Source organism: Lemur catta, chromosome 6 (assembly GCF_020740605.2).
Source record: "Lemur catta isolate mLemCat1 chromosome 6, mLemCat1.pri, whole genome shotgun sequence".
Taxonomy (NCBI): domain Eukaryota; kingdom Metazoa; phylum Chordata; class Mammalia; order Primates; family Lemuridae; genus Lemur; species Lemur catta.
The window spans coordinates 55,800,847-55,902,128 of record NC_059133.1 but is presented as its reverse complement, the minus strand read 5'-3'; the positions used below and the strand labels follow the sequence as shown (position 1 = coordinate 55,902,128).

Here is a 101,282-nt window from a genome sequence, read left to right as displayed (position 1 = left end):
AGTCACTGGCCTGTCTCCACCGCTAGGAGACCCCTGTCCCCTGATACACACACTCATGTTAATAGGAAACCCTCAGATTAGTAGAGAAGACAGGCAGCTGGATGGCAGCAATGTAAGTTCAGTTCCAATCACGCCTACTAAATGCCTACTCTATCACAGGCACTGTGCTGACAGAAATCCCAGACGAGCAGTCAACACGGTCAAAATTCCCAGTTCTCGGTGCCACATGAGTATAGGAGACATGGTGCAGTAAGCCTCCAATCCTTAAAAACCTCGCAGAGGATGCCCAGTGACCTGAGAGCTTGTAGTGGTTCCCTTGTCATTCATTGCTAGTCTCATGGAACTTTCTACCTGCACCTCTCCAGGTAAACGTGGAGGAGCCGAGTCTCTGCAAACACCCTTCTCTGAGTCTAAGGCCTTGCCTGCTTCCTCTTCCCAGCATTAGCATCTCCTTCCTCCTCTCTGCCGCAGCCCAGCTCAGCTGGGGTGTGTCCTATCCCTCCCGCATCAAGAGAGAAGCATCAGAGAGGTTTAAACAGGTGGTTGCCAGGCCCATACCAGGGCTTTATGCCAATGAGATAAAGCACCCCTTCCTCTGGGCAGATCAGCCGTTTGCCAGAATGTGTGGCTGGATTCCAGCCCCTACCTGCCCCTCACCATGCCCTAGTGTGGCACCACCTGCACCTCCCTCCCAGGGATGCCCTGGTAGCTTCCCTAAACCTCCAGGCAGGCTGGTTTTACATGGGTGAGTTGAGCCTTTGGTCAGAACTCTCCCTCCTGGCCAGGCATGGTGGCTCACACCTGTAATCCTAGCACTCTGGGAGACCAAGGCAGAGGATTGCTTGAGGTCAAGAGTTCGAGACCAGCCAGAGCAAGAGTGAGACCCCGTCTCTACTAAAAATAGAAAAATTAGCCAGGCGTGGTGGCGCACACCTGTAGTCCCAGCTGCTCAGGAGGCTGAGGCAGGAGGATCTCTTGAGCCCAGGAGTTTGAGGTTGCTGTGAGCTGGGCTGATGCCACAGCACTCTAGCCTGGGTGACAGAGCGAGAATCTGTCGCAAAAAAAAAAAAAAAAAAAAGAGAGAGAGAAAAGAAAACAAACTCTCCCTCCTGCACAAAGGAGGGTCACAGAATCTCTTGGCTGCCCCTTGAGCTGTCGCCTGCTCCCTGGGGGCTTCCTGGGCTCTGTCTTCCAGTTCTGTATCTTTTCCTCTCTGAGCCCCCGGAGGAACATGATGGTCCCCCAGCTCCCGCCTCCCCAGCACCCCTGGGACTCTGACGCTGGGAAATCTGCCCTGCCGGGCTGTCCTCTGGCTCAGGCATCTGCCGGCTAGTTTCTCCTGCCCAGCCTGAGGGTCCTTTTGCCCTCAGCAATCCTGGATTGTGTCTCCCGAGTTCTCATTCTTGTTTCTTCCTTTTCCTACTCCGGCTCCTAAGGCTTTTACAACTGGACAGGCCCCTAGCTTTACTATAGATCAATCACTCTTTAGTTCTCTTTCTCTCCTTTTTTGTCTTTTTTTTTTTTAAAAAAAAAAAAAGCTCTCTGAACTCTTTACAGCTCCACCCACTGCCGACCTAGTCATCACAGGAAGCTTTTCTCCTGGCTTGAAGGCACAGGTATGTCGGGACAAGAACCGTCTTGCTCTGGGAAGGACACGTTTCTTCCATTCGTTCATGTTAAAATTCCGCCGGAATCCCATCTGGGTATATTCCGTCTACCTCCTTGCCTCCGGCCCCTCCGCCCGCAGCCTCTCCTGGGGGACGTTTGTACAGTATTTTCTGACCCCAGCCCCCTTTCTCACATGATTCTTTTCTGAAAGGACAGAGAGGCTGAGGGGAAGTGCTCAATCTTTTGATCTGACTGTAGTGCTGGAGATCCCATCCGCCTCTTCCTCTGCCCATCTGCAAAGCAAACAAGCCACCTGTGCAGTGGCTGTAATTAAGCCCATCAGCGCTAATGACACGCTCTCTATCTCCCATCACCGAGCATTGCACAGCCCGTCCAAACAGGAAGCAGAGCCCCTCCCCACCCGTCCCTAGCACACCTGCTGGCCAGGCCCTCCCTGTGCACATTATCGCTGAGCCCGCTGGGCCCTGGGGAAGGAGCTGACAAGGGACAGGAGAAGGGGACAAACTCCCAGACAGGCAGAGGCACTAGGGCCTGGATCACCACAGACAATGTGGGAATTGGGAGGAAAACCGTAAAAGTAGGACGTTAAGAAAGAAATATAAGAAATAAGAAGTGGCTGCTTTAGGGAAAGGAGCTAGAAAAGGCTGAGGCCATGGAGAGGCCAGGTTGGCACTGGCGGGGGCGGGGGGACTAAAAACAGAGAATGGAGGGAGGATGAACCCTGAGGCCAGAAGTCGAACTGAGCCCTCCAGAGTGCCATGAAGGACACGGCTGTGCAGCCCCAGCCTGGGGCGGAAGGGGAGGGTTACCTGCTGCATAGAGGGAACCCCCTCACTGCTGTGGGGTGAGGGCCCTGAGCACCACCCTCCAGGATGCAAACCTGCCATGGAATGAGAGGCTTGGTTGGAGAGTGAGCTCCTCCATCTGGAGCTGAGACCACAGCCAAACCCCTCTGGAAAGTTCTGTCCACCCTCCCTGGCAGAGAAGGAGGCAGGAGACATTGGCACCAGGAGACCGAGTCCCCACCTCCCCAGTGTCACAGGCCCCCACTGAGGCAGGTGGACTTTTATGGCTGGGCTACCAAGTGTGACACGCAGCTGTGGATTCAGGGGGTGCAGATCTGAGAGTGGGGGAGAATGGCGCACCCCGGGGAGCAAGCCGTCTGGAAGTACGAGCGTGACCACAGTGACAGGGCACATTGGCTCCCAGATGAGAGAAGAGGAACAGGGCCAGTGTGGAGCACGGGTGGGGACTGCATGTCACAAAAGGGGGCCAAGGAGAGGGCTTGGCGGGACCAGCAGCCATGGAGAGAACCTTCTGGAAAGGGATGTGGGCTGGGAGGGCCGAGGAGAATGCCATGGGACTGGAATGCCAGCGTACCTCAGGTGTAGGATGGGGCTTGCTGTGCACCAGCCCCTGGGCTAAGGTCTTTGCATGTTTTAACTCTTTCATCCTCACACCAACCCTGTGAGGTTAATACTGTTATTTTTCCCACTTTACAGATGAGGAAACAAAAGAGCAGAGAAACTGAGTTGCCCAAGTCACAGTTAAAAGTGGCAAAAGAAAGAAACCAATGAAAGGATTCAGATCCATGCCTGGCCCGCTGCAAAGTGTGGGTCCTTCCGCACTGTACCACTTCCAAGGCCCTGTCCAGATCCGGTCCACCACTCGGTGGCTCAGGTGCTGAGCTGTGAGCAGCTTTAATCTAGTACTTGGTGCTACATCTGGAGTTCCAGAAAGAAAGATCTGGAATTCCTGAGAGCCGGGTCTAAAAGGAATAGCTCAGCCTTCTGGAGGATGATGGATTGGAAGCAGGAAGGAGGGATTTCCGTGATAAGCCTCCACAGAGGAGGCCAGGGGAGGAGGGTCGGAGACGGGGATGGCAGGTGGTTTGCAGAAGAGGGCCCCTCAATGTCTCTGCTGGTCCTGGAAGCATTTGCTGAATGTGAATGTGAGGACAGAGGGGCAGCGCAAAATGAGTGTCCTTCGTGAAGTTGTCACCCTGAAGGTGGCAGAAGTGGTGGAGCTTCTGGAAGGGAGATTGGAGGCAGCTGGCAAAGGGCAGCTCAAACCCAGGGCAGCTGTCAAATGGGACCTAAGAAGTCTTTAGGAAGCTCCCTATCTCCAACAATTCATGTCCCTTTTACCTCCTCCTCCAGAAAGCCTTCCCAGGTTGCCTGTGTTCAGCTCTGATGCCTGCCTTCCTTCCTTCCCTATGGCTGTGCCTTGTTGGTGCCTCCACGCCTGCATCATCCACTGCATGAGAAAGAAAGAATTCTCAGAGGACCCTCCCTGCAGCCAGGGCAGGGGCTTGCACACAGGGCAGTGGGGCTTGGGGGAGGGGAGTATCGCTGAGTGACGGGGGTTCTCACGCCCAGGACCTCTGGATCAGTGCCAAGATTCTCAGGCACCCATTGAGGAAGAGCCATCTGAGGCCCTGGGCTGTCTAACTGGAGGTGAGGGGGTTCAGGCAGCAGCAGCCCCTGCCCCCTCCTTCCTCCAGTGAGAGGAGAAGTCGGAGAGGAGAGGAGGGGAGGCAGGAGCCAGGGCCTGGGCAGCAGGGAGGCTGGCGCCAGCCTGGGCATGCCAGGGGAGTGAAACGGCACTTCCTCCCGCTGGCAGCTCTGCAGGGGGCACAGAGACTGTCTAGGATCATCCCACACCCTCCTGCTCCTCCAGAGCCACAGGGACGGAAGGTGCAGTACCTGTGGCTGATGGCAGAGGGCAGTGTGTGCACAAAATTGAGGCACCAAGGAGTTTGGGGTGGTTTTTTCCCCGCATGGAAATGAGCAGTTGGTGACTGGATGGGAATGTGCCTCTGTGAATAGGCCCAGTGTCCCTCACTTAGTCCATCTCAGCCAGCGCTCTGTTGCGGATCCACACCCCTCGGACGTGAACCGGTGCACAGCTGGCAAGCACAGAAACTTGCACTAATAGTGAATAATGATTACAGCAGTGAACATCTGTTCTGGGCTACACACTGTATTCCAGGCACCGTTTTAATTCCATTGTCTCTTTTCATATTCCCAGGTCCCCTCGAAGGTGAGCTCTGTGACAGATAAGGAGCTGTCAAAGCTGCGAGTATAGACTCCAGAATCAGACTCGGGTTCAACTCCCAATGCTGCCGTTTACTAAGCAGGTGACATTTGGTGACCTATTTAAACCGTCTGAGCCTTAATATCCTCACAGGTGAGATGGAAATGATAATAATAGCACCTTATAACAATAATACCTAGGTAGTTGGGAGAATTAATTGAGTTGCCAGACGTGAAGTACTTAGAAGACTTATAGAAAGCACTCAGTAAAAGCCAGCTTGTACTAAATCTATTTGAGAAGGGCAGGATCTTGCACTAGGTCACCACTGACCATGAGAAGAGCCAGAATTTGAAGCCAGGTATTTGACTGTCGGCCAGAATGCGAGAGCTGGGGGGACCATTTACCTGCCAGTCCTGGCTTTGCCAGTTGTCCAAGGATCCAGTTTAACATTCATTTCTATCAAAAGTGTCCGCATTTGGGTGATAAATTATACAAGCTGCACACACATGAATGCATATAAAACAAATTTGTTAACACGATGTGTTTCATCATTTGCATGCCAGGTGATCAAAACTTATGTATGTGTGTACTGTGTATGTGTGTTTGTGTGTATGTGTGTATCTGTATATGCATGTACACACGTGTGTACATGTGTATTTGTGTACTTGTGTGTCTTTGTGTGTACGTGCATGCATGCATACATGTGTGTACACATGTATATTGTGTACGTGTGTGCGTGTACATCGAGCTCTTTTCCCCAGCGAATGCTGAGACTGAGCCACGCTCTCCTGCAGCAAATACACGCTGAGTGCTGACTGTGAGCCAGACCCTGGAACAGGGGGATGGAACGAGGGGATGTGGGGGGTGGAGTGCGGGGACAAACATGTGGACAGCTGACATGACACCAGGAAAATGAAGCACCAACCGAACACAGGTTTAGGGATGGTGCTGTGGGTGTGCAGGCCACCAGTCCAGACCCTGCTGGTCACCAGTGCTGTCCAGACCCTGGACAGATCGCTCAGCCATCGGGCCTCCGCTTGCTTGCCTATAGAATGGCGGTGCTGGGGGGAGGCGCTGGGCAGGCAGCACTAGCATTCCTTCTCATTGAGTGCTCGGTGTCTTGGTCGTTCCAGCTGCAGAGACCAGACTCCATAGGAACATGGGAGGTGGCACTTCAGCCAGGCTACAAAAAGCCAGCAGCCTTTCAATAAACAGGCAACGGACACCTGAGGTTGAGAAAATCATATTTGCAAAGGCCCACGAGTGTGAAAATTCTGGCCAGCTGGGGAGAGGCTGGAGTGTAAGGCAGCGAGTGATGGGGGAGGAGAAGGGGTCACAGGCGCTCTGAGTACCACCTCACATGGGCTCATGCTTAAAAGATGGTCTTGCCCTTAAGGATTTTGCTCAAATCACCTGTGCTAACTGACTCTGAGAAACTAAGATTCTTGTAGAAACACACACATATGCCTAAAAGAGCACCCGTGAATCCTTAGCCTCTTACCTCACTGAATTTTTCTTTGGAGCAGTTAACACTACTTGACATCATATTGTATGTTGCTCTGTTAAGTGTGCACTTTTGCTCTCCCCTCTAGACTATAAGCTCTGCGAGGGCAGGGTCTGTGCCAATTTTGTTTATCCCGGTATCCCCAGTGCCTGAACGATTTCTGGCTCACTAAATATTTGTTAATGAGCCACTACTTCATGTACACAATAGCTAGAGATGCACCCATGAGCATACATACACACAGGCCTCCCATGCGAGGGTGGAAAAGAAGTTGGTGAGAAGAGGACAGCAGGGCCATCGTGGGAGAACAAGACTGGGCAGTGGGTGTCAGGAGAGGGAGGAGGTGAGGAAAAGAGGAGACAACCACTCCAACCCAGGCAGTGAGCATGGAGACCATGGGTGCCTCAAAGCCACGCTGAAGCTCTGGCAGTCTGAGAGTGTCTCTCTGTAACAGGGTAATGATGTCTCGCAGGGCCATTGTGCAGAACAGGGGACACGGGGCATGTGAAGCACTGAGCCTGCCGGGCAGCAGCCTCAGGAATAAATCTCAGCCATTTACCAGGATCGGCTGTCACCGAGTGCCCGCCTGGCTAGAACCAGACGGATCCTCAAGAGGCCAGGCACGTAGCGGGAAGCCAGAGTCAGACCAAGGAAAGTTAAGGCAGTGCAGATGTTGACATCTGGGCAACAGATTCCACACTGAGAACCAAATGGCGTTGATCATTTATTGCAGGAGAAGCAGAGAACTGGACACAATTCCAATGAGAGGGCAAAGAGAGTCCCTTCTCAGTGAAGGCCTGGGAAAGGCATGGGGGCAGAGGGGCTTGCAGCTGGCAGTGGGGAACATCCGGGGTTGGGGGAGGGGTGGTGTGACCTCTGTATCTGGGGCAGTGACCCACGGCCAAAAACGAAGCCACTGAGAGAGCCCATGACTGGACTCCCCACGTCAGAGTGTCACCCAGAGAGGACAAGAAGAGGAGGAGATGGGATTGTGGTCATGGACAAAGCAGGTCCTGACTTGGCAAGGGGCCCCAGGGAGGAGAGGGAGGAGGTGGATGGGTTCTGAGGCTTCTGCTCGTATCGCCGACTGCCAGTCCGTCATCTGGGGGCCTTTTTGGTGGCACAGCTGCTGCCCGAGGTTTTGGCCAGGGGATCCTTGAACTCGCTGCCACAGCTACCTTTGGTCTTGGTGTCCGCTACAGCAGGTTTGTAGCTGTAGCCGCCTGCGGCCCCAAAGCCCATGCTGAAGCCGGCGCCTCCTGCCCCAGCGCTGGTGCTGCTGATGACGGCTGGAAAGGGCGAGAGAAGCCCCAGCCCCCGTCAGCTGTGCCCCACGTCAGAGGCCCCCCTGGGGCAGCCGGGGCCACTCCCTCAGCTCTCTCCCCTCCGGTGGCTTCATGTTGAGACAGATTCTCGCTGTTGTGCTTGTAGTTTACTAAGAGATGTTTATCAGCGCTAATGATATGTGGCTTCATCTTTCATGCATTAGCCCCATGCATTTGATCTTTCCCTATCAGTCTGTGTCAGCCTATTACATATGTCAGACTTGATGTTCTCAGCAGACAGGGCTGTATCAGAGAAGTTCCCCACGGGCAGGACCCAATGAAGAAAGGCCCTTCACAGAGGCTGGTGCTCCTGCTATGGAGGAAAGGGGCCGCCAGAGCCCCCCCACCCCCGCCTCAGCAACACCGCACCTCCCGAACGCTCTCCAGCTTTTAAACCCGGAGGAAGTGCGCTCAGCTATCTCTTTCCACCATTCAGCCCTTTAGGCGCCCCCAATCCCTCTTACTGCAATATAGGGCCTTTATTTTGGTCAGACCGCAATAGGAAAATGATGTTACCATTAAGCATCCTTCCTATGTTGTGTTGTACACCGATGGGTACCATTTGATCTTTCTGTAAGTTGTACTTTGGTATTTCATGATATTATTATTCTCCATCCACTGCTTCCCCGTGGTTACCAAAGCCAGCTCCCTCTTTGGGCCCTTAAGTCTCCCCTGAACCCTGTCTGTGATTCTGATTTCTCTTTTGTGTCATGGAATTAGAGGAATTTAGACTTCTGGTAAGGTCACCAAGGGCAGAACTGAGATCTGAAGGTACTTACAGATGCTCACGGAATTTGGATATTCACCAGACATCCTGGAGAGGGAAAAGAAAGCAGGTAAATTCTCCATAAACAATCACCCCACCTGTCCAGGGAGTCACCTCTGTGAATAAGCCCCTCCTCTCAGAACGCGTCCCCAACCTTGTCCCAGTCTGCTTTCTTCCCATACATGCCAGGGGGACCTGAGATGGAAAAATCTGCCGCAAGGAGTCAGCTCTCCAACAAAGAGGATTCGGGACGGTCTGTAATGTGGGATAATTATGCCTCCCACACCTCTAGTTATGCCATTGGCCTTAGACAAGTAAGAAGAATGAGCTCACATCCTCACTGAACTCCAGGCTTTGCCAGAGCGACCTTGAACTTGGATGACTCCTGCAGGCCATCTTGCCCCTTCCCCATCCACCCATGAGAATGCACCGTGAAGGGTCAGGGGATGCCCTGTCTCTCAAACGTTGCTGACGTTAATACTTCCTTTCCCACAGCCTCTTTGGGATTTTTATAACTTGGTCCTTCTTGCCGTGTAACATCAGCCGTCCTAAGCACGTGGAAAGCCCATTTGCTGTATGGTTTTACTTCAGTAGGATCTAAACAGGACCAAACTTCTTGCCTTTGGGCTTCCTACCAAAGCAGAGAGAAAACTGCCCCAGACAACAGGGATCTGGTCCCCCACCTGCACTCCTCGCCCTCCAGCAGCTTGCGGTAGGTGGCGATCTCGATGTCCAGGGCCAGCTTCAGGCTCAGGAGCTCCTGGTACTCGCGCAGCATCCGCGCCAGCTCCTCCTTGGCCTGCTGCAGGGCGGCCTCCAGCTCGTCCAGCTTGGCCCGGGCGTCCTTGAGGGCGCAGTCCCCCTGCTGCTCGGCATCGGCGATGGCTGTCTCCAGGTTGGTGCACTGAAGGGCAAACAGATTCAGCGCTTTGAGTCAGAGCCCAGTTCTGAGATCCTGCTCAGACAACCTCCCCTCATCGGGTCCTGGCTGACAGCAAATGCCTCCAGTCCTCCTGGCTCATCCAACTTTCGCCACCACTAGAGGTGACTCTGTCCTTTCCCTGACTCCAGGCCCAGTTCACCTGGCTCATGCCTCAGCATCTGAAGGTGGAAAGTCTCCACCTGGGAGGGAGGAGGGAACAGGCGCTAAGAAGGTGGGCTGCCTGGGCACATGGCCCCTGCCCTCTCCCTCCTGCTCTGCAACACTAGCTGTAGGACTCTAGTGCCAACCCTGGAAAAAGTTTCTGGGAAGCTAGACTCAATTCAGCTCTGCAACGTACAGGTTGTCTTAGGAGATCTTGTAAACCATGAAAAAAAAATGAGGGCTAACAAAGTTCCAATTAATAAAATGTCCGATAAACCTGCCACACTTAGGTCCTAAAATCCCACAGAGAAGCGTGCTAAAAGGCAACAGGTGTAAGAGATACTTTCCCAGAGCTAACAGGTGTTACCAGCCACAAGCACTTGCTGTCAGGGGAGAGGTGTGCCTTGCTGGAGGAAGCTGCCGTGGGCCGTGGGCCTGCGAGCATGCGCAAGCTCTTGAGCCTTTTAGTCTGGGTGTGTGTTCTGGCCCCGCAGCTGAGGTTTTGGTGGGATCTCAGCACCAGGCTTCTCTTTCTGGGGTCCCCCTTTCTGTGGAGTTAAGTTTGCTTCACATCAAGGAAAGCAGCTGACCCTGAAGCCCAATGGAATTCTAGGATGTTGTCCAGCTGGCGCCACCCTCGCGGGCCCCCAGCAGTGCCCACACCCACGGCGTTTGGGGTAAGTGGCTCACATCCCCAAGGACATGACTAGGACCTCGAGGAGATGCCTAGAACCCTTTCTGGCCACAGAAAAACCACGTCCCATCCTCGGGACTGTTTGGTCTAAACATTCCGGGGAGTGACAATAAACTCTGTTATCTGAATTCAGTGGAACTGTCTTCTATTCTTTTTCACTGGCCAAGATCCCCCCAGGGTGATCCTTAGGGCATCAAAAGCTTGAGTCTTTGGCATTGGCATGAGTTGAGAGGACATGAAATCCTTTGAAACAAATATCACACAGACGCTGGGGATACCAAACACCAAGAGACTCTGCATGTGAAACTGTGGGCACCTTCTTTGGCAGAAGAGGCCAGAGGGTGGGAAAGCACCTTGGCTGAGGGCCCTCAACAGGAGCCACGATGGGGACCGAGCGTCACAAGGACCCCACCTTCCCCAGAGAGGACATCTTCCCCGCCCGCTGAAGCACGGGCATCCTGATCACAAAAAGTCACTTTCTGGTAATAACCTCACCCAACCATAAACATGTGGCATTTTATCAGTAAAAAGCTGAAATCGAATGCTGAGGGCGCTTCAAACACTATGTGTTTTTCTTGTATTTGTACAGATCTTGATTTAACAAAATGCCTTCAGTTCTTATTTAATGCTGGTCTTTCTTCTTCCCACTGCCATGAGCCTACTGCACAGAGGAGGGGTGTGTGTGTGTGCGCGTGAGTGTGTGTACACTCGTGCAGGGTGTACAGAGGTGCAGGGGAGGATGAGGAGATGGGGCAACTTGACCTGCCTGGGAGCTGAGAGCCTTAACTCCTTGCACTGCCTCCACAAACTTTGGGAAACTCATGGGTTTGCTTGCTTCAGAACCATAGGTGTAGTTGCACAGGCGTGACCTCCCAGAGAGAGGGACCTCGGTGAAGTGCCTTTCCCATAGCACAACCTCCGGGGGAAGGCCCGACAAGAGTGCAGGGTGGAGTTCAGGACGGGAGGCTGTTCCTTCTCCACTGTGTTCCAAAATGCACTGTGGGATTCTCTCTCCTCGAACAAGGGATCACCATGCGAAAACTGCCAATGGCTCCCTTTACCTTCTGCCTCAGGTCTAAACCCCACTGCTGGGCCACGAGTAATCCACTGATCCCTATCCAGTGGCGTTCTCTGCTCCCTGCCACCCTATCCCATGGCAGGCCTTCTACTCCAGGGGGTAACCCTGTCTGCACATGTGCAGTGCACATCCCTACTTCTACCCACTGCTTCTGCTGGCTCCTATACCTGGACCTCCCCTCTCCTTGTTGGCTCCCAGCCCAGTGAATCCCACCCCCTGGGAAAAGCTTCCCTGGGTCCTCACTCACCTGTCTCCCCTCTGGACTCCAATAGCACTCACTGAGCGTGCTGCAGTGTGCAGACTGCTTCACCCTCCACGTGTGCTCACACTATTCTCTCCTGATGAATTATAAACACCCTACGGAGGGGTGTCCTGCCCTTTTTCCGTATTTGGTCTTGTCCAGACTGGTGCTCAGGAGGCCTTGTTAGCTAATTCATCCCATGGAACCCACCTGCTTCTTCACACTCTCTATCTCTGAGCGGATTCTTTGGATCAGCCGGTTGAGCTCAGAGATCTCAGCCTTGGTGAGCTTAAGGTCATCCCCATGCCGGCCTGCTGTGACCTGCAGCTCCTGGATCTGAGGATGGGTGACAAGAGAAGAGGAGCACAGGACAGTTGAGAATCCACCTGCTTAAGAGTACTTAGAACAGACAGGGTGACCACATGCCATTCTCAGTGTTCACATAGTGCAGGCACCAGCGAAGGAGGACGGGAGGCGAGAGAGGGAGGAGGGAGGGGACAGGGAGGGGCCTTGGTGGAGTTATAAATTTCCTGTCCTCATTTTGCCAAAGTTAGAAACACGAAGATTACCCACAAAAACTGTCAGAATCCTATCAGGGTTGTGGCTAGTGTGGCCTCAGCTACCAGCCAAGGACTGTGGCAGGGTAAGGGCTAAGCCCCACATATGTCCCCAACATATGCCAAGACTGTGGCTGATCTCCCTGCACCACAGGAGGCATTCCCACAAGGCCCACCTCCGAGACAAAGGAGGTCTCTGCTGAGTCCAAATACACACACGTGCACACACAAGCACACAGGGACACATGCATGCAGGATGAGGGACACATGCATGCATGATGTGGGACGCCAGCTGTGGTCACTGGGCCTCAGCACACCTGGCCCCAGCTCACCTTGGTCTGGTACAGTGCCTCGGCCTCGGCCTTGCTCTTCAGGGCGATGTCCTCATACTGGGCGCGGACCTCGGCAATGATGCTGTCCAGGTCCAGGTCCCGGTTGTTGTCCATGGACAGGATGACAGATGTGTCGCTGATGTGGGACTGGATCTGAGCGATCTCCTGGGGGACAGTTGGAGGAGGGGAGCCAGTTAGGGGGTCCCCATGAGGAACCACTTCTCCTGATCCTCCCTGGGAAAATTCCTCACTGCCCTGCTGCCCCTCCCTGGCATTTGAACTGTGCCTCAGCGTCAGTGTCTGCCAGACATGTGAATGAGCACCCTGGGCTCCCAGCCCCGAATGGTGAGACTCCCCCCCCGCCCCATCCACCGTGCACTCAGGACGGCTCCTACCTGCTTCTATTAAATACAGTCTGGTCCTCAAAACCAGCAATGGCCACCCTCCCCCCAGGATCAAGTCTGAACTCTCTATAGGGCACACGGAAGCCTCTAGGGTGTCACCAACCACCTCCCCCTCCTCTGTGGAAGGCTTCTGTCCCCTTCCATGCCCCTAGTGCTTCAGCACGGCACAGGCTCCTGGATCTTCACTTTTCTGCCCTTCTCAGCACCCCTGAAATCTTCCTCCTCCTCCTCCTCCTCCTCCTCGTCTTTTTCCAGGAACCTTTCCTGATAGCCCTGGCAGAATCCACCATTCCCTCCTCTGCTCTCCCAAAGCTCAGCTCCATGGTGTTCTTCCTGCCAGGCTGTGAAATCCTGGAAGACAGGAATCGTTTCTTCTCCTTCATGGTCTCCTCAAAGCCTGGCTCACTGAGCAGCACCCAGCAGTGCCTCAGCGGATGCCAGCTGCCGTGGGCTGAAAACCTTCTCCCTCCCAAACCCTGGTCCATACATCCATCCAGGCCAACGGCCAAAGCCACTTGCAAGAGGAGCAGACCTCACAAGAGAGGTCAGTGAAGCCCTTACCCCTTCATAGAGGCACTTGAAGAATTTAATCTCGTCTGTCAAAGAGTCCACCTTGGCCTGGAGCTCAACCTTGTTCATGTAGGCAGCATCCACATCCTGGGAACACATGACGGTCAGGCTGCCCCAAGAGGAGCCAGCTGCTTCACCTCCCTTCCTGCCACAGGGAGCCCCAGATGCCCAGCTCTCTCCACTCTCCTCACCCCACGCATGCTTCGTGGGGGCTCCGTCCCTGAGAGCAAACCAGCTGACATGCCACGCAATGGCCACACAGGAAGTGCCTGGATTTTAAGCTGGCAAATTCTGGGAGCAGCGTGCATCCCAGGCAAGGCGCTTGCAAGGAGGAGCTGGGAAGTTAGAGCCCCCATCCCCCCTTCCCAAGGGACTGAGCGACCCACAAGGTCCCTTCCCTCATCCTGCAAACATCACTGTGCCAGGCAGTCGGGAGCCCTCTAGGCTTCTTCCAGCCCCTCCTGCACCCCTCTCACCTTCTTGAGCACCACGAACTCATTCTCAGCAGCTGTGCGTCTGTTAATCTCCACGTCATACCTGCATGGGGCAAGACATTGGGGTAATTCAGTTCCATAAACGCTCACTGAGCAGTTAGTGGTCACCTCTGTGTCAAGAGCTGCAAGGTCTGGAATGCATGTACCCCTGGGGCACATATAACCTTTCTAAATGGGATGTGGGCAAGGACAGGTTTAAAGAAATCAATTCTCCAGCTCCTTAGTTCCTGTGCAGTCTGCCCTAAAATGTACCTGCCTGAGAAAGCACCTGTGGTCAAGATGTCATCCAGATTCTACTGTCCCACCTCCCTGTCACAGCCCCTCCCATGTCTTAGCAGAAAGGCACCCCGCTCTGCCACATGGCTTCTTAATATGGTACAAAGGTTCAGGGTGCAAAAACCTCCCAGGCACCAAACAAAGCACTATTCTCATCTTCAAACTATACATTACACCTGTTTCTTATACATATTTCCGCTCCAGATGAAGCAAGGTTTAAGAAACAGAGGTTTGGATGAGACTGGGATGTACTTAATGCATATATATTATAGACTGGGGAGATGAGACTATTGATCCTTTTATTTAAAGAGCTCACCTCTTCTATCCCTTACTATTGTCAAAAAATGTATTACAAAACATTTGTGAAGCAAACAAAATAGTGCATTGGTAAGAAATAGTTAATGCTAAATGGATAAGCAAAACATGGTAAATATATATACAAACAATGGAAGATTATTCAGACTTAAAAAGGAAGGAAATTCTGCAATATGATGCAACATGGATGAACCTTGAGAACATTATGCTAAGTGAAGTAAGCCAGTCACAAAAAGACAAATGTTGTGTGATTCCACTTACACAAGGTACTTAGAGTAGTCAACTTCATAGAGGCAGAAAGTAGAATGCTGGCTGTGGGGGGTGGGGGGGGAATGGGGAGTTAGTGTTTAATGGGTGTAGAGTTTCAGTGTCCCAGGATGAAGAGAGCTATGGAGGTGGATAGTGGTGATGGTTGTACAATATTATGAATGTATTTAATACCACTGAGCTGTACACTTAAAAAATGGTGAAGATGGTAAATTTTGTTATGTGTATTTTACTATAAAAAATGGAAAACAATAAATAATCAATGCTAGAAAATAGCTTTTTTTCTATGTACTTAAACATAAGCAATTCTTTTTCACTCTTTATTCATCCCTAAGGTGTGTACCTGGCAGCTCCCTCCCCACGAGAAGGCCTTGCTGGGTGGCTGAAGCACAGCAGCACAGGTTAGCGAAATGAGTTGGTAAAATGTGAACAGAAAGACTGTTCCAAGACTGCCAGATTGTTCTGATTACACTGGATAAAACACACAGAACACAGTTCGTATGATCGATCTCAGATTCCGTGTGTTATTGAAAAGAATTGAAACCTTTTTATTAAATTCCATCATGAAATAGTTACTGCTATTATAGTCAATCTTTATCTCATATTATCTTATAAAATATTTAATAATGTCTACCTTCTCTTAATAAAAATAAAAGCATATGCTAGTTGCCAGACCCATTAGTTTTTAGTATTTTATATTTTTCTATTTCCTAAAATACATAGGAAATGCTTGATCAAAAGAGCTATCAAAATCCATGACATTAGTTACTAATAATTTTATATTATTTACCTCTAGAGATCAAACTCTAGAGTTCAATATACATACACACATTTACAAAGAAAAACAATGCTATAATAGTACTATTGACTTTATGAATAACTTATAATTTTAAAAATACATTACAGTGAATAAAAGTCAAACTATGAGAAAGTGCATATTGATTTATCTTGTTTTATAACATAGATGTATTAGTTATATTAAATCTATATCATTTTAATCTTGAATTCTTTTAGTAACAGACTGTACAATATATATTCCTTAGTTTATTGCTGAGTGGAATTTATGATAGACCCCAAAGTACATATTTATACTTTTATTCGAACTTAGAAATGGAGTCAGAATTTGTCTAACAAAAAGCAACTCATTTCTCCGGTTTGATCATGAAAACTGGTTTGTCCAGTGAAGCTAGATGGTAGATATTTTCTATAAATCGAATGAGCTAAATCTGCAGCTCCAAAGTTTCAAAACTGTATATGTGTGTCTACACATATATAAAAACATGGAATAGAATCACATTATTTTTTAAAAATAAAAAATTAGTAAATGTGTACTGAATACTAACAGTGCTTTTATGTTCCCAGTTCTTTCTGATCTGTTGGATTAAACATGGTGCCCCTAAGGGACAGAGTAAGTTGTATCCTAAGTGGTCACTTGATCAGTCTTGGTAAAACATTCTTGAAAAATTTTCCAGAAATTGGGAAGGTAAATGACTTTATTGGCCAGGAAACAAATCCTTTTTATAAGTCAGATGGTTTTTAATTTTGCTTTCAAAAAAAGAAAGAAGGACCTGAGTCGTCAGCTGACAGATTATTAAAAATGATCTTTAATGATAAGTTACTATGTGATTTTGACATGTGATTCACCTACAGAAATATATGTTCAGGGTGGGGTACTTTCTAGGAAGTTGGGGTAAGCAAATGAATAAAACAAACAAATATCCCTGCCTTTATGGAGCAGAGAGAGACAAACAATGAACACAACAAATAAATCAATTATACAGTATGTCAGAAAATAACAGATGCTATGGAAAAAAGAAAAAAACAGAAAAACTGGGCAGGCATTCAGAAAACTGAACAACACCACCCTTGCAAAACTCCTTCCATTAAAATCTATTTATATGAGTAAATTTTCCCAGCACTTACCTAAGAATAAGAAAAAACATAGCCCTAGAATATTATCTCATTCTAACAAGAATCCATATTCATACATGGATAACTAAGCCAGTTGGAAAAAAATCTGCCACATTCAACGTATTAAGAAATGCATTTCCAAAATTATTTTGTATTTTTTATGTTTAATACTTACTTAACAAAATTAGTAACACATTTTTTTGTTTGGGTAACTCAACCCAGAATGAATCTTTAACACTCAAAAACTTATGATCTCAAGACATAATCTAAAATTTCAAGATACATGCATATTTTGTGATAGCTTGGGTGATCAGTCAAAGACTTAGAGGCGTAAAAAATATATTACATTGGAATCAAATTATGTGGGGAAAGTGGCATGAAAATTTTAGTTCAAATGGGAAAAAGGATCAAGGTAAAATTTGCAATTTTTAAAGCAGAGCTTGTTCATTAACTTTTTAGGTGAAAGATGATGGATACTAACCTACCATGGCACCTATATGCAACTGAATACATTTAAATGAGTAATATAGCTCTTATAACTTTAAATGGCAATATACACAATATGCTTGAAATCACCTCCTTTGCAACTACTTAAATTTATGATAAAACTTTTCAGACATTAATTTTTTTAATTGTGAGAAGTTTTAAAAATTACTTTAGAGAATCTATGAGAAAAACTTCAAGATATATAATGATGCTTAAAATACACTGTCTTCTAGAAACTCACCGTTTAACAGGAAGGCAAATGTACTGAAAATTCTAACTTAAGGATGATCAAATTATGATTAAATTAAATTAAAGTAATGATTCAAATTTATGACACAACATAAGAGAGGTACAAGAAAAGCCACAGAAGGACCCACAGGTAGAAGAGATGGTTGATAAAAATGATATTTTAAAATAATCATAATAAATGTAGCTAATATTTATTTTACTCCTTACTGCATGCTAAACATTGCGCTAACTCTTCACATACATTATTTCATTTAATCTCTACAACAGTTCTATGAGATAGGTTCTATTATTATCCCAATTTTATAAATGAGGCAAAAGACATTGAAATACTTGGCCAAAGTCATAATGCTAGTTATTAGTGAAGCTAGGATTCAAATCTAAGACTTAGACATCAGGGATACGATGCCTTACCTTTATGCAGCCCTTTGACTCTTCTAAGAGCTGTTAATACATTACTATATGGCATTATCCCTTCAATAGTTCTTTTTGGTAGCAAGGCAGGTATCGGTATTTGATTTTTGTAAATATTAAAGCTGAAGTTCACAGAGGATCAAGAGATTCACCTATGGTTGCTCAACTAGTGAGTGATGATTCCAGAGCACTGAGCCCTTCCACTCTGCATGCCTGTGCCCTGGACTTCTGGACTGTGCCTGGCAGCCCCTGTTCTTTCCAGACCCTACTCACTCCACTTGGGCTCCAATTACCATGTTACTTCCACTGGATCTCAGTTCACATTGTATTCTTTTCCACTTATTGGCAACTATCTGAAAGTGTTCTTTAAGCCTGTCCCCAAAATCTGTGTGCTCTCTGAGGTCAGGGACCGTGTCTCCTCCTCCCTGGGGATCCCCACGTGGGGCTCAGGTAAGGGTTCTGCTTTGCAGAGACTTCAGAATAGGAATGGACAGGCAGGTTGAATGTGGAGTAAGAGAGAGAACTCAGGTCTCACCAACTCCACCCTTCAATTGTGGAAGAAGTCATCTATCCCTAGAAATCCTGGCAGCTGGAAGCAAACTTCCAACATATCTACTCACGCAGAGCCCAGATTTATTACTCTTTCATATTTGGCTGAACTTGGAGGAAGACACAATCTCTGTTTCCAAACACATTCTCAATTATTCTCTTTAAAGGTAGGATTCAGCAGCACAGATATGCTTCAACATGCAATAAGTTTTAAAAATTCATTTTTGCTTGGCTTTAAAATTTGTCCTGGGATTAGCTGGGTGTCTGATATTTTGGGAACTTCCATGGAAAATCTCACTCAGGAGGAACTATAAAATCATTGGGTTGTCTACCTGGTTTTGAGACACTTCTCTTTCCCCCATTCCTCCATTTTTAGTGCTAGAAATTGAGCACACATTTCCTAGGCAATTCGAAGCATTCTATTCTCTTCCTAAGTCCCATTCTGTCCAGATGCCCAGCCCTCCCCCGTGGGAAAGGAGTTAGCAATGGTATCAGCAAAGGCAAAAATGCTGGCTCCAAATCAGAACCTCCTCTGTGATCAGACCCTCCAGGGGCATATTCTCTGCTTCCTGCTCACCTCTTCTTGTAGTCCTCCACCAAATCCTGCATGTTCCTCAGCTCAGAGTCCAGCCTCACCCTGTCCCCAGACAGTGTCTCCAGCTGCTTGCGCAGGTTGCTAATGTAGCCCTCGTAAATGGGCTCCAGGTTGTTTCTGCAGTTGTTCAGGTCCAGCTGCTGCAGGAGGTTCCACTTGGTCTCCAGCACCTGGTTTTGCTGCTCCAGGAACCGCACCTGGAAACCAAAAGGTGGTCATGGCCCAGAGTCCTCATGCTGTTTCCTTTCAAAAGTCAGGAGAGGGCCCCAGAAATAAGAAGCAGCCGTCCTGGGGGATGGGGGCAGGACAGAGCAAGGCTCATCAGAGGATGGATGCAGCCAGGGGGACATGCTCACCTGGATCTCCAAGACAAGAACTAAGATCCAGTCTAAAAGAAATGAGGAAGTGGGCTTAAGTGGGTATCATCTGCCTCTGTCTCCATGAGTTTCATGGGACTGCGGCAGCTTCCTTGCTATAAATGCTAGTGTTTTCTGAGTAAAGGAAAATGGGAAGCACGGGAGAAACAGTGCCTGGGGAATGACATCGGAAAGTCGTGCTGGTTAGGTTAGGATGTTCTTTCTGTTACACAGCCTAAATCATTCTTGGAGTGTTTGTTTCTTTGTTGCTCAAAGCAGGTTGTCACCTCTTCACAGTCTGACCAAAGGTTTGACATTTTTGGACGAACTAATTTCAGACCATCTGCTACCCACCAGCATTCCTCTTCTCACCCCTCCTAGCTTGCGGGACAGAAGGAAACAGGCTAGGGAACAAGAGACTTAGCGGGAGGAAGAGAATGCCCCCGTCCTCTGGAACACGGGCTGTGTTTCTTCCACTCGTGCCTGCTCCCCTCCAGCAACCTCACTTCCTCTTCCCTAGCATGGTGGTGAGTCACACTGTCCACCATCAACTGTCCTATCAACATGGGCACATCCTAGCCTCCCTATTCTTAGATTCCTTACCTGCAAGGCAGAGTCATAGCAGAATCATGGGCTGTGTATTGGTAAGTGAGAATCAGTTGGACAGCACCAAGTGTTGAGAGATGTCTTCATAATGTCAACTACTGTTATTAATACATCCCCTTGTCACTCATGGTCTAGACCTGTGCCCAGGTGGAGACAAGAGAAGTCCATGTCTTGTCTCCTCCCCATTCCTTGGGGTCACTGCCTCAGAATCTCCAGAGACATCTTCCCTGTTATCCCAATTTCTGGACACCCCCCAAGCACACATGGAACTTGACACGTCCTCTTTCCAAACCTCCCCTCAGCCTCACCCTTCAATTTTCTCATCTGCCTGGTTTCCACACGTATCCACTTCCTACCTCCCAAGTCCTTCCCCATTCACCGACCACCCGGTCCTGTGACATTCCCTGGCCTGTGTTCCTCTAGCGCCCTGTTCTGATGGCGTGTCTCCATCTCCTTGTCTGATATGGGGAGCCCTCAAAGGGCGCATTCCACGGGTCTCCTGCCCCGAGACGTCCCCTCGCTCCCACTCTTGTCTCACAAGGAAGGAATGAAGCTCCCGTTTTCGGAAGGGTGTGCCAGGCAGTGTTCTAAGCACTTTACAAATATCCCAATTAATCCTCGTCACAACCCACTGGGGTGAGAACCATGACTGAGGTTACAGATGGGGAAAGGGAGGCTCACAGCTGGCCCGTGGCGCAGCCAGGTGCCACTGCGCACGCTGGCCGCCAACGCAGGGACAGGCAGATGCTGGGGACCCACCTTGTCGATGAAGGAGGCGAATTTGTTGTTCAGAGCCTTGATCTGCTCCCGCTCCTGGGCGCGCACCTTCTGGATCTCGGGGTCCAGCTCCACGTTGAGGGGGGCCAGGAGGCTCTTGTTGACGGTGACCTGAGGGATGCCCCCGGGCGGGCACACCGACGGACAGGCCGGCCCCAGCCCAGCGCTGCCGAAGACGGTGCCCACGAAGCCGCCCAAGCGGCCGCCGCCCCGCCCCGCCGCAGCGCTGAGCGCCAGGCGCCGGCCGCCCCCCAGGCAGAAGACGCTCTTGCTGCCGAAGGCCGAGCCCTTGACCCCGGCCCTGAAGGAGGCGGAGCTGCCGCTGAGGCGGCCCGAGAGGATGGCGGAGCAGCCGCTGAAGCCCAGGCGCTCCCCGCCGGGGTAGTGGCCCAACTGGCGGCTCATGGCTGGCGCAGGCGACGACGGGCGCTGGCGGTGCGGGGGGCTGGAGAGGGACGCAGACGGCTGTGCACCCTCCGCCCTGCTCGCCCCTTAAATAGGCTGGGCGCTGGGCTGCAGTCAGCATAATTTGCATGTCAGGAACACCTTTTAGATCACTTGGGGCCTCTTGGGTTCATTCGGGAAATTACCATCCATTCTTGAAGATTTTTGTCTCTTCCTCCCTGAACTCCCCAGACTCCCTATAAAATGGCCCAGAACCCAGCATTTGCCTTGCTTACCTCCAGCATTATAATAATTTGGCCACCTTATCTCCACTTGGTGCCCTGCAATTACTGGGCTTAATCACTGCCAGGATCCCTGGTGGAAACTTGCAGTGGGTCTCGCCCCTCTGGCTGCGTCTGGGGAGGGGGTGTGTGGAGCAGGTGTCCAGGCTGGCTCTGTTTCAGAAAGACATGAGCAGGGTCAAGAGTATTCCAGAGATTCGTCCTTAGCCTGTCCCCTTCCTGCCCCCCAAGGCTTCTGAATGAGGATAGCTCTGTCCTGTGTGCCAAGAAGAAGTTCAGAGGGAGGAAAACTGGCCGAGTCTGCAGGGCTCTCAGTCTGTTGGGGGAAGCAGGACACAGTGACAGACTTAAGGCCAGTGAGACCTCTGGTTACAAGTGCTAGGGGGTGACTTTGGGCCAGAGCTAAAAAATTTCTCCAGAAAAGTTTCTGGACTAAGAGTAGGAGAGAGACTAGCTGGGAAGGAGGGAAGAAGGCCTGGGAGGTGACACAGGAAGGCTTTAGGAGTGGTTTGGAAGATGATCTTTTGTAAGGTTCTTGGTTGTTTTTGCTTTCGTTTTCTTTTAATAGCAGAGAGGCATGTTTATCCAACCTGAGAAACCTGTGAACAGGACATTTGCTGCCCTGTCATCACTAGTTCAGCATCAAAATGTGACCAGTTATCAGGGACAGGTCAAGAGGGCCAGGGAAGACTCCTCCCATCTGAAACCAGGAACTGGATTCCAAGCTCTGGAGGATCTTTCTATGATCTCTCTATGTCCAATTTCCTTTTCTCCAACTTAAGTTGTTTACAAGTCTTCTCTCAGAAAACAGCCCTCCTGTTCCTCTGGCACCCAGGTGGGATTGTTTCATTGCTCTTATTTTCTCAGTCTGGCTGAGTCCTGTGTATGTGTGCTGCTTCCTCCATCAGACTGACAGGCCTCCTGGATTAACCCTTCCCTGCCCTGCTCCCCCAGCACTCAGCCCAGGCCTGGCACCAGGGATATTCAGGATGATTGTGAAACAGACGGGTGCTCTCAGTTGTACCCTGGAGCCTGGGCTCCCCTTGGGGACCTCAAGGGGTAGCCAAATGGTACCTGGGGGTAATTGGCTGACACAGCCTCCACTGGGCCAATCACAGAGCATAATAACAGCCAAGGTGTTTACCCCACGGGGAACAAAGTGGTGAGGGCAGTGGGGAGTGGTGGCAATGGCGCCGGACACAGATGAATAGATAGCACCGTCTAGGGTGTCCTGGGTGGGGAAGAGGGTGGACTCTGGGCGCTGCCTCAGAGGAGGGGCTGTCATCCACTCCCCCTGCAGAGGGGAAGGGCAATGCCAGTGTGGCCAGTTAAGTGGCAGGCCCCGCCAGAAGCTCAAGGTTATGTTTTTCATTCTTTCATGAGATTCTTCCTTCTGTCTGCTCCATCATTTTAGCCAGTTTTTTTCCCCACAAGCACAGGAAAGAGTTTATTAATTCTGGCCATTGAGAATAGAAACACAAGAAAAGGATTTAAAGTGAAAATGGAGAATCTTTTTCTAGGATTGGCTTACAAATTGTGTCTTTGAAATCACCTTTTCTCTGGAAACTGTCTAAGGAGCTGAGACCCCCGTCCCTCTAGGACCAGGGTTTTTCTGCCCAGGGTTCGGGAACAGGTAAGATGACCTTTTCTTATCTTCCAAGGAGGGGTTGACTGCCTGGATGAATCAGGAATTCCTCAACCTCTGGGTCACCTTTATCACAGATCACAGAGAGACACAAGTGACACACGTAAATTTCAGAGGCCCCAGATGTGTGGGGACATAAGCAGATCAAAGGTGGCTGAGCCCGGGGAGGAGGGGTTCTCACTGCTCCTGCCTCTGGCAGCAGCTTATAGTGTCACCTGAGGCCCTGGTGACTATCTCTGTCATTAGTTCTTGGGTTAAAGCAACCCCTCTATTGGTGGAATAGGCCAGGAACATGGCCCTTTGAAACCAGATCTCTACAACAAAAGATGGGTGAAACCACTCTAAGCCAGGACTTGCAAATACGTTGCTGGTTAAACCAGGTCTCTTTTGCCCTGCAGCTCTAGTTCTGGGGAAAATAATAGGTATCATATGGGAAAAAAGCGTGGATTCAGTGGATTCTGTGCTGGGTTTAAAACAAAAGTTAAGCAGGCATCTTATTGCAGGACTTTCTAGATCCATTAAGATGCTTAGTGCTAGGGCAGTGAACTATTCTGTATGGCACTATAATGGTGGGTACATGTCGTTACACATTTGTGCAAACCTATAGCATATGCAACACCAAGAGTGAATCCTCATATAAACTATGGCCTTTGGGTGATAATGATGAGTCAAATGTAAGTTCATCAGTTGTAAGAAATGTGCTACTCTGGCCAGGGATGTTGTATAACTAGGAGGCTGTGCATGTGTGGGCACAGGGGTACATGGGAAATCTCTGTATCTTCTGCTCAATTTTGCCATAAACCTAAAACTGCTCTTAAAAATAGTCTATTAAATAAATAAATAGATAAATGGATGGATAGATGGTATTAAACCACAATTACCAAAAGTAATGCATAATGCTTTCTGCTATGCCAAAGGGTGATACAAAACTTAATGTTTTTCACACATGTTGGCTGAGAGGAGGGGTTATGAATGATGGGTATTTTTCCTAATTTTTAATATTTCTGAATTTTTTAATATGAGCATACAATGTTTTATAAATAAGTTTTTTTTTCCAATAAAACTAGAGAAGAAAGGGGAGGAAGGCTGATTTTAGTCAAAAAAAAGTACTGTTGTCAAAAAAAAAAAATCCACATAAAACGCAGATTTTCCAAACTTTTGTAGTCCACAGAGCCCTCTTTTTGGCCAAACCAAACCAGAGTTTCAAGGAATATTCTTTTTTTTTTTTTTTTTTTTTTTGAGACAGAGTCTCACTCTGTTGCCCTGGCTAGAGTGCCGTGGCATCAAGCTCGCAGCAACCTCAAACTCCTGGGCTTAAACAATCCTTCTGCCTCAGCCTCCTGAGTAGCTGGGACTATAGGCTTGCACCACCATGCCCAGCTAATTATTTTTCTATATATATTTTTAGCTGTCCAGATCATTTCTTTCTATTTTTAGTAGAGACAGGGTCTCGCTCTTGCTCAGGCTGGTCTCGAACTCCTGACCTCGAGCGATCCTCCCGCCTCGGCCTCCCAGAGTGCTAGACAAGGAATATTCTTTAAGAAACACTGAACAAGGTATCTCCACTTCACCACTAAATAGACTTAAATTTCCCAAATCCAAACAGACTTACAATATCTCCCTAAAAATGTGACCTAAATATAATATGCAGGCTGATCTAGTTCATGGCAATTGCCCAGGTTGGCTGGTGACCGCCATTGGTATCTAGAGCGAGGAGGGTTTGCCAGAGACAGTCAGAACTCACCAAGTATCCTCGCCCTGCCCCTCACTTCCCAGCCTACTTTGTGGTTCTGTAGGGGCTTGGGGCATGTGAGTGGCATTGAAGTGTGTCCCTTCAATGGGGCAGTAAGCAGCCCTTATGCTTCCTCCATCTCTTTTCCTCTGTCTTGGTGACCTTGGAGGTCTTTTGTCCCATGTGGCAGAGCTACATGACAGAAGAGCCTAAGCCCTGAGACACTGCCTGGGCAAACCATGCAGGAGAACATCCCTAACCTGCCTTGGACTGTGAGTGAGAAATAAATCCCCGTCATGTTAAGCTGCTAAGATTTCAGCATGTGTCCATGAAGCAGTCAGTGTTAATTATGTAGATCCAAGCATAGAGGTTAGATATCAGAAATATCTCTTAATAGCCAATGCTCTTTATCCTAAGTTCATGTTCATCAAACAATCTTCTGATCACTATTAGACCTTTTCTACCTCCCTTCTCACTTAACGTTCTTGAAAGAATAGTCTATACCCAGGCATAACAAGAGCAACCATTTACAGAGCACTTACTGTGTGCCAGACACTGAAATTAATAATTCTCATACATTATTTCATTAGATTTAACTCTCATGGCAACTTTATGAGATAACTACTATTTTAACCCCATATTACAGATGAGGACACTGAGGCTTCTGGAACAGAAGTATCTTGCCTAAGTCACCCAGTTAGTAAGTGGCAGAGTCCTCCTGACTCACGGCCCATCTGTTACCCAAGGTGTTAACTTCTCTCTCAGGCTCTACAGGATAAAATCCCAGCTCTTATCAGACATGATCAGGCCTCTCTGACCTGGCTGCTGCCTGCCTCCCCAACTCCAGGTGCCACTGCACACCCGCCTCCACCTACTAAAGCTCCCCCAGCCTTACACTTCACACCCCAGCAACAATAACCTTTTTCAGCATGCTATTGCCTCAGCTACAAAGCCTGCTTCCCACTCCTGTCCACCTAGTAAATTCCCATCCATGCTCTAAAACCTCTCCACACATTGCCTCCTCTGCAAGCCTTCTCTGACCTCCCTGAAGACCTTCACTCTCCTCTGAGCTACCTTTGTGTCTTCTTTTCTTGCTGATATCTCACATATTGCAGTTACACTTTATGGTTATGTGTCCAGCAGGGGTATGGACCAAGTTTCTCGGTCACTCTGTCCCCAGCACTAACGCATGCTAAGCACATGGTATATACCTGATTCATTGAACTGACTTCCTTCACTGACCCTACGGGTACATTCCTGAGACTAGTTATTCTGCCAGTCAGTTCTCCTTTGGGAAATAAACAAACCAGCACTGTAGTTTCTAAGATGATCTCTTCAAAGTTTGGATTTTGTGAATTGCTTTCCCGGTAGCTGCACACCTCTTTCAGTGAGCTAATTAAGTCAAGTTCTTGAACCAAAAATATGGAGGACAAGCTTTTGTTTCCACTAACATTTATTAAGCACAAACTTTGTACTAGGAATTGCATAAGACATCCTCATGTTGTCTCATTTTAACCTAACAACAATCTGGGGATAGTAGTCTTCCTATTTCGTAGCTAAAGAAATGAGGCTCAAGTGGGCTGAGAGCTTTGCACATCATCACAACTTACTTATAGAGTCTAAATCTGAATTCAAAGCTATTGACTTGAAATGTAGGACTCTCTCTGGATCCACAGGGACCCTGTTCATATGCAACATGGGAGCCCCAAGCTGAATGTGTGCTAGCCTCTCACTTGCTTTTGCACCCTGCTAGCATCATCATGGCCTGGGGACCTGTGAGAAATCTCTGAGGATATGAGTGTTTTGAAGACAAGATGGTATGTGTAGCACAGATGGCCCCATACTTCACACACACACACACACACACACACACACACACACTCATACATACACAAACTCACATATATACATACTCAACACAGTGGAGGGGACCAAGAGAACTTGGGTCATTACTTCAAAGAGTAATCTACCTTTGGGCCTTTTCTCAAGGGACAGAGCCCAGCCATAACTTGACCCCTCTGCTGCCTCTTGTCCAGTTTTAAATCTTGCCACCAGACGAATGTTGGCTCCTTCTCCCTGCTCGTAACCTGAATGTTCATAGGCATTGCCCATTCGCTGGACCATTGGCCTGACAAAAGCATGACTGAGAAGGTGCATCTGTGGGGGGCCAGGGGAAGAGTGAATCCTGAGTGCCAACAGTGCAGTGGAGGTGATGGGGGATCCTCCAGGCTGAATAGGGTCTCTTTCACTCAGATCAAAAGACACTTCCAGACCTCGGATGCTGCAGGTTCCCGTCCATTGGCCACTCCACATGCAGAGACATGGCCTGAGATGAGGACTCCCTTAGGAGAGAGAAGCAGCCTGACCCAGTTTTAGAAGTTTATTGGCGAGACACAGGAAGCAGGCGATTAGGCCTACAGAAGGACAAGAACTCACAGATTGAGAGCACCAATCCCTTGGTTGAAGGGACCAGCCTCAACGGGTGCTCCCAGCTGCATAATGTGCAGTGGCCATGTGAGATACAACCTATCTCCAGGTGTTTTGCCCGAGCTGGTGTTGCTTTAACAGGAGATAGTTCTTACAGGCCTATGAGTAGACCTGAAACTTCATGTAGCCAGGGAGCACACAGCCCAACAGTCATCAAGCCAGTGTGTGGAAGGGGAGCAAGAAGACTGTGGTTACCCTTGCGAGAGAACCTTCCTCTGCAAGGAGACACACAGGTAGAGAAAGGGTCCCACCTTCATCAGGAAGGGAGGCTGAGTTGAGTTGCGCGGTCTCTTTGTATGGAGGCAGAAAGACGGGCAACATGGCTCCAGTCTAGGATCCTGATTCTACATTAAGAAAGACGGAACCAGAGAGGCCAAAGAGAAAGAAGAAGGAAGTGATGTCAGTGGCAAAGAAAAGCAAGAAGGAGATCATGGCAAATGGGGAAACAGAGGAGTTTCTTGGAGAAGGGAGTCCAGGGAAAAGCCAGACGAGGTAGACTGCTGGGAAATGGACTGTCTTCCCCTTTATCTCGTGGTTTTCTTGGTGGACGAGCTCAGAGCTCCGGTCTTTGCTTGGGAGTCCTTGAATTCACTTGCACTCCCCAGCCTGGTCTTGGCTTCCCCGCGCGGGCTACAGTTCCCACTGCCAGTGACACAGCCCCCAGACAGCATGCCATAGCCCCCGACAGAGCTGGGCCAGTAGCCATAGGTGCCGGCACCGCCGAACCCAAAGCCGGCCCCTGCGCCCACAGTGCCAGGCGCGGAGCTGTTGATGACCGCTGTGGAGGAGGGAGGGAGGAGTGGTCAGTGTGTGCCCAGGATAGGGGTGGCCCTAAGTCCCCCTCAACCTCCCAGCCTCAACTAGCATAAATACCTCCCTCCTAAGCAAACACTTCTCCATGAACTTGGGTTCACTTGAGCAGCTTAAGCACCGGGAAAAACAGCCTCAACCCCACAAGGCCCCCAAATCAGGTGCTTGCCACTCTGAACTAACAGGAGGGGCAAGGGCGTCCCCCAAGGGGCAGATGATGCTCGGGCAGGAGGTAAGCCAACAAGTTCTTACGTTTAACTTTAGAATCCATTCTGAAGGTTTTTCTTTTTCTAAGAATTTCCTGATTTTGTGAACTAAGAGAGCTTTTGCTGGCCCCTCTCTCAGGAGACCAAGCTGAACCCTGTGGGGCAGCATTAACGTGATCAGCACAGCACGTGTGTGCACAGGTGCTGACTGTCGGCGAGAGGTACCCTCTGTGCTCACAGTTTCCTTCATGCAGGAAAGCCGCATGGGGTGGCAGAAGAAGGGATGGGGCTGAGAATTTTATCCCAGCGCGAGACCCCTGGGGAAAGGGTCAGTGTGCAGTGTCAGAATGTGCCGGGATCTGACTCTGCTGCAGAAGAAGCAGGTCCGAATGGGGAGGCCTCGGGTCTTGGCAAGGGAGGTGGACATGTGACAGTGACAGCCCAGGCTGCTCCATGGGGGCCTGGTGGTGGGCACCTACTCACTTTGTGTTTGTTGATGGACTAAAAATAATCCCTCAGAGGCATGAAATACTCACAAATGCTCACGGAGTTGGTGTATTCTCCGGACATCCTGCACAGAGAGAAAGCACAGGACAGTCTTCATCACACGGACTCCCAGAGGCGCCCTCACCACCACCTGAACACAGGCCCAGGAATCGCCGGCCTCCTGGTGCCCCTCCAGCTGGCCAGATGGCATTGGCTGCCCTCCCTCTCCCTCCCCAGCCCACCCTTTCCCCTTCAGAGCCGTGGAGCCTCAACCTTGGAGCCCCCAACACCATCAGTACCCCCCAGGTGCCCTCCCACGGGGTTCCTCTTGAACCCACTTCTTTACTCCTGTGACGCTGCTGCCTAAATGAATACATGGATGGAAAGATAGGGTCAGGAGTTGCTACTAACGAACCAACTCGAGGATGTGGGGACCAGTAACTGCTCCTCTCTAGGTCTCAGTTATAAGACGGTGCAAGGTTAGAACAGGGTTTTCCAAATGTCAGTGCTTCATGTACCACCCTTCCACCTGTTGCTATGACCATGTACAACTTACACTGTCATGTATTTGGTAAAACTGACTCAGCCTTTGACAACAAAACTGCATTTCTCTTAAACAGAAGTTTTATATCACCAGGGTAAAATAGAAAACCAGTATTATTACGTAACCAAATAAGAAAAAAGTAGCAGAAAAAAACAAACATAATGAAAATTAAAAAATTTAAATTTTTTTGGCTAGATATTGTCGTCTGCCCAAAGACTTTGAACCTGAGATCTACTGTCTCTTTATCAACAGGAGATAATATGCAAATGTCTGAGAGGTGTTAAAGACAGGACAGCACCAAGCTGAGACTTTCTTCAGAGGAGGACTGTAAAGGAAACTGCTGTGACTTTTTCTGGCTGGATGCTGTTTAAGGCTATGCTTGTGGGTGAACTATAACGCATCTCTAGTGCCGCCCCGAGGCAGCCTGCCAGCCACACTCTGGGAAGCTCTGAGTCGGAGGATCACAAAGGTTCTTCCAGACTCTCTGCCCCACTCACCTGCACTCCTCACCCTCCAGCAGCTTCCTGTAGGTGACGATCTCGATGTCCAGGGCCAGCTTCACGCTCAGGAGCTCCTGGTACTCACGCAGCATCCGCGCCAGCTCCTCCTTCGCCTGGTGCAGGGCGGCCTCCAGCTCGTCCAGCTTGGCCCGGGCATCCTTGAGGGCACAGTCCCCCCGCTGCTCGGCATCAGCGATGGCCGTCTCCAGGTTGCTGCACTGAGGTCAGGAGGTTGCAGTTGCTCTGTGTTCTAAGGCACCTGGGGCCTCACTTCACCCCCCACATGCTCACAGCTGTTGGACCCTCCTCAGTCCTGCCCACTTCCTAAGCTGAGACCCAGCCACAGTCATGGCCATGGAGTCCTGTCAACCTGGGACTGGCAGGCCTGAGCCCCCCAGCTTTATAAAAAGACTCTGCAATTGTTCCAGGCTTCCAATGGCAGCTAAGTGTGTGGGACTTAGCAGGGGGCTCCATTTGAGGAAGCGGGTTCTGAGGTGGAGACCCAGAGAAGGAGGAGGGGCGGGGGTGTGCTAAGCTGTTCACCCCTCCCTTGGGAGTGCGTCAGGGACGCCCCGGCCCCCTTCACCTGCTTTTTCACATTCTCGATCTCCGAGCGCAGCCTTTGGATGAGACGGGTCAGCTCTGAGATCTCGTTCTTGGTGTATTTCAGGTCATCCCCGTGCCGGCCAGCTGCCAGCTGCAGCTCCTGGAACTGGGGGGAGAAGAGCCAAAGTGAGACATTGATCCAGGGCCCGACTGAGCTCAGCCCGGCACAGAGACTGTGCCTTTGCTCAGGGAGCCTGGCAGAGGTGGTAGAGGCCCCCCGCCTCACCAGGCCTATCAACAGCCTCCCATTCAAACACTGACTCCTTGGATTTGTTTGCCTTAAGCACGGCTGATCTTGCTGGTGGTTAGATTTGGCCATAAGGACTATTGAATGTCCCATACTCTCCACACTGCAACTTTGTAACACGCAACTCCAATTATGATGCTCCTCTGCCTATAGCCCTTCAATGTCAAGGTCAAATTCGAACTTCTAGCACGGCATCCAGGTACTGATTTTTCACTGCCCCTGCCCAACACCTATCTGGCTCCCCAGCTGTGCCAAACAGTCCCATGCTTCCCCAAATGACCCACATGCTCTAGTGTCTCTGAGTCTTTGCAGGAGCTTCTCCCTCCACCTGAGAAACCCTTCCCCACCCATCTCCCTTTTTCCCTAGCTGGCTCCAACTGAGCCAGGGCAGATTAACTCCCTCCAGGAGGCCTTCCCTAACCCCTTTCTTGGGTGCAATTTTGTTCCTATTGCCCTGGCAGACCAGTCCATAGGTCTTCCCACATTGTACTGTGATCATACATTTCCATGTCTTCCCCATAAGACTCAGATTGAATGGATGGCAGGAACTTTTCTTTTATTTATGAATTACCAGTACCTAGCACAGTGCCTGGTTGGTGCCCCCAAAAGTCTGATGAATGAATGAATGGGTGAATGAATGAATGAATGAATGAGGGAGCCAATGAGCTGTCCATCTGTGTTTTCTGTGACTCTCTCCCCTTGACAGCTTAGCCAGGCCCCAGGCTACAGGCATCTTGCTAGATTGGGACAGAGGGCGGGGACAGTATGGAGGGACATTCTGTATGTTTGATGTGTGGTGGATAGATTCAGCTATACCCCAGCAGCACTAGCCATGAATTTTGGGTCATCTACTGATTTGGGATTATTCCTGCCTTTGATGTCATCCGTTAAATAGTCAACAGAGAGTACTCCAGTTCTATCCAGAATTTGGCTTAAGGGGAACACAAAACAGTCATGACCTTCAGCACTCTACGGCAGTGTGTTGTTCAGTCTCTGTCCCTGGGTGCTCTCCCAGCATGGCTCCAGATTCAGGATGGCTCCTAACCGTGCCAAGCCCTCCAGAAGGCAGAGGGTCTTCCCCCTTCACTCCCTATGCTTTATCTTTAGTGCTAACCCTGGGACAGGCGGCCTTGTCCCACTTCTCTGCAAGGCTGTGTGAGCAGGACGGCCCCCCACACTGGCTCTGACACAAAACAGCCTCCCTCCGAGGTGAACAGGTGAGCATCCTCCTGCTGTCGCGCTCTCAGCCCACTCGGAGCCCTGGGAATAAATGCTTCTCACCAGGGTCTCTTCTGATTTTCTGCCTAACACGGTGGGATTTGCAGTCAGTCACTAGATTCCCATCAGCTGCACCACTTGCCAGCAAAATGCCCCTAGCAGATTACCTGAACTCCCTGAGCCCTGCCTTCCTCATCTTTAGAAGAGGAATAATTCAAATCAGCCTTCATCATACTGTTGTTAGGACTCCATGAATACAAATCTGCTCAATAAGAGTTTACCCCTAACAAGAGAAGGGGAGGTGCGGATAACCCCAAACAGCAAACGGTCCAAAAATCATGTCTGTGTAGACCTGCCTAATCCTTCTGGAAAGGGTTAGTTGAGTGACAGCCTGTGACAGCCCAGAGTGGTCCCTGATGGCCATTTCCCACCCTAGCTTGTAACAGTAGTGTGGAGGGCTTGGGGAATCGGGGATTGAATCTGAACCTTTATCAAGAAGCCCTGGCCTGAGTTGTCTCCTAGGCCCTAAAAGCCTCCCTCCTCCCCTCTGCAGGCCAAATTTCTCAGTCCCAGGCCAACCAGGAGGCGGGAGGGACAAGATAAGGTCTCCCAAGATGTGGATTCCCTTGCAAAAGAGCCTGACGAATAGCAAGGAACCATCAGGAACTTCCCATCTTGATGTGAGAAACCAACTTATCTAAAGAATCACTTCCCACCCACCACCCACTAGAGGAGTTAAGATCTAAGGACTCTAACTTCCCCTGTATCCCTGAATTGGACTTGAATGAAAAGGTAGGAGTTACCTGATTCCAGATCACACTGAAGAGTCCCCTCATTTATCATAATTAATTGGAGAGGTGCTGGCTACTCACCCAGACTCAGGTCAAAACCCTCTGCCTCTAGGAGGTTGTTTGTGACCAGCCCCGCCTGGTCCTGGTTCCCTAATGTGGCCTCTGCTCACACCACATGAGTTTGCACTCAGCTGTGTGCATCATCTGGTGGCTGCCACTGGGGGACCCTGAGGACAGAGCTGCATCTTCTCCTCTGATATGGTTAGGATGTTTGGCCCCTCCAAATCTCATGTTGAAATATTGAAACTTGATCCCCAGTGTTGGAAGTGGGGTCTGGTGGGAGCTGTTTGGGTCGTGGGGGCAGATCCCACAGGAATGCGCTGATAATGAGTGAGTTCTCGCTTCCTTAGTTCACAGGGGAAAGGGTTGTTTAAAGAGCACCGGACACCCCTCCTCTCTCCTGCTACTTCTCTCACCATGTGACACGCCTGCTCCCCCTTTGCCTTCTGCTTTCATTGGAACCAGATGCTGGCACCAAGCTCCTTGTACAGTCTGCAGAGCCATGAGCCAAATAAATCACTTTTCCTTATACGTTACCCAGTCTCTGGCATTACTTTACAGCAATGTAAAACGGACCAACACATTCTCCTTTCAGGCTTCCCCAGTGCCCGGGACGGTGGTGTGCTCATCACGGGGGTCATGAGACAGACAAAACAGGGATGGACCAGAGGCCCCTGCACATGTGACCGGGGCGGTGCCGGCTCACCTTGGTCTGGTACAGCGCCTCGGCCTCGGCCTTGCTCTTCAGGGCGATGTCCTCGTACTGGGCACGGACCTCGGCGATGATGCTGTCCAGGTCCAGGTTGCGGTTGTTGTCCATGGACAGGATGACGGATGTGTCGCTGATGTGGGACTGGATCTGAGCGATCTCCTGCAGGGGAAACAAGGAGGAAGGTGCCACGGTGATGATCCTGCCCCAGCAGTATGGCCCCAGACCATCCTAAACAGGTGTAACTGCATTCCCCGAAGCTTGTGAGAATGGAGCTCACTAGCCCAGAGCTTTCAATACCACATCTAAAAGCTGCTGAATGGGTTTGAAGCAGCCAAAGAAGAAAACAGCCCGTATATCTGTGACCTGAGACAGGACAGGAGTAGGGAAGGTAGAGGGAAATGGCCTTGGCCACCACACAAGGGACACTAAGAACACAAGAGGCCACAGATGCTTGGCCAACAGGCAGAGGCTTAAAGACAGATGTGCATAGAGGAGGGAAGGGTGTGAGGACTCCCCACCTCCACTCGGGGGATTCCTGCCCGGGACCCCAGGAAACATCCCTGGCAGCAGAGAGAAGACAGGCAGGAATGAGAATAGGCCTGGCCAAAGTTCAACTGGAACCCCTTCAGGACCCATGGCTTCCTGAAGGATGTGATATCAGGACATCTGTAGGGCCAGCAGGGACAGATGGGGCACCAGGATAGATTGTCACTCCCACCTTTGATTTACAAAGATCCCAGCATCCAAATGCTAGCGATCCCTTGGGCTCTAAAAGTTGCTGATAAGTAAGTAACTGCTAATCACACATCTGTCCTCCCAGAGGACAGAGCTGGAGGTGGGGCTGGGGGAGCCTTACCCCCTCGTACAAGCACTTGAAGAACTTGATCTCTCCATCCAGGGCATCCACCTTGGCCTGCAGCTCCACCTTGCTCATGTAAGCTGCATCCACATCCTAGGGAGAATCCAGAGACCCCCTGCTGTCACTTTTCTTCAAGGCCAGGCAGGCCTCTGCTATGAACTGACACCCCGGCACCCTGCCCTGTGGCCAGCTGCCCCAGGGAATGCACTCAAGACCCAGGGGCAGGAACCTGACTTCCACCTGGACTCGCTGTCCATACTCACTGGCAGATGAGTTCCTCTGGAACCCATTCTCTCTCTATTTCTCAAAGTGTGGGAGCCCTGTCCCCAAATCAGCCAATCAGAGTGAGCCAAGGGCAGCCACAGGGATTTGCCAGAGATGAACAGAGCTGGAAGGTAAACTTGCAGTCTCCCAAAGCATGTCCTATTCCCAGCCAAGTGGACGTGAGCCAGAGACTAACTCTCCATCTGGGCTCCTGTCTGCTGCATGTCCCTACAAAAAGTAGGGAACTGACCAAGTGCCATGTGCTAGACCAATACCGGGTATCCCACGATGTCCAAAGCAGCAAGCCCTGCATCTTCTCCTGCACTTTAGCTCCAGGCCTTTCTTGGGGAGCACAGACCTCAGTCCCTCCCCTCAGCTCTCATCCTGACACCCGCCACTGGGGGGCTGAGGCCCAAGCATTCTCCTCACCTTCTTAAGCACCACGAATTCATTCTCGGCAGTCGTGCGCTTGTTTATTTCCTCTTCATATCTGCAAAACAAGCACCACCATGAGCCAGTGTGTGTCTGTGTGTGTTGTCTGTGTGTGATTCTGTGGGGGTGTGTGTGTGTTGTCACTGTGAAATGAGAAAAGAGATGCCCATATTACGTGTCCTTTAACAGGTATTATTCTATGTCTTTGCAAGTTTGTCTCAACTTGCTGGCACTATGTGGCGGGAGTGGTGGGCAGAGTTTGATGTAACCCCCTCCCGAGCCTGGTGGCTGAATGGTTTGAGGTCTGCTTTCCTCTGATGCCTGGGGAGTGAGCAGGTTTTTCCTCCTCCAATTCAGCATCCAAATCACAGGACCGTGCCAGAGGCCCTTTTCAGCCAGAACCCGGTGTCACCCCTGCTGCCTGGCACCCCTACCCACAACTCCCCTCCATCCTGAGGCAGGAGTTCCAAGGAAGCTATAACTTTTCCCCAGGGCAGGAGGAAGGAGCATGATGCAAGGGTCCAGGACCTGAGGGAAGTGAGAGAGAAAGCCCATCAGGCACTCCGGCTCCTGCTCTGCTGGGGGACACTGGGTGGGCTCAGGGACCAAGAGGCTGTGGCACACACACAGGCTCTCTCGAGTGGCAAGCAGGAAGGAGTGTGCCAAGGAGAGGGCCACCTGCCAGGACAGCCCTGACACTGCCCAAGAGGTCAGCTGTCCACTGTCCAGCCCACCTGGTTGCCCACAAAATGCTCCCATCTTGCCTGGGCAGGTGAGCTCCGTCCCCTGAGGCCAGAGGCAAACGTCCTGGTCCCTGCTGGAAAAGCCCAGCCCCAGGAGGCGGGCAGCTGACGCAGCATCCCTGCTCACCTCTTCTTGTTGTCCTCCACCACGTCCCGCACGCTCCTCAGCTCCGAGTCCAGCCTCACCCTGTCCGCGGACAGCGTCTCCAGCTGCTTGCGCAGGTTGCTGATGTAGCCCTCCAGGATGGGCTCCAGGTTGTTCTTGCAGTTGCTCAGGTCCAGCTGCTGCAGCAGCTCCCACTTGGTCTCCAGCACCTGGTTCTGCTGCTCCAGGAACCGCACCTGGATCCCATGCACAGACACTCAGTGAGTGAGGAGAGAGGACGTGAGCCTTTCTTTCCTGCACAGGAACTGTGCTTCCTTATGCTACGTTAGCTTAAAAGGTGGGCCTCGGCCCTTAAAAAACGCCACTCGTGCCTCTCTGCCCCCGAGGGCCCTTCGTCTGACAAAGGCTCTCACTCTGGGGCAGCCCCTAAGATCAGGAGGGCCCCAACATCTCCATCTCCATCTGTCAGAGATCTCCTGTCTCCCCTGCCCTTACCCCAACCTGCCTGGACCGATGTCTGCGTTCAGCCTGCGCTGGCTCTCCAAGGTGCGTCCTTAGACACTGAAGCTGGCCTGCGCTGGCCTGCGCTGGCCTTCACGCCCCTGGGCCCTCTGCTCGGCCCGGTGGCCGGCCTGTGCCCGCCTACTCTGCCTCCTGGCGCTCAGCTCTCCCAGCCCAGCCTGAGGCAGGCGCTCAGCTGATCTGGGGTCTCCAGCCCTCCTTTGTTGCTTTCACGTCTGAATCTCTGTTATCTCGATCAGAACATTTCCCCAGGGGGAGAACGAACACTCTCAAGTTGCAACATTCCCTTGCTTAAAACCCTCAGATGGTTCCACGGCACCTACATAAGGGTCAAGTCCACATTGCCCCTGTGAGCTTCACAACGTGCCCAGCCCACCTGCCCCTCCTCCACTCACCAATGCTCCACAACCTGAGGTCTCCCGTGCCCTGGACAAGTCCCCGTGTGCGGCATGTGCTCTCTCTCGCCCTGGATGGCCTTTTCCCACCTCCCTCTGGAAAACTCCTACTCGTGTGTCGCCACCTGCCTCCCTGTCACTCCTGGGGAGCTTCCCCTGCTCCCCTAACCCCTAAGCTCAGGAAGTCTCTACCTCCCAAACCCCTCCTGCACTTTGTTCCCCAGGGGTTCCCAAACCTGCACATCACCTGGAGGGCTTGTTAAACCCAGATTGCTGGGCCCCACCCCAGTCTCTGGTTCAGTTGCTCCGGGGTGGAGCCTGGCAATGTGCTTTCCTACAAGTGTCCAGGTGACGCTGCTACCGCTGGCTCGGCGACCCCTTTTGAGAACCACTGCTCTAGGGCATGTTGACTACCACCTGCCACGCCTTATAGGTTGGGTGTATCGCACACCGAATCTGAGCTGGCAGGGCCTGTGGGAGGAGGAGCTGGGTCCCACAGCTCTCTAGACACCCCGTGCTCTCACAGGCCTCTCCTTTGCCTGGTTTCACAGGCCATCGCTCTCCTACTTCTCAACCCGGAGGCCACTTTCTCTGTCTCCTGGACACCTTCCCAGACCACGCTTTCTAGTTCTCACTTCTCTCAACCGCATCCCCAGGTCTGATGTCTCGGGCTTTGTGCAGTTCCTCCCTGCTCTGTCCTGGCCTGTGTGTGCATCCTGGGAATGTGTCCTGCCTTCCTCTGCTCCCGACAGGGCCCTGTGCTCAGCTTTCTCTAGAAAGTCCCACCTTGTCGATGAAGGAGGCGAACTTGTTGTTCAGAGCCTTGATCTGCTCCCGCTCCTGGGTGCGCACTTTCTGGATCTCGGGGTCCAGCTCCACGTTGAGGGGGGCCAGAAGGTTCTTGTTGACAGTGACCTGGTGGATGCCTCCTGGAGGACACACGGATGGACACGCCGGCCCCAGGGCTGCACTGCCAAACATGCTGCCAGCAAAGCCACTGGCCCGGACCCGGCCAAACCCATAGCCCCCTGTGCGCCCACTGCCACCGGCCACGTTGAAGGAGATGCTCCGGGCGCCCCCCAGGCTGAAGAGGCTCCGACTGCTGAAGCCCCCGCTAAGCCCTTTGCCCCCTGCCCGGTAGGAGGTCGAGCTGCCCCCCGAGAGCACTGCCGAGCAGCCGCTGAAGCCCCCCTTGGTGGCAGCTCCGGACTTGCAGTTGAATTGGCGGCTCATGTTGGGGAGGCCGGAGAGCTGGGATCAGAGGCTAACCCTTAGTGAGGCGCAGGTCACCAGCCTGTGATTACTCCCCCTTTATAGGGCTCAGCAGGGAGCGACTGCCCTGATTTGTGGGTTCAGTTTGCCTGGAAGCAAGAAATCATTTTCTCCCAGCAAAATCAGACACCAGGTAAATAACTTGAAAACTCCCAAAGTGCTGGGCTTGAAAGTCTTGCTCATGTAATTTGAGTCTTATCTAATTAACATAGGGTAATTAGCCTGGCCGAATTATCCCTAGAAAGATCTTGGCTGGGAGGTTTGTCACAGCCTCAATTGCCCGTACCCAGGGAGTGGTGGGAGCTGGGATGGCAGGGGTGCCCAGGGGAGACCTCTAATTGACAGTGTCATCTGTGAGAAAGCTCACAATCGTGCTGGCATCAGACGAGCTGCTTCAGGGACCCTAGCTGAGCTGCTTTCATGTGGTTAGGGAGAGGCTCCGCGGCCTGGCTTCCCAGGGCTCCTGGAGACACTTCCCATGTCTGGCCAGAGCCATGGGAGAGAAGCCACCGGAAACCCAGGGCCAGCCTCTGGCTGCCAGCCTCTGCTGTGCCCTTCTAGGCAAGTCCACTGCTCCCCTGTGCCAGCCAGGCCGCCCTGCTCACCTTCTCTTGTACACACCGACTTCTGTGCTCCTGTACCTTCCGCTACCCCCACTCTTGACCTTGAAATAGTGGTCATTGCCACTGTTTACAACAGCTGACACTGGGGCAGCACTTTACAGTGTTGAAAGAGCTCCTCACAGAAGCTACTCTGCCTGGAGAGGAGTGGTCATGATCCACATTTCACTAATGGGGAAACCGAGGCACAGATAGTTGAGAACGTCATTCCTTTAGCAAACATATAATGAGTCCTTTCTTTGTGTGAATCCCTGAGAATGAAAATGCCCCCAAAAACACACGCCCTCTCCTTGAGCACTCCCTTGGCTGGTCTTCTGACTTCACAGAACTATGCAGGCCTTATTCATTTGTCCAGCCAGCCAGTCAGCCATCGACTCGTTCATTCATTCATCCATTCATTTAACAAACTTCTGTTGAGGGCTAACTCTGTCCCGGGTACTGTGCTAGGCTCTTGGGTCCCAAACTAAGGAGAACAAACCTAGCTCACAATTTTGGCAGGCGGCTGGGGGAAGACACTTGAATTTCATAGACCCTTGACATTGCCAAAGTACGTGACTCAAGCGTTTCCCAATTCCGAAATCCCAAATATATCCATAGTATATAATCTCCTCCATAAACATGCAATGGTTCCACTAGCTGGCATGCTTGAACAGTTTGCCCATCCCTCTTTTCTAATTCTGTGCAAAAGTTATGGTATGTCATTGACAAATTCAACCACTCTTTCTTTTTTTTTCATACAAAATAGCTACATTCTAGTTAAGAATAATCATTTTCTTACATGTCCCCAATTTCACTAAAGACAATAACACTTGGCAATCTTTTTAGCCTTTTTGCACTAAACTCTTCGACTTTGACATCCTGCCGTGGCTTCAGTTTCTGTCACCAGCCGCTGCTAAGAAGAGACAGGATGCAAATGCAGCGGGTTACAGTGCAGTGTTAATTTGGCTACAGCCACAAACCTTTACATCCCCTAAATTAAAAGCCTGAATACCTGGTTCTCTCTACCAACATTCTCTACCTCCTTCACTTCTATGCTGGCCCTTTTTCTTCCCAAGAAAAAGTAAATAGACCTCTTTCTATCCTAACCTTTCCCTGGAAAAATCTTTCTCAAAACCCACACACACTAGCTCACACTCTTACAGATGGAAGAGGAAATCTCAAAAGAAAATTTTTTAAAAACACATTATTTGCAAATAAGGTCACATTCAGAGTTGGGACTTTAACATGTCTTTTTTTGGAGGACACAATTCAACCCATAACACAAACAAAAATCTCAAACAAAGACAAAAAAAAACATAGATAAATTGGACCTCAACTAATTTTTAACACAGGGTCAAAAATAATTTGCTAAAAGAAAGATAGCCTTTTCAACAAATACTGCCGAAGCAATTCCATATTCATATGTGAAACAAAAAACAAACAAAAATCTTGATCTAAGTCTTACACTTTATACAAAAATTGACTCCACACTTGATCTTGGCCAAAAAGCCAAGAATTGATCAAAAATTGACTTCAAATAGGTCACAGACAAATGTAAAACTAAAACTTTTAGAAAAACAATAGGAGAAAATCTTCAAGATCAAAGATATTATAGATAAAGAGCTTTTAGATTTAACATCAAAAGCGTGATCCATATAAGGAAAAATCAATAAATTAGACTTCATCAAAAGTAAAATTTTTTTCTGCAAAAGACCTTGTTAAGCAGGATGAAAAGACAAACTACAGACTGGGAAAAATTATTTTCAAACCACATCCAACAAAGGACTAGTATCTAGAATATATAACGAACTCGCAAAATTCAAAAATAAAAGAGCAAGCAATCCCATTAGAAAATGGACAAAAGATATGACAAGACATCTCACTGAATAGGGCGTGCAATTGGTAAAAAGTACATGAAATGATATTCAGCATCAGGGAAATACAAATTTAAACCACAATGAGATATGTCTACATACCTATCGGAGAGCTTAAATAAAACTTAGTGACGACACCAAATGCTGGCAAGGTTGCAGGGAAACTGGATGACTCACACATGGTTAGTGGGAAGGTAAAATGGTACAGCTACTCTGGAAAACAGTCTGGCAGTTTTTAAAAATTTGAACAGGCACCTACCATACATCCTAGCAATTACACACCTGAGCATTTATCCCAGAGAAATGAATCACATGTTCACACAAAAGCCTATATGAAATGTTTATAGCAGCTTTATTTGTAATAACCAAAAATGGCAAATAACCCAGCTGCCATTCAATGGATAAGAAACTATGGTATATCCATACCACAGAGCACTACTCAGCAATGAAAAGGAACAAATTATTAATGTCAATATGTGCAAAGACCTGGATGAATCTCTAGAGAATTATGCTGAGTGAAAAAAAGCCAATCCTAAAAGCTTCCATATTGTATGATCCATTTGTATAACATTCTTGAAATGATTCCATTTATATAAAATTCTTTTTTTTTTTTTTTTTTTTTGTGACAGAGTCTCACTTTGTTGTCCAGGCTAGAGTGAGTGCCGTGGCGTCAGCCTAGCTCACAGCAACCTCAAACTCCTGGGCTTAAGCGATCCTACTGCCTCAGCCTCCCGAGTAGCTGGGACTACAGGCATGCGCCACCATGCCCGGCTAATTTTTTCTATACATATTTTTAGTTGTCCAGATAATTTTTATTTCTATTTTTAGTAGAGACGGGGTCTCGCTCAGGCTGTTCTCGAACTCCTGACCTTGAGCGATCCACCCACCTCGGCCTCCCAGGGGGCTAGGATTATAGGCATGAGCCACCGCGCCCGGCCGTCCATTTATATAAAATTCTTGAAATATAGACATAGAGAACAGATTAGTGGTTGACAGGGGTTAGTTAGAGTGTGTCACAGGAGGGACCCGAGTTTTCTACACAAGGACAGCATGAAGGGAAACTTGTGGTGACAGAAATGTTCTATATCTTAACACTATCAATGTCAATATCTGGATGTAATATATTATAGTCTTACAAGATGGTACCATTTTGCAACATTTATCGAGCACATTCGTTAAATTAAGCATTTGTGTGCCAGGTACTGTTCTGAACACATTAATCTTCAAAATAACCCCATCAAGAAGGTACAATTAACACACTTCTTATAGATAAAGAAACTGAGGCACAGAGAGGTTCAGTTACTTGCACAAGGTCACACAGCTGGGGCCAGGGATGGACACCAGGCAGTCCACTGTAGAACCACTATTGCCTGAAATCTTTTTATAACAACCCATTTCCCTTGCCCTGAGATTCTTATTCAAAAGGTCTGGGACAGCTCTGAGCTTGTAGAGCTTCTTAAACTTCCTCATATTTTTTTTCATCACAGCCTGGACCCACTCTCAGGGCCCTTTAATGGCAAACAGGGAGCACAGTATCAGTTAGACTCACATCCCACTGTCCAGGACTTGGTTTCGTGGCCATGGTCACTTGCAAGAGAGACTGGGAAGTGGATGTGCAGATTCACATTTCTACTTCTGTAGAAGAAGAGGAGAACGGATGCTGGGGGACACGCAGCAGGCTCAGCCACGCTCCGCGAGGTAAGTGGCCTCGCCACTGCGTCAGTCCACTGCTCAAAGCCGCAGGAAGGAGTCCCAACCTGGTGAGGTAAGGCAGCTTCAGGACAACCAACCACCCCACTGTGCCCGGGACTCGGGTTCTCAGGCAGGGAGACCTTCAGTTTTAAAACCAGGAAGTCCCAGGCAAACAGGAACAGGTGGTCACTCTACCCAGAAGGGCCAACTTGTCATGATCTGGCCCCACCCAGCTCTCCTGCCACACATCTCTCCAAGCTCCACCAGACTTTCTTCAAAGAGCCCAAAGAGCCAAGCTCTTGCCAATCCCTTTTCTTTCATTCAACCAGCAATTCCTGAGCACCTACCATGTACCGAGTGCTGCTCTGGTCACAGGAGATACGGCACCTCTACTTAAACACTCCCTTCCCTCTGGCTAGCTCCTCCTCTTTCAGGTTTCATGTTTTAGAGCCAAGGGCTCTTCCTCAAGGAAGTCCCCCTGTGGCCTAATCTGGGCGCCTGTTCCTGATACGCACTCCCCCGGCAGCATCTGCGTCATCATGCTGCACATTCACTCGCCTGCCTTCTTAACAAAGGTCTCAGTTACATTTTTGCAGTGGTGTCGAGGACAGAGTCTAGCACATCCTGAGTGGTCCGTCAATGATTTTTGAATGAATGAATGGTGCCTCTCAGAAGCCTAAGAGTTGCTCAAGGGCAGGGTCTTCCCCCATCCTGTCCCCTTTGCTCCCCGTGGTTCCCAGAAAAGAGCTCAGGATGGAGCTGATGAGACCCACCTCCCAATTCAACACCTCTGGGCAAAGCAGGGGACAAACAGCAGGGCTGCCCTTGTGACCTGAGCCCCCAGGCTGCTGCTTCCCACTCCACACCCTCTGACCACTTACCTGATGATAATCCTCCAACAATAATGATAACAACGCTATAACCCCATAATTAGGCAATAATGACACCAGCTTGGCTGCCAAGCAAGGCCCAAGGTCCTGAAGTTACTGCTTCACAAATGGAAGCTGAGCCTTCCCAATGAAGAGGGCGCTTTGTGTCCACCTGCCGAAGCCGTACAGAAATAGCGTGCCCTTCCGATGCGCTCTCCGTCAGCACAGACAGCTGAGCACAGAGAAGACAGTGAGCGTGTGTGTAAGAGTGTTGCAGGGTGACAATCTGAGGATGGTGAACAACACTCAGGGCCTATCTGATTAGCAAATATTTAAAAAGTCCCAAACAGAATGAATTTCCCATGAAGTTTATTGGAAAAGTTTAAGGAGGTAGGGGTGAGAATAGTCAATTCTTTAAAACAAAATAGGATTCAAGATCTCTTCCATAAACAGTGGGGCACAGAGCTCTGTTCGTAACCCTTCTAGCCCAGCAGGTCACACTGGATGTTATTTCAAACTGGACTCTGCCGGAAGTGTGGTTCCTGAGACATAGTAGCTTCTGTTACGTTTTTATCCTCATCCCTAGAGAAGGGGAGACACCTGAACTCAGTCCACTCTCAGGTGTCCCTCCAGGTAGAGGGTCCTCCTTGGCTTTCTAGGGGAACGGGGTGGGGCCAGGCTGGCACACACTCATCCTCCAGGTCCCCATGGATCTTCTCTCCTCCTCCCTTTGGCGACCACCAAGGCTCTGCGAATCCATGGGAGGCAGAGCGTCCTTATGCCCCCAAATGGGTCATATGGGGCTTTATAAAATCATAAAAACACGTTCTTGCTAAACCGTGGTAGCAGATTATCGGTATCAGGGCTGCCATCCACTAAGGTGGGTAACTGAGGATTGGTAGTAATAATAGCAGAGGGGTGCTCACGCATGCCCTCGCTCAGCACCGGAGATGGAAGAGCTCTTGCGCCTGCACTGTGGAAGGAGACAGTGGGGGCTAAGAGCACTACAAGGGTGCAGGGAGATGCAGGGGTTGACTCACGCCTGGAGGCCCATTGAGCCTCCACGTGAAGGATTTCCTATGGGCCCGACATTTGGGTGTATGGAGCGGGGAGGGAAAGAAAAAGAATTTGTTTTGACCCAGGAGCCCACCTCCAAATTGCCGAAGAAAATAAAGAGTTGGGGGTAGAGCCAGAGCAGGTGTGTGCCCTGTGAAACACTCAGGTAGATGGAGGCTGGGAGAGGTCAGGCCAAGAGCAGGCCGGAAGACTGGCCTTTGCCTCTGGGAGGGACATCCCCAGGATTCTGTGCCCTGACCTGGGGCCCTGGACTCTCGATGAATGGGACTCCTCATTTCCCAAGCCAGAGCCAGTGCTGGAATTCCAAGCCTGAGATCTGGACCCTCAGATGCTCCAACTGGCCCCTGAGGACCCCACAGCCCTGGACACAGACCCAGAAGCTGCGCCGGGTCCTCTGAGGATGCTGCCTCCGCTCGAAGAGACTCTGCCCCCTGAGCTGAAGCCAGACGCAGTGGCACCAAAAGCTGAGACTGTGCTTGACACCGGTGTGGGGGGACAGAGAGGGAGGCTCAGGGCAGCTCTGGGCACTCCAGCACCCCAGCACCCCTCTACATCCCTGATACCCATCTCACACAGCATTGAGGGGCATCCTGCTGAACAGTGGCCACCAGGCCAGGGCTCCTGCACCACCCACCCGTCTGGGCCATCCCCCACTCTAGCCTGAGAGGGGCCTGAGGACAGGGTCTCCACTTCCTCCACCTGGAGGCAAGGTAAGGTCCTGCATGCCACAGGCACCTGGTGCTCCACAGGTGCCTGTCCCAGGCCACACAGCCCGTGCCTACAGAGCAAGGTCAGGGCCCTGGGACCCGGCCTCCTAGCTGAAGGCCCCTTGCCCTGACTCACAGAGAACAGGGAGGGGCAGCTCCCGACTGGCCAGCAGAGGAGACTCCCCCAACTACTTCCAGTAGTGCATGCTGTCGGCAACTTCTCCAGATAGCCTGTTGGCATGAAAACAGAATAATCAGCCAATCCTCTGACAGGGGTCAGAGGAGACCAATGTCCAGAAGGAAGGATGCCCCAGGTCTGTTCCATAATTCACATTCAGTCTCACTCTGGGGTTGCATCAACCCCCGCATGGAGTGATGAGGGCAGCCGACCTCCGTTGCAGCACCTGCTCACTTGCCCACCCACAGTTGCCCCATCGTCACTGCTCCTGGACCAGCACTACCACTCATGCCTCTCCAGGCCCCTCTGCCCCATGTGCCCCTGACCTGTTCCCAGCCTGGGGTCCGTCTAGCCATGCCTGGGCTGGGTGAAGCTAAGGAAAACTGTGCCTCTGCTCTCTGCCTTTCCCAAAGGCACAGAAATCCGCCCCCCCTTCCCTCTTGTCCAAGAGAGAAAAAGTTCAGAGTCAAGGGCTGCCGCACACAGGACTAGGCTGGTGCTGGCCACATCCACTCTGGACAAAGGCCCTGACTGGACACCTTTGCTGAATGAAGCCCAGGCAGCATTTTGGGAGTGAATGAGGTAATGCACTGCCCCATCATACAGATGGGAAGCCTGGCAGAGACCACCTACGGTGACAGAGCAGTGAGGACACTCCTCCATCCTATCCCCTCTGGGCCACCCACCTGCACTCCTCGCCCTCCAGCAGCTTGCGGTAGGTGGCGATCTCCACGTCCAGGGCCAGCTTCACGCTCATCAGCTCCTGGTACTCGCATAGCAGCCACACCATGTCCTCCCTAGCCTGGTGCAGGTGGCCTCCACCTCTGCCAGCTTGTCATAGGCATCTTTGAGGGCCACCTCGCCCTTCTGCTCTGCCTCCAGGATGGCGTCTTGCAGGACAGTGCTCTGCCAAGGGCCAGCAGCAGGCAGTGACTACAGCACAGGCAACCAGGTACCTACCCACACTCCTGTACTCTCTCTCCTTCACCCTCATATCATCATTTATTGTGGAATGCCTGAGAATACAGAAAAGTAGAAAAGAACAATCTAAACCCCATTCCCCAGTGGCTGCCACTGCCAGGTTGGTGCCCCACCTGTTTGTTGAGTTTGGCGATTTCTGCCTGAAGTCTCTGGATGGCTCGGTTTGGCTCACTGATCTCCAGCTTGATGACTTTGAGGTCATGACCCTTCCCCGCAGCAGTGACCTGGAGCTCCTGGCACCGGAACCAGGAAAAGGCAAGAGTGAAAAGGCAGCCCAGGGAGAGCCAACACCTCACCCCAGGGCTCCTCAGCCCAGACCGTCTGCCTTGTTCAACCAGGACTTGTAGGTCCTGCCCAGTCTGGTCACTGTGGCCAAAACCAACAAACAGGGGAGCTATACTCCTGTCTGCTAGAAGTGTATGGTCTAGTGGAGAAAATAAAACCTTCCTTCACAGCATGGTTATACCACAATCACACATCACCTAGCCAGATGCTGGACAAGAATACAAACATGGTCTGTGTTTTCCAGTCAGACCATGAAGAAAGAGATCATAACAGACAATTCACAATGGACGGAAGTCACCCACTATTTTAAGTGTGGACCTAGAATTATTATTTCTGCCAAAGAACCACCTTAAATCATGCTCCACTCAGGTGAGTGTTAGGAAGGCTGGGATGTAGCTCCACAGACCACAGAGGTGGAAAGCAGTGGGGATTGTATACAGGTGGAAGGAAACCAGTCTGAGTGGTAGCATTGGCCACCATGGTCCATGGAATGGGGAACTGACATTGCGCCAAAGTCTACAGAGTTGGGACGACTCCCCTGACTCAGGACTGGCAGGTACCCAGCAAGCCAGAGCCCTAGTGACTTCCAATGGCTTGGCCAAAGGCTTTCACAGGTGGTCCTCTCACCTAATCTTTAGGACAGGACATGAGGTCAGGCAACCCTCCCAACCACAGGGCAAATGGAACAGGTCCACCCTACAGGACCCTTGTCTGGGTGGCCTTGGAGCAACCCAGTTCTCCCCTCTTTCTTGCTTGTGGTTCTTGAAAATAACTGCAGAATGTTCTGGGAATGCAATATCCTGAGATAAGGGGGTACTGGCCAGAGCAGCCTGGTTTCCCCTAGACATGCAATGTCTTTCAACACTTGAGCCTGGTGAGTCACAGTGCCCTGGGGTATCAGACCCCGGGCAGGCTCCTTTCAGGGTTCCTCAGCTGTGGTACAAGTGGGGCATGTGACTCCATTCACCCTGGGCAGCTTTTCTGAGCCTTAGGGACTGGTTGGCCTGAATCCTAGGCTTCTGTTCTTCCTTGCTGCCTCTGTGTAAGTAATAAATGTGCTTCCTGTAACTTGTGTGTGAGCGTGTGGTCTCACCAGACTCCGACAAGTCCGTGCCCAGTGCACAGTGAGCCTGCTCCACAAACCCCTGCTGGTGGAAGGAGGGGATCCTTCAACTCACTCCTCTGGGTATAACCCAGCAAGGACACTTCTCCAGATGCTCACCTTGGTCTGGCAAAGGGCCTCAGCCTCACCTTACTCCTCTAAGCAATCTCCTCATACTGCATCTTGACCCGGTTTTCTCTGCCACGAACTGGTCCACCTGCTGCCCAGGCTGCTGATGTAGCCCTTGAAGATGTGCTCTAGGCTGGTGGTGTAGGAGCTGCCATGCAGGTGCTGCGGCGGCTCCCACTCGGTTTGCAACCTGGTTCTGCTGCTCCAGGAGCTGCACCTGGACACAGGAAGTTGAAGCACTCAGGCCCAGGGGCAGCCGTAATGGACTTGAGAAGTCTCTGCTGGCCTGGCAAGAGCGACGACTGATTCTGGCGTCGTGTTCAATGCTTGCATGCTGTGATAGAAGTTGTTTGTCCCTATTACTTGCTGGGACTCAGATGCAGTCTCCTGGAGAGGTTTGGAGAACATGGAAAACAAGGTGGGCACCTTCTACCAGAGCCAGTGTCAAGACACGGGACTAAGCTAGTTGGCCTCAGACATCCTAGGCTTGTACTGTCCAGTGCAGTCTCCATGAGGCACATTTCCATAGTGGCAAACAGACCTTTCTGAAGGTCCCTGGAGCTATGCAGCCCTGGCTTTCTGACCTCCCATGTCAATGAAGGCAGCAAACTTGTTGAGCTTCTTGATCGGCTCTCACTCCTGCTGCTTTGCTTCCTGCACCTACGGGTCAATTTTCACATCCAGAGGCTCCAACAAGCTTCCATTTGTTACAACTTCCTGGATGCCAGGGAAGACCACAAGTCCTACAGATCCAAGCCCCCCAAAACCCACACCAAGGCCAAAGCCCACCCAACTAAGGCTGCCCACCCCAAAATGTCCCTCCCCATAGCTCCCCAACTGCCACCGTGGCCCAGGCTCCGGTTACGCTGGTGAAGATGCCCTTGCTTGCCCCAAGGCCAGCAAAACTCTGGCTCCTGAAACCGCCTGGCCCAGCTTAGCCTGGGCAGCGGCGACCACTCTTATGGACCAACAGGGAGCTCCTTGCCCCCTCCAGCACCCTCCCGGCAGGGTGGCTGAGCCACCGCCAAAGCCTCTGCTCTGGTATCTTGAAGCATGGACCTGCGTGCTCATGGTGACCCAAGGGCAATGAGTGACACCAAGATGTGGGAAGATGTCTCGGTGTGTCCCTGCTGGGATGCAGAGGGCCCCCCTTGTGCGTCTCCTGGAGCGGCAGCTGACCAAAGACAAATTCATGAGTTTAGCTCCCCTGAAGCTGAAAGTGACAAGAAAATAAATAATGCCATTCATCTGCTTGAGAACAGTCCATCAAATAATTATTGCTTATTTAGCTGGGTTTTCTTATTTTTTATCTATCAACTATCCGCTAACCTCAACAATATGAGGCATGTACAGTTATACCCAAAAAGCTCTCAGGTAGGGTGTTTTCTAAGATTGTTGGTATTTCAACACTTTTAGTTTCTACCAGAGTAGTATTGAAACCCAAGATAGGTCTCCCGGGAACTTTAGGACAGAGATACTGATGAATTAGAAACTGATATCTAGAAAGAACGGTGATTTAGAGAGACCCACTCAGAATTTTCTATAGTTGGTGGAAATAGCTTCTACCTCCCTACTAAAAAAATATATACAGTATACATGTCTGCCTAAAACAAATGTCAAAAAAAAAAAAGAATTGGGAATAGTTAACTATGTCCACCAATGGAATATTACATAGATAATAAAAATTACAGGGTTTATGTAAACAAAAAAATTCTGTTTTAATGTTAAGTGAGAAAAAGAGAAATAAAAACTGAATATTCAGTATGACTAAAGCCTAGGCACAGAAAAGAAGGCTTAGGATAAGACTGGCGATGTAAGATGAGAATAGCTATATTTTTTGTTAACCGACTAAAGCTAAATACTTTAGAAAAACACGTTTGAAAAGAAAACATATCAAATTGTTAACCATGGTTGTTTCATGTAATGGTTGATTTTTAAATTTTTCATCTTTCTGTTTTTCCTAATTTGAAATAATGAGCAGGTGATATTTTTATAACAGAAGCAGTCAAGCTCCACAAGGCTTCAAACTCCTTTGCAAGGAGGTGAAACAGCTCTGCCTTCAGGAAACACTCGCAGGCCAAGGATACTGACTCCTTCTTCTGGCCACTCCATAACTGTCGGGCCAACCGTCTGAGGGAATATTCTGGGCTCAGGCTTCTCTTGTCTACCTATTATCCAGGCAGGAAAATGCAGGCTACCACATTGACTAGCAGCCTCATCTTGGGCCCCTCATTCTCCTCCTTCCGCTGAGGCTGCAGACCTGGCAAACGTCACTTATGAGGTCACACAAGCTTCTGGCAGGGTTTGGTGACCTCTCTCAGTTGGTCTCCTTCTCTGGACCCAGACTGAGAAGCTGAAATGTCTCCCCCACCCTACAATCCGGCACCTTCCCTGCTCAGCCAGGCCTCAGCATGAGGCCCCAACCACTGTGTGAGCACCCCTAACCCAGTCACAGGGCGGAGATTCAGGCAAAGGAGGAAACTGGAGTAGGGTATGGTGGAAATGATGTGTAATGTAAGACCCACAGCCATGGTTTTCAATGCTAGCTCTACCACTTCCTGATTTTATGACTGTGGACTTTTCAGCCTCAGTTTTGTTATCTGTCCAATGGGTTGATAATGAGACCCATCCTTGCTATATAACCAGGATGTCATATAAACTGTTCAGGGGAATGGAAACAAATGTTAGCTTTTGCTACCGACATTTTAAAAAGATAAATGTCTAAGTTCTCATCTTTTCCCAGAAGGAGCAATAGCAGCAGCATACACAACATTTATTGCCCGATTATTGTGTTTCAGAACCGTGTTAAGTGCTTTACAGAGATAATCTCCTTTAATCCTCACAACAGCACTATGAGGTGGCTACCATTATTATCTTCACTTTTTAGAAGTGGAAACTAAGGTTTAAAAGATTAAGTGCTTTGCTGATATGATTCAACTAGTTAAGAAGTAGAGACTGGATTTGAACCAAGCCTGACTAATTTGAGAGTTCAATACATAAATGTCGAATTGAATCCATAAATGCTGGAGAGACACAGATTGGGACCCCTGCTTGAAGGTGGTGAACTTTGAGCAGGTTTCAGAGGAGGAGAGGGAACAGGTAGAGGGGGTGGTCTTCATAGAGATAGGGCAGGCACCCCACTAGCTCCCCTAAAGAGACTTAGGAAAGAGGAGTCTGAGCTGGGTCACAGAAAACCAGGAGGGGAGAGTGAGACCAGGGTGAGAGGACAGGCCAAATCAAGGCCAAAGAGATCAACTCTGACAATAGTGACAGGAGGAGGGACTGAGAGTTCCCAGGCAGAGGCAGAACGTAATTGTGCAATCACCACTATTTTGTTCCTCTTCCCTTTTAGGTGAGTCTGGGATTCCAGTGAAAGTCATCACTTTAAAAAAAAAAAAAAAAAAAAAAACACTTTCATAAAATTTTTCTTGAGTATCCCAGGCATATTTCACCCTGGATCAAGCTCTGTGGAAGGTCATGAACTTGAGAAAATATTTTCCTATTTTTAAAGAAATTTTAGTCTAAATAGGCAAAGAATGCCTCTTGCAGTGGGCACCCAAGCCCTCTCTCTGCTCCCAGTCTCTCCCTTGTGCATCTTGGAATGCCCTCCTCTGGGCCTCCCTGTTCCATCCATTCCAGCAGGTTCCTGGCTTCGACTTCCTTCACACCTTGCACAGAAAACTGTAGTAGTTCCTAATGCTCTGCCACAATGGATATTTGGGGGAAAATTACCTACTGCTATATATGAGCAACAAATAAATAGCAAATTAAAAATTTTAAATGCCACTTGCAACAGTATAAAACACATGAAATACTTAAGGATAAATTTAACAAAACATACATAAGGACTCTACACTGAAAATTATGAAACATTGCTGAAAAAAATTAAGGAAGACCTAAAGCAATGAAGGGATATACTATGTTCATAGCCTGGAAGACTCAAGATACTTAAATGTCAATTCTCCTCTCTGATCTATAGATTCAACACCATTCCAACTAAAACAGCAATATTTCTTGATAGAAATTGACAAGCTGATACTAAAATTTATATGGAAATTCAAGGGACTGAAAATATCCAAGATAATTTTTAAAAAGAAGAAGTTGGAGGAATTATACTATCTCTTTTCAAGACTTAGTCAAGCTACTGTAGAAATATTAAGACTAGACACACTGATCAATGGAATAGAATAAAGAGTCCAGAAATAGACCCACACATATATGCTCATTTGATATTTAACATAGTTGGCAAGGTAGTTCAACAAGCAAGCAATATTCTTTGGACAACTTGTACTCAAACAACTGGATATCAACTTGGGGGAATAAAATGAACTTTTATCCTTATCTTATACCATACCCAAATATCCACTCAAAATGGGACATAGACCTCAATGTAAATACTAGAATTATAAAACTTCTAGAATAAAGTTTTATTCTAGGAGAAAATGTGACCATTGCATATTAGAAATATTAGAACACAAAAAGCCCAAACTGTAAAGAAAAATTGATAAAATAGTATTCATCAACATTAAAAACTTCTGCTGCCTGTAAGATACCATTAAGAAAATTAAAGGATGATCCACACACTGGGAGAAAATATTCACAATACATATATCTGACAAATGATTGTTATTCAGAATACACAAAGAACTCCTGCAACTCAATAAGATATCAAACAACCCAATAAAAATCTACACAAGATTGGGTGATACCCTTCCTAAAAGATGTACAAAAGGCCAGGAAGAACAAAAACAGATGCTGAACATCACAAGTCATCAGAAAAATGCTATTAAAACTACAATGAAGCCGGGCACGGTGGCTCACGCCTGTAATCCTAGCACTCTGGGAGGCCAAGGCAGGTGGATTGTTTGAGCTCAGGAGTTCGAGGCCAGCCTGAGCAAGAGAGAGACCCCATCTCTACTGAAAATAGAAAGAAATTATCTGGCCAACTAAAAATATATATATAGAAAAAATTAGCCAGGCATGGTGGCGCGTGCCTGTAGTCCCAGCTACTCGGGAGGCTGAGGCAGTAGGATCATTTAAGCCCAGGAGTTTGAGGTTGCTGTGAGCTAGGCTGATGCCACGGCACTCACTCTAGCCCGGGTAACAAAGCGAGACTCTGTCTCAAAAAAAAAAAAAAAAAAACTACAATGAGATATATATACACCCCTTAGAATGAAAAAGACTGACAACTCAGTGCTGGAGAGAAGCTGGAGCAACTGGAACTCTCATATGTTGCTGGTAGAAATGTAAAACCACACACTCACTCTGAAGAAATCCTAGAACAGACAAACCAATCTATAGTGACAAGAAGTAGATCAAAATTTGCCTGGGCATAGGGTAACTTATTGGAGTGGTGGAAATGTTCTATATGGTTATTTTGATAGCAGTTATAAGGGTATATGCATTTGCTTTTAAAAATTGAGGTATATGCTTAAAATGTAATATAATGCATTTTATTGTATATAAATTAATCATTAAAGTTGGATTTAAAATAAACAGTATGCGCATTCAAACATGATCCACAGTAAATTTTAATTCACTGGAGTTCAACAATGCACTAAATTAGCTCATGTTTCTGCAGACTTTGAACTAAAGTTTCTCCTGCCATTTCTCCTTCAATGAAAAGAAATCAGAGATTTAAAGACCAATTAGTTCCAAATATTGTTACCATTTGCATTCATCTATCTGTATAAATCAAGATTTTCTCAATACAGAAATACATTGACTAGTAAGATGCTTTAGGATTTTCTCCATATACAATCACATCATATATGAATAAAATCAGTTTTGTTTCCTCCTTCCCATCTGTATGATTTTATTTCTTGTTCTTGCATTATTGCACTATTAGGAAGCCCATTATGGTGCTGAATTAGAAGTAATGACAGCAGATATCTTTACTTGTTCCCAATGTTATGGGAAGAGCATTAAGACTTCCACCAGCAAGTAGTGAGCTATAGGCTTTTATAGATGCCCTTTACCAGGCAAGGAAGTTCCCTTCTACTCCTAGATTGTTAAGAGTTTTTTGTTGTTTGTTTGTTTTTATCATGAATGGATATTGAATTTTGTTAATATCTTGAATCTATTGAGATGATCATATGTTTTTTCCTTCTATAATATGTCAATATGGTAAATACATTAATTAATCCTTTGAATATTGAATAAGCTTTTTATTTCTGGGATAAACTTTACATGGTCATGATGTATTACCCTTTTTCTATATTTCTAGATTAAATTTGTGCGTATCTTCTTGAGAATTTTTGAATCTATGTTCATAAGGGATATCAGTCTTTAGTTTCTTTCCTTATAATATCTTTGTCTGATTTTAGTATCTGGGTGATGCCGGCCTTATAAAACAAGATGGAAGGTATTTTTTCCTCTTCTATCTTCTGAAAGAGTTTATGTAGAATTGTTAGTTTTTTAAATCAATCCCACACATCCCTCAGTGCTCCGTGTAAAGTTATCTCATCCATGAAGCCTTCTGCAGCCCTGTAATACTGTCTATAACTTAAAATAATAATAATAATACTGCATGCTTATGATGGCACGGATAAGTGCCTATAGTAAACATTTATCATTTATTACAGTATATAACCTTCCCAGCAGCCCTGTGAGGAAGGTATTGTTGTTACCTCTTTACAAATGGGTAAATCAAGGCTCAGAATTGTTAAATAACTTGCCCAAGGTCACACATTCCTTTATCTGAACTTGATTTTTTTATTGAGTGCCTACTAAATTCCGAGGTGCCAGGAATTGACCCCACCGCACAGCCTGCTCCCTTAGCCGCTCTATCCATGCTTCCCAAAACACGGTCCTTGGGCCACCAGCATCAGAATCACCCAGGAGCTTGTTAAAAATGCAGATTTCCAGGCTCCACCCCAATCCTCTATAGTGGAAACCCTGGGGGGGTGTGCAGGTTGGAACCAAGAATGTACATTTTAATAAGCACCCCAGATGATTTTAGTGCACACTGCTACTCCCAGAGTAGCTCTTAATTGCATTCTGCCTTATGGTAATAACTGTTTGCCAATTACTCATCCATCTAACGAGACTGCAAACTCCCAGCAGGATGCACGGTTTGGGGCGTCTCGGCGCCCTCACAGCCACGTGCAGTACCTTGCCCACAGCATTGCCCAACAGGCGTTTACGAAACTAGCACGAAAACAATTTTGAGCCTCAAGTGCTCACACCCATCCACACGCAGTGTCTCCAGGGGTCTCCTGAGTGTGTCCCAAATCCCCCGGGAGGCTGATGGGCTTCAGCAATGAGCACTAACTGACCCAGGGGCACAGACAAGGTCCTTTTCATCAGAGCTGGAAGGATCTGTAGAGACAATCTCTTCCACCTCTTTAAACTGATGCAGAAATCAAGGCTAGGCAGGAGAAATGACTTGTCCAATGTCGCACCACAATTCCCCCAAAGATGAGGACCAGCGTTTAAGTGTCCTCACTCCCAGGGCCAGGCCTTCCCCCTTCACAGCAAGGCGAGGAGGAATGGATGTTCCATGGGGGGAGGGGAGACTCCTGCGGGAGGTGAGCTGTCCCGGGACTCATTTGAGTTGACAGGAAAGCAAGAGCTCAGTGAAGAGGGGAAAAATGTTTATTGGAATTCACACCAGAACTCACAGACAGGGAAAGAGAGGGAACGGTGAGAGGGAGGGTGTCCCAAATATCCCCTGGCATCATGAGAATGTGAATATTTAGCCCAGTTATCTGTAGGAATAGAGCTCATAAAACCCTCTGCCTGTGCCCATGTCCTTTTTGAAGCCCAGGACCTAACAAGTCAATTACCGATTTGGAGGAAGAGGGGCAGAGGGCTCCAGTGGGAGGGGTGTGACCCAGGTGCTGGACTATTCTATGACACTTGAGAGGGAGGGGAGAACCCCTCTCCAGAGGTAGTCGCTCACTCTGTTACCTGCTTAGAGCCGGATTTCTGGCGTGCCTCAGGCCTGCATCCCGCCGAGTTAATAATGCACCAGGCTAATTCTGCTGTTGGAGTCCAACACAGAAGTAGCATGTGTCTGGGTGGATCTGAGAAAAGGGCTGTGGTGTCTCGGGTGGGAGGCTGGGAACCGTAGAAGCGGTTGGAGGCTCAGACCACGGACAGTCTCAGGACTTAAAGCCACTGGGAATAAAAGCTGCCACCTTTCCTGCCTCACCTCTCTTCCCCTCGGAGAGGTACTCAAACGGCTCAGGGTTCCCAAAGCCTTTGAACAGCGCAGGAATGGAGAGGCGGAGGCCTGGTTTCTCTGCCCACCCTGGGCCTTACCTGCTTTCTCACCTCAATGAAAAGTTCAAATTCAGTGACTGCTAAAGCTCCCTTCAGCCTCAAATGTCTGGGACACTAGTCCCAATTTGAGGTTGTGTCCGCGTTTATAGGATGTGTGCACCCTAAAACAGCAGGGCCCCCACACTTCATCTTGCCACCCTCCGTCCACAGCCCTCTCCACCCGGCCAAGGCCTGGGCAGGTCCCAGGGCCCTCCTCTGAGCAGCCGGTCACCCTGGACTGCTCAGCCTCACACACTGCCACCGTGCCACCTGCAGCCTGCGGAGCTATTCCTGCCCAGGACCCTCAACCCGGGCCAGCTGGTCTGGAGGCAGGTGGAGGCAACTGTTGTCTGTTCTCAAAGCCACCCTGCAACCTCTGGGAGCGGGATGGGGGTCATGGACTCAACTAAGGCTTTACCATGCCTTTAAAGCTGGGGTGGAGTGAAAGAAAAGAGGAGCCTCAGGATTCTTTTCTGAGTTGTTTTAAGCCATATCTGCCAGATCTGAACACCACACATGTGAAGCTTAACCCGACCCTACCAAGCTACCATCTCCCATTCCGGCCACTCTGGCCAGGCTATCACCAACGCCAAGGGCCCAGCCCCGCCTGCCCAGCCATGCCTGCACTCCCTGGGAGCCCCCCTCAGGTGACAGGGCCATTCTGGGCAAGGGGCCGACATCATCCTCACACCCACAGGAGAGGGCCACTCAACTGGGACATCCCCAGGAAGGGCTCCTGAGGGCTGCTGGGCACGGGGAGGAGACAGGTCCTTTATTTGCCGAGTGCGGTGGGACTGCTCTGATGGCAGCGGGACGCTCTGTGAGGCCACTTTCCCGTCCCCCAGACGCTCCCCAGCTGTTCTCCCCCTGCCTGGCTGGGAGCACCACGGGCAGCATATGGCTGCAGGGGCACGAGAGGCCATGACCTCTGTCGGACAGCAGACAGCCGGGGTGGGTGCCCAGGGGCTCAGCTGGTTTGCCCTGAGGACAAGTGACCTCAGGTCAAAGCTCTTGTCAGAAAAGGAGCAGCGGAGTCTGTGGGAAACTGCTTCTCAAAAAGAGTGTTTTTTTCCTGGAGAAAGAGTTTTCCACAAATCCCCCCAGCCCCCTCCTGGCAACGCCACAGCCCCCCAGTCTGGTCAATGCTTTCTGAGACCATCCCACCCATCCGCTGGCTCCAGGGCTGGCCAGCTCTGTCCTCCCGGAGGCAAACCCCCTGCCCCCCCTCAGGGGGCCGGGCTCACGCTGGAGCCCTCTTTTATCATTTCCGAACTCCGTTTCCTGCGGCCGACCGCTTCTGCCGAGGCTGGACATCACACAGACGCCACGCGACATGAGTTGCAAATGAAGTTTATTGTGCAGACACCCAGACCACAGCACTTTCAAAGGCAGAGTGGACAAGAGCAACTATGCACACAGAAACACGGTCCCCCAGGCACGGCAGGGGAAGGGTGCAGCCTTGGAGGTGGCGTCGGCAGGCTGCCCTGCGGTCCTCAGCAGAACACCTGTCTGGAGGAGCACCGCCAAGCAGGCAGTGCAAGGAGGGAGGCACGCGGGGGAGAGAATGGGGCACCGCCGAAAGCACAGACCTAGACAGCGCAGATTCTTCCACAGAACACAGCGGATGCCACTGCTCTAATTGATTTGGAAAGAAGATCTTTCAAAAACTGTATGTGGGCATCATTTTTCCCCAAAATGCCATCAGAGGTAAATAATAAAATTTGACCTGCTGTCAGTTAGAGGTACAGAGACAGGCTTCTACATTCTGGAGTGGAAGAATCGGGGGGACCCCATCTTTATCTAAAAGAGAAGGTCACGCTGGAACCAAAAGCTTCAACTGAGCCAGAACCACCCTTTACAGACCCAGAGCCTCCCCCTACAGAGCCAGAGCCCCCTCTGGAGCCACCACCAGAGCCGTATCCTCCTCCAGAGCCGGAGCCCCCTCTGGAGCCACCACCAGAGCCGCCTCCTCCAGAGCCACTTCCAGATCCGTATCCTCCTCCAGATCCGTATCCTCCTCCAGAGCTGGAGCCTCCCCTAGAGCCACCTCCAGATCCGTATTTTCCTCCAGAGCCACCGCCAGAGCCGTATCCTCCTCCAGAGCCGGAGCCTCCTCCGCCACCACCTCTGGAGCTGGACCCTCTGCCTCCAGAGCCATAACTGCCACTTCCAGAGCTGTAGGCTCCTCCTCCTCCTCCAGAACTGGACCCTCTACCTCCATAACCCTGGCCCCCGAAGCCAGCTTTGGATGCCACATTTGAAGAAATGGTGCTGCTTGTCACGGCTGCAGAGAAAGAGGGTGTTACCACAAAACTTTTGACTTCCCCCTGCCTCCGCCCCACATGACAGGACCACACTCTGCTACTTACACACGGTCACATTGCTGCTCAGGTCTCCAGACATCCTGTCAGGGAGAGAGAGAGAAAATAACGTGCGGCAGAGCACTTAGGTTCTGCGTGCATGTTGTTTTACAACTTCCACCTACAAATGTACAGTTTAGCCCTGAAAACCAGCCACCAGGGCCTCATGGATCCAACTTTCTTATGTCTGCCAGATCACAGACAGGGCGACAGACCCCACATTTATGCACAGCCTTGCATCTCAATCCATGTCAATTTTTTTCTCTGTTAGAAAATGAAGAGTTGCACTGTTGATCCAAAGTGATTGAAAAGCAAGTTCACTTTGGACTTTGCAACACACTTTTATATTTAAATCCATCTTAGAGACTCTGTTATTCAGAATCCATGACATGCCAGAAATGATGCAATGAGGCTGCACTGAGCATCCAGTTCAGAACTGTGGCTCTGTACCTCCCCCTACTCCTCCCTCCCGCCCCACCCGCCTCTGGGCCAGTTGAACACTGTCCCCCTTTCTCTCACAAGCTAGAGCCAGGAGGCATCGCCTCTCTGACAGGCACAGAACAACAGCTGCTCCCTCTTTGTTGTCCTGGCTTGCTGACGGCCTGGGGCAGCTCTTCCCCTTCCAGTTGCTTCAACCAGATTAAGTTACCAAAGATGCCAATAGCACTGACAAAGGTCTCCAAGGATCCCTCTTTGAAGGTTAGCAAATGGTTCTGTTTGTCTCTCCGGAAACCTGCACAGAACTAGGACTGTCACCTGTTCTGATAAGCATGTCCCAGCTAGTCGGCACGTTCCCACACACAGTCTCCCCTGCACACACAGCAGGGAGAAGAGGCCACTCACCCTGCAGACCTAGAGACCAACTTCCAGACTGTCCAGGACTAACCTGTTTTCACATCATTTTGTTTTCACTTTCAGAAAAGACCAGGATGTTTAGCATATTGCTTGATTTAATTTAATATGCCTTGTGAGTCATTTCACATTGGTAAATGTGCAACTCTACGCTAAAGCTTTGTGTGCTGGGTTTGTGCTTCGGGAACATAGAGGGCGTCAGCTCTCAGCAGCCGGGAGGCCCTGCCCCGTCCTCTGCCTTCCCCACCCTTGCCTCCAGCCCTGGCTCTAGGAGGAAGAGGGCAAACCAGAGTACCCTTGTCCCCTCCCAGTGCCCCCACCTGCACTCCTCGCCCTCCAGCAGCTTGCGGTAGGTGGCGATCTCCACGTCCAGGGCCAGCTTCACGTTCATCAGCTCCTGGTAGTCACGCAGCAGCCGGGCCAGGTCCTCCCGGGACTGTTGCAGGGCCTCCTCCAGCTCGGTCAGCTTGTTCTTGGCGTCCTTGATGGCGTGTTCCCCACGCTGCTCAGCGTCTGCGATGGCATCTTGCACACTCTTACACTATAGGCAAGCAGAGATTTCTGTTTGTACAGAGGGGAGCCTGCCTGGCAGAGGGGTACACGGAGCGGAGGTGCTCAGGGTGTGGGAAGCCAGAATCACTGGCCCTGGAAGTGCTGGGTCCCCCCAAGTTAATGCAAGTCACAGACAACTGTGCTAAGACTTGCTGCTGTCTCTGGGGCATCTCCTTCCCAAGTCACCTTCGACTGGACCCCCAGACTTTCCCCATAATACCCTTTGATCCTCACCACACAAGGCCAGAACCAGTATCCCATTTCACAGATGTACATGAAAACACTGGAAAGGGACTGCTTTGCAGAACTGCTGCTGTTGACGGAGTCGACGCTCTGCCCACAGTCTCTGTTCCAGAGCCAGTGTCCAAACCCAGGCCAGCTTGTCCAACACCCACTGCCCCACCATTAACCCAGTCGGCTGGTGCCTAGGAGCTGTGCCACACACAAAGGGGAAGCCACGTCGACAATCCACAGCAAGTCAAACTGACTTTCGCTTTCTTTGTCGTTGCTCCTTTTTATTCACGTACACAAGGGAACACAATTCTTTCCCTTCACCCATCCTTACTTTAGAGTATCTCTTAGGATCACCCTAAAAATTGTTATAAGCCTTAAATTATGTTAAGTGGGGGGAGTTTGGGATCAATACATGCTAGATTACAGCTTGCCAGTTTCTCCTTTCTCTCACACACGCACACTCACAAGCACCCAGGCACAACCTCGCTCCCCAGCCTCCAGTTGAACTGGATGAAGCGCAGGGCCAAGCCTCACCTGCTTCTTCACGTGGGCGATCTCCCCTTTCAGCCTCTGGATCACGCGGTTCAGCTCGCTGATCTCCGTCTTGATCTCTCGCAGGCTGTCTCCGTGTTTCCCAGCAGTGACCTGGAGCTCTTCATACTGATGCAGGAAGAAGAGGACAGTTCACAAGGAAGCTGTAGCCTGGTCCAAGTTCCAGCTTGACTGGAGCCAAGGAAAGGCTGCTCACTGGTCCAGGGAGGGCCAACCAGTCTGGGTGTCGTGGCCATGTTCATGGAGGTGGGGACCCTCTCACGTCCCCGGAAGGACTCGGTGCCATTCTTGACACTCTTTCCTGGGAATGATGCCCAACTTCCATTAGACAAAAGCACCAAGAATCTACTGTGCACTTCCCGGGTGGGGGCGGGCCCCAGCTTGTCGTACGGAGCCGCACTCCCTGCACTGCCAGGACTTGCCTTGCTGTGGTACAGCGCCTCGGCCTCAGTTTTGCTCTTCTGGGCGATGTCCTCATACTGGGCACGGACCTCGTCGATGATGCCATTCAGGTCCAGGTTGCGGTTGTTGTCCATGGACAGGATGACGTTGGTGTCGGTGATAGTCTGTTGCCTCTGGGACAGCTCCTACAACACAAAGGGAGGTCTGGCCATGCTCACAAGCACAGGCAGCGAGGAGGCCCCACTCCCCTGTGTTAGGGAAATGCAGACTTCAGACTAAGCATACACAGAGAGGGATCAAAATTGTACCCACTATTCCTAGGCTTCTCCCATGGTTATGCTGAGAATTGTGGCTAGAGGTGCTGTATTTCTGGAGGCTCCTAGTTAACAGCCTTCGTCACTTAGGCCAGTTATGACAAGGGCCCCCAGAAGGAAGCCAATCCATGCCAAATACATTAAATTTACTTCAAGTTTCAGAAATCATGCATGTGTACTTGGTGGTGGGGGGGAGGAGATCGGAGATGCAGTGCATTTTTATCTCTGAAGTATCTTGGGCACCGGACAGGTCTCTTCCTTGGGGGAGCTGGACATTTAGGGGATGGGGGAGGGGAAGTTGTCCTGAACCTTACTTCCTATGACATCAGAGAAGAAAATTTCTCTCCCCCAAGACCTACGCTATAACCCCCTCCCCCGTGGCCTGGAATGACAGCAAGCTGAAGTCATTCAGTTCACAAGCCCCATTCCTATCACCTTTTCACCAACTGGGAAGCACTTTCCTTTGGTTAAAAAGGTTGGGAAGTAGGGGTCTGTCCAGGAGCAGCCTCCTTACCGCGTCAAAGAGGATTTTCAGGAACTCAAGGTCCTGGTTCTGCACATCCACCTTGGCTTGCAGCTCCACCTTCGTTATGTAAGCATTATCCACGTCCTGCAGGAAAAATCAAGGGCTTTTGGTGAAACTCATGCTCCCCCCACCCAGCACCTGGCACGGATCCCTGTATGGGTCCCACCTGCTCTCGGCCACTGTCCTCCACCCAGTCCCTGTTAGCTGCTCTCCAATATCCCAAGCACCTCCAGGTGAGCCATCTGACGGGCAATTCACCAGGCACCTCTGCCAGTGACTCCGTGCCCCTATCGCTGCTCACACCCCCACTCCCAGACCATCAGTGCTTGGATGGGACCAAGCTTTGCCAACCAGTCTCTCCCACCTCCCTGAGACACAGTGTGTTCCCACAATAGGGTACAATGTTCTTTGTGGGCTTTCATAGTCCTCAACTTTCAGCCTCTCTGTCCATCCCACCTCTCCTGAAGTTCCCTAGATTAGCCACCAAAGGCCCCACAGGACCCAGGGACCGAGGGTGAGAACCTGTACTTTTGGCCTTCTAGCTCAAATCTTTGTCAGCACAACCGACAGCAACTTTAAGCAGGCATTCTAAGGAAAGCCCCATTCCTTCCTTAGCTCTTTAGAAGAATAAAGTGCTTTTTGCATTTGCATTTATCATGATCCAATATAGGCTTTAAGTTGGTCATTGCTGGACAGTGCTCTATCAAAAATGCAGAACATCTTTGGAAACTGGATCCAGAAGCATGAACTGCATAGACATTTTTGTTTCTGAGAACAGGCCATAGACATGTCCCACCCCTTTCTCTAGCCACTGCTGTTTGCATTCGGAGTTGCTTTCCAGCCTGTGTGTTCAGACACAAGGAGCTGTGAAGCACCCTTCTCCCTACCCCCAGCCACGACATTCTCTTGCTCACCTTTTTAAGTGTCACAAAGTCATTCTCAGCGGCTGTGCGCTTGTTAATTTCATCCTCATACCTGTTGGGACCCAGATTATATAGCAGTCAGATTAGTTCCAGTTTGTTTGTTTTTCTTTTCCTTTTCCTACTGGATTCACCCAAAATGCCCCATCCTCTGGGAATATGAAACACTATTTAAATGTCTAAAGTGAAGCTACGATATCCCACATGAGGATAAATTTCTATAAACTAATTCTCAAACAGGTAAAAAATATGATCTCTAAAACCCTGATGTCTTCCTCACAAATAATCAACAAAGATCCAGGCGCCTCTCCGCTGTGTCACCACAAATGCAACTGGGGGATGGGTGCCTTTTGGGGGATGACCGGATGGCTCAGTTCAAAATTTATCTCCACTCAGAGTTTACTCTGCCACCTACTTCTTCCTAAAATCCTCCACAAGATCCTGCATGTTGCTCAGCTCTGAATCCTGCGACGTCCTTTCCGCCGAGAGCCTATCCACGTATCTCTTGAGGTCCTCAATGTACGCCTGGAAGATGGGATCCAGGTTGGTGGTGCGGGTGCCAACATCCAGCTGCTGCAGCAGCTCCCATTTGGTGCGCAGCACCTGGTTCTGCTGCTCCAGGAACCGCACCTGCCGTGACCAGAAGGAGAGCACGTAAGCTCTAGGTCATCCTTCACGCCAGTAAGCCATCCTCGCCACAGGCAGCTCTGGTGCTGCTTTGGGACCTAGAGAAGCCTACAAGCCTTCATCCTCACCAGCTGGGTGCCAGATCATGCCAGGCAGAGCTCCTGAGCTCCCTGCCTGCACACTTGGAGAGTGCTGCAGACTCCTAACGCTACATCTGGCCCTCTCCACACAGGGAACTCTCTCTCTTACTTCACCATCCACTGTGCTGTTTGCAGCTGCTCCCAGGACCCCAGGCCATGTCCCTCCCCATCTTGGTTGAATTTTGGGCAAAGGTCCCATAAATTGTGGGGAAAACCAAAAGCAGGCATCAGCTGGCACTGTTCTTAAGGGTGCTAAGTATGAGACAACCGGAGGGCTGGGCTCCTCAGCCGGGGTTCTAAGAGCCTCGTAAATTCCTGCCTGTTTCAAGGCAGATAAACCAAGACAGGTTCGTCTTCCTTGAAACAGGAGAGAACCAGTAACACTCCAAAGCGACACCAGTAAAGACTTCATGGATCACAAAACTGAGAATCCTTCTCTTGAAGGCAGGAATTTTATTCACTCCCAAGCAGATATTTTGGCTAATGGAGTACTAATCTCTAGGGAAGGAAAGACTACTTCAGAAGATATCTTACTAAACCTGCTGTCCCGTGGCCTGAACTAGTCGGTCCAATTCTCACCTATATTAATTTTTCTATGATTTTCAGAATTTCCTATAAATATTATTTATTTAGACCACAACAATAAAGCCAAAGAGACAAATAATTCCTAAATGCAGACTGTTACAGAAAATGCACGAAGCTGGCATCTCTCCCATTTGGAAATTACAAATAACCCAGGCTACGGAGGCTACACCAAATCTGCACCATCTTCTTTTCATTTAGCACTGGAGGTGAGGCATCACTGAGCATCAGGAGACTCACCTTGTCGATGAAGGAGGCAAATTTGTTATTGAGAGTTTTGATCTGTTCCCGCTCCTGAGACTTCACATTCTGGATCTCTGGGTCGACTTTCACGTTGAGAGGCTGTAGGAGGCTCTGGTTGACAGAGACTTCATGGATGCCTCCACCAGGGTATCCTCCAGGCCCGGAGCCACCAGGACCCCCAAAACCTCCAAAGCCACCGCTACCTCCAAAGCGGCCTCCACCAAAGCCGCTTCCACCAAAACCGCCGCCTCCAAAGCCGCCGCCTCCAAAGCCACTGCCTCCTCCGAAGCCGCCACCTCCGAAGCCACCACCTCCGAAGCCGCCACCTCCAAAGCCACTGCCGCCTCCGAAGCCACTTCCTCTGCCACCAAATCCACCACTGGAGCCAAAGCTTCCACCTCCTCTCGCCACACTAATGGAGATGCTCTTGGTCCCTCCAAGGCCAACAAGACTCCGACTGCCAAAGCCACCTCCACCGAAGCCTCCTCCACCACCGCCATGGCGGCTCAAGCAGGAGAAGCCGGAAGTGGATCTCCGGCTCCCACTGGAGACCACTGCTGAGCCGCTGCTGAAGCCCCGGAATCCTCCACCTCCTCCTCCTCTTCCTCGAGATTTGTACGAGATCTGGCAACTCATGATGCCTTTGCCCAGTGAGGGAAGTCGAAGGTTCCTGGGAAGAGTCAAGGCTGGAGAATCAACTCTGCTGCTGGGAGACTGTCAGGGTCCCCTTATATACCCGCCAACTAGGTGTTGGTGTGCATGGGTGTGGGCCCACTTATGCATGGGTTTGGTCTGCCTGGAAGGTATTCTTGGTGAGTGATTATCAAGCTAATAGCCATTAAAATTCTACTAATCAGCTCCATCCCAGAACTTGCTTTGATTGCAAACTTCTGTTTATCTGGGCATCAGTCATGCAATTTGATTTTTGTAAAATCATCAACAGGAGATCAGGATTTGGTTTTCTCAATCTGAAAAAGGACCTTCTGCAAAATGCTGCTCCTTGTTCTGGACCGACCCACGGGAGGCTGGCCACCACCTGGGCCTGTGCAGGCTTGCCATCCCAGGCCAACAGTGAAAGAGATGACAGGTTGAGACTGTCAGAGCCCCTCAGCACCAGCCTTATACCTCTCCTCACTTTTCCCTCTGCCCCAGGAAGAGTTTCAACAAGTGCAGGGGGCACCGCAGATGGGGGAAATAGGCACCCTCTTACAGAAAGAAGTTGGCCTGGGATGCTGCAAAAGGGTTGTCATTTTTTAAAATATCTTGGCTCTCTTCTTCCCAGGCTACACCAGAAATACACAATAACCAGACATTGAGTAGAGAACTTTCTTTCTTGTAACCAGTTTTTCTAACCATCAACTCTGTCACTTTTCTACATGAAAACCCAGAGGATGGGGGCTTAAGGAAAGTTTCTCTGCTCCTTGATCTGTGTGACTCAGGGCACCCAGTGAAAGGTTGCAGGCAAAGTCTTTACACAACTCCAAGATCCAAGGATAGACTGATTCAGTCAGCATGTACTCACGTATTGCCCAGTGATTCTGTGACACAGGTAGGAAGTCAGGCTCTTCAGTGACATCCAGAGATAGGTGAACATCAGAAGACCCAGCCAGGCTGGCCAGAGTCACCAAACTCACAGAGCACTCGCTCCTAAACTCAACCACAGTCTTCCCTTTGTCAGTGTGGCTAACCATGTTCTCTCCCTTTGAAGTGAGAGAACTGAATTTAACATCAGAAGTTCTGGGTTCGAGTCCCAGTTTTGCTATTTATTGGCTGTGTGACCTCAAATTAAACTGAGGCTTTATAATCTTAGCTATAAAATGGGAAATTCATATGACATGTGTTGAAAACTGTGACACACAATACAAATGTTAGTTTCATTATTGTTTGGGGTGAGACAAAGTTCTCTCCTTTCCCTTTCACCTTTGGCATGTTATTCTCTCTCCTAGTGACTGTGACCATGCACTCTACACGGGCACCATTAATCACAGAACCAGGATATTCTGATCCTAACACAAAGTTAGCATCAAATAATATAAAAAACATAAGCTTTGAATTTAAGTCCCAGTTTCACTGTATTTTAGTTAAATGACCTTTGATAATTTGAGTCGCAGCTTCCTCGTCTATAAAACTGAATAAGAATAAAAAGAATATGGCTGCTATGCAAACAGAACGAGATAACATGCACGTGTGCTAAACACAGTTCCTAGTCCACAGCAGAAACTCAATAAACGTCATTTACCTTCCTGCACCCCTCCTCCCCAAGTTTCCAATCTTATGACTTAGCTACATGGCAGGGATAGGTAAGAGGGTAAAGAACAGGGAACTAGTTGGGATATTTGACTTTCAGTAAAAGAAAAAAAAAATGCTGAGGGAAGCAAATCCCTGTGTCTTCTTGATTTTTTTCCCCTATCTGCTTACATGATTATAATCATGCAAACAAATCATAAAGCTAAAAGCTTTGGAAAGAGTCTCAATCCAAAGCCAAATGTGTCATTATCTATGGATATCTGAGCAACGCCCTAATTGTCCATTACTCCACCGTGACTGCGCCGAGGCCATGCCAGCTTCGGGGGGTCTTAATCCCTCTGTGAAGGAAAGGAACAAACATGTATTGACCAGCTGCCACATCCCAGGTTTGTGCCAGGCACTCAATCTGCGTGTTTTACTGCCTTTTAATTCTGCTGTCACACTTGGTGTCCCTCTCCACCGAACATCTTCCCTCTCTAGACACATTCGCCTATCTGTGAAGGTCAAGTTGAAGAAGAGTCCTCCTACTGTCTGGAAATGTGGAGGGCAGAATTAATGCAACTTGGATATTATGGGACATATTTATTTCCATTTTTTTTAATTTCAACTTTTACATAATCTCAACATACTATTCTAGATCATATGCTTTGCATTCTTTAAGGGAGCAAAATGGCAGTTAAAAATCTTGGCTTGGCTGTGATTTTGCCACTGACTTTCATCATGGTCCTCAATTTCTCCATCTATAAAATGGGAACATTTATTCTGAATCCTCAGTGTCCCACAAGGACATTGACCTGCCGGTGTAAAGGGTTTTAAGCTTTGCTGTCTCCAAAACCAGAGCAGGGATCCTATAGAACAAAATCCTTCTCATGCTCCCCACATTTCCTCTACAAGCTGCCGGCAAGCCTAAGATCCTAAATACTTCTCCTCGTAGGTTTTCAAAAGCACATCCATGGCCAGTTGGGCAGAAAAATGAGCCCCCAGTGTTAAGCAGAGAAGGGGTTAACTGTTTAGCCAATGGGAAATCAATTAAGCCCTCAACCAAATGTGGATGCTAGCGCCAGATTCCCAGGTAGGGGTTAGTTTCCTGCTCTCCTGTACTGCCTACCTCCCTGCAGCCTCATCTCACAGTCCTCCCTGTGCTGCAGTGAATGAGCCATGTCCCCAGACTCCTGCAGGGCAGAGTCAGGGTCACATTTATCCTTAGCCAAACCCTCCATCCCCTCAGCACAGAGTGGTCACTCAGGGAATAAGCCTACATTCCAAAAATCATTTCTGTTTTTCTTGGTTCGGAATTGCATGTTTTTCCAGATGTGTGGATGTGATGTTAGTGATGCCCTGAGTCTTTTCAGCCTTTTATGTGCCTGCTCCCTTAAGATCCTGCTCAGAGAGTTGTCTCAGGTTTCTGTCCTGTCTCAGGTTTCTGTCCAACCCCAAGGGTTCTCTCCTCACACCTGGGAGGTTAGCCTCTCCTTCCCGCACCAGCTGGGCAGAGCTGCCATGTGGCTTGCGCTGCCTCAGAATGGAAACCAAGAGTTTAGGTTTAAAAAACAAAAACAAAACAAACCAAAACCCTCCTCTTCCAAGCCCCTGCTGCTGGGCTTAGGCTGCTCAAGGGGCCCAAAACCATAGGGGGCCAATAGTGTCAAGAAAGAAGTTCAGAAAACAGAGGCTGGGAACAGGCTGTCCAGCAGCTCAGCCCAAAGCAGAAGCCCTGAGCGGCAGCTGGTGCCTGGCCTTTCCACCGGGCTTTGCACAGCCGGCTGACTCCCATGCCTTCCATGGGAGTGCCAAGGTGCCGCTCCAAAGAGCTCCACAGCCCTAGTGGTGCCCAGAGGAGAGACAGGAAGCTTACAGGCTCCCAGCAGGAGCACCTTGCTCAACATGTCCCTCCAGGGCATTTCTTTGTAAATGATTATTTTAAAACTGCTTACTAAGTCTATAGTCCCAGCCCCTGACCCAGTTCTCCATCTCGGCCCAAGCTCCCCTCCTTTCTTACCTAACATCTCTATTTTATTGGCTTTTTTTTTTCAATTGACCCCTTTTCTTACAGCGAGGCCTGTGGCTGTTGATTTAATGTGCTCTGGCCAAACTGGTTGGGACTGAGAAGCCAGGCTGGCTGGCAGCCAGGTCCACCCTCAGCACGAAGCACCGAACGTTCCCACCATGCAAAACCCCATCCCGGAATGAGGTGATTCCAGAACATGCACACCAGGCTTATCTGGAAAGCGGGGTGTGGCCACTGCTCAGAAGCAGTGCAGACCCCAGAAGCAGGGGAGGGGTGAGGGCAGGGGCTCAGTGCATGTGGGTTGTACTAACCCAGCAGCCCAGCAAGCGGGGATGAGCAAATGCAGGGAGACTCCAGCACAGCGCCCGGCACATAGCAGCTGCTTGACAAATGACATTTCCTTTCCCATTGCCACAGCCATCAATGTCACATGCAGTTCTAAGTTTCTAACTGAGCCCCAAAAGATCTGACTCAGAAAATGGAAAGTTACACATTCTAGCTTTCATTCTCATTGGGCTCCATCTCCAGCTGAATTAGCTCAGTATCATGTCAGGGGCTACACAACTGCTGCCTAGTTAATGATGCCGGTGTGACTTGTGCCTGCGTGTCCCCACCTACGATGTGTCTTCATTCACTCAGAGAGGGCCACTAAGGGGACCTCTGTGCAACACTCTTGCTGTTCACAGCCTCGACCTTTGCTCCAGCCAAATGGTTTCCCTGGAGACAGCTGTCAAATATTCCGTCCCCTCATGGTTGTGATTTCAGAAGGATGGAATCACCATGACTATACTACTCACTCTTTCCTCACAGTGCAGGGCCTTCTCCAGGTTTCACCATATTTAATGGTGTCCCCTTCTCACACAGCCCCTCAACCTTGGGGAGCCTTCCTGCCAGTTCCACCCTGCACTGCTACCACTGACAGCTGCCATTCGTCTGCGGTGCTGCTCCCTGGACACCCGGCATTTCTCCAGCAGCAGCCTGTGCCGGGCACACGCGGGAAGTCCTGTCAGCATACCCTGCCTCCCCCTGCCTCCCACCCAGCCCCCGCCTCACCCCGCCTCGCCCTCCCCACCACTTGGAGCTGCCCCCACACCCTTGCGAGCCCTTGGACTTCTTTTGAGGCTTCCTGTGTTGGGCAGGCTAGGGATAATCGTAGCAGGAGGAAGGTAGGGAAACACCACCCCACAACAAGAGAGAGAAAGAGAGAGAGAGAGAGAGAGAAAGAGAGAGAGAGAGAGAGAGAATAAGCATGAAAACAAACTGAATATTAGGAGACCAGACTCAGTAGACTCCTGCTCCTCAGTCCAGCAACCAAGCTCTCAGAGCCACTTTCAGACCTGTGGGTGCTGGGCGTCCCTGGAAGGAACGGCCAGAGCTTGATTCTGGTGGCCTGCTTGCTACCGGGATTCTTATCAAGAAAAAAAAAAAAAAGAAAAGAAAAGAACTGTTCAGAATTCTCTGGACAGGTTTTTTTCTACATCAAAAACCACAGGTGGCCGGGCGCAGTGGCTCACGCCTGTAATCCTAGCACTCTGGGAGGCCGAGGCAGGAGGATTGCTCGAGGTCAGGAGTTTGAGACCAGCCTGAGCAAGAGCGAGACCCCGTCTCTACTAAAAATAGAAAGAAATTATCTGGCCAACTAAAAATATATATAGAAAAATTAGCCGGGCATGGTGGCACATGCCTGTATTCCCAGCTACTCGGGAGGCTGAGGCAGGAGGATTGCTTAAGCCCAGGAGTTTGAGGTTGCTGTGAGCTAGGCTGACGCCACGGCACTCACTCTAGCCCGGGCAACAGAGTGAGAGACTCTGAAAAAAAGAAAAAAAAGAAACCACGGGTCTTCCAAAGCCTTTTAATTCTAAAAAAAAAAAAAAGTGAAATCGTTGCTCATTAAGCACTTGATGTTTAATAGAGCTAGTACAGTCATTTGGGATGTGTTAAATTTACAACACAAATTACATTTTTATGAGCCATAGGCACACTTCATAACCCACTGGGTGTTCAAAGAAGTATATTTGTCTCTGTTCAGCAGAGCATTTATAAGGGAAGCTGTGTGATACACTGGGAAGAGTGTATTTAGGAGTAAAGAGCAAGTCCCTCTGCCAGAAACCACCAGTGTCACCTTGGCATGTTGCTCTCTTGCTGGGCCTCCCTTTCCTCACCTATAGCCTGAGGGGCTTGGAAACCAGCGGGAATTCGAAGATCCCTGATGAGGACCCAGAGGACCTGCGTTCTACTTGCAGCCCTGTGGCCAACTAAGTGCAGAACCTCTCTGGGCCTCGGTTTTCTCATCTGTGAAATGGAAGCACTGGGCTACAAATCTGTCCAGTTCCCTACAGTTCAGATGTCAGTTCAGGCTTCAAAAGGACATGATAGCTAACTCCCTGAGAGCGGAGGCAAACGCTGGGAGAGCTCGGAGACAAAGCGCGCAAGCGCAGACCACACGTTCAGGGTTTTCTCACTAAGGGACACAGGAAGGAATGGCAGCAGCAGGGTAGACAGAGGGAAGCCAGAAGGAGGGAGAAGGACAGACAGCACCTTCCAGCTCAAGAGGAGCGTTTGCCCCCCAGACAGGAACTGAGCCCCACCTGCAGGGGTGGCAGTCAGGGGAGGTGCAACTTCCCTATGTCTTGATCCCCCAATTGTGAACTCCTGGGGGTTTATATCTGTTTTTTCAAAGATGCCAGACCCAGGGTAGGCCCATAAATAGCTGTCTTGCTGAAGTATCGTTTCACCACCTCCAAAAGCTGAGCAAACCCTGCATGCTGCTTCTCCCTTAATGCTTTCTCTTCCCTGGCAACAGCAGACCTGCAGCGACAGAGAACTTGACCTCTGCTGGCGCCCCACATCAGGCACTCGGGAAAGTTTTGAGAAAATTTGTCTGTCTGAGATTTGGAGGAGTGTAAAATCTCCAGGCTCTGGCCCCTCCCTTGGGCAGAAGAACTTTTGCTGTTTCCAGCATTTGTCCCGACCCCCTGCCTTGCTCAGATCTGCATGCTCGGGCGGTGCCTCTCCCACATAGAGCAGGACTCAAAGATACAAATGTCATTGAGCCCCTCAGAGAAGATCCCTTGGGGGTCTGTGTGGGACTGTATGGACCCCACCTTCCCCACCAGCCCTCCAAGTCAGCATTTTGGGTGGCACTTATGCACTGGCACCTAGTGGGCTGAGGGCTTCCTGCACCCGCTCTTTCAGGGCCGGCCCCAGACAGCCACGCCCTGTGGTCAGGGCCTGTCCCCTGTGAACCCGTGAATGTGTTTGGGTTTACAGGGCTTTACAGCCACCTCACTGCCCATGGAAGGCCAGGGTGGTGCCTGTGCTTCTCTCCACAGAAGGTTTAATTCCATGCTATTCACTGTTAAGCAGAAATAATGTTTCTCTGGTAAGAAAAAGAGAGATGCTAATGACAGAATTTACAATGGGGATGTTGTGGCAGGCATGTCTGGACAGATCCACGAAACCAGATTACTGCCAGCATTTTCCACTGCCCCGTTCTGTGCAGACAGTAACCGTCAGGGTACACGTGGAAAGGCCTTTGCAGTGCCGGGATGCCCCGGGTTCCTGCTCAGGCCCAGGGGTGGGACGGGGGTGGGCAAGCCCAGAGGAGGGAGCTGCTGCGGGGTGAGCCAAGGGGGTGGTGGCAGATTATCAGACTGAGGTTGAGGAAGAGGGATGGTCCCCACTCCCCCACTGCCTGCCTCCTGTGTCCCAGGGAGTCCACGTGTCCCACACTGGAAAGGACAGGGAATCTGGTGATCCCTCCCCTCCACTCACAGTGTGAATACAGCACATGGCCCCTTTGGGGTGTCATTGCCAGAGGCAGCAGGGAACTGCTGAGGGCCTAGTTAAGACCCAGTTTCAGGGGCCTTCCTCCTGCTCTCTCTGGGGACAGAGGCGTGGACACAGCAGTGCCTGGGACTGAGCCTAGGTTCAGCTCGCATGAGAAGAGTCAGCAGAGGGGCACTTGCCAGCCCGGTACCTGGGAGCCCTGCTCCTGAGCAGTGGGCGGTCGGGGGAAATGGAGGGGGCAGGTTAGGGAGTTGCCACCCACAGGGTGCAGGCGGCTCAGTCGCCCTGGCGGGAGGTCTCAGCAAGTGGGGAAGGACAGAGACAGAGAGCTTGGTCTCCTGGGGCTGGGGGCCGTCCAGGGGAAGACAGAGAGGTGGGAGCAACCGGGGAGTGAGTCCACTTGGAAGGACAAGAGCGGAGCTGGCAAGGAAGCAGGGAGAGCAAGCAGCCGGTCCTGCCGCTGGCCATTAACGCTGTTGCAAGGAGCACCCAGCTGTCTGCACAACACTTACAGTGCCCACACCCTGGGGATTTGATGTCTTACTCACCAGCCACCCTCCTCCTGTGCTTTCCACCTCCACTTCCTTCATCCTCAGATCAGCCCCTGGGAGGCCGAGCTCAGTGGGCGCCCAGGGTTACTCCACACCTCCCTGGCCCTTGCTCCTGCAGAAGAGTCCTGCACCCCAGCTCCTCGCCCACCCCACAGACACGTAGCCTGGCATGCTGGCCCCTCCTGGGGACACCTGCTTCCTAACCACAGGAGTGGGGAGCATTGTCCTAGACCAGGTCGGTTGCTTACATTAGCTCAGAAAAGCGGACTTCATCTTTGCCCTGACACCTAGACGGTCATCTGCCAAGGAGTGGGCAGTCTTCCTGCTTCCTCTGAGAGCCGGAAGAGGGAAACTTCCAGGCAGAAGGGCAGGAGCTGGGTTATGTCTGAAGACAAGGCGGGGGGTTGCCAGGTTTCCTCCCTGCTGTGTTAGCAGCGGCACTCGTCTCTACCTGGCACTGTTGGGGACAGCCTCCCCTGCCAGGGCACACCAGGGTCTCTTCAAAGGGCTGAGAAGGCATGGTTCCTCATCATCCTCCGTGAGGAAGACTGGAGGAAAGGACTGAGAAGGAAGCTTCTGAGGCCAGGTCCAAGGCAGAGCCACCCTGCACCAAACTGGGTAGCAGAAACCCCAGGCTTTCAAACACGTGGGCTGTTGGGCCCTCTTCCTGTCCCTTGGGTCTTCTCCTTGCCCTCTGTCCTGGTGTGAAATACGACTACAGCATCCAAGGATGAAAGATTCTGAGGGATTCTCTATTGAGGGAGAAGAGCTGTAACAATTAGTTACCCTCGCATGATACCTTGCAGTAAACAAGGGCCATGCTGTACGCTGGTGAAGGGCAGGGATTGTCTACCACACGTGGATTGAATCCCAGCCCCAGCACTAATTAGGTTCTTGGCCTTGGAAGGGCTACCTACCCTTCCGTGGCCTCCACTTCCTCATCTGTAAAGTGGAGATAATAGTACAGTTGACCCTTGAACAATGTGGGAGTTAGGGGTGATGACCTCCTGCGTGGTCAAAAATCCATGTATAATTTTTGACTCCCCCCAAACTTAATTACTAATAGCCTACTATTGACAGGAAGCCTTGCTGATAACATAAACAGTTGATTAACACATATTTTGTACTGTATGTATTATGATGGTATTTTTTAACATAAAATTAAGCATCATCACAGTGATATTTGACCATGCCATGTCAACCCTGAATAGCACACTTTCAGATTTCTTTCATGTGAAAGAAGAATAAGTCTCTACCTTCTTTAACACACTGTTTTACAGGTCTCTTACAGCCAAATGCAATGTTTAGCTTGCACAGTGACTGTAACCACATTTGAATATCTAGATTTTCCAGAAACATTTCAGAACTTCAAACATCAGTTCCACATGATAAACTTTCAGCAAATACATTCTGATATTGACATCTAAGATCATATTACTGTATTCTTACAAGAAAGAAAAGAAAATGTTATTAAGAAAATCATAAGGAAAAGAAGATACGTTTACACACCATACTGTATTTATCGATACTGTAAAGTTTACATCGTCTGTTTACAAGATGAATTGTCTGTCTGAAATGGCAGGTGACCGCAGCTGCAGACTTCAATCCATGGTACATACCAAACAAATCAACTTTTTCTTATAATGCCACAACTTTTCCCTGTTTCCTGGAAGCTCTTCCAGTGCCACTAGTGGCACTTTGTATGGGTCCCACGGTGTTTGTTAGTCAAGGTTTATGGTATTGCACTAAACACAATGAAAAATACACGAGAGCTGTGAGGGGTCACTTTTTGCTGTGATATGTAATTTTCTGGAGAGATGAACTGCTCACACAGAGATGACCAGTGTCACACAGTGTTTTAAGCGGATACTTGCAACACTTGAGCTCACTGCAATCACAGCAGGAGGTGGCTCTGAAATTATTACACTAGTACAGTATTACTACAGTTAATTTTATGCAGTTATGATTTAATACTACAACTTTACATCTGTTCACATTTCTCTCAACTGCGAATGGCACCACGTATAGTCTGTGTTTGTGTGCGTAAGTTTTGATAAGTTTTAACTTTTTGTAATAGATTTGTGTATATTTTATGGTTGCAAATGACAAAATAGACTAGTATCTACATATATTTTGTGCATTCATGACATGCCTTTTTCTTAATTTTTTTCAATATTTCTAGGCTACACGTTCGCCTGTGAGTTTTTTTCAAATTGTTGCAAATCTTTAAAAATTTTTCCAATGTATTTATTGGGGAAAACTCACACATAAGTGGACCAGTGCAGTTCAAACCTGTGTTGTTCAAGGGTGAGCTGTACTTCAGAGAGTGGCTATGAAATAAATAATATATGTACTACTTGGCACAATTTCTAGCACAAAGCAAATGTTTCTCCTTTCCCATCGTCTGTAGAAGGTGTAGGAAATGTCTAGAACTTGTGGTAATAAAATAAAATCAACATAATCTCCTAGACTGCACCTGGCCACCTGACCATGCACCCCTTACCTGTGACTTACAAGGCCGCCTGTCAGGCCTCCCTCCTCCCTGGAGCCCCCGCCCCTTCCCCAGGCCTGGTCCCACCTGGCGGTCAGCTCCTCCCACTCAGGCATTAGTGGCCATTCACTACTCGGCTAGCAGTCATGGATTTAGGACACGAGCCCTCCCCTCATGAATGGGTTTTTCGTTTAAAAGGAAGACTCCTGAGTGCTTCAAGACCCACAGGAATGAAGGATGGGACCCCACCTTTGTCCCCAAGCAAGCGGCCCTTCCTGGGAACCCCCACACTCAGGGCCTTCTCAAGGAAGAGCAGCAGTGTGACCCTCACATGTGTCATTTCCCTTGACAATCTCCTTCCAAATTAGTTAGGGCAAATATTATCCCATTTCACACATGAGCAAACTGAGCCTCTAAGAGAGTGAAGAGACCTGTGCGAGTCCACGAGATGAATGGAATGACCTGTGAGTCCTCAGACTCCACCTCTGGGAGCCCCACTGCCTCCCACTCCACCTCTTTTGCCTAATTCCCTGCTCCTGACACAGAGCTTTAACAAGCGCGCTCTGCCTCTCTGGAAGGCTCTCCACCCCATTCTGGCATCTGTACTAGGAGCTCAGAAACACGGCAGAGACCACCTTGGCCGATAGCTTCATTTTTGAGATAGAAAAATTGAGTTCTGTGGCTTGTCAAGGTGTCCTGACTAAAGGGTGACAGAGCAGGAGCCCTGTCCCACAGCTCTTCCACCTTCATGGAGCCATGCCAGCCCAAGAGCACTGGATTTCAGAGCCAGAAAAGGCCTCAGGTAGACCGAAGGCAGGGGCTTAATAAATACCGCAGTCAACACTCAATTACCCGTAATGATGGAGAATGGGAAGCAAACAGAGGACGTGTCTTTCACGGGCTTCTAAATCTTTCATTGCCACACTTCCCCCCAGGCTGTGAAGGCAGGAGAACAACCGCCCCTTCCTGTTCACAGCCCTGGGAACGCCCGGGAAGGGGCTGAGGGGCTGGCTACAGGGGCAGGACGTCCCAGCGCTTGCCTCAGGAGACCCTCCGCAACCCAAGCTGGTGACTGTCCTGCTCTGGGATGGACTGCACTGCCCAGGTCCCACCAGGTGCACACCTCTCCATGGTGGCACGTGGCAAGGTCACAAGTGCCAATAAGGTGGCATGAGGCTCCTGCCACACCACTTTGCCTCAAAGCCTTATGTGGAAATCGTGGAAACCTTGTTTATCCATTATCAAGCCAAGAGAGAGGATTACTGAGAAGGCAGCCAAAAACAAGGCACTCCCCTGGGAACCCAGAGGGGTTTCTCTAATCCCTGCACACCCTAGCTAAGCACGGTGTGAATGAAGACACCCAAATGTTCATCTGTGAGTGCTAAGAATGGACCGTTTCAACTACAAGGATCATCTCATTCTTTTTTCAGGGACACAGAGGTAGACATCATGCTCTCTACTTGCTTAGAATGTTCTTCCAGCTCCACCAGGTGTAGGACAAAGAAGAATCAACTGTGCTGTCACTGGGAGAAACTTAAGACTGATAACAGAAGGGACTAACCAATCACTCCACTGAATACAGAGTAGGAATGCAGAGAGTAGGACAGATGAGTTGTGGCGTCTAGAAAGCTAAGCCAAGAGCCTGCCACACCCTTTCCCACCTTCCATATAATTGAGGTTAATTAAGACCTAGAGTTAGGGGAGCGGCAGATGGCCTCACCTCAGTCCTTGTCTCATGCACACCTCTGTGTGCAGACAGGTGACTACAATGCAAAGTGGATATTGCCTCACAAGATCTTCTTCCCAGACAAGAGTTCCCTTGCACCGGAAGCGGCAACATCGCCAGGGATCCTGCCTACCTTCCCCCCACTGCCACCACCCCCTCCTCCAAGACCCAGCTCAGACACAGCTCAGAGAGGCCCACAGGGGGGGCCTGGGGGGTTAGGGACTGCAGTATTGTATTACAAATGCTGGGATACAGGCAGGTAAAATGGGATGGGAACAAAAAAAATGCTTTTTTGTCCTGGGGTGGGATGCTTTTTTGTCCGGGGTGGGATGTTCACAGAAGTTGGATCTGGAAGGAAATGTTGATCAGTATTAAAATACATGCCAATAATTGTACCTACTTTCTGGTTATAGCTGCATTAATCCACATTTACATATGAAGAGGGTCTGGAGTGAAAATGGAAACTTAATAGGTCTTAGTCGAGATGAACTTTCTGTTCCTTTTAATTTTCTTTCAGATGATTACTATGCTGTTTGTGCAATTTTTAAAGTGAAAATAAAAAATGCAACCTAGTGATGTCATTTGGACTATTTCCCACCTCTCTGCTTTAACCACCCCCGTGAGGTGGCCAGTAGATGTAGCTCCTTCACGGCTGGAAATTTCTAACGCTATAAAGAATGGCATGGTGAAGGGGGTGGGGTGCAAGTGCAGCCCCAGGCTGGCCCCTCCTTCGTGGCGGAGCCCCCTGCCAGCACCCACTGTGTGCACAACAGGAGTTTGAGCAGAATCGAACTAAACCATAAACAACCCATGTTCAAGGACTGAACTCCAGCATTTTTTTAACTGAACAAACAAAAATGGTCTCCAAAACACCTGTGAGATCAGCTCAAATCAAAACCAAACCTTTATGCACTTTTAAATGACTGGTCAAAATATTCTGAAAGTTGAATCTGGGACTCTGGGAATCTTGGGAAAGGAAAAGAAAGGAAGAAGAATGTGGAAAATTTGGGGCAAGAGTGGGGACCTCAGGGCTGGAAGTGGCCTGACTTGCCAAGCAGGGTTTGCATCTCTTCTCCTGTGCCCCAGCCTGGGGAAGACCCCTCTGCTGTGTGTCCCTAGTAGAGACTGCCCCATCTCACAAGACAGCCCCACGGCGTCAGACCACTGGCCTCAGTGAAAGTTCTTCTTTGGAGTGAGCTGTGTAACTTCTGCACAAGAAGGGGCCCAGTGTTCTTCCATGCAACAGTGGTGTAGTTCATCTTCAGTGCAAATGACCGAGTGGCCATCACGCCCCACCTGCAGTCATCTTCTTCGGTCTTCTTTCTAGACCTCCCTGTGCTCCAGTTCTCTCTGCACTCACGTTAGCTTTCAGTGGGTCATTTGAGCTCTCAAAATGCTCAGGACTGGGCTCAACACCCGGAGACAAGAACTTTCTCCCATTATGAGAAATTCTCTGTAGCAAGGATTTAGCTGCTTCCTTATGTCTTTACAACCAAGGAACAGAATCAAGATAAAATCATTTTCTTTCTAGTATTCTCAAGAATCTTTCTGAAATATCCAGATGGCATAATCTTCACACTCACCCTCCCTGGGAGCCACAGCTTTGCGGCAACCAGTGCAGGTCCCAGCGCCGTGTGTAAAGGAGGCTTTGTTCCAGCAGAGGACGCTCCACACTGCCTAGACAGAGCAAGCAGGGCCTATTGACAGATTGGAAACTGGGCGTGGGCACCTGGGAGGGGTGGGAATAACCCCACGTGAACCCGGGAAGGACGCACGTTGACTAAGACTGCGCCATGTTTGTGATAATGGATAGGCGGGAGTGCCAGGCTCCCTGCAGCAGGTGTGGGAGGAGCAAACACAGTGACACAGAGCATCCCAGAGCATCCTGGGCACCCATCCTTTCAACAAACAACTAAAAACTGCTGGCGCCACCCACGTGTCTCATGGGCATCTTTACTCTCCCTTTCATCCAGGACAAGACTCCAGCCAGCTGTGGCTGCAGGAGGCGACTTTACTGGCCGCATTTCTGGCCTCCGACTGCAGTCAGCCTATTGGCCATGCCCTCTTCATCGGGGGCCGGTAGTGCCCGCTGCATCCCTGCCCCCTGCCCAAATCTTGACCATATTCCTAGGCTCTTCTCAACTTGTGGCTCCTCCATGACCCACATCGACTCCCCCTTCTGGCTGCTGCTCGAAACATGCTCACTGACAGATTCCACAGGCCACACTCTCTCACTTCCCTGTCCTTTGCACCCTTGGCCGATTTCCCTTTCTTTGTCTAAACCTTAGGCATGATGGTTCCTAGGTTCTGTTCTTGAGTCTTCTTTTTAAAAAAAAAGAGAGAGAGAGAGAATAAGTTACTTTAATAGCAAATAAAAAAGAAACTAATGGAGACAGTTACACAATTCAGGGGTCCACATAATATACTTTCAGTGGAGACATGGCCTTTCCACAACCCTTCCCCCCAGCACACACACACACACACACACACAAGTACTGTTGAAAATATGTGCCTCACATTCTCCCTAGATGTTCTAAAACTGTCCCCAACCACAAAAATGTGCTAAAGCAGCATTACTGCCTAGGGTTCTTCTGGAAATCTGTGGGAACATTTTTTGCTTGTCACTGTGATATGGGGAATTATTACTGGCATTTAGTGACTGGGATCCAGATTACACAGAACCTCTTGCCCAACTTCTGAATAACCCGTGATGTGCAACGGCTGAGCCCAGAACCTAACTCCACACTGCATACAGATGCAAAGGGTTTTAGCACAGTTTTCAGATATACTGAGTTGTGGAGGAGTGCAACTATTGTGTAAATAGAGAGAAGATTGTATTTTTTTCATCAGAAAGCTTGAAGCTGGCTCACACCTATAATCCTAACACTCTGGGAGGCCAAGGCGGGAGGATCGTTTGAGCTCAGGAGTTCGAGACCAGCCTGAGCAAGAGCGAGACTCCATCTCTACTAAAAATAGAAATAAATTAGCCGGACAACTAAAAATATATAGAAAAAATTAGCTGGATGTGGTGGCACATGCCTATAGTCCCAGTTACTCAGGAGGCTGAGGCAGAAGGATTGCTTGAGCCTGGGAGTTTGAGGTTGCTGTGAGCTAGGCTGACGCCATGGCACTCAAGTCCTGGCAACAGAGTGAGACTCTGTCTCAGAAAAAAGAAAAAGAAAGAAAAGCAAAGAAAACTTGAAGGAGTTTTTTTTGTTTGTTTGTTTTTGGGTTTTTTTACCTTTTTGGAAAATTGTGTCATCAGTGGCAAAGCTACTCAGAGTGCTTAAGATGTCCATAGACATCCCTGCATCAGCCTGCATTTGCAGCTGGTTGAATCCATAGTGACTCTACCTACAGGTGCAAACATCTGACTGTCTCATTATGTCTTCAGTGCAGTCCTGCCTGAGATCTTACAAAGTGAAATATATATGATATTACAAATTTTTCCCCTTTGTGTCTCCTTTATATTATAATTGGAACATTGTGTTGATTTTTTTAAAACTTACATGTGATCATAAAATATCTGTGCTTTTGTTTTCCTAACAGTAAAGCATGCTACTTTAATTTTTGCTATGATACAGGGGGCAATGGGACTGATACCTTTAGAATTACTGACCTAAAGAAAGAATATTCTTTTTCAAAAGAAACTTTTATCAATGTCCATAAAGTCCTCGTTAAAATTTTCGTGCCTGTTTTTGATAGAACTGGGTAGTCACGTGAGACTTCCTCGTGGTCCTTCCAAGGGACCAACAGCAAGTTTCCATTTCAATGAAGTCTTTCCTGGACTTTCTACATTTCCAAGAATAGCACAGGCTCCAGTTCAAGATCATCTTTTGGAGTTCTCTCTCCTATACAGTTCTGGTTTTCCTGCTGGGGATTCTCTGTAATTCTCCCTCTACCCCTTCGTCATGAGGTGTCTGATGATGACTCTTCAGTTTACACCCCGAGCCCCGTTCTTCATGAGAATAGAGCAGGTGCACCTGCTAACTAACACATCACCCTTCCCCACAAGCCCTCTTGCTCTGTTCTCTGTCACTGCCCAAGCCAGGGATGTGGAAGCTTCCCTCAACTCTTCTCTTTGCCTCACCCACCCCATCCTACGTCCAATCCATCACCAAGTTCTGATGATTTGACCCCTAACTTTCCTTGGAGTGCATATCCTCATTTCTGGCCACTCTACCACCTGTAAGAACTTGAACTAAAGTGCAAGCCCTGGTGGTCTTTTGCCTTCACCTTTGCAATAGTCTCCTAATAAGTCTTCCTGCCTCGAGTATGGGCCTCTCCAGTCTGCCCCAGGTGATCCTCTGAAAACACCAATCTGATCCTGTCACTCTCCTATTAAACACTCTCACCAGCTCCTCCTCACCTAGGACAGCTGTCTTCGCCATAAAATTCCTAGAAAAAAAGGCATTTTCATGAACAGATAGATATCCCATAGGCAGACCAGGTTTCTTCGGGGACACTCAGGAATAAGAGGAGCTGCAGTCCACACCCAATTCCTATTCTACTAGCAGCAAGGCAGCACTTTCTCTCCCATCGGCCTGGCACGTAGTGGCCTGTAATAAGGCAATAGGTTTCAAAACCCCATCTGAGAACTTCTGACCCACAAACTAGAGTCCAGACCCCGCAGAGTGCCTACAAGGCCCTGCTTGGTTGGATCTGGATATCTCTTCAACCTCATTTCTTGTCCCTAGTTTCATGCTCCTTCAGAGTATGAAATACTTCATGCAATTTTACTCTTCCATATCTTTATCCATATTATTTTCTCTGCCTTGAATGTCCTTGGCTGCCAAAAAAACCTCCCATTTGTTCTTTAAAGCCCTGCCAACATCAGTTTTAACCATCCTTATTTCTGTATGTACCATTTCTGTGGCGTGTATTTCTGTCATCACATGAGTCACATGCGTTGCAATGACATGTTTATGTGCTCCCCACCGCCCAAGTCTCTGAGCTCTCTGAAAGCAAGAACCGTGTTGTACTCACCACAGTACACCCAAAGCCCAGTGCGTGAGACATGGTGTCTGTGCAGGAAAAGTTATTTGAACAGAACCAAACCCAGATCTTTCCTTTATTATCTTTCTAATGCTGATGCATTTGGGCACTTGATCTTACTCATTTTAGTTTTTCTCATTATATACTGACTTACCCAGAGTTTTCATTTAATCTTTGTACCCTTACAAGCCTTGATAAGTTTCACTTTAAATTGTATTTTTCCCTATTTCATGTCTGACCTTACCAAGGAAACCCAACTCCAAATGAGATGAACAAGAGTATTCCCAATACTGAAATGTGAATAAATCAAGTTGTAACCTAAGAAAGAATCTAGAGTGTAGGTCAGAGTATGAGAATTCATCACCATTCATTCAACATTGTCCCTGGGAGACAGACATTGTATCTGTGGGCTCCCGAGGTCAGTTCTTCTGTGGAAAAGGCTACATTATCTCCCTCAAGGCCCACCTAACTCCCATTGTTCTAAATTCACAAGCACCAAGCCACCTCTGGTGACTAATTTAGTCTTCTGAATATCTTGATAACAAGATAGGGAAGCTCTGATATTTCAGTCACTAAAAATATAGGCTCCCCTCAAGCTAACGCATGGACTTTCTGGTTGACACATAAATCAACCCTTGATTGGTTTGGTTCACATAAATCAATCCTCAGGAGCAGATTCAACTTTGGGTGCACTAACAAAATCAATTTCATGTCCCTAGAGAGCTGTCACTGGGCCACAGTTACCACATCAAGGTACTTCTCTCCTTAGAGGTCCTGTGTGAGCAGCCAGCAGCCGTCTTCTACCAACTGGTCATTCCTTTTTAATGTCATTTAACTACTTCTGTGTCACACATTCACAATTCACAAAACAGTTCCACATTATGTTTTTTATCCTCTTGTTGTCCAGAAGAGGTAAATATCTTCATCCCCATTTCACCTATAGGACAACTGAGGCTCAGGATGGCTGAGCAATCATCCAAGAAGCCCACACATCGTGTAAGCTGTGGATTATTTTTCTTTGCCTGCCCTTGAAATATCAGAGTGGATTCAGCCCAGGTTCTCTGAATCAAAGTTCCGTGTTCTTTTGACTCCACCATAATACTTTCCAAGTTCTCACATCAATCCAGGTGGAACAGACATGGTAAAGGGGTTTTATCCAGCCAAACCCATGGCTGGAGTCACCCCAAAAGTGACAGCAGGGGAATTTCCATGAGGAAGTGCCCTAAACCATCCCAAGATGGGGCCAGCTGGGATTCCAAAGAAAGAAGCACTAAATCCCAGGGTGATGAGTCCAAAGTATTCACTAGGGGAGCTTCTGCACAGAGCAGGCTGCAGCATCCTTTTGGTGGACAGTGAGACAAGGAAGCTTCTACCCAGGTGAGTCTGCAATGAGGGCTCAGCTTACGGAGTTTTACCCAAGAGTTTAAGGAGTTTGGCTCAGGGCCACAGCTAGTTTCTTCATGTTTAGCAAAAGAATTACCTTCTCCGTGTTTTCAAGAAACAACCTAAACAGCTTTGTCAATGCCTGGGAATGTTCGAGGCCCAGCTTGGCCTTAAGCCTGCAGGAAAAACGTGCAGCTGGCCAGCTCACAGGGCAGTCCAGGCATTCAGTGGGTCTCAGGCAGGACGCAGAAAGCAAGCAGAGGGAACTGAGGGACCCTGGAGGAGGGCTGGCTGGGAAGGAGGAATAGAGCTCATCTGAGTTATGTTTACATAGTACTCAGGTGACTTACACTGTCCTTATGCCACTTAGCTCTGTCTGACACTGGAGCTAGGAAGACTTTTCCTAATTGGAAGTTAAGAAAATTGCTCCTCGGAGAAGTCGACTGACGTTTTCAGTCATAGAACCATTGCGAAGCTGATGCTCCCTTGTTCCCTCGGACAAGCACCTGCTGGGGTGTATGGCATCCAGCAAGCAATGTTACAATAGCCAAATTATCATCATCATCTTTGTCACCACCACCATTATCATTAAAATTGGCACTTACTGAGCGCTTACTATGTGCTCAGCCACATTTACTCATCATCTTTCTCAACGCTCACCATAGCTCCCACAAGGGAGGCATTATAATCCCCATTTTAGGGATACCAAAACTGAGGTGCAGAGAGGTCTGTAACTTGCACATTATGCAGAACTAGTAAATGGTGATGGTGAGCTCCAAACCCAAGCATATCTGAGTTCAAGTGTCCAGGCTTCTGTCCACTATGCTAGCCCGTGTGTACTAGTTCACACGTACGAGCTATGTGTCAACAAAGGAATGTCTTAGATTAGGCAGAGCTTTGGGTGGTGGCCCCATAGAGGGGAAATGGAATATCCAACTCTCTGTTAACACTCTTGGTTCTTGAACTCCACAAGCCAAAGTCTGTATTCTGGTTGCAGTAGCCACAGACCCTACATTACCCAGGCCCCTCTCATCACTGGCTGTTCCCCTTCTTCTCAATGCCATACCCCTCCTTCCCAACCTGCTTGCTCACTCCCTTTTCAAGAAAGCCTTCTTGGATGAATACAAGCAGCCACCCAGTCTCTCCACGTCCCCATGACATCCCCATCCTCTGGGAAAGAGCCTGTTCTTTTGATTCCACCCTAGTGAAACATTGCTGATCAGCCTCCCGTCCTGCTTTTGTTCATGTGTCCCGACTCCCCCATGTGCCATGTGGCACTAGTGTCACTCCCACAAAACACCCATCCAAGATAGACAGTGCCATAAACAAAGGAGATTGAGGCGCACAGAGAATTTCAAATGCAGTTTATTGCAGCAAAACAAGGAAATGGGGGGTTTAAGACCTCTCCACAAAAGACGAACAACTTGCTTACACCTTATGTACAAAACCAAAGCATCACAGAGACAGGATACTGAGGAGCTGTCCAGAGCAATTGCTCTGTGCATGGCAAAGACGCCCTGGGTCGAACTGGTCTGTGGTCTGTGGCTGGCTTTAGGAGGTGCTTTGAAATGTCATGTGTGTGGTGGTAATTACTGAACTGTTTCTCAGGCAAAGCACAAAGCAGGGTCATAGCCAGGGAACTGAGATTGCCACTGATCTGAAAACTTCTTTGGGAAGCAGAGCAGAAAAGAAAGAGCTGGGGAAGTAGGATGAGCCAGTGTAACTAACCATAGCTCTTTTCTCCAATAAGGCTGGGACAACTGACCTTGGTCTTGCCAAGCAAATTTGGTAGTGATGGAGGGGAAGAGCTAGAGCTAACGGGATAGAGAGCACTGCTTTATCTCGTCCCTCGGGAATAACTGGTGGACATGAACTTCACGCTGGAACTACCACCAGAGCTCTTGACACCCCCAGAGCTGGATCCCCGGCCTCCCAGGGAGCCTCCAGAGCTGCCACCACCGCCGCCTCCTCCAGAGCCACCTCTGTGGCCCCCACTGCTGCCTCCTCCAGAGCTGGAGCCATAGCCACCACGGCCACCGCCGCTGCCGCCGCCGCCACCTCCAGAGCCATAGCTGCCGCCTCCAGAGCCGTAGCTGCCACCTCCGGAACCATAACTGCCACCTCCGGAGCCGTAGCTGCCACCTCCAGAGCCACCTCCGGAACCGTAGCTACCACCGCCGCCGCCAGAGCCGTAACCTCCACCTCCTCGGCCGCCGCCTCCACTGATGCTGGTGTGGCTGGTGCTCACAGCTGCGAGAGAAGGCTCGGTTACCTTCGGCCCGACACCCTTTCCCACCCGACAAAGCCTGCACGTGCCCCTGAGACGTCGGCTTGTACTTACACACACTCACGTTCGGCGGACACTCTCCAGACATCCTGTAGGAGAAAAAAAGGAACTCCCTCAGGACACTGCAGCTTCACAAACCCCTTCCCCGTGCCCTCCGGGGCTCCTCCAATCCACCTGCTCCGGGACCTGATCCAGTCCCCTCTGGCCTCCCAAGTCGGCTGTTTTTCTCAGCCTGAGTACAAACAGGGAGAAATCTCCATGCAAATTAGACCAGAGTCTTGCAGTTAATGAGGCCCCTCTAAAGGCACCGACTTTAGGCCAGATGACACTGAGGCAGCGCAGATAAAAAATAAATTGCTCCGTCTCAGAGCTTTTCATTGAGATGTTATAGCCTTAAAAAAAAATAAAATAAAATGTTTGGGACTCCAGCTCCCAAAGTGAAACCAAGTCCTTCCTCCTGCTCGGTATACTTTTCATTTCCCCCTTCCCAGGACAAGCTACAATCAGATGGCTGCGTCTTCAAGAACAGTCAGCTTGCAAGGAAGGAAGCCCATAAGAAGTGGTCCAGCTGCCAGGGTGCCTCCCTCACCTGCTTTCCTCTCCCTCCAGGAGGGTCCTGTAGGTGGCAATCTCCAGATCCAGGGCCAGCTTGGTGTTCATCAGCTCCTGGTAGTCGCGCAGCAGCCGGGCCAGGTCCTCCTTGGCCTGCTGCAGGGCGTCCTCCAGGTCGTTCAGCTTGTTCTGGGCATCTTTGAGAGCATTCTCCCCACGCTGCTCAGCATCGCTGATGGACTGCTGCAAGTTAGAGATCTGGAAAGAAGAGAATCAGGCACATTACACCCTCTTATACTAACTAATCCCAGCTCGGCCTCCTCACCTCAGATTAATCTCCCCACCCCAGTGAAGCCAATACACGAGTTCAACAGAACCACTGGGCCCTAAATCATCTCACTCATTCACCTCTGGATAGCTCATCACCCCGATGACTTCCTTAAAGGACCTTAGGGATAACATAACAGCCCCTCTTCCCTCTGAATCAAGGCTCCTCCAACCCTCACAGGCTTGATATGCTTCTAAATGCCCACCCTAAAACCTCCTGCTGCCTTTCCTTCACTCCCCAACTCTTAAGTCTCACTTTGAGTCACGAGTTAGATCACTCATACTGACCATCACATCTTTCTCTACTGGGCCATTTTCACAAGTTTCCCCAAAGAGAACCTGGTATGAAGGCTGAATTCTGGAAACCAACATAGTCACCAAAGAAACTGAGGATAATAATGTAGCCTTGGTACGAATTGCAAGCTTCAAAAGTAGGAACGTACCCTCCGTTACCTGAGGGTTACCCCATTCCATAGAGCTCAGTGCTAGAAGGAGGAAGCAAGTACCTGCTTCTTGACAGTGTCGATTTCAGATCTAAGTCTCTGGACCACGCGATTCAGCTCGGAAATCTCCATCTTTGTATTTTTCACATTGTCTCCATGTCTGCCAGCAGTTATCTGCAGCTCTTCATACTAAAGATAGTAGATCGTGTCCATTATATGCTGGCAGAGCACAGCATGGCACAGACACACAGACAGAGATGACAGGGTAACAAGACAAGACATCTTGGGGAAGCTGGTGAGGCATTCAGGCCATTCACCTTGGTCTGGTATGCGGACTCTGCCTCAGCTTTGCTCTTCTGGGCTATGTCCTCATACTGGGCCTTGACCTCAGCAATGATGCCATCCAGGTTGAGGCTGCGGTTGTTGTCCATGGAGAGGATGACATTGGTTTCGCTGATTTGGGTCTGCATCTGAGACAGCTCCTGCAAGACATAATAGTTCAGTGACGCTTACAGTGCTAAAACAGAAACAACTTAGACAGAGGGAGGGGGCAATAGATGGAAGATACATCTCTATTCTTCTGGATTGTGGTGGGTTCAGGTTTAAAGACTCTCCATTTAGGCAAACTTGGTTGAAATTAGAAGACTTACCACTTGGTAGATTGTTGTGAAGAAATCAATATCACTCTGCAGGTTGTCCACCTTGGCCTGAAGGTCCACCTTGGCCATATAAGCAGCATCCACATCCTAGAGGGACAAAGGCCATCATAAAGCCATATTCTTTCCAGGGCAGGTCCCTCTCTCTACCTATGAGGGTATTTTCCAAGTAGAAGAGGAGTTTGAAGCCCACTCCACACATTTTTACCCAGTAAATTATAACTCCTGGATTGCTTCACCCTTGGACATCACAATCAAGGGAGCTTGCTTGCCTTGCTGAGAACTGGCCTCCCCACTTAGCATGTAAGGTGCTGAGAACTACGGAGAAGCTGAGTGCCTGGATAAGTCCAGGTCCACAATAGTATGCAAAAGCAGCTCTGCTCCAGATGCCATCAGATCTACCACCTGGTTCTCCACATCATGATCTCTTTCTGCTCAGTCACTGGAGACTGTCTTCTAGTATTTATCTATTATTTATCTCCTATGTGAGTTCCATTCCACAGAATTTGCTTACCTTCTTGATGGTCACAAACTCATTCTCTGCATTTGTCCGCTTGTTGATTTCATCCTCATACCTGCGGGAAAGCAGAAATGATTGGTAGATTCAGAGGAGGTGAGGCCTGAAATCCAGCATTCTAGATTAAAGGTGCCATTGCCTTCCTTCTATGAGCCCAGATCATCTAAGCCACTCCTTGTTTCCGAGGAATAAAACCACTAGACTATTTCTATCTTCTCAGAAGATGAAGATTTCTGAAAATGCCAAATGGGTGTGCCCCTAAGCTAAGAAAAGTCATAGCTATATAATGCTTATCACTTTCTGGAACTCTCATAGAGCAAAAGTCAAGAACTTCCAGGCTTTCTTACTTGTTCCGGTAATCCTCCACCGTGTCTTGCATGTTCTTCAGCTCCGAATCCATCCGAGATTGATCATTCTTCAGTTGGTCCACTCGATTTCTGAGACTGTTGATATATGCCTCAAAGTAGGGCTCTAAATTGTGGGTTCTAGTGGAGGTATCTACCTGCTGCAGGAGCTCCCATTTTGTTTGCAGCACCTGATTCTGCTGCTCCAGGAACCTCACCTAAAAACACAAGACTCCATTACCCCTGGTGCAGAAATGTGGTCCCATGGCCAGAGTCCCAAGGGCCACCACACAGCAAGGCTCATGCCTCATTTGGAAAAGAACTTCAATTCCTATTTCCTGGCCATGACAAATAGAGAAATAAGAAGAAGATGATCAAGTTAACATTACCTTCATAATAAAACTCAACTTATTTTAATTCAGGGAAGCACTGGAAGGGAGTAGCTACACAAATACTAATGGCAAAGCACATATAAAATTATTGCAATTATGTTTTGAAATAGATACATATTTAAGAGATTGGCCTTCCAATATTTTTTAGGTAGATTACCATAAAAATTGGTTTGCATCTCCTGGGCATACACACAGTTCAAGAATATGCTGGGGAAATCCAAAATTGGATTTGAAATTTACTGTGGATAACCTTGGGTTGATATTATAATGATTAAACAAAAAGTAGAAAATGCTTTATGTTTTTCTAGAGCTGATGCTTAGGAATATAGTACAAAACAAACTCCACCCTGATGCAGTGCCAATGGAAAATGCTCAGAGGGCTGAGCTCCCTTACGACAGCAAAAGATGTTTGGCACTGACTTAATACATAATTTCTGCTGTAATATCACAACATACTATGTTCACACTTAGCTCCCTTTTATGTATGGTTAGGAAGACCTTTCTAGGGTTCTGATTTGCACCCTAGAAAGTTCAGTTAGCCCTTGGCTGTTATCTTCATTCAACAGAAATGAGTCCCAGTTCAGCTCAAGAGCTGAACGAAAAACACTTAAATGTAAATGTCAAACTGACACATGTTTAGGTAGACCACAAACCCCTTTGTCAAAGAGAATTTAGTCATTAGCACCATCCACAAGCAGACTTCTAACCTATCTCTTAGGAGACCATTCCACAAAATATTCTTTTAATCATCCAAACACAGAAACTTGAGATTCAACCCCACATATGTCTTGACTGCATCAATCCCAAGTGGGCCAACAGCCCCACCCACGCCCCAGTGCACAAAGTGGATAAACTTACCTTGTCGATGAAGGAGGCAAATTGGTTGTTGAGTGACTTGATTTGCTCCCTTTCTCGAGACTTTATTTTTTGGATCTCAGGGTCAATCTCCACATTAAGGGGCTGCAGAAGGCTCTGGTTGACGGTGACTTCCTGTATGCCACCAGGGGGGCAGACAGGCCCATAACCACCCCCATATCCACCACCCCCAAAACCACCACCCCCAAAACCACCACCCCCAAAACCACCTCCACCAAAACCACCTCCACTGCCAAAACCACCACCACCACTGCCAAACCCACCACCACCACCACTGCCAAACCCACCACCCCCAAAGCCACCACCCCCATAACCACCACCAAAACCGCTACGTCCACCTCCTCTAGCCACACTTATAGAGATGCTTTTACTGCCACCAAGATTAACAAGACTCCGACTTCCAAAACCACCACCACCACCACCGCCACTACAAAAGCCTCCTGAAACTCTCCCACCACCTCCTCCACTTCGGCGTGAGGAGCTGCTGGTGGTTCTACGCTGGTAGCTGATTATTCCAGCAGAGCCAGCGCTGAAGCCCCCTCCTCTCCGGTACCCAGACCGGGAGCTAAACTGCCGACTCATGTTGACTTAGAGAGAAGCAAGAGCAAGGTAGAAAGAGGGAAGGAGCTAAACACTCCTCTACCCCAAGCACAGAGACTTCCCCTTATATATAGGAAAGAGATTGGGCTTGGTCCTCCGGTGTCAGCGGAGATGCAATGCCTCTCAGGGTTTGGCTTGCCTGCAGCCATACAAGATTTTTACGAGCCTCAACAATACGATAAACACTACACACCTAGCTCCCAGAATGGGCTCTCAAAATTGCTGTGCATGCAAGATTGGCTCATGTGGTAATCATTTTATCAGACAAGATCTCTCTTCAAGCATTTGTGACTTTGGGAAAATAGGACCCCATATCTGCTACCCAGTGTTTCTTGTTAGGATTTCATAACACCCATCATAAAGGCATGTAAGTTTCCATTCTCATCTTGCCCTTGTGAGCTACTAAGCACACTCTCTCACCACACACAGCAGGTGCCGTTTCCCAGGCTTGGATCTCACAGGAAGCCCTCTGACCAATTTCTGCAAGCTGCTCACCAGGTTATATCTCCTGACACAGAGTAAGAGCTATAATAACTAAAAAAATTAAAAGGTCTTTTTAAATGTAAGCTTTGTAAGTGTACTGCATTGATTAGTTAAAGGAAGAGAAGCTATCATTGAACAGGATGAGTAGTTAGGTGTTCTAGAAGGACCAGGAGAGAAAGACATCTTCTTTTCTAAGTTTCCCATTTGTTCCTTTGCCTCAAAGATAGACAGGAAAAGAGACAGACACCAGAGGCATGACAGAGACACTAGCAATAGAAAACAGGTGCCAATGGATGCCATGCAAATGACAGCTGGAAAGGCCTGTAGAGCAGTGAGATTAGTAGACAGAAGCTCTTGGTACATTTTGAAAAGCAAAGGAGTGGAGGTGAGGCTTAACAGGTGGTCCAAGCCTCACACCAGACTATAGAGAGACAGATGCAGATTTGGAAGGGAAGGCAATAAGGGGAGCCTGGAAAGCCTGATCTAAGAAGTTTAAATTGTTTCTGGAACCAATAATAATAATGATGATAATAATGACATAACAGCTAGCACATATCAAAAACTGACCACGTACCAGGCACTGTTCTACATATTTTGTATGTATTAATTCACTTAATTTCCACAGCAACTTTGAGATAGATCCTATCACTCTAGTCATTTTAAAAATCAGGAAACTGAGGCGTGGGAGTTTAATAACCTGCCCACATCTACACAGAGGGTAAATGGCTTAGGTGGGCTTTGCAGTGAGGTTGCCTGGCTGTAGTGTACAAGATCCTAAACAGTGTGTTGCATGACAACACAGCACCTGAAATCAAGTGACCCTGTCTGCCGTGTAGAAAGCCAGACGGCACAGGCAGCTGTCCACCACAGACAACTCTGAGGACAGGAGGACTATTTTATCCTTCTAAATCCTTGGCTCCTGGCGCATGCAAGTACTTGGAAAATGTTTCCTCAATTCACCCTAAGAATTGAAGGGGACATTGGAGGCACAGAGTTCGGTAAGGAGACTTTGCAAGAGTACCCAGCATGCACTGCGATGGGCCGGCAAACCCCAGGGGCCTTCCTGGAGAGCAGCGCTTGATCAATATCAATGGATAGTAGTGGCATTGAGATCTGGAAAGACCAGAACCCCACACAGACTTTTGTTCAGAGACTTCTTAGAAGCCTGGCACACTCCCTGTGCTTGCACATCGACACAAACTCAACAGAGGGGTGCCAGCTCCCATTTCAGCCGGCTCCAAGCAACTCTGCGAGTGGGCAGTCATACACCTGCATGGGAAAGCTCCACTGTGGAATGCAAGGTCTGCAGGAAATGGGGAGTCTGTGAAGATCATCTGGTTCCATTGCTCTGTGGCTCTGAATGGGGATGGCTATGTCCACCCTCCCCATCCCACTTCTTGCCACTGAGCCTTGTCCCTCCTCTCCTCCCATTGTTTTGCCCTACATCCTCCCCCAGGAAGTGCCCCTCATCTCCCCACTGTGCCCCACTCCCTCCTCCCCATCTCCATGGCACTGCTGTCTGGGACTCTGTCCTCGCACTAACATCCTTAGGCTGCTAAAGCAACCATCTCTTTAGGGAGTGAGTAATCTAGGTCTCGCTGGAAACAATGGGGACTGGGATGGTCCTGGCATGGTGATGCCTGTTGCCCAATCGTCTTCTGACAGGCAATCAAAATTCTTAGTTCAGCATACTCCCTCATGAGACACATCATTCTGCACAATCGATTCCTTCTAGCATTTTGGAGGGGTGTGCATATGTGTGTGAATGCATGTTTGCATGTATGTGTGTGCCAGCCAAAAACAGATCTTGGCAGGGAACCACTCTGAGAAACTGGCATAGGGAGAAATCAAAAAGGCGGATGGTCAGGCAATTGGTTGACAATTTATGGACTAAAAGGAACAAGAGGCATAAAAATCACCATCAGCTTACGTTTGCACAGTGCACTGACCCAAGTACATACACAAACACTATCCCCACAGGAGCCCTGAGAACAAGGGAGTCAAGATGTTTTCAATCCATTTTATGAAACAGAAATCTGAGGCTCAGAGAAATTAAGTGACTTACTCTAGATGCTCCAGCTAGGAAAAGACACGTCTAGGACTAGAACTTGAGTTTTCTGATTTCAATTCAAGCGGTCTTTTTCCTAAAGTGGAGAAGAAGCTCTAAGACAGGCAAGTGGAACTGGTTCCTACAAACGAGTGCACAGAAAATCACAGAACATGCCCACCCACAGAGACTCAGACACACCATCCAACCTGCCTGGGAGAGGAGTGGGAACACAGACCCGATGAAGTAAAAAAAATTTGTCTAAGTCATACAATTAATTCCTGGGAATCTTCCCATTTCTGAATCAAATTCTTATTCTTTTCCCACTGCTCACTTTTGAGGCAACCAAAAAGGCTAGAACTGCAGTGCTGCAGCTAACCAAGTTCACCATCTCCTGTGATGTCCCCAGGATTGTGGTGAGTGCGAGGGGACGTCAAAAAACAAATGTGGGACAAAGGTGTGAACCATACACCCTCACTCCTGGCTTCTTTATGTATGTTGCATTTATAAAATAAAACAAAATGAGAGGAAAAATACACACTAACATCTACAGGTACCAACTATGTGTTAGGAGTTATTAATACATCTCACTTGAACGGCACAAGAAGTCTGTGTGCTGGTAGTTATTAGCCCTATTTTAAAGAAAAGACAATTTAGATTCATAGAGGTTAAAATATGTCCCTGAGGTCACCCAGCTGGTAACTGACCAGTCGTGCTTGCTGCATTCCGGAATGCAAGGCTGCTCCATCCATGGCCCCATTTGCATCTTCCCTGCTCACCCTCTCACCCGGCGTCCCGCCTTGACCCCCCACTCCCATACTTTGCCCAGACTGTTCAACCCCCTTCCTCCCTTCCCTCTCTGTTCCTCTCTGCCTTCCAAGCCCACTTCTACTCTTCTCTTCTTTGAAAGGCCTTCCAGTTGCCCCAGCAACTCATCACAAACCCCTACCACCGTCAAACTCTGGGCCACCGAAGATCTCACTTCCTGAGCATTTGGTCCTGAATCTGGTTTTGGTCCATCAGGCCTTGAAGGCAAATGCCTTCATCTCCTTTGCTCTACAGGCAGTGGATGGGCCCAGATCTCACCTCATCCAGGGAGTTTTCCTTGATTAATACCATGCTGCTGCTCTGTTGGTTTCTTTTCCTAAGCTCAGTTGCTACCAGATTCAAGTGCCTATTGAGGCACTGGTTTGCTCATTTTCAGATGCATGTGTGTTTGTGTTAGCTGGCCCTTCAATTGTTCCGTAAGCCTTTTTTTATATATATATAACCAAATGAGTCTACAGAATCTGTAAGCCTTTTGAAAGCAAGACTGAATCCCCTGTGTTTCTGGGTGCCCTCCTGGCCTCCCCCAGGGCCCCCTGCACCAGAGGGCTGGCCCCAGCAGTGCCAGACGACAGAGTACCAGTGCACCTGCAAAACAGGCGCTCACACACACACCCTAGAACTGATTGCTGAGAGGAGGCTGCCGCGGGCTACCTGCGGGGCATGGGCAGAGGCAGGTGTGGTGATGTTTTGAGAGCTTTTTGAGGGATGGGACTGAGAAAAGAGTTGAAGACAGACATGCCATGACAAGCCACCCATCCCTGCGGGACTCCACCAGGGATGTGGGAGAAGGCAATCTCGGGCTAGCAGGGAAAGCTGAGGCGGGGGAGGGGCCAAGGGGAGTCGCAAACAATGGGGAGGCGGGTACTATGTTGAAAGCCACCAGGCAGCAGAGGAGGGGCCGAGGCTCTTTATGCAGGAGGGAGAGGTGCAGACCGAGGGGCAGCCCTCTTTAGGACAGACAGCAAAGAAGGAGGTCCCCAGGTGTCACTTACTAGCAGTGTTGGAGCAGAGCAGGAGCCAGGAAGGAGGGAGCCAAAGATGAGTGTGGAGGAGAGAGGCACTGGGGGTCATCTTACTCTGCCAGAGAGTGAGCCAGACCTGGGTCCCACTCCTGACTTCATATTTCTTCCTAGCTGTGTGACCCTAGGCAGGTCACTGACCCTCTCTGAGCCTAAATTTCCTCCTCTGTAAAATGGGGACTCTATCTACCTTCCAGGGAAACCGCAGTGTAGTAGATGATAGACAAAGCAAGGGGGAGGAATATTCTCACCCTTGCATTTGAAAGGACCCAGAAGCTATAATCAAGAAAAACATTGGAATAAGTCCCTGCTTTATTAGAAACAGTAAAAAGGCTGGGAAGGGAAGTTTAAGTTCTTGAAATGGGACCCTCTTGTGAGACAAAGCCTTAAGGCGCCCATAAACCTGTCCTAGGGAAGCCAGGGCCCATTGCATAGAAGAAGAGGTACAGGGCACACCCAAAAGTGCAGGGACCTAGGACCAGACATGAGGAGCCTTTACTGTCACTGCAGGATGCCTGCTCTGCAGGGTGGGTACGAACCCCAGGGCTGAGCACACTGGGGCAGGTGTGGAAGCCAGGCTGCACACATGGAATCCCCTAGAAATCCTTCTAGGCTTGGGATTGAGCCATTTGGAACTGATCCTCTATGCTGGAGAACCTTCCAGCACCCCAAGTTCCCAGCTCAGCCCTGCAACAGAGCATTGATCAACCTGAAGACATCCCCTTTCCTGGCCTGATCGGAAAACTGATAAAACAAGGGCAGCAAGTCCAATGAAATGATGGGAGTTTCGCTGAGCTTGAAGAGGGACTGTCGGAACAAATGGCTCATTAATGTGAAGATACCTCCTGGGCCAAAGGGCTGGGTAACTGAGGGTGAGGCGACATTCTCAAAGGACTCTTCCTCAAACCAAGAACTTTCCCAGCCCAGAAACGCACACCCAGTCCAAGGTCAGACAGAGTTAGAATTTTATTGAGCCAATGGTTGTTCCTCCTGTTCACCATGTCCTGAGATCAAAATCTCTGTAGGTGAGAAGCTGGTGGAATTAGATTTATATTTCCAGACCGCCCCACCCTGCCGTGGCCTCTCAGAGGAGGAGAAGCTGGCAAACTTTCCCTGGGACTCCCTGTCCTGAGTGCTGTGCTCCCTCTTGCCAGCACTCCTGTTTGATTTTGGATGGGCCTGCTGGCTCTCCCTCCAAAGATCTGCCCCGTGGGGGGAACACCACCCACCAGTGCCAGGGATGGATGCTCCATGCCCCTGGAAGGACCACAGAGCCCCGCATGTGGTCTCCCCAGCCCACTCCCAGGGACAATAAGACTCATATGAGACAATGCATTTTGTACATGGTTTATAGAATTGCTTCCTGTTTCCAATGAGATGAGCTGAAGGTGCGAGGCCTTTGCTCCTATTGGGGTCTCTCATTGTCTCCAATTAGAATACTGTCTATGCCAGGAAATCTCCTCCAGGGTCTCATCGCTCAGGTCCCTAGAGTAACTTCCTCTTGCCCAGAACATCAAGTCGAGACTTCTCACCTAGACTCCAAGATCCACCCTTTGACTAACTCCTCTCTTCTCTGGCCCTTATTTCTCATATGGAATCTCTGTTCCGTGTTACTGGGATTCAGGAACATGGTTCCCTCCATCTGTCCCCGGGGCCTCCATGTCTGAGAAGGTTGAGTCTTCTGAAGAGAAAAGGCAGGGCCATGTCTTCTGGGACAGTCCCAATGCATTCCCAGGAGAAGCATAGGAAAGGTGACCTCTGGTTGGCCTTGCCCTTGTGCTTTTCCCAAGAGCCAATCTGGATTTCCTTAGAATATCTGACACACGGCATGAGCCAGGGAGAATCGAATCTGCACTCTGGTGGTGCTGGGAAACTTGAATTCACTTTGTGACCTAGCTAGGGCACCAGGCTCTCCAGGACTCTTTCCTTCACTGGCATCTGACCTTATTCTTCCCATGCAATGTAGAAAGTAGGATTTCTTTCTCAGGCTCCACCACGTGAACCCTTAGGATGGCAAGGATGTGAAATGTCTCCACACACATATCCCCACCCACTGTCTGCTCCCTCCCTCAATCTTCTGCCAAATGGTTAGCCAACCTTTGCTTGAAACTTGATAACTCCCCAGGTGGCCCCTCCCATCTCAGGATCAATAGAAAGGTGCCTCCCATATTGAGCCAAATCTGCTGTAGCTGCCACCTGTCTATCTGGGTCATCAGCTGGGGACAGCTCCCTTCCCATGGTGGAAGCTCTTCAAATCTTTATGGTTAGCTGTCACATTTCCCCCAAAGACTTCCTTCCAGGGCCTTCAGCCATGCCTCATGTGGCCAGGTTTCTGATCCCCCACCACCACTGGTCACTCTCCTCTGAGTAGGCTATTTACTAACATCCTTGGAGCTCAACACCCGGAGTGGTCTGACTCCAGAAGAGCCTAAACAAGCTCTGAACACTACTCTCTTCCTGGTTCCCATGCTGTCTCCTGTAGCCACCACACCTTCCCTGCTGACTCACGTCTCCTCACTGTCAGCTGAACACTCTAAATCATTTTTACGTCCACTGCTCCCTATCCGTGTCTTCCCTTCCTTGTTCTGGCACTCTTGGTTTTTGTCTGAAAGTATAGGACATTGCAACTGCCTGCTCCCTCTCTCCTTCCCTTTGGGAAGCCCCTCTGCACACCTTCCCCCTTCCCAGCCTGTCCCCCAACAGGTGCCAAGACAGGTGAGACAGAGAATGTAGGCGTGTGCATGGGAACACAATGTCTTATCAATGTGGGTTGCAGTCATTTTCGAATGAATCTTGTATCCAAATTCCATCTGTATTCCTTCAGGGAATGAGAAAGTAGGTCACATCTCTTATGTGACTCCTTTACACAGACTCAGAAATACCACATAGGATAAGGTGATGGCTTGACTTGCTTCATTCTCGAATTTATGCATCTGTACTTCCCTCAGGCACTCACTGAAGATGCCTCTGCCCTGGACCCCTGCTCAATGAATGGGCCTCAGCCCCTTCCCTTCCCAGCTCAGCTTCTCCTGGCTGCCCACTCCCTCCCACTCACACACGGTCACCCTCTCTTGTCTTTCAGTCTCTGAGCAGACTACTCCCCTGTCCAGAGGGCCCTTCCCTGACCTCCCTGCCCACATCTGTCTTCCACAGCCCTGTTCCACATCCCAGTCTTCCAGAAGCCTGCTGGAATCACACTTCCCTTCCCCAGCACTGGCACCTGCTGCAGGACCTACTGCTCCTGGTTTGGGGGATCTGCCTGAGTCCTCAGGATGGGCCTTGCTTCCGCCTTCAGGCTAGGAGGTCCAAAGAGGCACATACTCTGATTCCTCCTCTCTCTGAACCTTCCCTCCCCTGTAATGTGTCATTTGAGTTGTGAGCACCTTAAAATTCAGACACATGTTCATTCAACATTGCTTTCCCAGTACGTAGGCCACTGCCTGCCACACAGTAGGAGCTTAATATTGGCCCACTGAACAAATGTGTAATTAACTTTTGAATGCTTGATCACTTTAAGGATTAGTTAAAGATTATGTCTGCAAGGTTCTTCAAAATCGTGTATTACTTGTGCAATTTAAAAAAATAAAAATAATAAACTTTAACTTCCCAAATATGAATAATGTCAGAGGCTTGCAGAAATTCAAGAAGAAATAACTCACATCCTGACCAAATAGAAAAATTTATTATAGAAACACCAGAAATGCCAAACCCTTCAAGGTACAACTTTGAACCAGGAAATAAATGATGAAGTCACAAGGGACCCACACTCTACCCATCAGGTGCCCCAAGAGAATCATGGACTTGGAGGCTGTGTTAGGACACAGCAAGCAAGTAAAGGTGACTCCAGATCTTGGAAGCAAAGTCACATTCCCTCTCTCAAGGTCTGGTATTAGCTGATACATTCCCCTTCCTGCCCCCTCCAGCACATCTCAAGCATCTTACATCAAACCCAAGATTAGGAGCAGAAGTTCTCACAAAGTGCTCAGAGACACAGAGGTAAAAGGTAGAAGGGGCTTGTGAGGTCTGGGAAAGAGCATTAAACTGCCTTGCAGAAAACAGACAGCTTCCAGACTGACTCGGGGTTGGAACCCCCTCAAGACCTGAGCCTGATCCTCACACTCCTTAGGCCCTGGACACGTGGACAGGGCAGAGCTGGGCTGCGCGCGCCCAGCCACGTGGGCAGCTCTTAGTAGGGCAGTTATGGAGCAGAACTCAGGAAGGGTCAGGCTTCCAACGAATGGAGCTATTAGGCGGGCAGGACAGAAGCAGAACTTGTTTGTTTGTTCGTCAACTCCTTCATCCGCTGCTAAGAACAGGCTTCCTTTGGGTAATGGTTCGTGTCCCATGCCCTCTGAAATACTCCCACCATGGGCTGTTCACAAAGGGGATAACGCTTCTTGAGACAGATTCAGAATTAGGACAGACATGACTCACAGAAATCTGATGGAGGCAGCAAATCGACACTCTCCATTAACGTGAAAGTGCGAGGCTATGGCCCACGAGGCAGGACGCGGCCCCTGGTGCAGAGGGTCCCCTTACCAAGCTAGCTGGCCTTGCAATCAGCTACTTGCCCAAAGGGCTGGTTTCGTGCTCCCCTGGGGAATGGGTTATTGTTCACGGAGCAGCCCAGGTGCAGGAAAAGGAGCCTGGGGTTGAGACATCAACTCTCCCTTGTGCACCTTATAGATGCTCCACGGGCTCTTTTTCCCCTTCGCTAAACCCAGTCCCTCGGGCGTCTCCAGGGACAGACGCCCCTGCAGAATCTGAGTGAGAACGTGTCTAACCTTTTTTGACTGCAAGCCAGTGTCCTCCAAAGAGAGACCTGTTTGGGCTTATCCAGCCCGCTTCCCCACCTAGAGTCGAATTGATTGGCAAAACTGCTGAGAGCCATCAGGAAAAGGTACGGGAGAGGGGACCAGGGAGGGCTCGCGGGGGAGGGAGCAGGAGCGAGCCACGCGGCGCGGGCGGGGCCTCTACTCTCGGATTAGCCTGTGCGACGTGTTGGTAGACGTCTGGATGATCTGCACGCGCGACGACCCGCCGCTCCTGCCGCCGCCGCCGTACTTGCTGCGGCTCGCACCGTAGCTCCCGCCGCTGCTGCCCCCATAACCGCCTCCACTGCCCCCCCGGGAGCCCCCTCCTCCGTAAGCCCCCCCGCCGCCCCCGCCGCCGCTGCCGCCACCGCTGCCGCCTCCGTAACCTCCGGAGCCTCGGCCGCCTCCGCCGCCTCCTGCGCCGCTGACAGTCACCTGGCTGTTCTGCACAGCTGTCGGGGAGAGGGCAGCGCGGATGGGGTCAGAGGACTGGGCAGCAGCACCCACTTGCCCTCTCCCCGCACCTGCAGCCGCCTACATCCTTGACCGTGGGTAGCATCCGACTGGCAAGCTCTGTTACATTAGAAATTGCAGTATGTAGTGTTCTTCATACTACAAGATGTCAGGGGTCCTTTAAGCAACATATTTCATTGTTTATTGAATATACACCCTAAGGAGTTCTAACCACTGCTGATTATTAGGTACCATAAAAATTAAGATAAGCAGACCTGAAATCATAACAATTTATTTCAGTGAATTCTTCCAGGCTTCGTTGCACAGGACGGGAAGCTGAGATGCCAGGCTTTTAGCTCCCTGCTGGTCATCGGCAAGTGTCCCCACCCCTCTCTCTGCCCAGCACCAACCAGCCCCAGTCCCTGGACTCTGCTACTTACAGATGCTCACGTGGCTCTGCAGCTCTCCTGACATCCTGCAAAACCAAAGCGCAATCAATGTTAGCCAGACCCACAGGAGCTGAAGGAAAGCAGGAAGTGGCCTGAAGACATCGGGAGCAGAGGGAGCAGAGGGTCCGTGTGAAGGGAGAGCAGTCCCCACGCCTCAGGGAAACGTGTGCCCATGGGCAGAAATCAGGGAGCCAGTGAGGCCAGAGGGGATTTTTCATGAAGCCTTTTAGCGTTGGGGTGACACTTGTCTGGGATGGCTTGGGTTGGGGGTTGGGGACATTCTGCTTAGAGGCAGGAAAATGATAACAATGACCTCTCCCTACCTTACCAGCTCACACATCCTTTGCTACTAACTTGAATGTTTCTGCTCACCCAGGGCTACCGATCTTCCCAGAAAAGCTGGGATCATCTTCTCTCCAAAGAGCCCCACTGCTCCCTGGGTGCATCCTGAGCTGTGCCCCACAGACCCACCTGCACTCCTCGCCCTCCAGCAGCTGGCGGTAGGTGGCGATCTCCACGTCCAGGGACAGCTTGGCTCCCAGCATTGCCTGGTAGTCACGCAGCAGCCGGGCCAGCTCCTCCTTGGCCTGCTGCAGGGCGTCCTCCATGTCCTGCAGCTTCTGCTGCGCATCCTGGAGGGCCCGCTCTCCTCTCTCCTCTGCATCCGAAATGGCCGCGCGTATCTGGTCATTCTGCCCCAGAGAGAGTCACAGACCGTTTTGGGGTTGAGTTTTGGGAGCCCAGTCTGGCAGGACATTGTGGGAGGCAGGGTGTCTGGTCAGCCCTCTCTGAGCACCCATCCCACCTGCTTCTTCACGTTGCCAATCTCTGTCTGCAGCCTCTGGATGGTGCGGTTGAGCTCAGCAATCTCCATCTTACTGTTCTTCAGGTCGTCTCCATGTCTCCCTGCCGTGATCTGGAGTTCCTGGTACTAAGGGCCAAAGGCAGCATCATGGTCAGCACCTGCTGCCCACCATGAGCCCCTCTAGGAGGGAGCAGGTGAAGGTTCCCAGAATAATCCCACCTTTCCCTGTGGTCCCCCCAACATACACTCTCACACCTATACCAAACCTCCCTCACCTGAGCTGCACACAGCCCATACCAAGCC

General features: G+C 49.6%; 5 protein-coding genes across 6 annotated transcripts in view; all 5 read right to left on the bottom strand.

Annotated features, from left to right (window-relative positions):
- Window positions 1-6,885: 6,885 nt before the first annotated feature.
- Window positions 6,886-21,004, bottom strand: KRT72 (keratin 72). Of its 2 annotated transcripts, XM_045553938.1 has the most exons (9): window positions 20,495-20,924; window positions 18,756-18,970; window positions 13,697-13,757; window positions 13,212-13,307; window positions 12,247-12,411; window positions 11,568-11,693; window positions 8,944-9,164; window positions 8,274-8,308; window positions 6,886-7,458 (listed from the first exon to the last, which is right to left on the bottom strand). In XM_045553938.1, exons 1-9 carry the CDS (start codon window positions 20,915-20,917, stop codon window positions 7,268-7,270), a joined length of 1,533 nt encoding a protein of 510 aa, XP_045409894.1. In that variant the 5' UTR covers window positions 20,918-20,924; the 3' UTR covers window positions 6,886-7,267. The 2 variants fall into 2 exon arrangements, with proteins under 2 accessions (XP_045409894.1, XP_045409895.1); XM_045553939.1 differs by lacking the exon at window positions 11,568-11,693 and having other exon boundaries at window positions 20,495-21,004.
- Window positions 21,005-26,946: 5,942 nt separating this feature from the next.
- On the bottom strand, window positions 26,947-37,829 carry LOC123639802 (keratin, type II cytoskeletal 73). The gene is made up of 9 exons (XM_045553936.1): window positions 37,350-37,829; window positions 35,668-35,882; window positions 34,795-34,855; window positions 34,099-34,194; window positions 33,237-33,401; window positions 30,195-30,320; window positions 29,606-29,826; window positions 28,615-28,649; window positions 26,947-27,840 (listed from the first exon to the last, which is right to left on the bottom strand). The coding sequence occupies exons 1-9, from the start codon at window positions 37,794-37,796 to the stop codon at window positions 27,587-27,589; spliced, it is 1,620 nt and encodes a 539-aa protein (XP_045409892.1). The 5' UTR covers window positions 37,797-37,829; the 3' UTR covers window positions 26,947-27,586.
- A 19,185-nt stretch (window positions 37,830-57,014) lies between these two features.
- Window positions 57,015-64,533, bottom strand: KRT2 (keratin 2). The gene is made up of 11 exons (XM_045553929.1): window positions 64,224-64,533; window positions 63,895-64,178; window positions 62,721-62,935; window positions 62,300-62,360; window positions 61,374-61,469; window positions 60,566-60,730; window positions 60,126-60,251; window positions 59,126-59,346; window positions 57,963-57,997; window positions 57,500-57,877; window positions 57,015-57,469 (listed from the first exon to the last, which is right to left on the bottom strand). The coding sequence occupies exons 1-11, from the start codon at window positions 64,531-64,533 to the stop codon at window positions 57,390-57,392; spliced, it is 1,971 nt and encodes a 656-aa protein (XP_045409885.1). The 3' UTR covers window positions 57,015-57,389.
- Window positions 64,534-84,456: 19,923 nt separating this feature from the next.
- On the bottom strand, window positions 84,457-90,063 carry KRT1 (keratin 1). Its single transcript, XM_045553928.1, has 9 exons — window positions 89,464-90,063; window positions 88,217-88,431; window positions 87,867-87,927; window positions 87,347-87,442; window positions 87,014-87,178; window positions 86,760-86,885; window positions 85,964-86,184; window positions 85,429-85,463; window positions 84,457-85,337 (listed from the first exon to the last, which is right to left on the bottom strand). Exons 1-9 carry the CDS (start codon window positions 90,061-90,063, stop codon window positions 84,925-84,927), a joined length of 1,932 nt encoding a protein of 643 aa, XP_045409884.1. The 3' UTR covers window positions 84,457-84,924.
- A 9,368-nt stretch (window positions 90,064-99,431) lies between these two features.
- The window catches only part of LOC123639794 (keratin, type II cytoskeletal 1b-like), a 12,203-nt gene continuing 10,352 nt past the window's right edge, over window positions 99,432-101,282 (bottom strand). Inside the window, exons 6-9 of the mRNA XM_045553927.1 lie at window positions 100,980-101,105; window positions 100,646-100,866; window positions 100,166-100,200; window positions 99,432-99,724 (exon numbers count right to left, since the gene is read on the bottom strand). Of these exons, the coding sequence (XP_045409883.1) occupies window positions 99,432-99,724; window positions 100,166-100,200; window positions 100,646-100,866; window positions 100,980-101,105 (675 nt within the window). The remainder of the gene's footprint in view (window positions 99,725-100,165; window positions 100,201-100,645; window positions 100,867-100,979; window positions 101,106-101,282) is intronic.

Coding starts and splice junctions, on each gene's coding strand:
- KRT2 (XM_045553929.1), bottom strand. CDS start 64,533: ATGAGTTGCCAGATCTCGTACAAATCTCGAGGAAGAGGAGGAGGAGGT. Junction 64,179..64,223: donor AGGCGGCAGTGGCTTTGGAG/GTGGCGGCTTCG, acceptor GCGGCTTCGGAG/GAGGCAGTGGCTTTGGAGGC. Junction 60,731..61,373: donor TGAAAATCCTCTTTGACGCG/GTAAGGAGGCTG, acceptor TTTGTGTTGTAG/GAGCTGTCCCAGAGGCAACA.
- LOC123639802 (XM_045553936.1), bottom strand. CDS start 37,796: ATGAGCCGCCAATTCAACTGCAAGTCCGGAGCTGCCACCAAGGGGGGC. Junction 33,402..34,098: donor TCAAGTGCTTGTACGAGGGG/GTAAGGCTCCCC, acceptor TTTCCCCTGCAG/GAGATCGCTCAGATCCAGTC. Junction 30,321..33,236: donor AGGCGCTGTACCAGACCAAG/GTGAGCCGGCAC, acceptor TTCTCCCCCCAG/TTCCAGGAGCTGCAGCTGGC.
- KRT1 (XM_045553928.1), bottom strand. CDS start 90,063: ATGAGTCGGCAGTTTAGCTCCCGGTCTGGGTACCGGAGAGGAGGGGGC. Junction 87,443..87,866: donor AGTTTGTGACCATCAAGAAG/GTAAGCAAATTC, acceptor TTGTCCCTCTAG/GATGTGGATGCTGCTTATAT. Junction 86,185..86,759: donor TCGACACTGTCAAGAAGCAG/GTACTTGCTTCC, acceptor TCTTCTTTCCAG/ATCTCTAACTTGCAGCAGTC.
- KRT72 (XM_045553938.1), bottom strand. CDS start 20,917: ATGAGCCGCCAGTTGGGCCACTACCCCGGCGGGGAGCGCCTGGGCTTC. Junction 13,758..18,755: donor GTGGAGGACTACAAGAAGAG/GTGAGCAGGAAG, acceptor TGCCCCATGCAG/GTATGACGTGGAGATTAACA. Junction 12,412..13,211: donor TCAAGTGCCTCTATGAAGGG/GTAAGGGCTTCA, acceptor ACTGTCCCCCAG/GAGATCGCTCAGATCCAGTC.